Here is a 144179-nt window from a genome sequence, read left to right as displayed (position 1 = left end):
GTTTCATTGCTGAAACCACTCATATGTAACAGATTTTCCTCCACAATAGCCCCTCCTCGCCCCGTTCAGGTGGAGGGTCAGGAGGAGTATGAGGTTAACTCTATTATTGATTCTCGAATCTCCCGGGGGAGAGTACAATATCTGGTTGATTGGAAGGGATATGGTCCTGAGGAGAGGAGTTGGGTACCTCAGGAGGATGTTCATGCTCCCCGTCTCCGCAGGGCGTATCACTCTCGCTTCCCATCTCGTCCCGGTTCATTCCGCCCGGTGGGCGTATCTGAGAGGGGGGGTACTGTCAGGGTACCTGTGGTCTCTACCTCCGAAAGAGGTAGAGACTTAGCTGTTCCTCCATCCAGACGGTCTGATGGCTCCCTTCCCCGCGGTCTATCCGGTCATGCTAGGCCGGCCGCGAAGGAGTGACTGCCTTTTACAGCATCTAGGCAGGAAGTAGTCATCAGGACACTCCCCCGGAACAACCTGTCAGTCAATGGCTGCAGGACCAATCAGGACGCCTTGGAGGCGTGGTTACTGCTCTGAACAGGGTATTTAACAGAGCTTCTTTCATTAGCTCATTGCCCTGTCGTGGTTCTAGCTTGTTCTAGTCACTCAGTGCTTGTGTATTCTATTATCCCTTTTGGTTTTGACCTGGCTTGTTTACCTTACTCTGCTTATCTCTGTTACCCTTGATTTGGCTTGTCTCTCGCTTACCTGTCTTCTGTTACCCTCGACCTCGGCTTGTCTTTGACCATTCTATACTGTACTACTTACGTTAGTCCGGCCATTCTAAGGTCCGGTATACGTATCTGGCTACTGTTTGTACTCTGCGTGTTGGATCCCTGTCCCAATCCTGACAGCTGTTCCTCCATCCAGACGGTCTGATAGCTCCCTTCCCCGCGGTCTATCCGGTCATGCTAGGCCGGCCGCGAGGGAGTGACTGCCTTTTACAGCATCTAGGCAGGAAGTAGTCATCAGGACACTCCCCCGGAACGACCTGTCAGTCAAGTGCTGCAGGACCAATCAAGACGCCTCGGAGGCGTGGTTACTGCTCTGAACAGGGTATTTAACAGAGCTTCTTTCATTAGCTCATTGCCCTGTCGTGGTTCTAGCTTGTTCTAGTCACTCAGTGCTTGTGTATTCTATTATTCCTTTTGGTTTTGACCCGGCTTGTTTACCTTACTCTGCTTATCTCTGTTACCCTTGATTCGGCTTGTCTCTCGCTTACCTGTCTTCTGTTACCCTCGACCTCGGCTTGTCTTTGACCATTCTATACTGTGCTACTTACGTTAGTCCGGCCATTCTAAGGTCCGGTATACGTATCTGGCTACTGTTTGTACTCTGCGTGTTGGATCCCTGTCCCGATCCTGACATTACGACAGGGCCAATGGATCCTGCGAGTACAAACAGTCAGCTTGCCTCTCCTGATCCTAGGTTTGCAGCCATGGATCACAGAATGGATCAGATGGCGCTTGCGCTACAGGCTCTATTATCTCGTGCCAATAACCCACCAGAGGAGATACGTAATACCCCTGTTTCTCCTGCCGGTTCAGGTCTAGAGGTAGCCACAGTGGGTGCTTCTTCTCACATTACCCCCCCAGTACGCTATGGTGGGGCTCCTGAGAAGTGTCGTGGTTTCTTAAACCAAATTAGTATCCATTTTGAATTGCAGCCTCGCTCTTATCCTACGGATAGGGCAAAGGTAGGATTTATTATCACCCTACTTATTGAGAAAGCTCTGAGATGGGCCAACCCATTATGGGAGAACGATAACCCATTAGTTTATAACTATAACGCCTTTGTAACTGCTTTTAGAAGAACATTTGACCCTCCAGGTAGAAAGGTTAATGCAGCCAGACTACTGTTGCGTCTGAGACAGGAGAACCGAACACTGGTGGATTATGCACTAGAGTTCAGGTCTCTGGCGTCAGAGGTCAAGTGGAATGAGCAGGCGTATATGGATGTATTTTTGAATGGCTTATCTGAAGTAATCCTTGATGAGGTTGCTATCAGAGAACTCCCTGAGAATTTAGAGGATTTAATTTCGTTCATCTCTCGTATAGATGAACGTTTAAGAGAGAGACAGAACACTCGAGAGAAGAACCGGAGACCTTCTATTAGGTTAGCCCCCGCTTTTCCAAGTCCTGACTCCACGGTATCTTTGCTTCCTGAACCTATGCAGATAGGGTATACCCGCCTCTCTGAGGAGGAAAGACAGTACAGGAGAAGAGAGGGTTTGTGTATGTATTGTGGAGCTAAGGGTCATTTACTCTCAAACTGTTCTAACCGCCCGGGAAACGCTCGCACCTAAGTCTCTCTAGAGGACAGGCCTTGGGTGTTTCTATTTTGTCCTCTAATCCTAAGTATAAAGATCACAGGCTTCTGCTACCAGTTTCCTTAACTTGCGGGAGGGAAGTAGTAAGGGCTATGGCTTTGATAGATTCCGGTGCTGCTGAGAATTTTATTGACCAAGCCTTTGCCAGTAAAAACAATTTCCCATCCCAGCTAAGGGAGACACCCTTGGCCGTTGAGGCCATAGATGGTAGACCACTACTAGACCCTGTTATCTTTCGTGAAACCATACCCATTGAGTTAAATGTTGGCATCCTACACGTGGAGAATTTATCTCTTCTGCTCATTTCGTCTCCTTCCGTTCCCATAGTTCTGGGGTACCCATGGTTGAAGGAACATAACCCTATTATTGATTGGGAGTTAGGGGAGATACTCTCGTGGGGCCAGGGCTGCCAGGATCGGTGTTTGTGCAAGGTTTCTCCATTAGCTAATATTAACATACAGGAGAATCCTACTCAGTCCACAGAAAGACAAATACCAGACCTTTACCTAGACATAAGGGCAGTGTTTGACAAGAAGAATGCCGATTCTTTGCCGCCACACAGGTTATTTGACTGTAAAATTAAGCTTCTACCCGGGACTATGCCTCCGAGGGGCCATGTATATCCTTTGTCTGTTCAGGAGAACTCGGTTCTAGAGGAGTATATTCAGGAGAATTTAGAAAAGGGATTCATGAGGAGGTCTTCTTCTCCGGCTGGGGCGGGGTTCTTTTTCATTAAAAAGAAAGATGGCACGCTGAGACCTTGTATCGATTACCGAGGCTTAAATAAAATAACTGTCAGAAATGCCTATCCCATCCCACTGATTACCGAGTTATTTGATCGTCTTAAGGGCTCCAAAATCTTCACCAAGTTAGATCTCAGAGGGGCTTACAATTTGGTGAGAATCCAGCAAGGTCACGAGTGGATGACGGCATTCAATACCCGGTATGGCCATTACGAGTACACTGTTATGCCATTTGGACTATGAAATGCTCCTGCAGTATTTCAAGAGTTGATTAATGAGGTACTTAGGGAGTTTCAGCATGATTGTGTTATTGTTTACCTGGACGACATACTAATACACTCTAAGGAGATTGAGACTCACCATAGACAGGTCAGAAAGGTGTTACTCAAACTTCTGCAACATGGTCTATACTGCAAATTGGAGAAGTGCAGTTTTGATCAGTCTCAGGTAGACTTTCTTGGGTACGTGATTTCTGGGGAAGGTTTTAAAATGGATCCTGGTAAACTCCAATCTATTTTAGACTGGCCTTTGCCCAAAGGACTCAAGGCTATCCAAAGGTTTATTGGTTTCTCCAACTACTATAGGCGCTTCATTAAGGGTTACTCCTCTATCATTGCGCCTATTACCAATATGACGAAACAAGGGGCTGATACTAAGTTCTGGTCTGAGGAAGCTCTTGGTGCTTTTAAGACTCTCAAGGAACTTTTTGCCTGAGCTCCCATTCTAGTTCATCCTGATACGACTCTGCCTTTCCTGCTCGAGGTCGATGCTTCTGAGACAGGAGTTGGGGCTGTTCTGTCTCAAAGGTTAGGGGTGGATAAACCGTTACACCCTTGTGGTTTCTTCTCTAAAAAATTTTCTGGGCCTGAGAGCAGATATGACATCGGGGAGAGGGAACTGTTAGCGGTCATTAAGGCTTTAAAGGAGTGGAGACATTTACTGGAAGGGACACTACACCCTGTTACTATCCTAACGGATCATAAGAACTTGTCTTATATTGGGGAGGCTAAGCGCTTGTCCGCCAGGCAGGCTCGCTGGGCTTTGTTCCTCACTCACTTTAATTATGTACTTACGTATAGACCTGGTTCTAAGAACTCTAAAGCCGATGCTTTGTCTCGTCAATATGAACCATCCACTATAACTGAACCACTTCTGTCATCCATAGTTCCTAAGGGGAATATCATCGCGAACACGAATCTCAGGATTCACTCTCCATTGCTTTCTGAGATCATGAAGTTTCAGCATTTGGCACCCAAACAGACTCCTGGGGATCGACACTTCGTTCCTGCCGCTCTCCAACTGGAGGTGCTATGCTGTCTCCATAACAGCAAGGTGGCTGGGCATCCTGGTATCCGCAAGACTTATGCGCTGGTCTCTAAAGATTTTTGGTGGCCTGACTTACGCAAGGATATTAAAGAATTCATCGGGGCATGTGAAGTTTGTACCAAGACCAAGCTACCTCATTCGCTTCCATGCGGATTTCTGCACCCTTTAGAGGTTCCTGAAAAGCCTTGGTCCTGTCTGGCAATGGACTTCATTGTTGATTTGCCTATCTCTAAAAAGCAGACTGTCATCCTCACTGTGGTAGACAGATTTACTAAAATGGCTCACTTTATTCCCTTACCTAAACTCCCATCTTCGCCCGAATTAGCGGAGATATTCGCCAGGGAGATTTTCCGGTTGCATGGGATACCTTCCCAAATTGTCTCTGACAGAGGCTCCCAATTTGTTTCCCGTTTTTGGAGATCATTCTGCTCCCAACTAGGCATCAAATTGAATTTCTCCTCTGCCTATCATCCTCAGTCCAATGGAGCTGCTGAACGCACTAACCAAAAAGTTGAACAATATCTACGTTGTTTCGTTTCAGAACACCAGGACGATTGGGTCGGTTTGATTCCTTGGGCGGAGTTTGCACACAACAATCTCGTTTGCGATTCTACTCATTCAAGCCCCTTCTTCATGAATTATGGTTTTCATCCGTCTATTCTTCCTTCGGATTCTCCTTCCCAGGGGGTGCCGTCGGTTGATGTTCATGTTGCCAATTTGAGGAAGTTGTGGGATCAAACTCGACAAATCCTTGTGCACAACTCTATGTTGGTTAAGAAACACGCTGATAAACGTAGAAGGGCGGCTCCGGTCTTTGTTCCAGGTGATAGGGTATGGCTGAGCACGAGGAACATCCGTTTAAAAGTGCCATCCATGAAGTTCGCTCCTCGTTATATTGGACCCTACAGGGTGCTGACCCGTATCAATCCAGTTGCGTATCGTTTAGCTCTTCCTAATACCTTACGCATTCCGAACTCGTTTCACGTTTCATTGCTGAAACCACTCATATGTAACAGATTTTCCTCCACAATAGCCCCTCCTCGCTCCGTTCAGGTGGAGGGTCAGGAGGAGTATGAGGTTAACTCTATTATTGATTCTCAAATCTCCCGGGGGAGAGTACAATATCTGGTTGATTGGAAGGGATATGGTCCTGAGGAGAGGAGTTGGGTACCTCAGGAGGATGTTCATGCTCCCCGTCTCCGCAGGGCGTATCACTCTCGCTTCCCATCTTGTCCCGGTTCATTCCACCCGGTGGGCGTATCTGAGAGGGGGGGTACTGTCAGGGTACCTGTGGTCTCTACCTCCGAAAGAGGTAGAGACTTAGCTGTTCCTCCATCCAGACGGTCTGATGGCTCCCTTCCCCGCAGTCTATCCGGTCATGCTAGGCCGGTCGCGAGGGAGTGACTGCCTTTTACAGCATCTAGGCAGGAAGTAGTCATCAGGACACTCCCCCGGAACGACCTGTCAGTCAAGTGCTGCAGGACCAATCAAGACGCCTCAGAGGCGTGGTTACTGCTCTGAACAGGGTATTTAACAGAGCTTCTTTCATTAGCTCATTGCCCTGTCGTGGTTCTAGCTTGTTCTAGTCACTCAGTGCTTGTGTATTCTATTATTCCTTTTGGTTTTGACCCGGCTTGTTTACCTTACTCTGCTTATCTCTGTTACCCTTGATTCGGCTTGTCTCTCGCTTACCTGTCTTCTGTTACCCTCGACCTCGGCTTGTCTTTGACCATTCTATACTGTGCTACTTACGTTAGTCCGGCCATTCTAAGGTCCGGTATACGTATCTGGCTACTGTTTGTACTCTGCGTGTTGGATCCCTGTCCCGATCCTGACACAGAGTGGAATACCGACCAGCAGCCCCTCCGATTCCAACAGCATACCAACCCCCAGTGCATCGCACCCCAGCAGTACCACCGACCAATAATTATGTGCAGCCATCCAAGTTTAATGTCATCAAACCCTCTGACAGCCCTTGGGCTTCGCCTGTAGTCCTAGTACCTAAGAAAGATGGGACCACCCGGTTCTGTGTGGACTACAGGCGACTAAACGAGCGGACCACCACTGACGCCTACCCGATGCCCCGGGTAGACGAATTACTAGATCGTATTGCCAGGGGACGTTATCTGACCACCATAGACCTATGTAAGGGCTACTGGCAGATTCCCCTGGCCGAGGATGCTATCCCCAAGTCGGCATTCGTCACCCCATTTGGCCTGTACCAATTTAAGGTCATGCCTTTTGGGATGAAGAATGCCCCGGCTACCTTCCAACGGATGGTGGATAGACTCCTGGATGGCTTCCAAGAATTTGCCTGTGCATACTTGGACGACATAGCGATCTACAGTGGGTCCTGGGAGGAACACCTGGTACACATAGGGGTGGTACTGGATAAGATTCGGGCCGCCGGCCTGACATTGAAGCCAGAAAAGTGACATGTAGGTATGGCAGAAGTACAGTACCTGGGTCACCGAGTGGGATGTGGGAACCAGAGACCAGAGCCCGCCAAAGTGGAAGCGGTGGCTAACTGGCCCACACCCACTACTAAGACCCAGGTATTGGCCTTCTTGGGGACAGCAGGGAACTACCGACGTTTCGTTCCTGACTACAGATCTATTGCTAAGCCCCTGACAGACCTGCCGAAAAATAATTTGCCTAAGCAGGTCCTGTGGTCCCCGGCTTGTGAAGCTGCGTTCCAGGCACTGAAACAAGCTCTCGTGAATGCCCCTATCTTGGCTGCCCCAGTCCCTAACAAACGCTTTCTCGTTCACACAGATGCTTCCATGTATGGACTGGGGGCTGTGTTAAGCCAAGTTGGGGAAGATGGAGGAGAGCATCCTGTCGCATACCTCAGCCGAAAATTACTACCCAGAGAAGTGAGTTATGCGGCAGTTGAGAAAGAATGTTTAGCCCTAGTCTGGGCATTGAAAAAGTTAAGTCCCTACTTGTATGGGCAAGAGTTTTCCCTTGTAACGGATCATAACCCCCTCGTTTGGCTTAACCGGGTCTCAGGCGACAATGGGAGACTGCTAAGATGGAGCTTGGCATTGCAACCTTACAACTTTACTATTAGCTACAGACCCGGTAAGCTGAACGGAAATGCGGATGGCTTATCCCGGCAAACAGACATATCCACCACCTCTTAGTCCGGGCATCCCCAAGTTGACCCGCCACAGGGTCAAGCCGGGTCTGCCGGAGTGTTCCACAAGGGGGGAGCCGTGTGACAGAACCATCCGTCTGTCTATTTCTTTGGTGGATTCGGCTATTTTGTGCCATCCGTCTAAATGACTGATTTGATATATTATGAAGCATGTTTTACCGTTCCAGCCTGTTTCCAGCCGTTCGCATCATTTCGCACGAACTCCATGTATAACATATAGGTGGCCGCCATTTCGGGACTTTTGCACGTGTTCGCGGCCATCTTGCGTGCGAACAGCGGTGTTTGCCTGTGAACGCATGGAACTAAAAACGGATACACAAACAGGCGAACACCGCTGAGACCTCCATGCGCCCAGAAATTCGTGCTGGAACTACCGAACGACGGGCCATTCGGTAGTTACACGTAATCAGCTATGGGGAATCCAGCGAACTCAGAGATAGTTGTGGATGAGGAGAATTTCGTATAGTTTTAACAGGCGAACGGAGACCGACTGCAGGGCCAAAACTTGTGGAACTCTTTTCGGCTACAAAATCCGTGCAGTCGGTCAAAACTTCAAACATCCATAACTCCCGAACCCCACAACCGAATGGGCTGAAATTTGGACAGAGTGTTCCCCTAACCAAGACCTTTCAAGCGGTGCTGGACTTAAAGGTGTACCCCCTGTTTTCGGGGTACATCCAGAACTGGGGTAAAATATTGTACGTTATAATTGTGTTATGTGTTTATCTGAGGGGAGGAGACGTGGGGGTGTTACCCTGTGTATAATTGGTTGTTTTCATCCTCCCCCTGGGAGTGTCCTGTGTGTGCCTTTTACTAATAAAAAGCAGGCTGGGTGTTCCAGTCCTCAGATCTTGTTTGACCCTCAACACGGAGCTTCAGTCTCGTTATTGGGGGGATTCTTATTCACGCTTAAGGACTATTTATGGGAAACTTATGCCGCTTGGTGGATATCGTTATTCGGTTGTTAGCGGCAGTTCGTGGAATTCGGTTCGGGAACCTGAGTGTATTCACGGATCCCGTTCGGGAGATTACCGCTTCCCCTGGTTATGGTCCGTGGATTATACATTATACGAACAAAGACTTGATACGGTGAGAGGGTAAGGTGGACTAAACGGCGATTTACTTATTAAGACAAAAGGTGTCTTAACAACATCCGTACATACTATTAGAATGGCGGCGGCCATCTTTGGTGATGGTTGTGAGTGTGGGGCATTATGGGCAATGTAGTTGCTTGGCCAGCGTGGCCGGCCTTATAGAGAATAGAGGCCACGCTTCGGAAACATACAAGCTGTTATTGGGATGGCTAAGGTACGGCTATGGGGACCAGGTTTGCCCAAAGCTATGCAAACCTTTTCATGGCTGAATTGGAGACGGAAGCCATCTTGGGTGACCATGTCTGGCGGGCAAATCTGGTTACCTATTTCTGCTATATAGACGACCTTTTCTTTATATGGAAATGCTCAGAAGATTCCCTAAAATCATTTTTAAACCATCTTAGCACAAACAACAAAAGTATCATTTTAACCTTAGAATCCAGTAGCAGTCATATTAATTTTTTACATTTTTAGATTTTTATTCGAAACGGTACAGTCAACACTAAAACATTTATTTTTTAAAGTCTGTGCATATACTATTATTAATCAATCCAGCTGTCACCAGAGACCTTGGTTAGTTGGTATACCAAAAAGTCAATTCTTACTTCTTCGTAGAAACTTCTCTTGTTATATACCAAAAAGTCAATTCTTACGTCTTCGTAGAAAGTGCTCTTGTGATATAGATTTTAATGACCAAGTCCATACTCTTAAAGGACCACTCTAGGCACGAAGACCACTTCAGCTTAATGAAGTGGTCTGGGTGCCAGGTCCCTCTAGGATTAACCCTTTTTTTTATAAACATAGCAGTTTCAGGGAAACTGCTATGTTTATAATAGGGTTAATCCAGCCTCTAAATCCTCTAGTGGCAGTCTCACTGAGAGCCGCTAGAGGCGCTTGCGTGATTCTCACTGTGAAAATCACAGTGAGAGCACGCAAGCGTCCATAGGAAAGTACTGTAAATCCAGTTTGTTGCCAAGTCCTGTAGGTTCGAACTCAAAAACATAGCCCGCATCCGCCCCTTTCTTACGCAAGATGCTACCAAGGAGCTTGTCCATGCTCTAGTAATTTCCCGCATGGATTACTGTAACCCTCTCCTGATTGGCCTCCCCAAAAGCCGTATTGCCCCGCTACAGTCTGTAATGAATGCTGCAGCTAGACTGATTTTCCTCTCCAGTCGGTCCTCTCACACTTCACCCCTCTGCCAGTCCTTACATTGGCTCCCTGTATCCTATAGGAGTCAATTCAAAGTGCTAACCCATACATTCAAAGCACTGAACAATTCCAGCCCCTCTTATATCTCTTCACTGATCCAGAAGTATGCCCCTCCTCGTACCCTCCGCTCTGCCCGCGACCACCTCCTGACCGCTGCTCGCACCCGTACGGCCAACTTGCGCTTGCAGGACTTCTCACGGGCGGCTCCTCTCCTATGGAATAACTTGCCTACTGCCATCAGACTCTCCCCTAGTCTTCAATCATTTAAGAAGGGCCTTAAAACCCATCTCTTCAGGAGAGCATATGGCCTCCCAGAGTAATCTCTCCCTTACATACTTGTCTCTTGCTCTCTCCTATGGGACAGTGCTTTGCTCTCTCCTCCAGCTCTGCTTCACTCCTACTTGATATTTCCTATCATAATGTTTCTAATACCCCACCTCCTATAGACTGTAAGCTCATTTGAGCAGGGTCCTCTTCAGCCTATTGTTCTTGTAAGTTTTCTTGTAATTGTCCTATTTATTGTTACATTCCCCCTCTCAAAATATTGTAAAGCGCTACGGAATCTGCTGGCGCTATATAAATGGCAATAATAATAATAATAATAATAATAAATACTTTCCTATGAGACCGGCTGAATGTGCGCGCAGCTCTTGCCTCGCATGCGCATTCAGCCGAAAGGGAGGATCGGAGGCGGAGAAGAGGAGGAGAGCTCCCCGCCCGGCGCTGGAATAAAGGTAAGTTTTAACCCTTTACTCTCCCCAGAGCCCGGCGGGAGGGGGTCCCTGAGGGTGCAGGCACCCTCAGGGCACTATAGTGCCAGGAAAACGAGTATGTTTTCCTGGCTCTATAGTGGTCCTTTAAAGAAAAATGTATAGACACAAATTATTCCCCAGTCAATCTTGACAGATCTCTTACAGCAGTCAAACAAAGAAATAGATCAGATATCTTAGAATATAAAACAAAGAAAAAGACTTCCCTTTATGCCAGTTATTTTTCATTTTAACAATAATAGTCACAATATAAAAAAAAAATATTAACAATCATTGGCACATTTTAAAACAAGATGACACTCTAAAAGAATTTATCCCAGAAAAACCCAACTTGGTTTTTAGAGGTGTACCTAGTTTTAAATCAATTTTAACCAAAGATTACATCAAAGCTAACACTAACCCAACCTTATCCTTTTTATCCCAATCTAAAGTTTTTTTTTAAATGTAGTAGATGTATAGTTTGCACAACTACAGACCAAAATATTAAGTCTAAAACTACACATTTTACATCTAATATCACTAAAAATATATATCCTATTAAAGACCTCATTAGCTGTAACACGAAGAATGTAATATACCTACTGGAGTGCCCGTGTGGCCTTCAGTATGTTGGGATGACCACTGTTTAACCCCTTAAGGACCGAACAGTTTTGGCCATGTTGTACGTTAAGGACCAGGGCTGTTTTAACACTTTTGTGGTGTTTGTGTTTAGCTGTAATTTTACTCTCAATCATTTACTGTTCCCATGCAAGTTATATATTGTGTTTTCCATGACAAGAAGGGATTTCTTTACATACCATTATTTCTATCATGTCATAATTTAATTAAAAATAATAATAAAGTATGGTGAAAAATTGAAAAAAAAAAAACATGTTTTTTGACTTTTACTTGAAAAATCTTTTACTCATCTACAAAACATAATAAAAAAAATTGCTAAATAGATTCAAACTTTTGTCCTGAGTTTAAAAACGCCCAGTGTTTACATGCTTTTTTGCAAGTTATAGGGCTAAAAGTACAAGTAGGACATTGCTGTTTCAAAATATACATTTTTAAAATGTATCAATAGTGACACTGTTATCTGTCATAAATCTGTGAAAAAACAACCCACATGTACATATTGTTTTAAAGTATACAACTCAGAGTATTCCTCTAAGGATATGTTGACCCTTTTTATGCAGCCATTTTACCACCAATCTTTGCCAAACTTTACACGGGTAATTCATTTTTTTCACATACATTGCAATACAGGTATACATTCACAGATCCTGTTATGTGTTGCTGCCAAAATAAAACACACTAATATGTGTTCAGCAACATCTTTTGAGTACAGTGATACCACCCATGCATAGACTTGTCAGGTTGTTAGGGGGCTAAAAGGCAACATTTGGCAGGTGTGCATATCCGTTTTCCAACTCGGAATTTTGACATGTAGTCAACCTGCACCCAATTCCCACCTATCCATCAAAACAATTTCAAATGGCACACTGACCACAGTCCACTCTTTCAAATACTTGGGTATGATGTTAGACCCCAATCTATCTTTTGGCCTGCACATAGAAAAGCTTGCATCTAAACTTTATCCAAAACTAGGTGCCCTGTACAGAAACATATACTGCCTAAGCCCTTAAGGAAAAGATTGTACAGCAAATGCTGATGCCAATCATTGATTATGGGGATGTAGTATATGCATCTGCATCGCAATCCCACATTAATAAACTCAACACATTGTATAACTCGTTCTGCCGATTTGTGCTACAATGTAATTACAGGACCCACCATTGTGACATGCTAAAATAACTAAACTGGCTGTCGCTGGAATCCAGACGCACCCTTCATCTTTCCAGCTTTTCTGGGAAATTCCCACCCTACCTGAACGCAATGCTTTCCCCGGCTGTTCCCACTTCCTATAACCTCCGATCCAGTACCAACACTTTACTTAGTCTACCTCAATACAAAAAGAAAGCAGCCCGATCCTCCTTCTCCTACAGAGCACCACATTTGTGGAACGACCTCCCACACAAATTAAAATCTTCCCTAAGCTTAAAGTCCTTTAAGAGATCCCTCTCTACATACCTCAAAACAGAATGCACCTGTCATGGTTGATTATATATTTCCTACCTGTTCTTTGTTAAATTTTGTATATATTGTATATTAATATTGTTTTTGTATTTTATTGTACACTAACTGTAACAATGCAATGATTTGTGGACCCAGGACATACTTGAAATCGAGAGAAATCTCAATGTATCTTTCCTGGTAAAATATTTTATAAATAAATAATAAATAATGTCCTATTTGGGCCAATGTATACCCCCATCAAACCATATGTTTTTGAAAAGTAGACATTAGTATTTTAAATGGTGGTATTTTAACACTTTCCATGCACTGAATTCTACCACCAGCCTTTGTGAAAAAAACACAAAAAAATAACTACCCAAAAGTTTTACACACATTGTACTTTAGGCATGAATTAACAGATCTTTGAACACATGAAAACTTCAATAAAAACTGAAACATTAAAAACAAAAAGGCCCCTGCTCCCCATTATTCATAATACAAGATAGCAAAAGAGAAAATAATTCAATCAGTCTTTATATAAGTAAGTTCTCTCACATCTGGCAACTAGAATTGGAAATTTAAAAATGTTTGATATTGCATTACCATTATGAAAGGCAATATTGCAGTCAGTTTTGCATGTCAATGCAGTCACACGCAGCACTTTTCTTGATGTTCTGTTTGTCTGAATGGCTTTTCTCAAATTGCAGCATGCAGCTGGATACACACATGCAATTACTGTTTACTGAATAAACCAGTTGTAACTATTTCTACATAGTGATGTACCGGACGGTTCGCCGGCGAATAGTTCCCGGCGAACATAGCGTGTTCGCGTTCGCGGCGGAGGACGGACATATGCAATGTTCGGTCCGCCCCCTATTCGTCATCATTGAGTAAACTTTGACCCTGTACCTCACATTCAGCAGACACATTCCAGCCAATCAGCAGCAGACCCTCCCTTCCAGACCCTCCCACCTCCTGTACAGAATCCATTTTAGATTCATTCTGAAGCTGCATTCATTTTTATTTTTTATTTTTTTTAGTGCATATAAATGTTACAAGCAGATACTCCCCCCAGACACTCTGTGTTACTGCAGATACTCCCTCCAGACACTCTGTGTTACTGCAGATACTCCCTCCAGACAGAGGCGTAGCGTGGAGGGTGCAGGGGGGGCCGGCCTCACCGGGCGCAACATCTGGGGGGGCGCCAGGGGCGTATTAGCCGCAAGGCAAACAAGGCATTTGCCTTGGGCGGCATTTTCCAGGGGGCGGCAAAAAAAGCCACCCCCAAATGCCCAAGGCAAATGTCTTGTTAGCCTTGCGGCTAACATACATGCCGGCGGGCTGCTAGGCTGGGCGGGCGGCATTGGTGGGCGGCCGGCGAGGGAGCACTTCCTCTGAGCTGTCTGCTCAGCTCCCTCGCGCGCCACAGAGTGAGGCTGGGAGCCGGAATATGACGTCATATTCCGGCTCCCAGCCTCACTCTGCGACGCTCGAAGGAGCTGAGCAGACAGCTCAGGGGAAGTGCTCCCTCGCCAGCCTGCCGCCAGCCAATGCCGCCCGCCCAGCAGCCACTGGACCACCATGGAGGAAGAGAACCCCCTCCCCCCCCAGCATTTCCAAAGGTAAGGATGCTGGGGGGGGTTACATTTAAAAAAAAAATATGTGTTAAAAATGTGAGTGTGTGTGTATGTCTGTTAGTGTGTGTGTGTGTCTGTTAGTGTGTGTGTGTCTGTTAGTGTGTGTATATATGTCTGTTAGTGTGTGTGTATCTGTTAGTGTGTGTATGTGTCTGTTAGTGTGTGTGTGTGTCTGCTAGTGTGTATGTATGTCTGTTAGTGTGTGTATGTGTATGTATGTCTGTTAGTGTGTGTGTGTGTGTGTGTCTGCTAGTGTGTATGTATGTCTGTTAGTGTGTGTGTATCTGTCAGTGTGTGTGTGTGTCTGTTAGTGTGCGTGTCTGTTAATGTGTGTATGTATGTCTGTTAGTGTGTGTGTGTCTGTTAGTGTGTGTATGTATCTGTTAGCGTGTGTGTGTGTATGTATGTGTGTGTGTGTCTGTTAGTGTGTGTGTGTCTGTTAGTCTGTGTGTGTCTGTTAGTGTGTGTATGTATGTATGTTAGTGTGTGTGTATCTGTTAGTGTGTGTGTGTGTGTGTCTGTTAGTGTGTGTATGTATGTCTGTTAGTGTGCGTGTATCTGTTAGTGTGTGTATGTGTCTGTTAGTGTGTGTGTGTGTCTGCTAGTGTGTATGTATGTCTGTTAGTGTGTGTGTGTGTGTGTGTATGTATGTCTGTTAGTGTGTGTGTGTGTCTGCTAGTGTGTATGTATGTCTGTTAGTGTGTGTGTATCTGTTAGTGTGTGTGTGTGTGTCTGTTAGTGTGTGTGTGTGTGTGTCTGTTAGTGTGCGTGTCTGTTAGTGTGTGTATGTATGTCTGTTAGTGTGTGTGTCTGTTAGTGTGTGTATGTGTCTGTTAGTGTGTGTGTGTGTTAGTGTGTGTGTGTGTGTCTGTTAGTGTGTGTGTGTGTGTGTGTCTGTTAGTGTGTGTGTGTGTGTGTTAGTGTGTGTGTGAGTGTGTGTGTCTGTTAGTGTGTGTGTGCGTCTGTTAGTGTATGTGTGTGTTTGTGTGTGTGTGTGTCTGTTAGTGTGTGTGTGTGTCTGTTAGTGTGTGTGTGTGTGTGTGTGTATGTTAGTGTGTGTGTGTCTGTTAGTGTGTGGGTCTGTTAGTGTGTGTGTGTCTGTTAGTGTGTGTTTCTGTTAGCTAGTGTATGCGTATCTGTCAGCGAATGTGTGTGTGTATTTAGAAGGCGGGGGAAGGGTTGGGTGGGGGTGGCGGGGGAAGGATTGGGTGGGGGTGGCACGGGCGGAAGGGGGCGCCTGAGTTTTGTCCTGCCTAGGGCAGCACAAAACCAGGATACACCACTGGGGGGTGCGCTTGCACTCGCAGCTCTCTGCACCCTGCCTGGCTCACTCACTCTCACTGCAGTGCTGGCTGTGCGAATCCGATCTGAGCCGCTGGGTCGCCGCCCACTATGGAGGGGGGGGGGTGCCAGGCGTGTGGTGGGGTGGGTGCGAAGAGAGAGCGAGGGACTAACTGGGGGAGGTACAGTGCAGCGGCCGCCCAGCGCAGCGCTGAGCGCGGGAGAGAACCACACCAGACCAGCCCAGGCAGCAGCAAGAAGAAGCTGGCAGCGGCTGCAGGTGACACAGGCCAGAGAGGAGAGAGGGAGCCAGTGGTGACAGACGCTGCAGGAGGAAAACCTAGGAGGACCTGGAGGAGAAAACCTAGCCTGCTGACTGCTGTGATCGGGTCCGGGACAGCCGGTGAAAAAAAGGTAGGAGTCAGGACTGACTGGAGTAGTACTGGGCTCAGTGGGCTGGCTGTGTAGTGCTAGCAGAGCATCTCCCAAACTGAAGTTTCTTTGGGATGTTCCCGGTCTTCAGGTCAAGACTGGCATGTTGAGCTGACCAGATGGATTGAAGTTTGGTTGGTTCAACAGTGACGAGACAGATTTCGATCCATATGTAGCTGCTCCAGCTCAACATAAGTTGATGTAAGCCAGTGGGTCTAGGCCTAGCAACCTTTAATTTTTTTTTTTTTTTTGCTGAAAGAGTAAGGCAATAGGCATGAAGGTGAATAAACATTATGTTAAATGGTTATACAATGAAGGGGTGCTAAAAGTGCAGCAAGGCAAAAAAGTGATTTTCTTTTTTTAGAATTTTAGCAGAATACTACACCATATTATATATGTATTAAGACCTTTTGGCCTGTAATTGTGGGAGGGGCGTATGACACACCTCTTCCCTACTTAAGGGACACCCCTTACCTGGCTCCATATAGTTCGAGGTCAGCGCTGCATCATTTCCACTTCCGGGTCATCCAGACGCCATTTTACCTGATTACTCCATGAGGTTTTTTAAGCAGAGCTGTGTCAGGAATCCAGCCACAGGCTTTTCCGGCCTACCACCTTCTTTCTTCAATCCATCGCCGTGGATGGTGTCCAAGTGACTCACAAACTGTAAGTCAACCTACCCGTTATGCCAGGCATCAGTCCCACGGCACCATGCACGGGTCAGGTCCTCACTTTACGGCTGCATTTTGTCTGTTCTAAAACCATTGCATGTTCATGCATATCATTCGTTTAAACCCCCTACCGGTCTTTGGGTGTACTACAGGCTTCTTAGACATTATCGCATTTCATGTACAAACCAACGAACTACTGCATTTTCGCCTACAAACTGACCCCTACCGGCCATTCGGTGTACTACAGGCTGCTCAGACATTATTGCATTTCATGTACAAACCATCGAACCACTGCATTTTCGCCTACATACTGACCCCTACCGGTCATTCAGTGTACTACAGGCTTCTCAGACATTATTGCATTTCATGTAAAAACCAACCTTGCTTCATTTAAATGATTGTCATTTCGGTTTGTGTTTTCTGGTCGGCACTTATTCATAGTATATTCTATGCACGATTGCTGTTCGCATTAAAATGCATACGGTTAAGCTATTCATGCTAACTTCTGTTTCCCTTCATACTAAGATTCGGTTATTCTGCTATGTATTCACATAGATCTTTTTCGTGAGTTACATTTCATCATTTCATGTATTTACATTTGGTTAAAAAGTTGCTTGGTTAAATAGACAGACCATTTTCATGCTATTTTTAAGGTATCACTTATTACATCAAGGGTATGAAACCAGCTAACATTTCTGTATAGACATTGGACTCCCACGCTTACTGGAGTTTTTTTTATAATTATCCATTTCATTACAATTAAATCAGCCTACGTTACAGGCCTCATTTCTTTGTTGTTAACCATGACACAAGGATTTCATTCCTTTTCATGCATACTCGGGTTGAATCACACGTACTGATCCAACCAATCATACGTTTCCTGCACAGTAATCGGTTAAACTTTCAAATACTTATTTTACACGATCTTAGGATGTCTATTTTGTTTCAGTTTGCTTATTATATATATATATGGTTTTAATAATAATAGTTATTTTATTTTACAATGCAGATATTACATGTATATTACTGTTATGGTTAGCCTACATTACGGCTCCTTTTCCTGTCATGCTCGTACGACATACCACGAGTTCAAGGACACGGTCCTATTTTCAAAGAGTATAATGGAGATATGATGTTATTACAACCATGTACATTACGATTACATGGCACTAACTATTCAGGCCATTTCTTATCATACTCATACGATATACCACGAGTATATAAGAACCAGGGCCGGACTGGCCCACCTTTCCCGGTGGGCCGCGGCACCTGGGGGGCTGGAGAGTGAGCCCTGCTGTCTAATAAAATCGCGGCCGCCGGCCGCATGTCAGTGCCGCCGGGTGGCCGGTCCGGCGGCACACTCTGAGGTGATTACTCACCTTGCGGCCGGCAGCCCCATCTCCTGTGCTGACAGCTATGCTGCTGTCAGTATCAGTGAGTGTGCCGGGCGGCCGCCTAAGCGATGCAGCAGCACACTCACTGATACTGACAGCAGCATAGCTGTCAGCACAGGAGGACTGAGGGAGGGGGCGGAGCTAACTACCAAGCTCCATCGCGGTTCCCATAATTCCCAGCATCTACACATCATAGAGTAGGGATTACTCTATGATGTGTAGATGCTGGGAATTATGGGAACCGGGAGGGAGCATGGTAGTTAGCTCCGCCCCCTCCCTCAGTCCTCCTGTAGCAGCAGCAGGTACAGAGAAAAATAGGGGACAAATAGAGGGGAAGGGGGGACAAATAGAGGGGAAGTGGAGGACAAAAAGAGGGGAAGGGGGACAAATAGAGGGGTAATAGAAACACTGGGGAAGGGGGGACACAGAGACTGAGGGGTAATAGAGAGACAGGGGATGGGGGGGACAAAGATAGGGGTAATAGAGAAACACCAGGGAAGGGGGGGCAAAGAGACAGAAGGGTAATAGAGAGACAGGGGATGGGGGGACAAAGAGAGGGGTAATAGAGAGACACCAGGGAAGGGGGGGGACAAAGAGACAGAGGGGTAATAGAGAGACAGGGGATGGGGGGGGGCAAAGAGATGGGGTAATAGAGAGACACCAGGGAAGGGGGGGGGCAAAGAGACAGAAGGGTAATAGAGAGACACGGGATGGGGGGGCAAAGAGATGGGGTAATAGAGAGACACCAGGGAAGGGGGGGCAAAGAGACAGAAGGGTAATAGAGAGACAGGGGATGGGGGGACAAAGAGAGGGGTAATAGAGAGACACCAGGGAAGGGGGGGGACAAAGAGACAGAGGGGTAATAGAGAGACAGGGGATGGGGGGGCAAAGAGATGGGGTAATAAAGAGACACCAGGGAAGGGGGGGCAAAGAGACAGAGGGGTAATAGAGAGACAGGGGATGGGGGGGACAAAGAGAGGGGTAATAGAGAGACACCAGGGAAGGGGGGGGGGGGCAAAGGGACAGAGGGGTAATAGAGAGACAGGGGATGGGGGGACAAAGAGAGGGGTAATAGAGAGACACCAGGGAAGGGGGGGGCAAAGAGACAGAGGGGTAATAGAGAGACAGGGGATGGGGAAATAAAGAGAGGGGTAATAGAGAGACACCAGGGAAGGGGGGGACAAAGAGACAGAGGGGTAATAGAGAGACATAGGGGTTGGGGGGACAAAGAGATGGGTAATAGAGAGACACAGGAGAAGGGGGGGGGCACAGAGACAGGTGGGGTAATAGAGAGACAGCAGGGAAGGGGGACAAAGAGACAGAGGGGTAATAGAGAGACACAGGGGATGGGGGTACAAAGAGACAGAGGGGTAAGAGAGAGACACAGGGAGGAGATGGGGAAGAGAGACTCAGGTAGGAGATGGGGAAGAGAGACTCAGGGAGGAGATGGGGAAGAGAGACTCAGGGAGGAGATGGGGAAGAGAGACTCAGGGAGGAGATGGGGAAGAGAGACTCAGGGAGGAGATGGGGAAGAGAGACTCAGGGAGGAGATGGGGAAGAGAGACTCTCAGGGAGGAGATGGGGAAGAGAGACTCTCAGGGAGGAGATGGGGAAGAGAGACTCAGGGAGGAGATGGGGAAGAGAGACTCAGGGAGGAGATGGGGAAGAGAGACTCAGGGAGGAGATGGGGAAGAGAGACTCAGGGAGGAGATGGGGAAGAGAGACTCAGGGAGGAGATGGGGAAGAGAGACTCAGGGAGGAGATGGGGAAGAGAGACTCAGGGAGGAGATGGGGAAGAGAGACTCAGGGAGGAGATGGGGAAGAGAGACTCAGGGAGGAGAGGGGGAAGAGAGACAGAAGGTTTGTTGGCTGGGGCTAAGAACAACACAAAAGGGGCTAGGGAAAGAGAAATACAGAGGCTGGAGAAAGGTAAAAAGAAACACACAGGGACTGGGATGAAGTAAAAGATGCACAAGGGTCGCTGTAAGAGAAAAAAAGGAGACAATTGGAGACAAGATACACTAAACGAGGTAAAGGTAATAGACGTAAATTGATGTGATCCTGACAGTAATACACACACACACATATATATATATATATATATATATATATATATATATATATATATTGATGTGTGTATTAGTAACATATATTTATGCCTATAATATTTACACATATAGTAATATACATTTATATATGCATAATACACACATAAATGTCATTAATATATACATATATATAAATATATATATATATATATATATATAAATATATATATAAATATATATATATATATATATATATATATATATATATATATATATATATATATATATATATATATATATATATATATATATATGTAATGAGCACGTATTGGCCCAGTCTTGTTGCTAGTTGCATACTCATGCACCATAACATATTTAAAGTGAAGAGCGCACCCATAGAACTTCAAAATAAACAAGCTAACTTCATTTTTGTTTAGTTGTGCAATTGCAGACATTCAGCATTTCAGTATCATTACTAAAATGTCCTTAATAGGCCAAAGTAGTTGTACTGAAACATTGATTACATGCAAATGTACGTCTACTTAAAATAAAGGCGCTCTTTTGTTTATTTTGAAGCCCTATATGCGTTCTTTCGTTGGAGTAAGAGTTTTCAATTTCAAGTTATTTTTTCACCCTCTATATCAGCACACTATGCTGGCGCGACACATTATTGGGCTGGTATAGAATTTTTTTCCAGGGCTGCTTTTAGTTTCCAGTCCGGCCCTGATAAGAACACGGTCCTACCTTCCACAGAGGGTTTCGGGTTGAATCACACGCATTGGTTCAACCACTCATACGTCACGTTACAACATTTTCTGCATAGATTGTCATTTCACATAATTTCACATGGCATTTACAAACTCAGGCCTTTTCTTGACACACTCAGACGACGTAACACGAGTATTCAAGAACACGGCATATACGTCTCACAAGACTTTCGGTTTTTGAATCACACGTTCTGGTTCATACATTCATACGTCACTTTACAGCAACATTTATGATTCTGCATATTGTCACTTCACATTAAAAAGTCCCTTGCATTCCCAGATCAGTTTAGTGACATGCATATCATCTGATCACCTTCCATATATACACATTACACGGCCAATCCCCTGCTGCCAGGTATCGGACTCAGCGTAACGCTTGTCACCAAGCATGGGCAGTCATGTCACTATCATACTCATAGATTTTACACCTCCCACACATACTGCTAGAAGCCCTAATCCCAGCCTATACAGATTACACAGGTCTCACAGGATCCATTCTCACTCTATCCCTTTTTAGGTTTATCCAGGTTTTCATACCTGTCGAATCTCAAAACTTCATACATACTACCAGGTACGTAAGCCTGCTCACGTTGTAGTTCGCATACGTTTCATTCTTCTAGGCCATAGCGTACTGGCAAGTTAGGGGTATAGGCCCAAATAGGTACCTCCCTTCTTGGCATTTCTGCCTATCGTTTAGTGGTCCGCGAGGCCAACACCCCGCGTCAACGTTTCGGAGGCAAACACCATCGGGCCACACGTGAGTTAGCCGCCTCGCAATATTATAGAGAGGGCCTCCCTGTCACTCCCTCCCCCTGTTTTCTTTTACTATCACCGAGAGGCCTACGATTCCTGCCACTACGACGGGTGGCCTCAATAACCCCTCGCGCCAACTCATAGACAGAGCCTCTCATAGCCACTTGGCAACTAGCAGGGCCTCACCTGTCACAAAACAAGATTAATTTTTCGCCTTTCAGGCCTAGTTAGCCTGCCAGTATCACCCCTGGGGAATCGGTCACTACACCCCTTACCATGGCTGGGTCGGCCGCTGCGACCCCTCCAGCACTGGTTGAGTTGCAATCACTTTCTCCAGCCATCTGTTTCAGGGCACATGCTAAATCTGTGTCCAAATAAAATGTATCCCAAAACTATACTTAACATCAATAAACATTTCTGTACTTACGACATTACTGCCACATCATCCATCTAGACATTTGGTGGAATTCATTATCTCGGGTCTATCAGAAGGATTCACACAGGCCTCATACACATGCCTTCCGGAATCCTGGAATGTCCTAATTTACAATCCGCACAACAAACCCTACAGCGGTGGAGACACTCATAGCCAGGAAGTGGCAGAGGACTTCCTATGGGGGCCCTTACAGTCCCCTCCGTTCACCACATGGCGGACAAACCCCATCGGTATTGTCACGGGGAAATCTTCTCACAAACAGAGACTTATCATTGATCTATCAACACCTCACACCTCTGCCACTCCTAGTCTGAACTCCCTCATACCCTCTGAGGAATTTTCACTGCAATATTCCACCATAGATCACGCCATTACGGCTATCATGCAGGCAGGGGCCGGAGCATGGCTCAGTAAGACTGATATCACAATGCTTTCAAGTTACTATCCACCCTACACTGTGTCACCTGCATGGTAGCAGGGAACTACTATTTTGCTCACATTTAACATTTAGGTTCCAAAGTAGTCCGGCCATTTTCGACGTATTCGCTGAAACCCTATGCTGGTATTATTAAATATAGCCAGATGCCCTGCAGTTATACATTATCTGGATGATTTCTTACTGGTCGAGGAGAATATTTCCCCTCCCAGTAGCCTAAAAGAAACCATCAGTCTATTCGAACAGGTGGGTGTCCCAGTCTCCTCCACCAAGACTGAAGGACCAGATACCTTCATCACATTCCTGGGTATCATACTAGACTCAGCCACCATGCAAGCTAGCCTGCCACGCCCAAGGTAGAAAACATTCTGATCAACATAATCTCTACATACAACTCGGTACTTGCAACCGCAAGAATTACAGTCTCTGCTTGGGTCACTGAATTTTGCCATTCGCATCATACCTCAAGGCTGGGCTTTCATCTCACAACTCCTTTACATGTTTGCCACTTTTAGACATGATGGACACAGGTCACCCCTGGATACCCAAGCCACGGCAGGCGTAATTATGTGGAGAAAATTTTAACCACCTTGAATGGTAAAAGCATGTTCCATCCAAAATTGTCTGACTCCTCACCTACCATTTGGTCAGACGCGGCGTCTACCACAGGTTTTGCAGCAATTTTTCAGGAACGAATGGCTTTGGGGCAGCTGGCCTTCAGAAGTTCAGGACCTGGAGGGTTTTTCCACTACCTCAGCTCTGTTTGAGATATATCCCATCGTGACGGTTGCCGTGGCATGGGTGCATTTATGGTCAGGTTCGTCTGTACGTTGCTACTCAGACAACCAAGTAACTTGTCACATTATAAACAAGGCCGATCCAAATCACTGACTATTATGAGATTCTTGAGGAAACTCACTTGGCTGGCTGCATGTCATAATTTTCTCTTGTTTTGTATTCATGTTCCAGGTGTATGTAACACTGCTGCTGACAATTTGTCTCGCTTTAATTTCCAGGCTTTTCGTCAAATACTCCCGTCAGCCGCACTCACAGCCACGAACACCCCACTATTCCACCATCTAGTAATGGACTAGATGCTATTATGCAACATAGCAGAACATTGTCCCAATTAGCACTGTCTACTAATACCCGGGAAACTTACGATAGAGCTTTCATTTGATTTAAAGATTCCTTTCTGAACACAACATCTTACAACCTTTCATCGTGACATCCTGGTTGGGCTTTGCTTCTTTTTGCCACCTCAAACTCAAACTATCATACAACACAATCAAACCATATCTGACAGGCATCCAACATCACATGCTAACTTTACAACCAGACAAATCAAGTGTCCTCCTACCAATTAAGAACATCCTTAGGGTTATTCAGAGATCCGAACCCCCACGTACGGCCCAGAGGCTACCCATAGATTTCCATATTTTTAAAGACTTATACAATTCACTAGATTTAAACCCTTTGCCAACAACACAAACCTCGTCGTTAAAACCGCCATATACGTAGCCTTGTTTATGGTTTCTTGAGACCAAGAGAATTTACCGCCATCAGCACAACACAGTCCACTCACATCCTACTTCATTCACACTTAACAAAACACATGGACTATTATATCTTGACTCTGCCTCACTCCAAAACCAGTCAACATGCACTTTCAGTAGAGGTTAAGTACTATTCTACTCACAACAGGTGGAGCCCCGTCAAACTACTGGACTCATATACCCAGCATAACAACGAACCACCATCTCAACCACTTTCAGTCTACAAGGTTCGGTACTCACTACCACCACCTTTATGACACACGTCAGGTCTTTACTTACACAGCTGGGCCTCAAATCAGCTAACTATTCGGGCAGCTCCTTCTGCATAGGAGCGGCCTCCACAGCATCCAGTGCAAACATTCCAGCTCATGTTATCAAGTCACTAGGGCGCTGGAAATCATCGGCTTACTCTAGATACATACCTAACCCGGTACAAGAAGTAAGAAATGCCTTTCAAGACATGTCTGGTTAAAGTATGTATATTGCTGGTATGTAATACATTTGATTTTCTACTTTTGCCCTCTTTATTTACAGGCCTACCTCATCGTCGGTTCCGGCACACCACAACCGACTTGCTCTTTTAATACCATCCTACACTTATCAGTGTTTGTATCTTCTGTACTATCATGAGCCCTTAACACAAATATATATATATATATATATATATATATAATAGCATGGCCCATGCTAGGTTACTACATTTGTATATTTGTATTCATAGACCTGCTGAAAATGTGGAGAATGTGTAATGCATTGTGAGAATTGTGTTCGCACTCAATAAAGTGTTGGAAAATAAACTTGTATTTAGATGCATATTACTTTAATTACATAAGTATTTTCATAACAAACAATACATGTGCTTGGGGGGTAAGGGTTTCTTTAACTAATCTAGTGGAAGAGACTCGAGTGCTAAAATCCACGGGTTAGGGGGCGCAAATGACTTGCCTTGCCCCGGGTGCTGACAACCCACGCTACGCCACTGCCTCCAGATACTCTGTGTTACTGCAGATACTCCCCCCAGACACTCTGTGTTACTGCAGATACTCCCCCCAGACACTCTGTGTTACTGCAGATTCTCCCTCCAGAAACTCTGTGTTACTGCAGATACTCCCTCCAGACACTCTGTGTTACTGCAGATACTCCCCGCAGACACTCTGTGTTACTGCAAATACTCCCTCCAGACACCCTGTGTTACTGCAGATACTCCCTCCAGACACCCTGTGTTACTGCAGATACTCCCTCCAGACACTCTGTTATTACTGCAGATACTCCCCCCAGACACTGACACAGAGCAGAATAGGGACTGTTCCTCCTACATAGGGTCACTTGGCAGATATGGATTGACACCTATCCTAAGGATCCCTGATACACACTGACACAGAGCAGAATAGGGACTGTTCCCCCTACATAGGGTCACTTGGCAGATATGGATTGACACCTATCCTAAGGATTCCTGATACACACTGACACAGAGCAGAATAGGGACTGTTCCCCCTACATAGGGTCACTTGGCAGATATGGATTGACACCTATCCCAAGGATACCTGATACACACTGACACAGAGCAGAATAAGGACTGTTCCCCCTACATAGGGTCACTTGGCAGATATGGATTGACACCTATCCTAAGGATCCCTGATACACACTGACACAGAGCAGAATAGGGACTGTTCCCCCTACATAGGGTCACATGGCAGATATCGATTGACACCTATCCTAAGGATCCCTGATACACACTGACACAGAGCAGAATAGGGACTGTTCCCCCTACATAGGATCACTTGGCAGATATGGATTGACACCTGTCCTCAGGGACCCTGATAAACACTCGGGGGGGGGCTACTGTCCTCCCCCCCGCCCCCACCCCTGCGCGGTGGGTGGGGGCCATAACAATAATGAGGGGGAGACCTACTATCCTCCCCCCAGCCCCCACCCCTGCGCGGTGGGTGGGGGCCATAAATCACAATGTGGGGGACCTACTGTCCTCCCCCCGCACCCACCCCTGCGCGGTGGGTGGGGGCCATAAAAATAATGAGGGGGGCCTACTTTCTTCCTCCTCCGGCCCCCACCCCTGCGCGGTGGGTGGGGGTCATATAAATAATGAGGGGGGACCTACTGTCCTCCCCCGGCCCTCACCCCTGCGCGGTGGGTGGGGGCCATAAATCACAATGGGGGGGACCTACTGTCCTCCCCCCGCACCCACCCCTGCGCGGTGGGTGGGGGCCATAAAAATAATGAGGGGGACCTACTTTCTTCCCCCTCCGGCCCCCACCCCTGCGCGGTGGGTGGGGGCCATAAAAATAATGAGGGGGGGAACTACTGTCCTCCCCCCGGCCCCCACCCCTACGCGGTGGATGGGGGCCATAAATCACAATGGGGGGACCTTCTGTCCTCCCCCCACCCCCACCCCTGCGCGGTGGGTGGGGGCCATAAAAATAATGAGGGGGGGACCTACTGTCCTCCCCCCCTGGCCCCCACCCCTGCGCGGTGGGTGGGGGCCATGAAAATAATGAGGGGGGACCTACTGTCCTCCCCCGGCCCCCATCCCCGGGGGTGTTTGGTGGGGGCCATGAAAATTATGAGGGGGTGACCTACTGTCCTCCCCCTGGCCCCACCCCTGCGCGGTGGGTGGGGGCCATACAAATAATGAGGGGGGACCTACTGTCCTCCCCCCCGGCCCCCACCCCTGCACGGTGGGTGGGGGCCAGATAAATAGTGAGGGGGGGAGACATACTGTCCTCCCCACCCCGTCCCCCACCCCTGTGCGGTGGGTGGGGGCCATATAAATATTGAGGGGGAGACATACTGTCCTCGCCACCCCGGCCCCCACCCCTTCGCGGTGGGTGGGGGCCCTGAAAATAATGAGGGGGGACCTACTGTCCTCCCCCCGCCCCCATCCCCGGGGGTGTTGGGTGGGGGCCATGAAAATAATGAGGGGCGACCTACTGTCCTCCCCCTGCCCCCACCCCTGTGCGGTAAGTGGGGGCCATAAAATTAATGAGGGGGGACCTACTGTCCTCCCCCCCTGGCCTCCACCCCTGTGCGGTGGTTGGGTGCCATATAAATATTGAGGGGGGGAGACATACTGTCCTCCCCACCCCGGCCTCCACCCCTGCGCGGTAGGTGGGGGCCATATAAATATTGAGGGGGGAGACATACTGTCCTCCCCACCCCGGCCCCTACCCCTGTGCGGTGGGTGGGGGCCATATAAATATTGAGGGGGGGGAGACATACTGTCCTCCCCACCCCGGACTCCACCCCTGCGCGGTAGGTGGGGGCCATATAAATATTGAGGGGGGGACCTACTGTCCTCCCCCCCTGGCCTCCAGCCCTGCGCGGTGGTTGGGGGCCATATAAATATTGAGGGGGGGAGACATACTGTCCTCCCCACCCCGGCCTCCACCCCTGCGCGGTAGGTGGGGGCCATATAAATATTGAGGGGGGGAACCTACTGTCCTCCCCCCGGCCCCCACCCCTACGCAGTGGGTGGGGGCCATAAATCACAATCAGAGTGTTGTTAGCCTAATTGCAGGGCGTGGCAAGGCTTTATAAGCCTTCCCCCGCCCTGCAGAGCTCAGTCTGCGCGGAGCCCTCCATGGGTGAAGATGGATTATTGTTATTTGCGCTCGTTGTTTTTTTTTTTTTTTTTGTTTGTTTTTTAATGCGTCGATTCTTATGGCTTTTTATTTGGCTTTTTTTGGGGCTGAAAAAAGAAGATTTTAGAAAAAAGAAGACGTCAAATGGTAAGTTGAATTTTTCTTTACAGGTTAGTTATTTTATTCCCCACTCACTATTTTTTAGGGTGAGGGGGGTAGGTAGGTGGTAACTTCTTTTGGGGTGGGGGGGTGGGTGACTTGGGGCTTGGGGACCCCTAGTCACCTTTAATTGGGGGGGATTTTTATTTAGGGCCACCACCCAACACTCAGGGGTGGGGGTTGGGGGGAGACAGTAGGTCCCCCCTTATTGTTTTTTTTATGGCCCCCACCCACCGCTCAGGGGTGGGGGCCAGGGGGAGGACAGTAAGTCCCCCTCCTCATTATTTTTATGGCTCCCACCCACCGCGCAGGGGTGGGGCGGGGGGAGGACAGTAGGTCCCCCCATTGTTATTTATGGCCCCACACCCACCGCATAGGGGTGAGGGCCGGGGGGGATGACAGTAGGTCCCCCTCATTATTTTTATTGCCCCCACCGACTGTGCAGGGGTGGGGGCCGGGGGGAGGACAGTAGGTCCCCCCCTCATTATTTGTATGGCCCCCACCCACTGCGCAGGGGTGGGGGCGGGGGATGACAGTAGGTCCCCCCATTGTGATTTATGGCCCCCACCCACCACGCAGGGGTGGGGGCCGGGGGGGAGGACAGTAGGTCCCCCCCTCATTATTCTTATGGCCCCCACCCACCGCGCGGGGGAGGGGGCGGGGGGGGGGGGGAAGCAGTAGGTCCCCCCCAATGTGTATCAAGGTCTCTGAGGACAGGTGTCAATCCATATGTCAAGGTGTCAATATGTCAGGTGTCAATCCATATCCATTGTGATTTTGGAATGTTAGGTGATTTATGCCCTTTAAGGATTAAAACCAGACTCTGCATCAACTGTGTAATTTTCCATGGGAGTTTTGCCATGGATCCCCCTCCGGCATGCCACAGTCCAGGTGTTAGTCCCCTTGAAACAACTTTTCCATCACTATTGTGGCCAGAAAGAGTCCCTGTGGGTTTTAAAATTCACCTGCCATTGAACTATATTTCGGTTCGCCCGGTTCGCCGGTTCGTGAACGTTTGCGGAAGTTTGCGTTCGCCGTTCGCGAACCGAAAATTTTGTGTTCACGACATCACTAATTCTACATAGCACATTTAGAAATGTATCCATCACATATACTTTTCCTCTTCTTTTATGTGCTCATTTGCTATGAATGGAACAGATGTCTAATAAATTGTTGTAAATTAATAAAATAATTAAAAGAATACGATCAGTGTGAATGCCATGGGAGGGAAACAAATTGGCCTGTTTGTCTTACAATTGACACTTTGCCTAAAAAACAATACATGCTTAGTAGCTGAAGTGACATTGAATCAAAAACAAACTGACTGATGTGTCCAAGGTTACAGTTTGCTTAAAATATATAGCTTTATTTAAAATGAACCAGGGATTTATAATAGACAAACCAACCACAGGTTTGAAAGAATGCAGACAATGATACACATGAGGTTTAGACAAGAGTCCCAACAGTATCAAATAATATATATTTTTTTGTTTAAACGTCTAAGTGATGCTTTGTTGACTGTTGACAGAAAATAAAAAATAAAGAATAAAAGAGTGCAATACAATACAAATCATACAAAACTAACTTAAGAGAAAAATGTTTTTTATATTACCTATTATATGAGAGTAGAACAAAATTGCAATGGGTAATTGGAACTGAACATTGTTTTACAAATCACTGCAGTTCTGAGTCACCCTCAGAGCTGAGAATCAATACTGGGTTCCATTTGCATCCTATAAGGTGCAAGAATTGAAGAAACATGTTTTCTTTTTTTATTAATAATTGTAAGACAAACACGATAAACAATTAATGCAGTAAGCATTGTTAAGAATTAACAGTCAACAAAGTGGCCATACATTGTATGAGGAGCAAATTAGATAGACAACTTTTAAGATACAAACCTACACATATATACATGTACAACGTTCCTATATTATTATATTACACAATATTATGACTGATATGTCCAGTTGATAATTACGCAAAACTCACTTTATCTGTTTTATTGTAGGGATACAGAAGGAACTAAGAATTATCTTCTTACACATACCTTAAATCTGGCCATGATTGGGCCCTTTGTTTAAGAAAATCAACAAACTCCTGAAGATATGATATTGGTATATGTCCCTTTATTAGAAGCTGTCCTATAAACATGTTATTGCACTAATTCTACTTTGCATAGACTGTATTATCATTGATGTAAAGTCTGTTAAGTTAATACTAATCTCTTCAACAATGGAAATTATTTTTTTAAGTTCTTGGAATTACGTGTATTGGCCTTAATACTTGTTTGCACTTAAAACATGAACAAGCCTGCAACCAAGAGACTTCACCTGTCAGGTTTAACTCTTTATGAAGGTTCTTTTGGTTTGGAACCGCCTGGTTCCACTAATGAGATGACAACTCCTTAAACTTGTCTTTTGTTTTTTTACCTTCAATAGCCTACATTTACTTTAGATTTAGCTACAGATTCACAGTGACCTGTTTATGTGTGGCACATTCTATGATGTCTAGAGTTAACATAGTTCAATCACTGTCTTGTCTTTCGGTGCAATGGAGAGAGCAACTGTTTGGTATGGTTAGTAACTCTACAACCTTTGAGATTCAAACGTGGCTGCAAGTAGTTGACTGTATCTGCCAAAGTCAATTTTTTTTATTCATAATTTTCCCAAATTAGTCTTCTTGTCCTGTTTATCGGATGCACATGAGCCATGACATATCCGTAACCTGCATATTGTATTCTATTAATAAGAATGAATCCATGTTTACTAATGATTGGGACCTTCTTTTGTTACATCATGCAGAAAGAGTTTTCTATGAATTTTGTATCTTTATATTAGGATACAACCTAGATTCTCTTCTTTCAGTATTCCAGATAAAGGGTAATTAATCTAGGATATTAACATATACCCATGGGAAAAACATGCAAGTTGCTTTTTATAGCTCATAGTGTGGGCTGCATTACGCACAGTATAGAATATTTCATTGGCATGGTTACTTAGTAAAGTGAGAATTCTTATTGAATTTGACGGAAATTTCAAATTTAAGAAAGAGCAGCCACATTAAAAGCATAGCTGATTTAGAGAGTTTTTCCAACTCAGCTATTTTGTTCCTAAATGTGAAATTTACTTTCAATTCCTATTTAATTCTAACTTTAGTAAATAATGTCATGTTTCATCTTGCTTGCTCCATAATTATATTGTATCAGTGCACAAGGGTAAACCATCATCCAAAAATATTTCTATGGATCCAGGGCCGGCCTTAGGGTGGTGTGAGCTGTGCAGCCTCACAGGGCGCCATGGAGGCTGAGATCGCTCACACAAGCAGAGGCAGAGTTTGAAAAGTCCACCGCAAGTAAAGGAGATGGGGTCAGGGGTAAATGGGCAGAGTAGGCAGAGCTAAATGCAGTCAGAATCCACTGCCTGGTTACTGCTGCACAACAACTAGACACCAGGGATTGCAGTGCATTCTACCCCAGTGTCCAATAATGGAAAGTAACTGTCTGTAAAACCTCTGTGTACCGTTAACCATGCGTGACTGTTTGTCTTTAACTGTGTGTGTGACTATCTGTAACTATGTGTGTGTGACTGTCTTCCTATAACTGTGTGTGTGACTGTCTGTCTTTGACTGTATGTGTGCCTTTCTGCTGTTGACTGTGTGTGACTGTCTGCATGTGGCTGTGTGTGTGTGTGTGTCTGTGTGTGTTTGTGCCTGTGACTTTGTGTGTGACTGTCTGCTTGTAATTATCTATGTAACTGTCTGCATGTAACTGTGTGACTTTCTGACTGTAACTGTATGTTACTGTGTGTGTGTGTGTGTGTGTGTGACTGTCTGCCTGTAACTGTATATGTAACTTTCTCCCTGTAACAGTGTGTGACTGTCACTCGCCCATAACAAATATCACACACAGAGTTGAAGGCGTATACCAGATTCCCAGCACACTGGACTACCAGAGAGCAGCATGCCCCTCCCACCCGGCAAGGTAAAAGGGAAGAAAATATTAATGTTTTCAATAATTATAAATTTCAATGTACCCCTATACACACACTACAAAGATGAGCAAGTCTAACCATGGAGAGGCACTGTGAAGATGTTTTTGCACAGAATGCCTAAAGGCCTAAGGTGGCCCTGTGTGAATGTATAGGTCAGTGCAATCACCTCTACACACAATGTTCTTAATCATTGTGGATTATATTTGTGTAACAGTGATACTTAACAACATTCCAGAAATAGAGCGTTAAAAAGTCCAGGATAAAAATAAAATATTTACCCGTACCTCCTTTAAGTCTGGATTTAATATCTTGGATTGGTTGTTGGAGCTCCTATTTAAATATGCTTCTAACTTCCCTTTTTTGAAGATTTTTTTTTTTTTTTGGTGTCTCTGCTAGCTGGAATCTGTACTTTTAGCCATTTTATAGGAAAGAATAGATTAAAAGAGAGCAGCACATGCCATAGACAGAAAAGTAAAAGTAAAACATTTTTGAGATATGTACTCATATCACCTTATGAGCACTTCTTCACTAGTATTGTAAGGCCATTTATTTTTGGATTGTAGCTTTAAAGAGCAACAATATTTTACACTTGTGATATTTTAGTGTGCTGCTGCTAATATATTCAAAGTCAGAGTTTTATTTTATTTCAGAATGGATTTCTTTTGATCTAAAAATTGGCAAACAAAAAAAGCATAGTTTGAAGTTTGCTAATTCAAAACAGCTTTATAAAACATGCTCCTTTCACAATATTTAATAGCTGAGAGGTTTAAAAATTAAACTCTTTATTTCTGCAAATCTAAGGGAAATGCTTGGGACTCTTTGTATACTGGCTTCCAAGCAAGCTACTCACAGTTCCCTTCACTCAACATTTAATGTGGGGGATGTTTTTGATGAAGGCTTTCCCTGCCTTGAAAACTCAGTATGTTTTTTTGTGTTTATTAGTAGAGACAAATTGTAATGGATTTTTATTTCCCCATTTCTGGGTCAAAGAAAGATAGAATTTAAAAAAAAAAAAAAATTTGGTACTTTTTATTTTTAGATTATTTGGGCTCTCCTCACAATTTTTGGTTTGCAGGGTAGGGAAGGGACACATGCTGGAGGGTGGCTAGTGACTTGGGCACCACAGCCATTCAAGAGTCTGTTTATGGGCACGTGAAACTGGGCATCATTCAGGGCTCTTATAAATATAAGGATCATTTTAGGGTTTAACCCCTTGTGGAAATGCTAAATGGTCCAAGGAGATCATAACTAGCATGTACTTTGTCCTTTGTCATTATAGGGGTTAACCTGTATAGGTAAATATCTTATTGGGCATGAAAGTCTAAGGAGTCTTGATATTTAAATGGATGAGGTAGTATCCCCTATATCACCATATCCCCTGTATCACCATATCTCCTATATTACCTTCATGGTTTGAACTTATGGGGCAAAGTAATAGGGCACAGGAGACTGTAAATATTATAGGGCTTCTTTTAATTACTTTTCAAACTGCAGTCCATAGAGTGAATCCTATTGTCATGTTCCTACCTAGCAATTTTAGATTCAAGGGTTTCTCATATTTTTTTTATAAATTAACTCAATTTATTTTAATATGTTTAATATATTTATTGACCTGTGTGCAGACAGTAAAGGCAAGTATGAGCCTTGGATACATATCGGTGTTTTAGAGCTGCACATATCTAGCAACTGTAGACATTTAAAGAAGGTGTGAACTTTGGAAAGTTGCCTGCCAACTTTTAACAAAAACAGCTTACAGTAGATGTTTACCAAAAACACTGTAAGTGAGCCCCATATTGGAAAACCGCAACATTTGTCACACGCTGAGACTCACATACAGGGCTAGCGGGATACAACAAGATAATCACTAAAGGGCATAGCAATCCAATCTCTAAAACTAGCAAAGAATTGAATTAGATCTCCTGTGATGTAGTCTCAAAACTATAATGCTTTAATTTATGGCGAGAATATATTTTGCAAACCAACCATACATATAAGTAATACAAACTTTTGGCTAACAATGGAAAAGAGAAAATGCACAATGCATCCCTTACACACACACACACACACACACACACACACACACAAACACACCACATCTCTTACACACACTCAATGCACCCCTTACAGACACACACACAGCATCCTTTTATATAACTACTTAAGCACACCTTGCATCCCTTACACACAAACACACACTGCTCTCTATCCTTTACACAAAAACACACTGCATCCACTACACACACACACTGCATCGTCTACGCAAACTGGTATCCCTGTACTGTACATTCCATAAGCACACACATTAGATCCTCTATGGGTGGGACTTATGGGCATACTCACCGTCAGGCCATGAGGGGCGCAGACCTTAAGCTGTGTAAGGGGCCCCCCAAAAAAGAACTGCTTCTCGTTCCCCCAGAACATTGATTTTTGTGACCACAGTTACAATCAGCCTCCAGAGTGCCTGTTCTACAACAGACCAGTGGAGCCAGACTGCAGCCAGATCCCATCATTATTATTATTATTATTATTATTATTATGATATTTATAGAGCGCCGTCAAATTCCGCAGCGCTTTACAATGGGTGGACGAACAGACATGTAGTTGTAACCAGACAAGTTGGACACACAGGAACAGAGGGGTTGAGGGCCCTGTTAAATGAGCTTACATGCTAGAGGGAGTGAGGTAAAATGACACAAAAAGGTAAGGATAGTATGACTAGTGACAGTTGCAGAAGAGGAATCAGCTGGGAGCTATTAACAGTTTAATTGATACGCTTTTATGAAGAAGTGTGTTTTTAACGATTTTTTGAAGGAGTGGAGACTGGGTGAGCATCTAACGGAGGAGGGAAGTGAGTTCCACAGGAACGGTGCAGCCCTCGAGAAATCTTGAAGGCGAGCATCAGAGGTGGGAGTGCGGACAGAAGATAGACGTAAGTCTTCAGCCGATCGTAAGGGCCTAGACAGGACATACTTGTGGATAAGGGAGGATAGATAGATGGGAGCAGCATTATGTAGAGATTTGAAAGCAAGAACCAGAATTTTAAATTGAGCTCTATATTTTATAGGAAGCCAATATAGGGACTGACAGAAGGGTGAGGCATGGGAGGTGCGGGCGGACAGGAAGATGAGCCTCGCCGCCGCATTCATTATGGACTGTAACGGTGCAAGTTGGGAGCACGTAAGACCACTGAGAAGCGGATTACAGTAGTCAAGGCGAGAAAGGACAGTGGAATAGACCAACACCTTAGTCGCATCTGGCGTTAAGTAGGGGCGGATGCTCGCAATGTTTTTGAGATGGAAATGACAGGATTTGGCGATAGATTGAACATGAGGCTTGAAAGAGAGGTCGGAGTCAAAGAGAACACCTAGGCAGCGAGCCTGCGTGGTGGAGCTGATGGTAGCACCATTGACTTGGAGGGAGACAGACACAGGAGTAACAACACTTGAGAGAGGAAAGACCAGAATTTCAGTTTTGGTCAAATTTAGTTTAAGGAAGTGGGCAGCCATCCAATTAGAAACAGCAGAGAGGCAGTCAGAGACACTAGTCAAGAAGGACGGGGAGAGATCAGGAGAGGGCAGGTAGATTTGCATGTCATCTGCATAGAAATGATATTGGAAGCCAAAGGAGCTAATGAGTTTACCAAGGAAGGCAGTATAGATGGAGAGCAGTAGGGGACCAAGGACTGAACCTTGGGGGACACATCTGGTTGTAAGTAGGCAATCTAGTATATTATTAGTGACACTAATTTCTAATTTACCTCACATTAAACGGACACTATAGTCCCCAGAACCCCTGCAGCTTAATGTAGTGGTTCTAGTGTCTATAGCTTTTCCCTGCAGGCCTTTTAATGTAAACACAAACTGTGTGCAGCACTGGCATTGGTTCATATGACAGATCATATGGGTGGGGTATTGTGATGTCACATAGTGGGCAGCGCATATGGGGGGGCTGCAAATTTTTATTTTGCCTAGGGCGGCACACAGCCCTGCTTCCCTAACACCCCCACTTGCTCTTACATATGCTATTCACCATAATATATTATTTTATAGATTTTAAAGATGTACATTCAAAACAAATAACTCAATAACGTTTCTAATTTGAACTTTGTTGCTGACTTAGTGGTGATATCTGCTATTATCCTGTCGTGTCGGTTGGGCAGTAACAAGGACCATGACACCCTAATTGATCACTGATCAGATGAAATGGTATTGACATAAAAATGTTTGTATCTTTGACAACAAACTGGATTAACTAAAAGAGCTTTGCCCCCATGATTGTACACAAAGACTTGAACTAGTTCATTACAATTGATTGTCCATTTCTCTGAGTAACTTCACAGCTAAAGTAATGTATTCAGCTTCACATGAGAACAAAGCTTTTGTAGATTGCTACATATAGACTTCCTTGCAATCAGTGGACCCTTTTCTGTAAGACTAAAGCAATATTTGGTTATGCTTCCTATCATTCACATCAAACGCCCCATCGGCATCAATATATGCTTCAAGTCTTGAATACACTTAACTCAGGCAAACCGTAGTGTGTATAGTCTGTCCATGCAGGCTTTTTAACACCTCTAGTGGCAGTGAACACTTTTAGTGACAGTCACACAGACTGCCACTAGAGGTGTTTCCTGTGTCAGTGATGCACAATGTGCTCTGTGTGGAGGAGCTAAGCATTCAATGCATCTCTATGAGGAGATGATGATTGTCATAGCAAGAAGTTTTGCTATGCATATGCAATAGCCTCCCCATGCATTCCTATGGGATGATCTCAGCCATGGAAGCAGAGTGGGGGCAGAGCCAGTGCCAGCAGACCCACACGACACTGGTATAAAGTTATGTTTAAAGCCTTTATAAGAGGAGCTGGCCACCTCACGTCTTTTAACCACTGTAGGGTCAAGGATACACATTTTGAACTGCAACATTTTGACACACAAAGGACCACAGACAGACAAAGGAACATGTTGAGGGCACCATTTTTGTTTTAACTTGATTTTAAGCATATTTGTTTCTTCATTTTTTTGTATTGGAATCAGCTTAGTAAATTTCAATGATTTGTATTTTTTAAAGGACAGATTTTTTGAAGCGCCTATTAGGGATGTGCATGGGGAAAATAGTCAGTTTGGTCCGGCATTCCGAAATTCAGGACTTCGGCAATTCGGAGCTTCGGGACTTCGGCACTTCAGTTCGGTTCGGCACTTCGGAACTTCAGCACTTCGGAACTTCAGCACTTCAACACTTCAACACTTTAACACTTTAACACTTTGGAACTTCGGAACTTCGGCACTTTGACACTTCGGAATTTTGGAATTTCGGCATTTTGGCATTTCAGAATTTTGGCATTTCGGAATTTCGGGACTTCGGGACTTCTCTTGCAGCCGCTTAGTAGATAACGGTATTAGGGAGCTATCTACCAAAAGGCTGAAATACCTAATTTGGTCTTTCAGCCTTTCAGCTAAATTACTATGTAAAAATGATTTAGTATTAGTCAATTCTACCACTACTTGCTATACCGCGAGTAGGGGCATGTCTATTAAACAGTGTTAAAAAACAAAAAACAAAAGCAAACTGTGTCCCCCCTCCCGAGCCCCCACCCATGCCATGCAAGTGTGGGCTTTAAAACTGAAGTGGGGACCTATTGCCCCCCTGCCCCCAGCCCTGAGCAGCAGGTGGGGACCCTAAATTAGAATAAGGGGGGAACTATTGTCCTCCCCCCGGCCCCCACCTCTGAGCAGTGGTGGGGGCCCTAAATTAGAATATGGGTGGGAACTATTGCCCCCCCCGGACCCCACCCCTGAGCAGTGGATGAGGACCCTAAATACCAATAAGGGGGGACCTATTGTCCTCCTCTCAGGGGTGAGGGCCAGGGGGAAGGACAATAGGTCCCCCCCTTACTGGTATTTAGGGCCCCCACCCACCGCTCAGGGGTGGGGGCCACGGGGAGGACAATAGGTCCCCCCTTATTCTAAATGAGGGCCCCCAACCACTGCTCAGGGGTGGGGGCCAGGGGGAGGACAATAGGTCCCCTATTCTAATTTAGGGCCCCAACCCACCGCTCAAGGGTGTGGGCCAGGGGGGAGAACAATATGTCCAACCTTTATTGGTATTTAGGGCCCCCACCCACCTCTCAGAGGTGGGGGCCAGGCAGGGAAGACAATAGGTTCCCCCACCTTATTTTACTTTAGGGCCCCCACCCACCGCTCAGGGGTGGGGGCCGGGGGGGAGGGCAATAGGTCCCCCCCCTTTTCTAATTTAGGGCTCCCACCCGCCACTCAGGGGTGGGTGCCGGGGGGAGGACAATAGGTCTCCCCTTTATTTTACTTTAGGGCCCCACCCACCGTTCAGGCCACAGGCTGCTCACTGTTTACTAGACATGCCCCTACTCGTGGTATACTGAGTAGGGGCATAATTTACCAATACTAAGAAATCTTTACTTAGTATTAGTAAATTTGTCTGAAAGACCAATTTAGGTTTTTCAGCCTTTTGGTAGATAGCTCCCTAATACCGTGGGAATTAGGGAGTTATCTACTTATTCATTCCTGTCATTCCATTGAGTGGCTAAGTAACTTACATTTTATATGAATGCGTGTTACTTGATTGTTGTAAGTGTTGCAAATGCTTACAGCTGAATCCTGGCTATGTTTGTATACTTTTTATTTAAACTTGTATATAGTGTAACATTCTTCATTCTTCCACTGGGTAGGTATATTAGTACTTCGGCAATACTGTGCTTCGGAACTTCGGCACTTCGGATATTCTGCAATTTCGGAACTTCAGCAATTCGGATCTTCGGCAATTCAGCTATTCGGACATTCGGAAGTATCCAAATGTCCGAATAGCCTGAAATTCGTCTGAATTGACATTCGGAACGAAACGAATTGCACATGTCTAACGCCTATACACAAATTAAATTTTACCTATTATTCATCTATCTATTATATATTTTTCATATTGTAAAATTATTATTTAGAGGGAATCTCCAGCTACCATAACTATCTATTCTATCCTTGTCTCTTTGCATTCAGCCATTCATTAAAGCCATTTTAAAATATTGCTGCAGTTACTTTTAATGATTCAAAGACATTTGTAGATGATCATTCAACCGTAATCCAACTTGAATATAAATGAATGGCCTCATCTGTGGTAATTGCTGTAATAGTCATATTGAACATTTTGTTTTATTTTTATTTTTTGAGAGTTTGTCTAGTTCTTGGTAAACTTTCCACGCTATAGTTATTATATTTTAAAAATGCAGTAATGTGATAGATACATTTAGATTACTCTGGTTTTTAAATAGATACTGGGGATGTTATTTTTTCCCCAACATCCAGGTGATGTTACTGATACCGGAGAAACTGACGGAAGCCAAGCACAGAGAGATGGACACAGGTTTCTTCAGGAAGGAAGAGATTCTTTATTGGATCACCGATCGGGACTCAGAGGGACTAGCATCACCAAAATACAGCAAAGTCTGAGTACTGAATACATAGAGTACATTCCTTATATAGCACTGTAGCTCCTCCCACAATTAACTACACCCACACATACCCTTAACCTATTTAATAAATAGAGTCTAAACTCATCCATCCGGTCTAACCACGTGGCTCATCTGATACAAAGGAGAGGGACGCGTAATTCCAGTTCTTACATTCCTGCACCTGGTCAGTACAGTGATAACAGTATCTTAGCTACGTGTAATTAACTAACTGATACTACAAACACATATACATACATATGCCTTGTGGCAATCTTAGCCTGCTAAACTTGTATTTTACTGGAATTACATCACATTCCCCCCTTTGATGCCTCTGATATTTCACAATTACTTGAGGCATCACTTAACCTTGGTTTGCATATACCTCAGGTTACCATGAACCAGACCAGACTTATCTTATGATGTGAATCTTTTAACACTCATCTTCCTGCATTGGTTCTCCTTGATCTAGAGCCTTATACTTATATATCGCCATTATCTGTGCAGCAGCCTTCCTCTCTGCTATACTTCCTATCAGGCTTTGCACAGACCTAACTACTAAGGGTATAAGACACGGTAGGAGTAGACACAACAGTAAAATCAGTAGGACTCCACCTACCACTGCCTTAAGCCCTCCAAACCACTCATACCAGCTACCAAACCAACTACTTGGATTGTACCCTTTCCATACCTGAGTAGGCACATGCACTAGTTTAACCATATGGCTAGTAAGCTCAGCTATTGCTTGCCCTTCGTCATCTATTTGAAGACAGCAATTGCTCAGGTTAAACTTCCCACATACACCTCCCTCTACTGCCAAAAGGTAATCCAAGGCTAATCTATTTTGGTACACTGCTGTCCTCATCCTGGTATTATGCTTCGCTAGAAGATTGAGTGCTTGTGAGGTCTCATTAGTAATAATCTCAACCACCGCCTGTAATCTTATAATACGGTTGAGCATATAAATAGGGGTTCTATAACCAAAGGTACCATCTTCTGCCCACGTGGCTGGCCCATAATAATCTATGATACGCTGGGGAGGCCATTCATTATCTTCCCAGGTGCCTATCTCTAAGGGTCCCCTTTTCTTCCTATGATTCACATCATACACTTTAACACCTAAAGTCTCACCTGTTTCAATCGGTAACAAGAAGAAGGATGGTTTGAGCATACCCAACACACATGCCCCTTCCCAGTCCTGTGGCAACTCCGAATAGGCTTTCTTACCACAGATCCAGTACAAATTTGCTGGGGCTCTCCAGGTAGATGTGATGGATAAATCAAACCACACATCCTTTAAACTGGCATATCTAGCAAACGGGTTAGATGGTTCTGAGACATTTGAAGCCGACCACCAAGTTGTATTTTTAGTATCATCATCATAAGCTTTTTGCCCTAGACAAGTTAATTCTCCTACAGAAGTATTATACATTATTCCTTTCCTTGCTATGCAAACATAACCTATGATGGAGGTCTTTAATCTCCACTCAGATTTACCTCTAACACTCAAATGATAATCGGCTTGTGTAGATATTAGTTGGTCAACTGCCTCAGAACCGGACATTACCTCCTTTGCTTCCCAAGGCCATTGGTCTCCCATGTTAGTACCTCCACACACATAGCAGTTGGTAACATTAAGACTACCGGCAATACTTTCAGCTAGGTCAATGAACAGGTTTTTAGCGTTATGGGGGATCTTATTATCTATACTCATCTCTTCATAAAAGGAATGGTATACTTGATGAGTCTGGGAGGATACCGTATCAGTCTCTATTCCTATAAACAATAATGTCCCAGGATCTAAACCCGTCCCGTATATCTGAAACCCAAATAAATTTCCATACTTATCTAGGAACTTGTCGGGGTTATTAATAAGTATATGGACTGGGTTGCATTCCATAGACTTACAATAAGGGCTAGTCGGCAACTTAGTCACTATCATGTCTTTATCTACTGTCTGTCCCCAAGTCGCCCACCCCACACAAGACCAATATGGACAAAAGTTATAGTCTTTATTTGGGCATCTAGGACTCACATATTTATTTTTACTACTGGGACAAATATATTTATCATTAGACCCATACGTCCTCTCCCATCTAAGATCCCCACATACATTCCACGGTTTTCTACCACTTGATATCGCCTTACATGCATCAAATAGCAGAACACCCGAAGAATGTACGGATTCTAACACCGTCTTATTAATTAGGGTCCCCTGAGGATCTCCATTCCTGAGAGTCAACCAAATTGTACGAGGTTGATACTCTGGACTGAAGCACTTAGGTTCTCCTACTCCTAAATGGCACACACTATAGTCTATATTTAGGTATCTACATCTTGATACCTCTCCTTTACATTCGTATTGTGAATGCCAAATTAGGGTTTGGGAAATATGGTTACCTGTTCTCGTAGTCTTAATGCATACCTCACAGCTAGGAGTGTCGGTACCTCTACCTTCCTGAATATAAAAACACATATAAATAAACACAATCAAAAGCACATCTTTCGCCGTCATCCTCAGTCTTCGTCCGTGCGATGGAACCTCAGCTTCCAGGATGTGAGGGCTGCAGGGAATGGAGTTCTGCTCGTCTTCACAGGTGTCCCTTCGAGACTTTCCTGGCTTATACACTATGTGTTGGTAAGCGGACAGGCTTTATTATGGCCTTCTCACTCACACCTGTAACAATAAAATTTGTAATCCACAATAATTCCTCGTTACTCCGACTGAGTAGTGCGTTTCAACCGGATCTTGCAGGGATTCTCTGGATCTGCTGTAATTTGCCAAGAATCGACTGCTGCTGGTTTAACCCTGGAGTGATGTATCCACGGAGTTACTTCGGCTACTTTTATCGCTGTAGGGGTAGACAAAAGAACAACATAAGGACCTCTCCACTTGGGCCCTAACGGTACATTATTCCACTCTTTAATCCACACTTGGTCTCCTGGATGATAACTATGAACAGGGGGATAAATATTCACAGGTAATCTATCTTGTACCCATTTCTGTACCTCCTCCATAGTCTTACCCAACTCTACAACCTGCTGCCGGGTAATTCCTTCTCCCAACTGACTCAAGTCCCCCCTTAAGTTACCAAGTACGGGAGGTGGTCGCCCATACATGATTTCAAAAGGAGAGAGGCCCATCCTTCTGGTAGGGGTACTGCGGATTCGCAATAAAGCTATGGGTAAGAGAACGTTCCACTTAAGTTGGGTTTCCTGACACATTTTAGCCAACTGGTTCTTTATAGTTCTATTCATTCTCTCTACCTTACCAGAACTCTGGGGTCTATATGCAGTATGAAGCCTCCACTTTATACCAAGCATATGAGTCAGTTGTTGTAGGCACTGATGAACAAAAGCTGGACCATTGTCCGATCCTATAGAACAGGGTAGTCCATATCGGGGTATTATTTCTCGTAGCAGGAATCTCACAACTTCTCCTGCTTTCTCTGTACGAGTAGGACATGCTTCTACCCAACCTGAATAGGTGCACACAATTACCAACAGGTAACGATGTCCACCCGATTTAGGCATTACTGTAAAGTCTATTTGTAGATCGGACATGGGGAGTCCCCCCATAAACTGGACTCCTGGTGGCTTTACTGGTCCTTGTCTTGCATTATTCTTAGCACACGTTACACATCTGCGTACAATGGCCTGAGTCAAGTTGGACAATCTTGGTATGTAGAAATGTTTCCTGAGAGATTCTTCAGTACTGTCTCTCCCAGAATGTGTCCCGTTGTGATAATTTTGGACAATTTCTACCGCTAGTGATGCTGGTATGACTATTCTTCCATCTTCTAGCTGATACCACTTGTTCTCCAAATACTTTCCCGGTTCAGTCTTTAACCACTCCTCTTCTTGAGCTGTATAAACTGGAGTCCATTGGGACAGTGGAGTTGGTATAAGAGCAGCTATATGCCCCACATACTCCTGTCTTCCTGATTCAGCAGCACGCTTAGCTGCACTATCTGCCATCCGATTTCCCTTGGTTACATCACCATCTCCTCTCAGATGCGCTCGACAATGTATGATACCGACTTCTTTCGGCTCCCACACTGCTTCCAATAGTTGTAGGATTTCAGCTACGTACTTGATTTCTTTGCCTTCTGAATTCAGTAGTCCTCTTTCTTTATACAAAGCTCCGTGGGCATGAGTGGTTAAAAACGCATACTTAGAGTCCGTATAGATATTTACTCTTAAACCTTCAGCCAATTGTAACGCTCGTGTTAGTGCTATTAATTCTGCCTTTTGTGCTGATGTTCCTTTCGCCAGTGGCCGAGCTTCTATCACTTTGTCTATTGTTGTCACTGCATATCCTGCATAGCGGATCCCTTCTTTCACATAACTACTGCCGTCGGTGTAATATTGAACATCGGGGTTCTGGATGGGAAAATCACGAAGATCTGGTCTACTTGAAAATACTTCATCCATTACTTCCAAACAATCATGTTGACTTTCAGTAGGTTGCGGCAAAAGGGTAGCTGGATTTAAGGTGTTTACAGTCTCTAAATGCACTCTTGGGTTTTCACACAACATTGCTTGATACTTGGTCATACGGCTGTTACTAAACCAATGATTTCCTTTGTAATCCAACAACGTCTGTACTGCATGTGGGACTCGTACATAAAGTTCTTGACCCAGAGTGAGTTTATCGGCTTCAGCTACTAGCAGGGCGGCTGCAGCTACGGCTCTTAGACAAGGTGGAAGTCCGCTGGCCACTGCATCCAGTTGCTTAGACATGTAGGCAACAGGTCTTTGCCATGATCCCAAGTACTGTGTCAATACTCCCACAGCCATTCTTCTTTGCTCGTGTACATATAAGTAGAATGGTCGTGTGTGATCAGGTAGACCTAATGCTGGGGCACTCATCAAAGCCTTCTTCACATCTTCAAATGCCGTTTGCTGTTCTTGGGTCCATAAGAAGGGGTCGTGCTCTGTACCTTTGATGGCTGCGTACAGAGGTTTTGCCAGTATCGCATAGCTGGGAATCCATATCCTACAGAAGCCTGCTGCCCCCAAGAATTCTCGCACTTGTCTTCTATTCTTGGGTATTGGTATTTGGCAGACAGCTTCTTTTCTCTCTGGCCCCATAATCCTTTGACCTTCAGAGATATGGAATCCCAGATACTTGACAGTTGGCAAACACAACTGAGCCTTCTTCCTGGACACCTTGTATCCTGCCTTCCAGAGAATATGTAGTAGATCGTGCGTTGCTTGCTGACATTTTTCTTTTGTAACTGCTGCTATCAACAAGTCATCTACATATTGTAACAATACACATTCTCCTGGGATAGACTCGAAATCCAGTAGATCTTGACTTAGAGCTGAACCAAATAGGGTAGGTGAATTTTTAAACCCTTGGGGCAGTCTTGTCCAAGTCATTTGGCGTTTTGAGCCCGTTACAGCGTTCTCCCATTGGAAAGCGAAAATACATTGGCTTTCTGCGGCAATTCGGAGGCAAAAGAAGGCATCTTTGAGATCTAAGACTGTGAAGTAAGTAGCCCCGCCCGGAATTAAAGCAAGCAGGTTATATGGATTGGGTACAACTGGATGTATGCTAACAACCGCATCATTGACTGCTCTTAAGTCCTGTACAGGTCGATACTCATCTGTACCGGGCTTTTGAACAGGCAGCAATGGGGTGTTCCAGGGGGAAGTACAGAATTTTAGGATACCATACCGTATGAACTTATCCAGATAGGATTGGATGTTCTTCTTAGCCTTCTGCGGAATGTGATATTGTCTTAGGCTCACTGGATAAACCCCATGTTTCAGTTCAATTTTTATTGGTGGAATATTGCGGGCCAGTCCTGGTGGGTTGTTCTCTGCCCAAACTCCTGGTATGTTAAACAATGTCTCATCACTCCTAGGGTTTTGGCTAGTCAACACTGTATAAAGTCGCCACTCTTCTTCCTTTGGTACGGATAAAGTCATAATACCTGAAGGTCCATTAAACTTTAAGGATGTTGTTCCATTTGGTAGGAACGTAATCTGCGCTTGTAATTTTGATAGCATATCACGTCCCAGCAATTGGACTGGACATTCAGGCATATAAAGGAATTGGTGTTTTACTACGTGGCCTCCCAATGTACAGAGTCGACTTTTAAGAACCGGTTTTTCAGCACTTCTTCCAGTTGCTCCTATCACAGTAATAGTCCTTCCAGATGGAGGAGCAACTAGATTAGTCACCACTGAATGTTCAGCACCAGTGTCGATCATGAACGCACTCCTTTTCCCCCCTATTGATACATCGACCATAGGCTCCGCTCGACCAAGGGGGATGGAGCCCGGTCGGTATCAATAGTCCTCCATGACAGTGTCAGCCAATCCTACAAAGTCCCTACCTTCTCTATCGCGGGACCTTTGCGCTGCTGGAATATACCTGTCTTCCCTAACACTTCCTCTGTTCCCATTACTCCCTCTATAACCATTACTCCCTCCGGGGCCTCCTCTACCTCTCGCTCTACCTCTAAAGTTTCCGTAGCCTGCCCTGGGTTGGTCTCTCTCGTACTGCTCTCTTTGCGGACATTCGTTCCTCCAATGCCCTTCTTCCTTGCAATACGCGCATTGATCCCTACTCAAAGGCTCCCTACTCCATCTATTATTGCCTCTATCTGGGCCCCGTTTATCTACGCCTGCGATCGCTACCGCTAGCATATCAGCCTTTTTACGCATCTTGCGCTCCTCCTCTTTCTTGCTTTCTGTTTCCCTATTCATATACACCTTATTTGCTACCTCCATTAGTTGGGTGATTGACATACCTGCAAACCCTTCTAGCTTTTGTAGCTTGCGCTTAATATCTCCGTAAGCTTGGCTGACAAAGGCGGAGTTCACCATTCGGGAATTGTCTGCGTCTTCCGGATTAAAGGGGGTGTACAAGCGGTACGCCTCCAATAATCGGTCATAAAAGACACTGGGCGCTTCATCGCTTTTCTGGATCACCTCAACTGTCTTCGACATGTTAATGGCTTTCTTTCCTCCGGCTTTCATGCCAGCAATTATAGCGTCTCTATAGGCTCTGAGTTGAACCATATCAGCACCATTTACGTTCCAATCGGGATCGGTGTTGGGATAGTGTGTCGCGGCCCATGCTGCTGGATTAGCTTGGTTCAAAGCACGGGCTCTATCTTCTAATGCTTTAATGGCTGCTTGATTTATTCTTGTCCTTTCCTCATTGTTAAATAAAGTCATTAGTAACTGCTGGCAATCAGCCCATGTCGGATTATGCGTCTGTACTATTGAGGTGAACAGATCAGTCATGGCTTGTGGTTTCTCAGTATACGAGGAATTATGGGTCTTCCAGTTTAAAAGATCGGTTGTGGTAAATGGGACATATACGAAGACTGGGTCAGCGTGTGCCATTTGACCTGCGGCATCGATATAAGCTGACCCGGGATTCAGACGAAGAGGCATCTGATAGTGCTTTAATTGTTGGGCACCAGTCAACTGTCGGGTTTGGATGGGGCTACGTAGAGAGGCGTCAGTCATGGGTTCCGGTCGGGGAGAGATAGGGTATGGGGATGTGGGAGGTCGGTTTTGGGAAAAGGTCGTAAATAAAACACTTCGGGTCGAGCTAGATGAAGCTTGACCGGAAGTCTGAAGTGGCGCCAAATCAGGATATTCGTTTCTAATGGGGGTGGGTTCTGGTTCCGGAAGGGGAGATTTAGTACGAGGGGGGGTGGATCCTGTACTGGAGGAGGAAGCGGAAGTGGATGAGGGTAATGAGGGGAGGGGTGCAGGACTTCCTGCGTTTGCGTCACTTCTTCTTAACGGAAAGTAAGGGGGCGGCAAAGGGATCTCGGACTCAGGGGGCGTGTCCAAAATGGGCCTAACACCAGTCCTAGTGGACGAGCAAGTCCTAGCTACCATGAGGCGACACTGCTCCTCGTGGCATGTCTGGAGCCATTTTGGCGAGTCATTTACGGCCTGTCTCCAACAGTCAATATAAGGAAACTGGCCGTAAAGTTCAGGCCTACCCGATACAGCCACGTGTAAGCGCTGTACCAGAGTTGGATCCAAACTGCCACGTGGCGGCCATGCCGCAACCAAAGTAGGCCACTCCCTAGTACACAAAGTGACCAAACGTACAGGAGACATCTTTACCCCAAAATCACAAACTTTGAATCCCTTTTTAAAATTCTTAACCATACATCCTAAGGGATCCGGAATCGTTGACTGCGACGCACCCATACTTAACAATGGAACGTCGTCGACAACGAATACTATACACGCGTACTATTCAACAGTCACACCCGTTTCCTCTGGCAACAGCACCACGTGGTACGGTTACCAAGTGAAACGTACACAATAACAATAAACACTCAGGGAATTCCCGTACACACACAGCTGTTACACCAGTCACTATATAATCAATATTATGCCCTTTGGCGTAACTATACAGTCACCCACGCTATAATTCTCTATATACGAATTACCCGTCTATAACACACCCCAGTAACATCGTCTTTTACAAATAGCGGTTACAGTACGGTTAGCATAGGTCAAAGCACAAGTTAAGGTCACAATACAATTATTAGTGGTTATGGTGTTAAACATGCAATGGACGACAATGATTAGTACTTATTATATAATGTCAGTAAATATACAGGGTTATGGTACCGTGCACTATAATACAGCAACACACTATTAACACTCTCGCTAGACGGCTGAGCTCGCGCTATCTAACAAGATATACACTTTACTAAAACAATCGTTAACACATTTACAATTCCCAACTAAACTATTGGCCAGTACCTTGAATGGACTACCTAAAACTATATACACCCGTTTTGGTTAGCCACACTGCCCAATCACCACATATATAGCGAGCTAGAGAACCGAATTTACACAGGCGCCTCTTAGTCGCACTATCAAAAGTCTAGTGGGTTCCAAATTTACACGCCTTCCCACTTAGCCCAGATAGGATGAGAACTAGCGAACCGAATTTACACAGGCGCCGCTTAGTCTCCCGGTCCCTCCGACCTAGCGAACGTAATATACACCCTAGAACGCTAGTCTAGACAAGACACCGGTGTCCGGCTAGGGCTATTTACACCAGGACCCCGCCTGACTAACCAAATCAAACGGTCTGACTAAAGAGCGTTCGATCGAGCGGTGCGCCTTCGCTCCTTCCCTCCGACAGAGGGGGCAGATACAGATTCAAAACCCCTTTGGGCCTACCGCACAATCGGTATACCCCTAGTGGGTCCTGCCGTCTAAAACAGCAGTTGTCTTACCTCCTCGTTCCTGAACCTGAGTTCACACTCATCGACGGGGACACCCCAGCACTTCTCACGTAGAGGCCGATGATCTCCTGGACAACAGACCAGTGGCGCCGAGACGAAGGGAGGTCCACGCAGAAGTTCAGGGGTGCAGCCGTAGAGAACGTGGGCAAAGATAGACCGTCTCACGCCTCTGCCTCTCAGCTACCGTTGAACGATGAGCTTCCCGGCCAATGCACCAAATGATACCGGAGAAACTGACGGAAGCCAAGCACAGAGAGATGGACACAGGTTTCTTCAGGAAGGAAGAGATTCTTTATTGGATCACCGATCGGGACTCAGAGGGACTAGCATCACCAAAATACAGCAAAGTCTGAGTACTGAATACATAGAGTACATTCCTTATATAGCACTGTAGCTCCTCCCACAATTAACTACACCCACACATACCCTTAACCTATTTAATAAATAGAGTCTAAACTCATCCATCCGGTCTAACCACGTGGCTCATCTGATACAAAGGAGAGGGACGCGTAATTCCAGTTCTTACATTCCTGCACCTGGTCAGTACAGTGATAACAGTATCTTAGCTACGTGTAATTAACTAACTGATACTACAAACACATATACATACATATGCCTTGTGGCAATCTTAGCCTGCTAAACTTGTATTTTACTGGAATTACATCACATTACTATTACTCAATTTAATGGTACCCTTCTTCCACAGAAGGATAAGGGTTGAGTCAACCTTCCAAGGACTTGAAACTGCAACCCCCAAGGGTTGAACAGATTCTATTGATGATGTATTAGTGCACTGAACACTCACCAGCCTTTGAATTGACAAAAAAAATGCTAGTGACATTTTCTACTCAACTGGGTGTATTTAAACATATCGCTAATGGGTTTAACCCCTTAAGGACACATGACATGTGTGACATGTCATGATTCCATTTTATTTCAGAAGTTTGGTCCTTAAGGGGTTAATATGCCATATTCTGATTGCTTTACCAAGATATTGGAGCACTAATAAGAGAAATTATTACCATGGTATTAAAAAATAACAGATACAAATTGACCTTTAGGCAAACATCCTCTTTATATGCTAGTCTATACTTGGGACACATGGGGCAAAGGTATATAGGTATTTTTACAAATATCAAATGAAATAACATTTTAAACTGTTTTATTTTGCTCACTATTATAATTGATATAGAATCTTTTTAGGTCACTTTGTATGTATTCATGACTGTTGTATAACTGCTCTTCAACGTTAGATAATGTCATTGTTGTGCATAATCTGTACTTGTATAACTGTTCCTTAGTTTACTCCTCTCCCTTTCCCCTTACCTTTTTGTATTTCCTCTTTGTTGTATTTTGAACATGGTTTGAAATGCAGAGTATGTAATGTTTTCAAAATTAATTAAAAATGTAAAGAAATAATTAGAAAAAAAAGTTCATTATAAACAATATAATATAGGACCGATCTTTAAATGTTCGTACCCAGGCTTATTTCATCAGAATTCTGCTGTTAGCATTGCTTTCTAGTCTGACATTAAAGGGTAAATTAGCCACAATGAAATCTAGGCAATGTTACGGTAATATTGTAATTATGGACAACATAACCAGCACTGTACATTGCTGGGCCTTGTGGAAACCAGCGGATTTGATTCCCAGCAAATACACTTCCTTTTGCTTAATTATAGGTTGAATGAAGTTAAAACATAAATATTAGGGAGACAGAAAGTCGATGTGTCTGCACTAAATGGATTTTCATTCAGTTTCGCATCACCACCCACTGCCCAGCTTGGCACAATCGAACAAGTCAAGAATTACAAAGGATATTCTTGCAATTAAAACCTTAATATACTGCCAGCAAAAGAAAGACAAATAATAACATATATTGTTGGCAGCTAATCTACATTTAAACCTATCTAACAACGTGCTGTCCAATAAATGTTGCCAAGATGAGATTTAATGATACATAGTTGGTACTGTTAGAAAAGTGCACCAGATAACTTTACTCAAAAAATATATCACAATTTAATTTCAGACTTTCAAAGTTATTCACTGAAGTATGATTTGCTGGGAATTCAAAGTAAACTTAAAGTGAATTTAAGGCTGAAATTGCTAAAACTGAAACATTTTCCTAGTCAACTATTCTTCCAGTTTGGCTACCAGACAGCCACTAGAGGGACTTCTGCTATGCATGAAGATATCCAGCAACACCCAAAACCCTGTAGGAAAGCACTGTATAATGCTTTCCTTTGGGGCTGTTCTAATGCAATATTGGTGGGGGAGGAGCAAAGGCGGACCCTGAGTCAGCGCCGAGGGACTTCAGCGTTGCAAGAAGATAAATGACAGAAGGGGTTTTTAAATATATCAAGTGCACAATATTATTTAGATCAATAGGTAAAATATACATTTTTATTCAAGAAATAAATAAAATTATACTATAAACATTAAATATAATAAGGTAGAACAACACAAAAGTTAGAACACTCTTTTAAATATTTCAATTGTTTTAGTGGGATAAGGCAGTGGTAAACAGTGAGGTCAATGCATGGTTTAAGTCTTGTTATAGGAGTTTTAGAGAACTGGACCAATTTTGCACTTGGGAAAAATCTTTATAGCCATGCTGTATTGTACCTGAAAGGAGGAGACCCTTTTACTGGGGAATAGGATGGCTAGAAGGTTGGTGGATGTTTTAACCTCAGAATAGGTGGTAGGGTCAAATTAAGGTAAATGTGGTAGATAATATAGAAAATAGAGAAAATTCAGCTGAAGTCAAGGAGGGCGGAGAAGGGGGAGTTGTAAGATTAATAAACAGAACAAGAAGGTATTAATTACATGTTCAAATAAAGTTCAAGAAACAAATGGTAACTTTAAATGTCTGCTTGCTAAAGCAAGAAGCTTGTGTAGAAGAATGGGGAAGCTTAATATATTGGCATACAAGGAACAGTATGACATAATTGGGATTACTGAGACTTTGTTGGATAAAACACCTGATTAGGCTATTAATTTAAATTGATTTACATTATTTAGAAATTCCAAAATAAAATAGAAAATAAACAGAGGCGGCTCTCTAATTAGGCAGTTTAGGCGGCCGCCTAAGGCCTCGCGCTGGCTGGGGCCTCGCGGCCGCCTAAACCGCCTGCGGGCAGACTGTGTCAGGTCCTCGGGCAGTGACCGAGGACCTGACACCAGGAGGGGGCCCGGCGGCTTGCCCGGTATGCCGCCGGGTGCGAGGCCCCTCCTGGCTGCCCGGCCAGCCACCGCAGACACTGGTCTGCAGCTCCGCAGTGTGCAGAGCTGCAGACCATGTGACTCGCGAGAATTGGCCAATCAGAGCGTTGCCGCGGGTTACCACGGCAACGCTCTGAAATCTCGCGAGATTACACGGTCTGCAGCTCTGCGGAGCTGCAGACCGGAAGTAATGGCCACCGGACCACCAGGGAGCCCACTGGACCACCAGGGAAAGGTAGGCTCTCCCTCCCCATCACCCCCCACCACCATCACCACCACCCCCAGCCGTACCCCCCACATCACCAACCATCACCCTCAGCCTCACTCACCATCACCCCCCACCAGCCTCAGCCTCACCCCCCACCCTCACCATCACCCCCACCACCCTCAGCCTCACCCCCCCACCATCACCACCCTCAGCCTCACTCACCATCACCCCCACCACCTTCAGCCCCCCACCATCACCACCCTCAGCCTCACTCACATCACCCTCAGCCTCACCCCCCCACCCTCACCATCACCCCCACCACCCTCAGCCTCACCCCCTCACCATCACCACCCTCAGCCTCACTCACCATCACCCCCACCACCCTCACCATCACCCCCCACCACCCACAGCCTCACACCCCTCACCATCACCCCCCACCACCCTCAGCCTCACCCCACCTACCCTCACCATCACCCCCCACCACCCTCAGCCTCACCACCCCACCCCCCTCAGCCTCACTCACCATCACCCCCCACCACCCTCAGCCTTACCCCCCCACCCTCACCCTCACCCCCCCATCCTCACCCCCCACCACCCTCAGCCTCACCCCCCACCCTCAGCCTCACCCCCCACCACCCTCAGCATCACCCCCCACCACTCTCAGCCTCACACCCCACCACCCTCAGCCTCACACCCCACCACCCTCAGCCTCACACCCCACCACCCTCAGCCTCACCCCCCCACCCTCAGCCTCACACCCCACCACCCTCAGCCTCACACCCCACCACCCTCAGCCTCACACCCCACCACCCTCACCATCACCCCCCACCACCCTCAGACTCACCATCACCCCCCACCACCCTCAGCCTCACCCCCACCACCATCACCAGCCTCACCCTCACCCCCCACAGCCTCACCACCCCCCATCACCAACCATCACCCCTCACCACCCTCAGCATCACCACCCCCACCACCCTCACCATCACCCCCCACCACCCTCAGCCTCACCCCCCCACCCTCACCATTACCCCCCACCACCCTCAGCCTCACCCCCCCTACCCTCACCATCACCACCCTCACCCCCCCACCCTCATCCTCACCACCCCCACCACCCTCAGCATCACCACCACCCTCAGCATCACTCCCCCCACCCCCTCAGCATCACCCCCCTCAGCCTCACCACCCTCAGCCTCACCCCCCACCACCCTCAGCCTCACCACCCCCCACCACCCTCAGCATCACCCCCCGCCACCCTCAACATCACCCCCCCGCCACCCTCAGCATCACCCCCCCGCCACCCTCAGCATCACCCCCCCGCCACCCTCAGCATCACCCCCCCGCCACCCTCAGCATCACCCCACCACCACCCTCAGCATCACCCCCCCACCACCCTCAGCATCACCCCCCCACCACCCTCAGCATCACCCCCCCACCACCCTCAGCATCACCCTCCATCACCACCCTCAGCCTCACCCCCTCCTTCTCACATCACCCCCTCTCACATTACCCCCTCTCACTCTCACATTACCCCCTCTCACTCTCACATTACCCCCTCTCACTCTCACATTACCCCCTCTCACTCTCACATTACCCCCTCTCACTCTCACATTACCCCCTCTCACTCTCACATTACCCCCTCTCACTCTCACTTTACCCCCTCTCACTCTCACTTTACCCCCCTCACTCTCACTTTACCCCCGCTCCCTCTCACCATCGCACCCCCGCTCCCTCTCACCATCGCACCCCCGCTCCCTCTCACCCCCTCTCCCTCTCACCATCGCACCCCCTCTCCCTCTCACCATCGCACCCCCTCTCCCTCTCACCATCGCACCCCTTCTCCCTCTCACCATCACCCCCCTCTCACCATCACCCCCCCCCCATACACACACAACACACTTCAAGCAGCTACCCCATACACATAGGGTCTCAGACAAAAACGCAAACATGCTCACAGAGACATACATTCAGACACACAAGGATACTCTCTGTCAGACACACTCTCAGGCACATACACAGGTAGACAGCGCATCAATGTGTATATGTGACACTTTTTTGTTAGTGGGGCCTCATGTTTGCGTTTCGCCTAAGGCCTCATAAAGTCTAGAGCCGCCTCTGAAAATAAAACAGTGTATGTCTTTATATTAAATCTGATATGAAGCCAAGTGTTAAATAAATTGTATGTGATGATACAGATAGGATGTGGAAGCTTTATGGGTAGAAATATGCATTCGAGGAAGCAGGGGATATCCATTAATAGTTGGGATATGTTTTAATAGTGATAGGAAATAGCAAATGCTATCTCAAATTAATAAGCTGCGTAATTTGTTAATCATTGGGAGAAAAAATTATCCAGACACCGATTGAAAGAGATTGAACATTTTTAAAAAAAAAACACCTGTCCATGCCAAAAATTGTACCCGACCAATTAAGACTGATAAATCAGCCCATAACAGAACTAGAGGTTACTGAATTAATAGATAAACTTAAAATAAAAACTGCACCAGGCCCAGATGGGTTCACAAAATAATTCGATAAGATAATGAAAGATCAATTAAACCTTAATCTCAACAATGATCTAACTCCTCTGAACATTTTTATAGTGTGACTCTATAATTTTGTAGCCATGTCCCCATAATGGTCAAATTCTAAGGTTTTGGCGGTGGAGCTACAGTGGCTGGCATCAGAAACACTGAGATGAGAGGGAAGACCCTGCGGATGGCCCTACTCCACATGGATGAAGTTCCCAGGCTGTTTCCCAGCCTGGCAACACTTGACAGGAACCCTGACATGACCCTCTATTCAAGAACCTCACACTGGGTGGAAGAGACCAGGGCAAAAAGGAAAATTAGTATAAAACAAATTAAGAAGACAAGGAGCATAAAAATCAGAATGATCTACCCAAGATCTCTCCTCAGGACCATTGCCTTTCCAATCGACCAGTCATTACAGTTTTCAATGAGAAACGCGGGAATGAAGAATGGTCTGCACTTCTTATTCTTCCTGGCCCTCCACCTGAATAGTACACTAAATGACTAGTAAATCTATTACAAGTTAGAGGCTTCAATAAGGATCGTATTAGGTATACGCAATGAAGGAGGAAGAGAAAGTTGGTAAGCAGCTGGATTAACCATTTTCAAGACCCTGTAATTAACCATAAATCTAAGAGCAAACTTCATCGAAGGAACCTTTAATCTAATATGTTTGGTACTAAGCCATAACTAATCACCCGGTTGGTACACAGGAGCAGCACTTTTATGTCTTTCAGCATGTTATTTTTATAGACAGGATATATGTGTTAGGATGTCTTCAGCATGTTCCAATATAATTTTCATGTTATTAGTATGTTCATCAGCCGTTGGTATTCCCTGTGAAAGAAATGCAGAACGGAGAACATTAGGTTAAAAACCGTACTTTATATGCAAACTACATTGTTATTCTTAAACTCAGCCCAGCGAATAAAGCCAACCCAATTATCCAGATGCTTAGTAATGGAACATCTCAACTACTGTTCCACTTTCTGATTCGTATGTTATGCTGCTCCATTAGATTGAGGATGATAAGCTGACATGAAATATAGCTTAATTTCCACCTGAATATAAAAGGCCCTCCAGAATCAGGACACACATTCAAACCCCTGTCAGATATTATTTCCTTGGGAATACCATGTAAGTGAAAGACTTATTTAGCAAAGAGTTCAGCCAATTCTGGTGATGAGAGTAATTTAGGCAAAATAATGGGAGCTATTTTAGTGAATCTGTCTATAACAGTTAAGATTACAGTCTTCTTGTCTGACATAGGTAGGTCAACAATAAAGTCTATTACAATACTAACCCACAGTTTGTTTGGTATTTCTAATGGGATAAGCAGACCACATTGGAGCATATGAGGTAATTTGGTCTTAGCACAAGTTTCACAAGCAAGCTCTCGTATCTATACTTAATGTATTATGAATGCCAGGATGATCAGTGGCTTTACTGTCATGGAAACGGATAAGTATATCCATCTGGACAACATATCCCTTACAATTGCTATAACAGTTGCTAAATGTTACAATGGATTCATATGACTTATAAGGTCCCAGCCTTTTGGCTGGGGTTAAGTCAGAGCTGGTACTACATCTTAGGTTTAGTCAGGTAAGGCAAAGAGAGTGAATTCCTTTCTACATCTGGATTTTTATTCAGTGTATTCCTAAGTAGGCTGGCCTGTGATGTCACTGCCAGAAGCACATGGTTTAAGGATTCCTACACTATGCCCCTACTGGTGCCTCTAAAGCATTAACATCATTATGCTTTATTGTATTACATAAATCATAATAATACCATTACACCCTTCCAATAGGTTTTGCCATTCTTTCAAAGCCAAAATAATCACCGGCATCTCCCTGTCTCCAATGTTGTATCTGTTTTCTGTGTCCGACATACAATACAATACAATCCACAAGTATGCAAAGGTTGATCTAGACTTTTTCTTTGAAACAGTATCTATCTCAGAGGCATCTACCTGTAGTAGTAAAGGTAAGTTAGTGTCAGGACAAACTGATATGGGAGCTGATGAATATAATTTCTTTATGGTTTCAAAAGCAGTTAAAGCACCAGATGTCCACTTTTTGGGACTAACTTCTTTTTTAGTCAGATTGGTTATAGGCGACTCTATAGACGAAAGTTCCCTTTATAAATTTTATATAATAGAAAAACCTATAAATCTTTATATCGCCTTAAGTCCATTGGGTAGTGATCATTTGAGTATGGATTCTAGTTTAATAGGATTCATAACAAAACCATTTCCCCATATAATATATTCAATAAAACTGATTTGCGATTGATCAAAAAGATATTTTTAAGCCGTTTTGTAAAAGTCTGTTCAGAACCTTTTTCACATGTTTATGATGTATCTCTCTATCCTTGGAATAAATCAAGATATCATCAAGATATACAATAACACACTCATGTTGAAAGTCCCTTAACACATAATTTATCAGGTCTTGGAAGACAGCCGGAGCATTACATAACCCGAAAGGCATTACAGTGTACTCATAGTGTCCATATAGGCTGTCTTCCATAGTGTCCATAAAAGGCTGTCTTCCATTCGTCTCCTTTGCATATACAAATCATATTGTATGCCCGTCTCAGATCTAATTTAGTGAAAACTTTGGAACCCTTTAGTCGGACAACTTATCAAGTTGATAGGATAAGGGTTCCTAACAATAATCTTATTTAAAGGAAAACTATAGTGCCATTAAAACAAACTCATTTTCCTGACACTATAGCTCTTCCTATGTGAAGGCTCACTCCAGTGGAGCAGAAGAATAACCCCTTCTGTCACTAACCTGGGTCCAGCGCAGATGTCCCTCGGCACTGGCTCGGCTCTGCCCACGCCCCTCTCTGCCGTAGACCGTCACTAGAGGAATTAACCCTAGCAGGTAATTATTGCAGTTTGGGTTAAGGGTGATGGGAGTTTGCACCAGACCACTTCCATAAGCTGAAGTGGTCTGGGTGCCTACAGTGTCCCTTAAATCCTTAAAAATCTATGCAAAGTTTGAGACTACTTCTTTTTTTGGACAGAAAAATAAGCATGGGCTGTAGTTCAAAATTAATACTGATCTGGTTTAAAAAAAAACACAACAAGCATCTGGTGCTCCAGCATAATGCAACTGTGATGTGACATGTGCAGAAGTACAAGCGGAAGCCACTTTTAACACTGCCGATATAGGGGCAGCAGAAAGAGTTTGTCCCTAATTTTGCAGAGAGACATAACGTGTCATCAATGTCTGCAAAGGGAAGATCATGTGGGCCATGTGATGGTCCATCTCCTCAAATCTAGTATCATATGAAACCCCCTTGGGGTTTTAAACCAGCAGGGTCCATAAAGGCCCTGTTGTAATGTCAGGAATACAATAAGGCCCAAAACACAGAGTTCAAAGAAATAGAATAACTAACATATTTTGGACCTTAGAGTTGCTGGGCTAACATATCAAGGACAGAAAATAGTCAGGGACAAGCCGAGGCAAGGAAGCCAGAAATTAGATATTGTGAATATACAAAAAATCAAGTTGTTGACAAATGCAGCCAAATGACAACAACTTGAACCTCAACATTGTGGCTCTTATTTTTGTAGCCATGCTCCCATAATTTTTAAATTGAAACCTTTTGCCGGGCAGTGATGTCATCAATGTCATGATGTAGGCACGCACACACTGCATCATAAAAAGGGTGGAGCTACAGCAGCCAGCATTGGAACCGCTGAGAAGAGAGGGAGGTCCCTGGGGACGGTCACCATCCACATAGATGAAGTCCCCAGTCTATGTCCCAGCCTGGCAACACTTGGCAGGTAAAAAATGGGAATTGAGGGGAACACCCAGAACATGCATTTCCAAGCAGGGAATGTACTCTGACAATTAGTTAAGGTCTACTCACTGTAAAATACACTACACTGTTGAAAACACTTTTTATGGATATGTGTATGTGACAGTGTGAGTGACTGTGTGTGTGTTGTGATTGGGAGGGTAATTGAAACAGGACGATTGGGGCGGCGGGGGTAATGATTTGTGGCACAAGGGTACGTTGGAAGGCATATTGTATTTCTCTGTCCAGCTTCATCTACACGGTGCTGTTCATATTTTTTAAATTAGCTGCGCTCCCCTCCTTCTTACCTTTTCACAGTAAGTGGGGCATTTGGTTCAGCAGTTTCTCAGGTGGTCTGATAGTTAGATCTGTACCTCCAGCTCAGTGCAGATCCCTCTGAAAGCCAACTTCCAGGCTCTTCTCTTAGCCAAAAGTTCAGCCTGAGCAGGGTGAGCAGCTTGGGCCATGCAGAGAAATCTGTAGATCTCCTCACATGCCTGTGCAGCCAGAATGGTAGCGCTGGCTCTGCTGCCTGGAATTTTATTGCACATACAATTCATTTACTATAAAATTTTTTAATTTGCAACAGTTAAAATTGTGTAAACACAATTGTGCGGTATGGCTGCATACTGTGGCAACTGTCTATACACAAGTGGCGGTGTGCTGTGGTTAAGGATCATATAGTAAGTCAGGACTTACTGTTAGACTCTATTAAATTAATGGACTGCAAGAGAAATATACTTTTTTTTTTGGTCATTAATAGACTTAGTGAAAAATACAGTCAATCTGGGCAAAATAAAGGGCCTAACCCTATTCAAAAATGTATTAAAGTAAAGCACCAAAAGGGATTAGATTAATCATAAAACAACAATACGGAAATCATTAAAGGACCACTATAGGCACCCAGACCACTTCAGCTTAATGAAGTGGTCTGGGTGCCAGGTCCAGCTAGGTTTAACCCTTTTTGCTGTAAACATAGCAGTTTCAGAGACAGCCACTAGAGGTGCTTCCGCGCTTCTCACTGTGATTTTCACAGTGAGAAGATGCCAGTGCCCATAGGAAAGCATTGCCGCGCATGCGCATTCAGCCAGGGACGTCAGAAGAGGCACTGGAAAAAAGGTAAGGGATTAACCCCTTCCTCCCCCTTCAGCGCCACAGGAGTTGGACCCTAAGGGTGGGGGCACCCTCAGAGCACTATAGTGCCAGGAAAACGAGTATATTTTCCTGGCACTATAGTGGTCCTTTAATTAAGATTAAAAACGATAGGAAACCATAAATAACTAAACAAAGACACAAAAAGTGAAATTATATGTGACACACAAAATTAAAAGAATGGAAATGTAAGTCTCTTTTATCTGAGAGAGCTGGTTAGTAGTTATGAATGCAGCAGCCTGCAAGGTCAGAACAGACTGCTGTGTAGAGCAGCATTTCCCAACAAAATTGGGGTTCCACAGTGTTTTGCCTGTCGGGAGGCAGCATTCAGGGCCACCCAATGGGTATTGCTAAACAGGAGTTCAGTCAGGTGCATGTCTGGAAACACAGCACTTCCTCCCAGAGAGAGCTCACCGGCTGGAGGGTGAGAGGGAGTAGCGGCGACTGAGCAGCACACCAGGCTCAGCTAGCAGCACCAAAGACCGTCCTACTGAAAAAAGGTAAGTTAACAGCAAATCAAGGTGTGTCTATATTTGTGTATCAAAGATTGTGTCAGTGTGTGGATCTGTGGCTCTCAATGTGTGTTTGTATGTGTAAGTGTATTTGTCAGTGTGTGTGTGTAGGTGCCAATGTGTGTATCATTTTGCCAGTGTGTGTATCTGTCATTATGTGTATTTGTGTGTCAGTGTTTCTGTCAGTGAGTGCATGTGTGCCACTGTGTGCCAGTGTTTGTATCTATGTGTCAGATGCATACACACTGACACACAGATACACACTGACATACAGATACAAACACTAGCACATACAAACACACATACACACATATACACACACTGACAAGCAGATACATACACAAACACACAGATACACACTGCGTGTCAAGGTGTGTGTATCTGTGTCAGTGTGTATCTGTGTGTCAGTTTTTATGTTTATACCAGTGTGTGTATCTGTGTGCCTGTGTGTGTATGTGTCAATGTGTATCTATTAGTGTGTGTATATGTGTGCTAGTGTGTATCATTGTGTCAAGTTGTTTATGTACGGTGTGTATTTGTGTTTGTATGTGCCGGTTTGTGTCTATGTGTCAAGGTATGTGTATCTGTTTGTATGTGCCAATGTGTGTATCTGTGTCAGTGTGTGTGTCAGTGTCTGTGTGTATATGACTGTGTATGTGTCAGTGTGTTTCTGTTTGTTAATGTTTAAGTATGTATGTGGCAGTACATGTTCAGACATCCCAGCAATCAAACACCAACACAACACACACTCCTGCAAACACAAACATGACATAGAAAAACGCCACTGAACTCTAACTTCAAATTGATATACAAACAGTCAAACACCAATACTACACACAAATGTACATCCACATTTAAAAACCAACACTACATCCAAATACACCTCTGCACGCAAATGCTAACATTCCATACAAACACGTCCCTGTATTAAAACAATAAAATTACATACAAACACCAACTCTACACACAAAAACACACCTGCTCCCAAGTACTGCAATCTGTTTACTATCTATAGAAATTAGTGTGTACATATAGTAAAGAAAATTAAATTAGCAAAAAAAAAAAAATTATGCTCTGCTAGATGAAAAATGTACGCAATGGCGCAAAATAGTTGTTTTTATTTGGGGGGGATTCTAACGATGTTGATACACTATGTCAAAGGGTTCCATGTAGAGTAGCTACCAAGGTATGTATTGGACTCAGAATGCTAGCTAGGTTATTGCATCTAATACTGCTCTTAAAACTACTGGAAAAAGTACTACATTAGCCAGGTGGAATGAAGAACCAGGACAGAGGTTAAGGAGTATATTAGAAATAAATCTTAAAATTCGATTCAATTATAAACCTACACCCTAGTCCAATCTGTGGTACAAATACAGCTAAAGCTATATTAGAAACATAGAAACATAGAATGTGACGGCAGATAAGAACCATTCGGCCCATCTAGTCTGCCCAATTGTCTAAATACGTGCCTTATGTCTATCCCACGCATGCTTAAACTCCTTTACTGTGTTAACCTCTACCACTTCAGCTGGGAGGCTATTCCATGCAACCACTACCCTCTCAGTAAAGTAATACTTCCTGATATTATTATTAACATGGTTTGCATTACATTCCCCACTACTGAAGTAAGGCTTACTGGCCTATAGTTGCCTGACTCCTCCCTACTACCTTTCTTGTGAATGCGCACAACATTAGCTAACTTCCAATCTTCTGGCACTACCCCTGTTAGCATTGATTGGTTAAATAAATCTGTTAATGGTTTTGCTAGTACACCACTAAGTTCTTTTAATAACTTTGGGTGTGTTCCATCAGGTCCCATTGACTTATTTGTCTTTAATTTTGACAGTTGAAATAGAACCTCTTCCTCTGTAAACTCGCATGTAATAAATTACTCATTTGTCCTTTTTCCTAACTGAGGCCCTTTTCCTTCATTTTCCTCTGTAAATACTGAACAAAAATATTCATTGGGACAGTCAGTTAGACCTTTATACTCTTCTACATACCTTCCTTCTTTTGTTTTTAATCTAACTGATGCTTGTTTTACTTTCCTTTTCTCATTTATGTATCTAAAAAAATGTTTTGTCCCTTTTTTTACTGACTGTGCAATTTTCTTTTCTGTGTGTGATTTGGAAGCTTTTATAACTTGCTTAGCCTCTTTCTGCCTAATCTTAGAGATTATTCTGTCTTCCTCACTTTTTTTTTTTATATAATTACTAAATGCTAACTTTTAGTTTTTTACTATTTTGGCCACATCTGAGGAGTACCACAGCGGTTTCTTGTTTTTTTTTTTGCTTTTACTGACAAGCCTAATGCAATTTTCTGTTGCCTTCAGCAGTGCAACTTTAAAATAATCACATTTCTCTTGGACTCCATTTAAATTTCTCCAGTCTGATAATGACTCCCTTATCATCCACCCTCGCTATTGAACCCCCTAAAAAGAAATAACCCTCACATCCACCCCACATTAGTGCGAGTGTGGATAAAAGTCTAAAGTTTGACTCCCATTTTGGTGCTCACAGGAACCTTCACCAGGAACAAAGTATAGTGTCAGCCGCACCTCACTGACCAATTGGAGCATCGTATTCTATAGTGTGATCGATCATGGTAGTCTAAACAGCTCCCTCTAGCTACAGCATAATTCAGATAGTGTATATCTCAACCATGTTGGTGAATAATGCATATTTAATGCAAACAGTTTAAAATGTAATTAAGATAATATAATATAGAAGTATAAAGTGAATTAACTAGACATTTTGTTGAAATAATAGTACTCATATATATTGATTGATAGCCTGAAACAAAGGCATTTTTGTTCATATCCACATACCCCCCAAAACTAGTGTACATTTGTACAGTAGTCCTGTGGAGTGTACAAAAGACATAATAAGCTTATGAAAACTGTTTTCGTACCCTTACACTTTCTAGTTTAGGGAACAAACATCATTGTGAGCACAGACACAGTGACAGGAAACCTCATTGCACCATAACATATGCTAGGATAATAGGTTGTATGGTGCTTAGTTTGTGCCATAATCGTTTTCATTATTTATGAAATATGTTTTCTGGTCTCAAAGATAATTTAAGACAATACGGGGTATGTTAACTATGATGGGAAATGTTTTCAGGATAGCATGCTTCAACAGGGTAATTGTGAATATTGTGGAACATAGCCAGCTCATGCGTGTTAGAAGCATGACAAGTCTTCAATTCCCAAGATATCCATTATATATAATTTAGTTATCTTCCATGACAATATTTTTCGAGATAATATTTCTTCCACAGACATTGCATATCCTGTTGTGAGAAATTAAATCACAGCAGCAATGCAAATATTGTTTGCTCAAAGATTAATTTGCTAGTGGAAAGGATCACATTTGTTTTCATGACCGGTGTATAGTCGCCATATGGGCTGGCGGAACCTTGGACAAAAAACCCCCCACATACCTAACCCAATAACACACTGACACCTGGTATATGGGAAAATTTGTCCACAGCTTTATTAAATAATTTAAATAATATATAACGATAATATTGCTTTAAATAAATTAACATATAAACATGGGTCATTGCCCCCACCTTCCGCCCCTCTCATCCGTATCCTTCTTTTTAATAGAGGGCAATGACCCCCAACATAACAAATACAAATATGTAACGATATTTTCCAACCTCGCCAACTTGAACCGAACAAGTGCCAACCATAAGTAACCATGGCAGGGGTATACCCGGATACCCCTGCCCCACCAGGTTCTGAGCCACCTCCAGGACTCGAAACCACCATTGACCATAATTCCACTTTTTTCCATGTTCCTCACGTTCCTCATAGGGAGCCTATGTCCTCTCTCTCAGCTCCCTATCCCGCCGCTGTGAAAAAACGGGAAACCCCTATCTAAACATAAAATATAGGGAGGGTGGGCGGGACAAACTGAACCGGGTAGGAAATTAGAAGTGAACCTTACAAAATGGCTCCTCCCTTAAATAGCCAAACCCACATATCCCATAACCCACCTGTCCTGTCTGTTCCTCCTGGGCCCGCCTCCTAACCCCTGTCAAGGCCCTGTTCCGCTTAAGCTGCGCTTTGGCTACATGGGGCTACATGACCGGTGTATAGTCGCCATATGGGCTGGCGGAACCTTGGACAAAAAACCCCCCACATACCTAACCCAATAACACACTGACACCTGGTATATGGGAAAATTTGTCCACAGCTTTATTAAATAATTTAAATAATATATAACGATAATATTGCTTTAAATAAATTAACATATAAACATGGGTCATTGCCCCCACCTTCCGCCCCTCTCATCCGTATCCTTCTTTTTAATAGAGGGCAATGACCCCCAACATAACAAATACAAATATGTAACGATATTTTCCAACCTCGCCAACTTGAACCGAACAAGTGCCAACCATAAGTAACCATGGCAGGGGTATACCCGGATACCCCTGCCCCACCAGGTTCTGAGCCACCTCCAGGACTCGAAACCACCATTGACCATAATTCCACTTTTTTCCATGTTCCTCACGTTCCTCATAGGGAGCCTATGTCCTCTCTCTCAGCTCCCTATCCCGCCACAAGCTCAGACCTTGACCCCTTAAGCTGTCTGAGCTCCGCCACCCCGAAGAAGGAACGCCCTCTGCATCCCTTCCTGCAGACCCAAGTTCAGCAGGTCGTAACCCACTGCCGAAAGGTGTACACCGTCCGAGCGGTAATACCCATCCAACCCCTCCTCCAGTTCCTGGTGCCTTACCACCACTCCCCCCAGTTTCCTGACAAAACTTGCCATCAGGCTGTTCACCTTACCCCTGCATCTATCAATGGCTACCGGGTCCCGGGCGTAACGCCACCGCTGCCTCGGAACAATCTCCGACCATACCAGCATCACCCCGGGAAGCAGATCAACCAACCGGTTAAGATCCTGCTTCATCCATTTTACCAGCCTCCGCTGCGGGGTGAGGCCCAGGTCATTACCGCCTGCATGTAAAACTAGCATATCTGGCCGCGCCCCGCCTGCGACCATACCAAATATTGCCCTGCAGACGTCCCCCCAGCAGAAGCCCCGATACCCCCACCAGCGCACTACGAGCTGGTCCTCCGGAAAGCCCAGCTGCTGGCCTTGAGCTCGAGCTGCAGCCCTCCGTCCGGCCCAGAAAATGAAGGAATGACCCACGATCCAAGCGACCCGGCCTGGGGAAGAAAGAAAAAACACAGGATAAAACCACCCGTACCCCCCAGGCCGCCCCAATGTCCCTTAGTGTTCCAACATACCCAAGCGTACATATGAGCGGAACCTAACAGATTCCCATCTCCCAATCCGCTTGACTACCTCATCCCCCAAACCTAGACGTGTGGCCTCCGTGGCCGCCCCAATACGAAAGGAGTGGGTGCCGTATGTGCCGGCATCCAGTCCCATCCGACCCAGACTCAGACTGAAAACTTTCTGAAATTGGAAGCGAGAGAGCGACGAGCCATCCGCATGGACCAACAGGGACCCGCCAACCGCGGGCCTCTGACCCAAATACTCCGACACCGCAGCTACTGGGCACAATGCCGAGCCCGGCAGGGCCCCCAGCGTAACGTCCCGGCCCTTACCTTCCACATCCGTCTTGGACCTAGCCAAGTGTACCACCAGCTTCCCATCCAGTATACGTACCCCAGACACCTGTAAGCCCCCCGTGGCCGCCCGGGTGTTGCTCACCAACTCCCCGACGCGGAACGCCCCAAAGAAAGCCAAAAGAAATGCCACACGGAATAGCGACACCTCAAATGCATTGAAACAAATGGAGGGCAGCGCCTGAACAAGCCCTTCCAGTACATGCACCGACACCGGGCGCCTAGCGTCGGGGGCCCTCCGAGCCCTCCGATACCCTTTGAGTGCTTGCCGGACAATAAACGCCTTGGTAAGATCCGCTCCACCATGGAGTTTGAACCAGAACGCCATTGCAGCCATGTTCCGGTCAATCACCGCCGGGGAGGCGCCCCCCGCCAGTAATTGAAAGGTAAACCACAAGAAGGCATCCAGAGGCGGCTCCCCTCGTACCCCTCGGCCCAGCCCGCCCCAGGAACGTTCCCATGAACTCCAGACCTTACTGTATGCGGCCCATGTGGCCGGTGCCAGCGAAGCCTTCACGAGTCCGCCAAGCAGGACGCTCCTAGCTGCCACATCTCGATCGGGCACGGCTGACCCCTGTCCTGGGCCTCCGGGGCCATCGTTCGAAACCGGGACCACTGAAAACGAGACAGAGCGTCAGCCACCTCGTTCAAGTACCCAGGCACATGGCGCGCGCGAAAAACCACATTCAGGGACATGCACAACAAAACAAAGCGCCGCAGCAGAGTTACCACCGGCCTCGATGCTGCAGACTGATTATTAACCGCGTGCACCACGGACATGTTGTCCGAGAAGAAAACCACTTTCCTGTCCCTCAACCGGTCCCCCCACAGCGCCAGCGCCACCACCAGTGGGAACAGCTCCAGAAACGCCAGGTTACGCATGAGGGGGCTCTGCCCCCATGCCTCCGGCCATTTTTCTGCACACCAGCTCCCACCGAAGTAGGCCCCAAAACCCACGCTACCCGACGCGTCGGTGTACAGCTCCAGCTCAGCTGTCGACACGCCCCCTTGCCGAAAGAACACCGTCCCGTTAAAGTCCCTGAGGAAGGTATCCCACACCCCCAAGTCCGCCCGCATGGACGAAGATACCCGGATGAAATGGTGAGGGGACCCAATCCCCGCGGTAGCCGCCGATAAGCTGCGGCTAAACACCCTACCCATGGGTATCACCCTACAGGCGAAATTGAGCATTCCGACCAATGACTGCAGTCGGCGCAGGGTCACTTTCCGTGCCCGACGCACCTCTGCCACCACGCCGCGCAAACCTTCCAGCTTTGCCAGCGGCAGCCGACATTCCCCCCGCACTGAATCTATCTCCAGACCCAGGAAACTAAGGCACTCAGTCGGGCCCTCAGTTTTATCTGCCGCCAGCGGCACCCCAAAGCAGCCCGCCACCCATTGAATGGTACCTAACAAGTGCTGGCACGCGGGAGATCCGGCCGGCCCCACACACAGGAAATCATCCAGATAGTGCACCACCGCTTTATCTCCCGCTTCCGTCCGCACCACCCACTCGAGAAATGAACTAAACTTCTCAAAGTAAGAGCACGAAATGGAGCACCCCATGGGAAGGCACAAATCCACAAAGTAGCCCCCTTCAAAGAAGCACCCTAACAGGTGGTGACACGCCGGGTGCACCGGAAGCAACCTAAAAGCAGCCTCGATGTCCACCTTGGCCATCAACGCACCACGCCCGGCTCTCTTCACCAGCTCGACCGCCTGGTCAAATGATGCGTAAGAGACCGAGCATAGGTCCCTGTCAATGTCGTCGTTCACCGACTCCCCTTTAGGATAGGAAAGATGGTGAATGAGCCGAAACGTCCCTGTTTCTTTCTTGGGGACCACCCCGAGGGGAGAGACCCGAAGGCCCGCCAGTGGCGGGGCCACAAAAGGCCCCGCCATCCTACCCAACCGCACTTCCTTGTCCAACTTCTCCCGAACCACCTCTGGGAACTCCACCACGGACTTGAGATTATGAGGGCAAGCAGTGCCACCCCTCTCCCGAAACGGAATGACAAACCCTTGCCCAAACCCCGCTTTAAGCAGCTCCGCGTCTGCCCTGTTACCGTAGCGGTTTAGCCAGCGCTCCATCGCGTCTAATTTCACTGGGGTTAGCCCCCGAGGTAGTGGGAGACCCTCCGCCGCCAACCGCGGCAGAGGCTCCTGTCCCCCCGGACTTCCCTTTCTTGAAACAACGTTGGAGCCCATGAGCCCCACCGCAGCCCGAGCACTCGTGCTTGAAGCGGCAGGCTGCGCCCCACTTGCACTGGCCCTCATTAAAGAGCCAGCATAAGCCCTTCTGCGAGGCGGCCGACGAGGAGGACTGACCCTTAGCGCCAGCCGCGTGCTGAAAGGGCTGTGCCTTCTGTGCCATCATGAGCTTCATCCAGAGAGGCAGGTCCATCTGGTCCCACCGCATGCCCGGATTCGCCGCCAGCCGCTGCCGGAACTGCTCATCATACCGCCACCATGCCAATCCGCCATAGGTGCGGTATGCCTCCCATATGCCGTCCAAGTAGCAAAACAGGGACGAGCAGGAGCCCGGAGATTTTTCCCCGATCACGCTGGCTAGGATACAGAATGCCCTTAGCCAGTTACCAAAAGACTTCGGTATCTTGCGATACCTCCGCCGTTTCTCCTCCTCCTCTTTCTTTTCGTCCTTTTTGTCCTCCTCCTTGAGGTCAAGAAAGTCCTCCAAGGGAAGAAGCGAGAAAATCTCGCAAAATTCCCCCTTCCAGATTTTATCTTTCACCTCCTGCTTGAGGTGCACCCCCAGCGGGCCCGCGAAGGACACATACGCATGTTGCCTCGCTGCTTCCGTCACCCCCCCCGTCAACTCCGCCCGTTCGCTTCCCGCCTCACCCACGCTGGAAGCCGACACAGCTTCCCCGCCCGCAACTACCGCCGGGGTCCCTAGACCGGGCCCCACCTCCCCTCCCCCTTGCGTCCACACCTGCCCTACGCTACCTTGTGTGCCACCCCCCGCCCCCAGTGAGTGGAGTAGTGACTGCAGTGTTTGTACTAGTGCACTGGACTGTAGCGATTCAATAGACTCACCGGCCAAGCCCCTGGGGCCGATGACACCCGGGGCTGCGCAGTCCGTCACTGCTCGTCCAGGATGAACGCCATCCGCCGATGTCCCGCCAACCAGGGATCCCACCCGGTGCCTGGAAAAATCAGATGAGGAGCGACTCCGGGACCTGGAAAGAGGAGAAGAAGTCCTGGGCAAGGCGTACTGTTCCCCCACCACCTTCCCGTCCCGAACCGGGGAGCGCCTGCTAACCGCCAAAGCCTCCCGCCGGGTATCCTCCCGCCGTCGCGCCCCAAAGGCCCTGAGAGCCCTGCCACGTGGACTACGACTCCTAACATCGCCTTTGGATGCCAACCCCCGTTGAGACAACCTGGGGGACCCGGACCCTGCCGAACTCCCTGACATTGCGCGCCTGCGCCGGGGCCTCCGTCTGCGTGTCCTGGGGGCCCTCACCGGCGAGGGGCTAGCACTACCCGACTCCGAACTAGGCCCACCCTCCCCGCTTCCCGCCCCGCGCCCCAACCCCGCCGCAGCCCGACCTACCACTACACCTACGGAACCCGGACCAGGGGCACCTCCCCCGGGGCCCTCAACGGACGCGGATGGTGACACCCCGCTCCCCGAGACAGTTAACCCCGACCGACCGGACCTCGGGGCCCTACCTTTCCCCTTACCCTCTACCACCCTCCTAACATCCATCGAACCCGCAGGCAATACCTTCCGCCCCGCAAGAGAACTACCGAGGGACCCCCCATCCCCTCCCACGGAAGCCCGCCCAGTCTGCACTCCGCGGGACCCCTTCGCAGCATCCCGCACCCCCCCCAGGGGCCTTCCGCCCGACCCTTGCTCCCCTTGGGCCGCTCGCCTACCCGCCTCCCCGTCCGCCCGCTCCCTGGAATCGGGCCTCACTCCCCGCCTGCCCACCACGCCAAGGGGACCCCCGGAAGGAGCCCCTGCACTTGCCTGCTGTACGTTGGGCCCGTCGTGGACCGTCCCAGTCCGCGTGCTGCAGTCCACCGCCAAGACCGATGGGGGTGCCCTCCTGGGCCGAGACCCCGCCCCGCCAGGCCCCGCACTAGGCCGTCCGGCCGCCATCTTGGATCCTGCTCCGCGCACGGCCCCCTCCGTGTTAGGGGTTGGTGCATCGATGTCCAGGGCAGCCGCCCGTCTCGACTCACCACGCCGAAGCCCCGGCCGCACACTGGGAGGCAGAGCCTCAACCAGGCAGCTCCTGGGCCTGCTACGACTTCCACTGGCTGTCTCCTGCACTCCCGTGCCACCGACCTCCGGTTCTCCTCCCGGGCTCAAACGCCTCGGGGGCCTCCTGGCCCTCGCCGGGCGTGAGTCTCCGGCCTCCTGTCCTGCTGCCGCAGCAAGGACCGGGCCCAGCTGGGCCTGCACCCAATCCGCTCCTTGTTGCCGCGCCGCTGTCCTGATTCCCTCCAAAAGCTTCTCCACGATATCCATGGCCCTGCAGAGGAGACAAAAGAGAAACCCTACCCAGAAAGTCTAGAGAGCACCGGGATGCACACAAACTGAACCGGGTAGGAAATTAGAAGTGAACCTTACAAAATGGCTCCTCCCTTAAATAGCCAAACCCACATATCCCATAACCCACCTGTCCTGTCTGTTCCTCCTGGGCCCGCCTCCTAACCCCTGTCAAGGCCCTGTTCCGCTTAAGCTGCGCTTTGGCTACATGGGGCTACAGTATTTGTTTTGTTTTATTAAATTAATCAAACATCATTCATTATCTCAAAGCTTGGTTTTTAGTAACCAAACAGGCTTTGCTATTGTAAAATAATCTAGACAATTTATTTAATTTAAAAAAAATGTTGGCTATTTGTCCCCCATGCCTGTTATTTCATGAAAAAAAAGTGTATCTCTGTCCCATTTTCTTTATGCTCTACAGGATATCCCAGAATCTTTCACTCCTAAACAAATATCCAAATACACCGTAAATTCTTTGGCATAAATTTGCAATTCCCTTTGATTTTAATTATTTTTTTTTTTTTTGTAAATCTGTTTATTGAGAGATTCATGAATGCATCAAAATCAAGCGGTTAGGACTCGCAGGTCCAGCATTGCTGATCAAACAACATATGTAAACGGTTAAACATTATTAATGGGTGGTTAACAGAGGATCAGCGGCGATCAATGCAGTGTTATACATACAGTGACAAGGAGAGGAAAAGAAAAAACAAACGTGGGTAACCCCGCGTAATAAACTCTTTATACACTGAATCCCGGGGCGTTATGCAGTATTCAGGAATGGGCGGTGTCCGGGAGGACCTGCCCTTGTGTGCAATACTCAGTGTAGGAATCTACCTTACAGTGCGCTCGACTTTATTATCTATTTGGAGAGTAAGGTATCCGAAAATTAGCGAGCTAGCAGTGTCAATGCCAGAACAAAACCCTGGATATAATAAGGATAGCTGCAGGTACTGAGGTGAAAACCCCAGATCTTGAGTTAACCTGGGAGTCGGGTCCTATGACTAACAGTAGCTTCGTATTTGACACATCGACAAGCCCCATCATCCCAGCATTGGGTTAGGCCTATAGGTCATCACGTATCGTTGCATCTGAGATATGGGGGGGGGAAGCGTAAGGGATTTCACTCTCTCGAGCATCATCAGAGGTGTGCATTGTGGTGTGTGTTGTGGGTGCTATTGTTATATGAGGAGAGATTGTATCGTGAGTGCGTCACATCTGGGACCTACGTCTCGGTGGGTGTTGTCTCGCCATATGGCAGTTGACTACCACATCTAATAGCCAGATGTTTCAGAGCCCCCCATGGGTGTTCGCTAACTTCTGGTAATTTCGTGTGTATGTCTCAAGTCACCTCTTCGTGTTTAAGGAATTAAGTGTGTAGTCGTTATCTCACAGTAGGTGTCTAGGAGACTCCTCCGGACCGATTCCGGAACCCCGGTCACCGACAAGAGGGGTAGAGGAGGGGGGTGAAAGAGGATAGGATGGATGGGATAGTCAGGGTGTTGTCTCTTCTGCCTAGCTCGGGACGACGCGTGCCCCCGTCGGGCCCCCCGATATGCCCCCAGTACCACGGCATCGTGAGATATACATAAACCACGGCGACCAACCCTCCGTATGTTTTGTTTCCCTGCCAGTTAGGGCCGAGTAGGCTGCTTCGGCACCCTGTATCTCCTCTACTCTGCGAATCCATTCGGATTTGGAAGGTACATCAGATGTTTTCCAATGGGCTGGAATGTTGGCTTTGGCGGCGTTGAGCAGGTGCCGCAATATCGACTTCTTGTACGAGGAGACTGAGGACGTTGTGATGTGTAGTAAAGCGAATTCTGCAGTCCAGTCTGGGATATCCCCCAGGATCAGTATGATTGTTTCCCTGATCATCTCCCAGTATGGGGTTATAGCCTTGCAGTCCCACCATATGTGCAGAACTGTTCCACGCGTCTCTTGACACCTCCAGCATACAGAGGGTATGGAGGGGAATATGCGGTGCAATAAAGCCGGCGTCCTATACCAATGGGAAATGAGTTTATAATTCACCTCTTGGTAATAAGAACTCATGGAGCTCTTATGTTGCCATAATAATGCTGTATCCCACTGTTGTACCGTGAGAGATTTTCCAAGTTGTTCCTCCCATTGTCTTTTGAATGTCTGTGGTGCTTCTGCATGATTGGTCAGGAGGTGCTGATATAAGACGGAGATGGCGTGTTCCACCACAGTACCCCGGTCGCAGAGGCGCTCAAACCATGTGAGGGTTCTATGTAGTTTTTCTTTATGTGGTAATGTTTCATAAAAGTGCTGTAGTTGGAAGTAACGGAAGCAGATGAGAGGCGTTCGTGATCTGTCGCCCAACAGCGAGGGCAAAGTCCTCAGCCCCCCACCCTCCAGAACTCTATGTATCGGTATGTATGTCCCTATGTCCTGTAAGGGCCAGGCTATGGGGGGAAGTCCCCCACCTATGGCCTCATTATACGTGAGCGGGAGCATCGGGCTAGGGGATGGGGATATGTGGTCCAGCTGTCTCACAAATCTCCATCCCACCAGGGTTTGGAAGACCAGTCCCTCCACTGGGAGGTGGACCAGTGATCGTCCCGAGGTGCCCCATATTCGTTCTTCCAGTGTCGGACCAATAAGACCTCTATCCAGTACCACCCAATGCTTGGCGGAGGACGTTACATGCCAGTCTAGGATGCGTTGCATGATCGTGGCCTGATAGTACTTTCTAAAGTTGGGCAATGCCAGGCCACCCTGGATTCTAGGTCGGCAGATGATTTCGTGTCGGATCCGAGATCGACCGCCTCTCCAGACGAACTTGAGCACCGCCGTCTTCAGGGTAGAGAAGAAGACCGGCGGTATAGCAAGAGGTATGGTCTGCATAAGGTACAGAACCCGCGGAAGAATGTTCATCTTGATTACCGCGACTCTGCCGTGCCATGTGATGTGCGGGTGCGCCCACCTGGTGAGGTCCGAGAGTACGGTCTTCAATAAGGGTGCGAAGTTGTGTTGATAAATGCTATCCGGGTTCCCAGACACCCAAACCCCCAGGTACTTCATCTTGTCACGACACCAGTGAAATGCGAACTCTGTCTCCAAGGAACGGAATTCCTCTGCGGGGAGCGTGATGTTCAAGACCTCGCACTTCGAGACATTGAGCTTAAATCCGGATATCTGCCCGTATCTATTGAGTTCCTGGAGGAGGCACGGCAACGTGATCCTGGGATTGCGGACAAAGAAGAGGAGATCATCCGCGTATGCTGCCACTTTGTGTTGTACCCCCTTCCAGTCATACCCCTGAATGTCTGGGTTACTACGAATCGCTTGTAATAGAGGTTCCAGGGAGAGAGCGAACAGTAAGGGCGAAAGCGGGCATCCCTGTCGGGTTCCGTTGTTGATCGCGAAGTCCCCAGTCGTGGCCCCATTAACCCGCACAGATGCTCGTGGCCTGCTGTATATCGCGGATATCCAAGCAAGGAGTCTCTGCCCGCAGCCTTGTAATCGGAGGGTCTCCAGCATATATGCCCAGTTGACTCGGTCGAATGCCTTTTCGGCATCGGTCGATAACAAGAGCAACTGTGTCCCCAACCTCCTCGCGTGGTGCTGAATGGAGAAAAGTCTCAATGTGCTATCTCGGGCCTCCCTACCCGGAATGAAGCCCGTCTGGTCAGGGTGTATAAGGTCCGGAAGTAAATGTTTAAGACGGGTGGCTATAACCTTCGTGAACAGCTTGGCATCTACGTTTAATAAGGAGATCGGCCTATAGCTACCACAGTGTAAGGGGTCTTTCCCCGGTTTCAGTAAGACCGTGATGGTGGCAGCCAAGGATTCCGTCCCCAGGATTCCTCCCTCTCCAACTGCGTTGACCGCCTTAGAAAGCCAGGGCAACAGTATATCCGTAAAACACTTGTAGTAACCCGTGGGGAAACCGTCTGGTCCAGGGGCCTTGCCCGTTTTGGAAGCCTTAAGGGCCGCAGCTAGTTCTTCCATGGATATCGGGGCATCCAAAAGTGTAGCTGATTCCGGGTCGATCACCTTGGTGATCGTTCCGGACAGATATTCTCGTGTCGCGTTGCGTACCCTCGAGTCTGTAGAGGCTCCAGTAGGACCATAGAGGTTATACAATCGTTCGTAATATAGTCGAAACTCTTCCGCAATTCTCTGCGGGAATGGGGAAACTTCTCCGGAGGTCAGCTGGATCTTATGAATTTGTCGTTGGGGCTGGGGGCCCTTTAGCAGTCTCGCCAGATATTTGCCCCCCTTATTGGCGTGCGTGTAGTAGAAGCCCTTTGTGCGTTGGACCGAGCTAAGATGCCTTTTAAGGATAAGGTCCTTCAGTTTCCTCCTTTACTCCATTAGTTCGCCATATGTGGCGTTAAGTTGGGAGCGTTTATGTTGGCTTTCTAGAGTAGAGATAGCAGCATAGACTTCAACCATGTCCTGCATATGGGCCTTACGCTTCTGGGACGCAATGCGTATGAGTGTGCCCCGGATTACACTCTTGTGAGCCTCCCAGATGGTGATCGGGGAAGACTCCGGGGTGTCGTTTTCTCGGAAGTATTGGTCCAGTTCCTGTTGGATTTGCATTTTAACGCCCGGATCCATTAATAAAGACGGATTGAGCCTCCAGGTCCAGGTCTTCGGTCTGTAGAGGGGTGAGTTCAGCTCTATCCCGACTGAACCATGGTCTGACCAGGTGGTTGTTCCTATGTCGGCCCCGCGGAGATGGGAGAGTCCTTCCCTCGTGATGAAGATATAATCTATACGTGAGTAACGATTATGGAGTGCGGAGTAATAGGTATAATCTTTTGTCGAGGGATGAAGGGCCCTCCAGCAATCTACTAGCCGAAGGGAATCGAGTGACTGCCGGATTGTCCTAATGTTGCGTTGTGGTATACAGCTATGACCCGTGGAGGAGTCCAGGGTCGGGTCTAGTGGGGCGTTGAAGTCCCCTCCCACCACCAATATCCCATCTGTGAAGTCCTCCAGTTGGAGTAAGACATTGCGAATGAATGCTGCTTGCCTTTTGTTGGGGACATATATAGTTGCTATAGTGTAAATCTTATCCGCTATGACGCCTTTGAGGAAGAGATACCTCCCCTGAGAATCCTGAACACGTTCCAGTTCTTTAAAATCCAGTTCCGTCGCAATTAATATAGCTACACCAGCTTTGTGAGCTGTAGGGTGGTTGCAGAAGTAGTTGACAGGATAGTGTCTACTCCGTAGTCCAGGTGCCGATCCCTCCTTGAAGTGCGTTTCCTGCAGCAGGGCGACTGAGATGTGATTCTTTCTCATTTCCCGCAGCAGGTGCGTGCGCCTTTCCGGGATGTTAAGTCCCCTGCAGTTCTGGGTGAGGAATCTCAGAGGTGCACTTTGAAATGCCATAATCACCTATACGTCCCGGCAGGGTTCCCAAATGAAGGAGGGCCGGGTAGTATCCCCAAGATGCAGAGGGCCAAGGGCAATCGCGCACCCGAGGTATGGGCCGGCCGGCGGGCGGCAAGAAAAGAGCAGGGGGTGAGAGGGGGGAGGACGTATGGAAGGGAGGGCAAGGGTGAGAAAGAGGGGGAAGAGTGGGAGATAGTAGAGGTTGGTAGCCGGTGAACCGAAGTCGGTACAGGGGGGTTAGGCTAGCAGTGTCTTGTGTATGTATAGGGAGTCGTGTAACTGTACGTAGGTCACTTCCCCGATCCCAGTGAGCTACCCGAGGTAGAATCCCTTCAACAGGGTGAGGGGGGAGACTCGCGCGGTAACCGGGTACGGCAGAGGGTATCTCCGGGACCAGCCCAGGAGTCCAAGTTCCTACCGTCCGGTCACCAATCAACTAGCACGAGTGTAAATTATAGAGAACGTGGGTCAAGCCCCAGCCAAGTGAGACGTCAGAGAGTCGATGGGTCAAGTACGAGGTCATCCGCTCCACCGAGCCCCCTAGTTAGAGCTCTAAATAAACAATATCAACATGTAAACAGTACTCGTCACAAATGGAGCGAGCAATTAATAACATCAAACATTATGGTCATATATACATTGCCCCCCAAGATAAAATATATGGAGCCCCTTGATGCCCACATATCCACCTCTAGCTTCCGGGAACCCTGTGCCCTATGTGTCCCCGGGTGACAGCAAGGTCAAGTGCGTCGCGGGGGGGGGAGGAATTTCTCGGGGTCACCATTACACTAAATGATTAGGGTTGAGTGTAAACGCTGCATGCGCTGTTATGAACCAGTAGGCCTACGATGTAGCGGTAAGCCATGCAGGCGTCCCACCAACCGGGGAGGAGGAGAGGGGGGGACCACATCAAAGGACCTTGGTTGAGTACAAGCGTTGTACGCGCTGTTACGCGCCAGTGGGCCCAGGGTGTAGCGGTGGGTCATGCAATCTTTCCAATAGCCGGGGAGGAGGGGGGGTGGGGGGGGGGGGGGCTGGGGATGTGGTGAGATGGGGCTACGGGCTTCTATAACATTCCGTTCTAACATAGTTGAAAATGTACATGGGTACGGACCTTAGGTGAGGTGCAGACACAAAATCAGCAAAACATTACATTGTATATTAAAGTTTGAAATGCAATTCCCGTTACCCCCCATCTCCCCCCCAAAGCGAACCAAGAAGGAACCAACAGTCCCCTTGTTGTCCCTGACAAGAAGGAGTCCCCCACAGCAGCTGAACATTCAACCCCAAGCAGTCTGCGCTTGGGTAAAACTCATGAGGGATGTCCTCCTCAAGACAATAGGTGCGGATACATTGCAATACCCCCCTTCTCCCCCCACCCCAAGGCAAGGTGAACCCGTTCTAGCTTGGAAAGAGTTGGCGGTTGGAGATAGACACAGGTCGGTGCCATAACCCCCATGGGACCCTCGCTTGTGTCAGAGATAGGAACAGTATCCCCACCCAAACTGTATGTCCCATTTCCCCCCCTCCCAAAGCCCATATCCCTTTGTTTAGTGCCCAAAGTACAGAGTACCTGAAACGGAGTGATAAATCAAACCTGCTTCTTGTAGACTCTGGGAGGCGAAGTCGGGTAATTGGCAGCAGCTTAAAGGATCACATCGTGGTCGGGCAGGAAGGGCATTTGAGATGTAGAGGGCGCAAACAAGGAAAGCCGTCTCGGGTCGGTACCAAGCGGTGCATGGGTCCTGGCTGGCCTCCGGTGTCACTCCTCCGGAGATAACGGATCTCCGCGGCTTCCCACATGTTGAACAGGGGGCATTCTCCCACCCCGATTTCTGGGTCCCCTTTGCGGTCTTGGCGGCGGGTTCAGTGGACCCAGGATCCAGTCAGAGACCGGCGGTGAAGGTAGGCCTAATTCTCCCATGAAGCGTGGTACCTCTTCTGGCCACCTCAGCGATATCCAACGGTTTTGATGTCGGACTTGCAGGGAGAAGGGGAATCCCCATTTATAAGGTATGTTGCGGTCTCTTAGTATTGTAGTGACCGGTCGTAAGGCCCTCCTGGCTTCAAGAGTCATCGGGGAAAAGTCATTATAGAGGGAAACCTGGGTCCCCCGGAAGGGCCAGGTCTGCCGTTCCCTGGCCTTCAGCATTATGGCGTTTTTCATTGGGAACGAGTGTAGGCAGCAAATAAGATCGCGCGGTCCCTCCTCGACCGAGCGGGGTCGCAGGGCTCTATGTGCCCTCTCAAACTCAATTTCTGCCGGGGGAGACGGTTGCAGGAGAGAGCTTAAGAGATCCGTGAGTGTGGCCACTGCATCTTCCGGTCCCTCAGCTTCTGGAACCCCACGGACCCGTATGTTGCACCTTCTCCCCCTATTGTCAACATCCTCCATCTGTCGGCGTAGGGAGAGCAACATCTCGCCCTGGCGCGCCACCGCGGTGTCAGTGGCCGTCACCCTGGTTGTAAGGGCCTCATTCGCTTCCTCCATTACAGTGATGCGGCCTGCCTGCGCGGTGAGGTCGTTGCGCATCTCCGCTATCTCGGATCGCAGGGTATCCTGGATTGCAGCAATAATGGTTTGGAGGTCAGCTTTGGTTACTGCAGAGTCTTTTAGGTCCCGCAGGGAAGCTTCAATGCGGCTCAGGGCTGGCACCTCCATGTCAGGAGCTGGTGTAGTAGGCGCCGCCATTTTGGGGCTAGGGGGGCCTCCGCTCGATCCCTGTTGTGGCTGTAAGAAGCCGTCCAGCGGTCCCTGTTGCGAGCTTTTAGGGGTCTGGGGATGTTCCGGGCGTTTTGTGCGCCCCATGAGGTCAGTTAATGTGCGCTTATTCGGCTATTCGGGGTCCGGTGGAGCGGAGCACTTTCCTCACGCGGCCATCTTGGTCAGAGACGGAACCACGCCCCTTGATTTTAATTATTGAGTACCAGATAACAACTTTATTGATTCCATCAGCAGAGTCCCATTACTCTGTAGTTGGGCTGACTCAGTCTGTGAATACTCTCTCCATCACGATTACTAGGCTTTTCTCATCTAGTTTCAAAATCTCCTTGGACATAACTTACAAGAATGTGATCATGGTCAAGATATCTCCTAAGGCAATTGTCTCAAATCAAGACCAGAAATGTAATTTTTAGGACTGCTGACTACCTCTAAAAGTCCAGGTTTCCAGTGTAGATGCTTGTTAGCCTACTGAAGAACAAATAAGCTCTCAATTTTACAAAACATTAGCAGTAGCTGAAACTATATACTAATATTGTGGTGCAGGGGAAAAGCACATTGCCAGAATCTTTTTTTTTTTTTTCACGTAAGCCTCCTGCTTTGCTAGGAGCAAAGCTATTTGCAGAAGCAGTTGATATGCAGGAGGTTAATTTACACACGTACGATCCATCTTTGTTTTCAATATTTTTCACATGTTACACAACACATTTATTTTTATTTTACACATGCTAAGTTAGTATAACATAATTTCATGTCTTTTAAACTCAACCTGTAAATATAATTTATTATAGATAATGACAGTAGTAGATAAAAATAATGACAACTTCAGGGCAAATAACATCTATTCTCAGGTAACCATACATTGTTTCCATACATTGTTTCCACAAGTCTAAATTAATCTTAGCCCTGGGATATAGAAGATATATTGTTCTTTTTATTGCTGTTGGGACATTCAAGGTCAAAGAAAACTATAAAAAGTTAAATTGCTAACCTGTAACATTAGTAAAAACAATATAAAATAGTTGCTTAATGATCAAATTGACATGACATACTCTAATCTAACTCACAAAGATGTAGGGGTTTTGATCAAAAATATTAGTGGCCAAAGACCAGTGCAAACATATGTACCCTGATAGTTCAAGCAACTCCAATGTTTAATGTGAGAAAGAAATATAGCAAAACAAACACTTATTTTACAACATGACAGGAGGCTTCATATTTTGCATTAACTTTCTTTACTAACTCAATAGCAGCAAAAAACAAACAAACCAAGAGGCATAAAGAACCAATCAGAAGCAGTCAGAGTGTATATAATGGAACACATATTCAAAGCACTTCCTTTTTCTTTGCTGCCCCATCACAAGTCAGGTCCTTGTACTTGTTCACTGTTTCGGTTGAAACTAAACCTATTGTAAGTGACTACTTTATTTCCTTTCCTGTGGGGGTGACGGGGCTGCGTCTTTACCTTCCCTGCTCTTGTGGGGCTGTATTTTTCTATTCTCTATTGTGATTCTGCTACCTCTTGTCACGGTTCTCGCCGCGACATCCAGACTGCAAGACGAGGTCGCCCCAGAAGTGCCCAACAAGGGATTTGAACCTGGGTACTTTGCAGTCCTGGGCCTGTTGTTTCTCCTCAGAGCCACCTTACAGTTCAAGTATTGCCCATACTCCGATCTTGCCTTGTATCCAGCACTGGGGGCTGGCCGTTATCTGTGGCTGGTCCAATATTCTCTGCACGCTGGACTCCCACCAAGGTAAGCCGTGACAGAATGAACTGACCATAATGGAGTCTGCAGAGATGTCTCAATTGCTTACCCAGCAAGTATCCAGCCTGGCCCAGACTGTCTTGGAGCTGCAGCGAGAAGTTCGTTTTCTTAAAGGCGCGGTACGCCCAGCCCTGGAACCTGGTTATCCTGAACCGTTTACAGTTATGCCGGAGAAATTTGATGGTAACCGTGCTTCCTTCCTATGCTTTAAAGTGGATTGTGAATTGGTGTTTTCCCTGAAGTCTCGGACTTATGCTAATGACTTCATAAAGGTCCGAGCAGCTATTAACCTGCTGTCTGGAAAAATTAAACAATGGGCACATGAAATGTTGCAGTCTCAGAGTCCTGTCCTTGCTGGATGGGATGCTTTCATGACTGCCATGGGAGCACAGTGCAAGACTCCTAGCAAGACCACTGTGCCTAAACCAGCACCACGTCCCAGAGGATCCCAGATTCCCAGAAACAAAGGGAACCTGTACCATTACCACAACCCCGTGCTGCCTCATTATGCTCCTGTTCCTAGGAAGGCCCCAGAGCAATCCTACCTTCCTCTTGACTCAGATGAACCTATGGAAATAGGATTGGCCCAGCTCAAGGTGACTAGTGAGGAAAGAGACCGGCGGAGAAATCATGGCCTTTGTTTTTACTGTGGTGAAAGAGGGCACTTTATCTCACTCTGCCCAATTCGCCCACATCGGCCAGAAACCGTTAAAGTTGGGGTTATGCATACCCATCCGGCCAAGTCTGCACCTCTGCCTGAGAAACGCCAAAGTCCCTGTCAGTCTGGTCCACGCTCCGTGACACATAAGTGTACTCAGACCACGGTAGTTTATACAACCTGTGTATCTCTAGAATCAGCTACCAGTACCCCTGAAGAATCTCTGCCTCCTGCTCCGGAAACATCTGTACCTCTTCTTGAGGAGACTGCTGTTCAAGCAAGCACCACTTCCTACCTGCTCAAAGGAGAATTACCTAGCAATGCTCCTAAGGAAAAAGGTACTGAGATACTGACTCCTGGGATCAAGGTACTTACAGCCTGCTCCAAGTCTGGTACCATAAAATCCCAGGATGTAAAAGGACTCTGCTCTGGATACCTGAATTATAAAGACTACCTGAGTGAGATTGAGACCGAAGATGAGGAGTACGATTTCCAAGCAGAGCCTGTTCACGCCCGGAGGGCGTTCTTGACGGGGGGGGTACTGTCACGGTTCTCGCCGCGACATCCAGACTGCAAGACGAGGTCGCCCCAGAAGTGCCCAACAAGGGATTTGAACCTGGGTACTTTGCAGTCCTGGGCCTGTTGTTTCTCCTCAGAGCCACCTTACAGTTCAAGTATTGCCCATACTCCGATCTTGCCTTGTATCCAGCACTGGGGGCTGGCCGTTATCTGTGGCTGGTCCAATATTCTCTGCACGCTGGACTCCCACCAAGGTAAGCCGTGACACCTCTCTTCCCAGATGCCCTCTGCTCTAAAGGTGGCCTATTCCCCGCCCACCCCTCCTCCCGCTGTGGTTACATTTGCCACTTTCCCCTGCATTCCCGCACCGTTCACATTGATTTCAGTGTGTTTGGACAGGGGATACTGGTTCTTTGTGCATATAGGAACAAACTCTAGTTTTCAAACGAACAAGCCGTTTGTGGCTTTTCGTTCGCATACAGTCAGCATTCATCATTCGGTAGTTTCATGCGAACAGACTGTTCACAGATTTTTCTGTTTGCATCAAACTGCATTTCAACTTAAAATTTTTACGTTTGCCTGCGAACGCATTTAGTGGGCTTTCAGGCACCATTTTAGCCCTGGTTCTCGCGAGACAGAGCGCGGTCATCTTGGTGGTGCCATCGGTAATGGATTTTACTCCCATCATGAAGAGGCTCTCTGTGGTTTTGGTTTTGCTGCCCAGCTGTTCAAGCTTTCAGGAACCTGGTCAGTTTGGCGATATACCCCTGGGGAGTGGGACTGCCAGTCAGGTATTATCCATTACTCTGGCACGGGGTGAGCCCCCATTTGGGTACGACCCAGAGTGCTGCTGAGCGGAATCTGTCATTGCAATTCTGGTTTCCTAGGTGAGTGGCTCAGTCTTCTTTATCAGCACAGACTTTCAATCACTGCCAGGGAATTCACCAATCAGAAGCTTCTCATTGCACATGTGCATGCGATCATTGCTTTTCTATGTTTTCTAATGAATAGTACAGCTACAGGCACACTAACACTAGCCCAGTGATCCTGCCACTTCCATTAGCCATGTGGATCTTACAGAAGTGTAAGAAAGTTCCCCAACAATCAATATGTGGCATTTTTAAACTTTTTAACATTTAACATTTCAGCAAACTTTTATAAGTGCTGATTTCTAAACTGTCACCACTGCTTGCAAGTTGAAATGCTTTTTGTGTCTGGAGAAACAGATTTAAAGGGACACTATAGTCACCTGGATAACTTTAGCTTAATGAAGCAGTTTTGGTGTATAGAACATGCCCCTGCAGCCTCACTGCTCAATCCTCTGCCATTTAGGAGTTGAATCCCTTTGTTTATAAACCCTAGTCACACCTCCCTGCATGTGACTTGCACAGCCTTCCATAAACACTTCCTGTAAAGAGAGCCCTATTTAGGCTTTCTTTATTGCAAGTTCTGTTTAATTAAGATTTTCTTATCCTCTGCTATGTTGATAGCTTACTAGACCCTGCAAGAGCCTCCTGTATGTGATTAAAGTTCAATTTAGAGATTAAGATACAATTATTTAAGGTAAATTACATCTGTTTGAAAGTGAAACCAGTTTTTTTTTTCATGCAGGCTCTGTCAATCATAGCCAGGGGAGGTGTGGCTAGGGCTGCATAAACAGAAACAAAGTGATTTAACTCCTAAATGACAGTGAATTGAGCAGTGAAATAGCAGGGGAATGATCTATACACTAAAACTGCTTTATTTAGCTGAAGTAATTTAGGTGACTATAGTGTTCCTTTAAAGGTATACTATAGTGCCAGGAAAACAAACGTGTTTACCTGGCACTATAGCTCAACCCCTTCAGTCACTTGCCTGGGTACGTGGCTCTGCTCCTCCCATTCTCCTCCCCCGCCGTCATCCACCAGCGGGGGAGATCTAATGAGCAATGGCTGCGCGCACATTAGGATCTCCCCATAGTAAAGCATTATTTAATACTTTCTTATGGCGAAAATCTGATGCTGGAGGTCCTCATGAAGAGCGTGATGACGTCCAGCATCAGATAACAGACCAAAAGTCTGTTTCAGTTCCGGAAGTCCTTCTAGTGGCTTTCTGGTAGACAGCCACTAGAGGAGGAGTTAAAAGTAATTATTGCATTTTATAAAATCTACAATAATTTCCACTGCAGGGTTAAGGGTGATGGGAGTTTGCACCTTGTTTACTTCAATGAGCTGAAGTGGTCTGGGTGCCTACAGTGTCCCTTTAATGCTGGAGTCTATAGGGTTGTAATGAAGTCTGGTGGATAATCCCTTCCTTTCCCATTGAATAATGGGCTGGCACAATTTAAAGAGTTTCCATGAATGTTGTTTGCATCATATTCGTGAAGATTGAACCCTGAAACACATTCAAGGTTATTCACTAAATTGAAAATACAAGGTGAATTTTCACTTTAAATTCTCACTTTAGTGAATAATCCTAAATGATCTGTTAACATATCTGTAGTAGATCACAATGATGGGCTACGTAGAGACCTATATTTTTCCTAAATTGTTACTCGAAACTATTTTTGATTGTAGTAACCTTTGCTGGTATGGATCCCCCCTGTCAAATAATATATACGCAAGGAAATAAAAGTTATTTTTGCAGCTAAATCCAACTTTGGTGATTTTACTCTCCCTTATTGGAGGTGAAGGTATGTCTTCAAGTATGGGTTGAGTCGCATACTTGGGCAACATGGGGGAGGGGATACAGACTTAAAGAGCCATGACCACTTCAAATCACTAAAGTGGTACTAATGCTTGGTGTAACCCTGTAACCAAATTGCTTTACTGCTTTTTATGTGTTTAGGTCCCCCTCATGCTTCTCAAAACAGCTCTGATTCATTGAGGCATGGTCTCCACAAGACCTTTGAATGTGCACTGTGATATATGGCTGTTTGTCATTTCCGCAAACCATTCATGAACAATGTTTGCAGTCCATTGTTCTGCTGAAAGAGGTCACTGCCATCAGGGAACACCACCAAAGAGGATACGTGGTCTACAACAATCTTTAGGTAGTTGGTACATGTTACAGTAACATCCACATAAATGCCAGGACCCAACAGTTTCCAACAGATCATTGCCCGCAGCATTACACTGCCTCTGCCAGCTTCACTTCTTTCCATATGTCAGTGGCATAGATAGAGTTACACTGCACCATTGTTGCAGCAATGGGAGATAGGGAAGGGGCACATAGCACAGCCTGCTGATATCCTTATGTGTGTGCCAGGAACAGGGTTACTGGGATCTGGGTAGTGAAATTGTCTGATACAAACCGGGAATTGTGGCTTTTGACAAGAACAAGGCAGAATCTCTGTTGCATGTCTCATGCCAAGGGTGCATAATTCATTGTTGTACAATAGAATATTGCCATTTAATGTAATTTGTGTAGTGTATATATGAATTGGCCACTTGGTTGCAAGGTCACATGACAGAAGGGGTAATGCAATGGTATAGGAGTATGAAATGGGACAGATGGTTTTTAACATGGACTGATCCTTTGATTAATCAAAGGATCTGCAGGGTGTGAGATTCTACACGTGAGATGCCTGTATGGCCTGTATCTCTTAATTGATGAGTTGATTTCTTTGATATGTTAATGACCATTTGCTATAAAAAAAATTAAAAAGTAAAACAAGCCTTGTGTTCCAGTATCATATCCAAAAGAAACATTAATACTTACCCACAGAATAATAATTGAACCTAATTTTTTTATCATATTTGGAATAGGACAGGCACAGTCTTCTAATCAAGCCTAAACATGATTTGTGTACCTTACCCATATAGGAAGGGATTGTGATGTCCGCTATGTTGGGTCACAAGTTAGGAGTGTGATGTATCCATAGAATGGAAAAAATGCAACAAATTCATAGATGTAATTACTATTTATGTGGCAAGTACATTAGAGGACATAGAACCAATTGTTTCCAATTGGATTGATGTTGGTCTGGAACACAAGGGGGTGGTCACTTATTGTTTCTATAGGTATGCCTTAACTCCACCCCTGGGCAAGACTTGGTTATCCACAGGGTATGTATCTAATGATTCTGAACGGTGTTAGTACTTGCTTGGGGGCCAGAATCTACTTATGAGTGAATCACCATCTCCCTTACCAGGGACCCCTTGAGCAGAAGTTTTACTTTGAAAACATGAACAAGTGATTAGGACTTCTGTTATTTTATCACTTTTGTTTTTTTATCTGTTACTGGTGTAACTACCTTGATTCTCATCTATATTTTTGTATGCACTGTGACTATTTTTTGCTTATAATAAATATTCCTTTATTAGGTTCTGCCTTTGTCTGGTAAAGAATCACGTAACCTGAAGAGACTAATTAATGAGTGTTTTGCTATTGCATAGGTATTGTGCTAAGTTGTATTTGGTGGGTTTTTATTATTAAGTTACCTGTGGGACCAAGTCACCCCATTTCTAAATTGTCTTGGTGGTGGCAGCATTAAAATAGCAATATCTATATTATTATTATTATGCTTAAGAGTGGGTGTTAAGTGTGATTTTATCATTATTTCTGGTCTAGTGCAGACATATGGTGAACTTTAACCCTTTCACCACCACAACTAAGTCATGCACACTCTTGAAGTGGGGTGTGTTCATGACAGCCTGTGTGCCAGTGTTTGTGTGTGTCAATGTATGAATCTGCATGTGTACCAGTGTGCGTCCATGTATATATCTGCATGTATGTCACTGTGTGTCAATGTATGTATCTGTGCATGTGCGTCAGTGTTTGTGTGTGTCAGTGTATGTATCTGCATGTGGGTCGCTGTTTGTGTGTATCAGTGTATGTTTTGGTACGTGTGAATCTGTGTGTTCAAATCTTTGCATGTATGTTAGTATGTGTCAGTGTTACTGTGGATGTATGTCAATCTGTGTGTGTATATCTTTCATAGTATATCAGTGTTTATATGTCTATGTGCATCTGTGTGGCAGCATATCTGTGTTTCTGTGCACGGTAATGGCCCCCTGTATGTGTGTGGCAATGCATATGTATTTGTGAATACAAATTTGCATGCTATCACCAATATTACACACAAACACACCCCTGCATTCAAAAACACCAGCTCTGTACACAAACATACCACTCCATTCACATGACAACATTGCAAACACACCACAGTATTCATACACTAACACTACATACAAAATGTTACACTCAAACACCAAAACTACACACACCACTGATTGAAATGTCAGCACTACACACAAACAGAGCTCCTACATTCAAACATCAGCATTCTATACAAATATGCAAACATTTACATATATATACTCCATACAAAAAATTCCTACATTCACAGATACTGCATACAGACAGAACCCTGCAGGGAAGGGTAAATAGTAGATTCACAGTTGTCAAAGCATCATGGGATTTGTACGGCAGCTGAGGATCTACCTATTGTCTACGGCATAAATTATCAATAAAGTTGTTTGAGTTCCAGGCTGGATTTGCACGCATGCGTGGTAAAGTTTTACCGTAATGCGCATGCGCACAATAATGAAAGCCGCGCGAATTCAACAGTTTAAAAAGCCGGAAGAAGAACAGACACACAGCTCCTGAGAAAGTCTATAGGACAAAACGCGTAGAGCGATCAGAAAGCCTGCCAGCATCCCTACAGTCTTTGGATCATATCCAGCCTTAAAGTCCAGCTGACAAAAGACCAACCACCTCTTGCAGTCTTTGGAACTGGGATACTTCTGCAAAAGGGATTTTAGCCCAGGAAGGGGCTGACAAGCTTTTTTAGCACAATTGAGACATATGTCCTTTTTGTGCAACTACATTTGTGAGTGTATTTGTTTTTTATTATTCTGTTTAATGTGTTATTAAATACGTCACCATATATTTTATTGTTTTTATCTCTTTACATGAATACTCATGTCTACAATATGGTAAATATATTCACATGCTTGTGATTGTGGCGCCCCCGGTGGTATATGTTGTCTAACTATACTAAATATCTGTTTGCATTGTAACTGGGATTGGGAGTGATCCCTATTTTGGGGTGATTAGCCTGCACTATACTTTGCACTTTTATTCCCACTTACTGCCCTTTCTCTAGATCTACCTATTGTCTACCTCTGCTCAATAGCGGTGGGGATGCCTTAGCAGATGCTTGCACTGGGGCCCCAAGGTTTATATTTATGTATATTTAGGCATATACAGAATATATGATTTGCATTTATTACTTGTGGAATGTTATAATTTTTTTTAATACATTTCAGAATGTGAGGTCTGAGCAAATTGCTCAAAGACCCATTATCTTCAAGATCGATAGTAAATATGATCAGGTTAATACCTGAGTGTAACTGCTTTACTGGAAAACTAACTAAAACTAACAACTGCACACAAGCAATGGTTTGCTAGTGTGACTGCTAGTTTGTACTCTTTTAAAATAAGGAATTACAAAAATGAATTAAAACCATTCATTAACATTGTTATTGTTGCTACAGTAATTACTTGTTGATAGGAGTGTTGTTTCTTAAAGGGACACTCCAGGCACCCAGACTACTTCTGCCCATTGGAGTGGTCTGGGTGCAAACTCCCACTACTCTTAACCCTGCAAGTGTAATTATTGCAGTTTCTTATAAACTGCAATAATTACCTTGCAGGGTTAACTCCACCTCTAGTGGCTGTCTGCTAGACAGCCACTAGAGGGAACTTCCTGATTTATAGCAAAGATTTCCTTTGCTAGAGCGTCGCTGGACGTCCTCCCGCTGTGTGAGGACCTCCAGCGTCGCTCATTTCCCCATAGGAAAGCATTGCCGCGCATGCGCATTAAGTCTCCCCGGTCGGTGGGCGGGATCAGTCTTGCCCACGGGTCGACGGAGTCAGTAGGAGGAACGGCGCGGAGGAGGAGACAGCGACAAGGGACATCGTCGCTGCCTCAGGTAAGTGACTGAAGGGGTTTTCACCCCTTCAGCAACTGGGATTGGGGGTTGGGAGGGAGAGGGAACCTGCAGGGCCAGGAAAACGGATTATTTTCCTGGCATTGGAGTTTTCCTTTAAACTATTTACCATGCATTTTAGAAAATAATCTTCCTATTTAATGGTGTGTGATTTTATTTAAGTCTATTAATAGCTTCAGCAGTTTTATTGATCTATTCAGTCAGATACATTTATTTGGGAATCCAAGTTTATTATGTATTTTTCCTGCAATAATTTAGCTTGTTAAACATTCTATGTGTGCAGGCATGCTTTTAAAATATGCCCCATTAAGTTGCTGGCAGTTATATATTTACCGTTCCTATGTCTATGGAAGATAATATAGGAAAGCTAAGAAAAGCTCAAGTGTGCTAAATCCAAAATACTCTTTTTTTCAACTAACTTTGCTACTGTGATTTTTTTGCACAAAGGCATTGTCCTCTTATCACTTATGGAATGGTAACTAAGTATAAATTGCATAGGACACTGAAGATAAATGGAAACTATTTAAACAAATATTAGAAAGGTACATTTCTCAGTATGTACCATTGGATAATAAATATAAAAGAAACACATTGTGTAATTTAGTCGGGAAGTAAAACAAGAGATTAAAACTAATTATAGGACATTTAATGCATTTACATCGGACAAATCTGAGGCATCAAATATAAGATATAAGGAAGCAAATAATGCTTGCAAAAAGGCAATTAAAGTGGCTAAACTAGAAAATAAGACATTGATAGCCAAAGAATGCAAAACCAACCCCCAATTTATTTTCAAGTACATCAATTCTAAAAAAATTCAAAATGAAAGTGTAGGTACACTGGAAACAGAGATGGGTCTGTTAGTTAAGACCAAGAAAAGGCAGAAATTTTAAATAACTATTCTTCTTCAGCATATATTAATGAGGATCCTATGGCAAGAGATATGCAAATGATTGCTGCAAAAAACTTGCAGATAACTTGTGATTGGATGACTCGATACAAGGTGCTACAGCAGTTAAAGAAAATGAATGTAAATAAAACTCCGGGGCTTGACGGTATTCACCCACTAGTACTTAAGGAGCTAAGTTAGGAAATAAGTGAACATCTGTATTTAATCTTTCAAGATTCTTTTGTTTCAGGTATTGTACCGGAGGATTAGAGGAAGGTAGATGTCGTTCCTATATTTAAAAAGGGTTCAAAATCCTTGCTTGGAAATTATAGACTTAACTTCTATGACTGGGAAAATATTTGAAGGGCTATTAAGGGATAACATTCAGGAATTCATTGGGAAGAACTTTTTTATTAGCAATAATCAGCATGGTTTTATGAAACATAGGTCATGTCAGCCTAACCTAATTGCATTCTACGAAGAGGTAAGTAGAAGTATAGATCAGGGTGTTGCAGTGGATGTGATCTACTTGGATTTTGCCAAGGCATTTGATATGGTTCCTCACAATAGGTTAGTCTTTAAACTAAAAGAAATTGGTCTCAATTAATATTCTTGTTCTTGTACATTGGCTGAAGGATAGAGCACAACGAGTTGTCATTAATGGTAAATTTTGAGGCTGGGCAAAAGTGGTAAGTGGTGTCCCTCAGGGTTCTGTTTTGGGACCTTTTCTATTTAACATCTTTATAAACTATCTTGCAAAAGGCATTAAAAGCCATGTTTCAGTGTTTTTTCAGATGACACAAAACATTGTAAAGTAATAAAATGTAAGCAGGATATTGCTTTGATATTGATTTAGATAGATTGGGGGACTGAGCACTAAAATGGCAGATACAATTTAATGTAGAGAAATGCAAAGTTATTCACCTCGGGGTCAAGAATGCACAAGCAACGTACACCCTAAATGGTAGTGAATTAGGGATAACCACACACGAGAAGGATTTGGTAATTGTTATACACAACAAATTAGGCAGAAATATGCAATGTCAATATGTAGTTGCTAAGGCCAGTAAGCTTTTGTCATGTATAAATAGGGGCATAAATTCTTGGGATGAAAATACAATTTTGCCTCTTTATAAATCACTGGTAAGACCACACCTTGAATATGCTGTGCAATTTTGGGCACCTGTTCTAAAGAAGGATATTATGGCACTAGAAAAAGTGCAGAGATGAGCTACAAAACTGACAAAGGGAATGAAGCATTTTAGTTACGAAGAAAGGTTAAAACATTTAAATCGGGGGGCGTGTCTGGCTTCCGGTGCGATCAGTCGCATGAACTAAGAGCTCCGATATTTTATCGTCCTGATTAGCAACAAACAAGCCTCTACCAGCGGTAACTCACTTAACCTACCGACATTTTACTGGGAGACAAGCTAGCTGTACTAAGATGTCACCCTATAAACAGCCTAAGACCCAAGACTTAGCTAAATCGAACAAAAAAGACTGCCAAATGCCAATCCAAGATGGCGGCGAAGAGACAGGGGCCATGTCGGACAGCACTTCGGATCAAGACTCGACCTCCTCGAAGTACACTGACTCCCCGATCACGGAGAAGAGCCTCCACAAAATGCTCCAAGATTTAAGAGCGACGATCAAAGCGGACTTTCACCGCATAGACAGTGAACTGCGCAGAGAAATAGCGGCTCTGGGAGACCGGACGAGCCATCTTGAAAATAAAGCGGGCGACCTCTGCAACGCACACAACTAAGTCGTAGACAGACTCCAATCCCTTTCGGATGACAATGAGGCCCTAAAACTAAAACTGGCTGATTTGGAGGATAGAACAAGAAGACAGAACATCAGGTTTCGAGGGATTCCTGATGATAACTCACAGGATGCCCTCCCTTCAACTGTGCTCTCCATATGTAAGGCCCTAGTCCCTACTTTACCGGACTCAGCCTGGGCCTATGATCGCATGCACAGACTTCCGCGCCCATCCAGGCTTTCCTCAGAAGTACCTAGAGACGTAATAGTAAAATTCCACTATTATGCACATAAAGAGGCTTTGCTATCAGCAGCACGGAAATCGCCATCTCTTCCTGAGCCACACTCCAAGATTGCCCTATATGCAGACCTGTCAGCTGCCACGATGGCAAAACGCAGGGGATTTATTACTATCACCAAAACTTTGCGGAACAATAATGTGAATTATAAATGGGGATATCCAACGAAATTAATTGTATGGCGACAAGGCTCGACCCGGATCTTCACAGACCCGAAAGATGGTATGAAGGCCATCTCGGAATGGGGATTATGGCACAACGCAGGAGAAGGTCATAAAGAACCTGGAGCTGTCTCCCCGAGGAAAATTTCTGCGGACTGGAATATGGCAGGAGAGCACTCCACACAGCATTGAACATTGAACTGTTATTGCCCTCAATATCGTGAACTAATAGGCAGTATGGGTATCGTATGTTTTGCTTACCTGTACTGGGTAGCTGTTATTGCCCTCAATATCGTGAACTAATAGGCAGTATGGGTATCGTATGTTTTGTTTACCTGTAATGTGTAGCTGATACTCTAACCACTCGCAGGTCCTTTTGGGCCTTGACTCGCACACAGGGTCATTGGGTAATATGTCACCCTTAAATTGTCTGAAAGTACAAATGGGCTAACTAGTCCTCGAATTTAATTTATGGCAGACTTCAATTTCACTGTAGTCCCCTAAACTTTCTCCTGAGGTCTATAGATCACATCTAATTTACCTAACGACCATGACTTTATATAGTGTGATTACCTCTTCCAGCTCAACCGTATATCGGCGACCTTGTACTCGAGCTTAACACCTGTTAAATGCTGCCGTATTTGATTAGCTCATAAAGTAACGACTCATTACACGTACGAAGGTCGCTTACATTACTTTACTTTATTATCACTGTCACCATCACTATTACATTAACCGTTGCATTTACCGATTAATCCTCATTCATATTGTAAAAGGCTGTTAGAAGCTTACTCCCCGTTGCTTCTACTCGATACACTAAGAGCCAGCCCACGTATCGATACTTACCTCAGTTAGCAATCCCAGACGATCCTATCCTCTACCCCTTACCCCCCCCCCCTCTTTGGGGTGTGTAATGTTGTTATGGGATGGCTAACTTACATGTTTGACTATGTTGAAATGCCAAGAATGTTGCCCACAAGCGACAACATAGACCTCTAGCAATTGTAAACTAACTTATTACGGTATCAAAACGGTACACAAACTATTACTGCTAACCACGAATTGTATGTTGCTGTAAGGAATATATAGTTTGATCTTTCTATATAGGTGCCTACTACACCACTTAATGTTACTTGAGTTACGCCCTATCAGGATGATAGGAGTTCCACGTTTCCCCATAATTCAGGGCCACCTCTTGAGTTCGCCTCTGAGTGTTCTCTATATGGCCGTTTCTCATCTCCTTCTAAGTGGAGATTGCTGTAAATACTTTAGTTGGTTATTTCTCCCGAGTTTCCTTTCCCCCTCCCCATCCACTCATGTACTCTTCACCATCAGATCAGAGCTCCTAAGGCAGGTAATAGATATTATTAGAAAAGTGTTTTGGTTAGGTTTGCAGCCTACACACTCTATGGTAAAAAATTCCCCCTACGTTTGTGGCAGATATACTAATAAACTCACCCTTGTACCATCGCTATGACGCAAAATACTATGAAAATTCTGTCTATTAATGTCAAAGGCCTGAATAGTCCTAACAAAAGGCGTCAAGTATTGAAAGAAATGTATGCTTCAAAAGCAGCGATAGTGTGTTTACAAGAAACTCACTTGCAAAAAGCGAATTCTCCCAAACTTTACTCAAAACATTACCCTGTCGGTTACCATGCGCAGGCATCTAATAAATCTAAAGGAGTAGCTATACTTTTCCACTCAGACTGGGTTTTTACTCTTCACAAACAATATTCAGACCCAGCAGGCAGGTTGCTCATATTGGTAGGAGATTTGAACGGCATTCAATTAACACTAGCCTCCCTATACGCGCCAAACTCAAACCAATATTCGTTTATAAAGAAAGCCGTCAACAAAATATCTCGTCTCAAACAAGGCCATTTAATAATCTGTGGTGACTTTAATTGCACGTTGGACCCACAGATAGACACGCAACGCATTCAAAACAAATCGCCTAGCAAAGCATCTATACAGATGAGTACAATGTTTTCTCAACTACTTCACTCTGCTGACCTGTACGATTCCTGGAGGAACTTATATCCAGCAGCTAGAGATTATACTTATTTTTCACATGTACACACCACATATACACGCATAGACCTCTGCCTATTAGACAAATCCACATTACCACATTTAATAAGCCAAACGATAGGACAACGTACATGGTCTGACCATGCCCCAATAGAAACTGTTATTGGAGTCCCTTATCCCGCAAAAGGTCGGAGTAAATGGAGGCTAAATGAATCTATTTTAGACTGCCCAAATAACCGCAAGAATATTGCCACTGTATTAGAGAACTACTTTATAACCAACTCCACTGAAACAATATCTACAGAAACAGTATGGCTCGCCCATAAGGCGGTCATAAGAGGGGAATTCATTAAATTAGGATCTCAATATAAAAAACGCTTCCGAAATTCACTCGCTGAGCTAAATCAAACATTAGCAGCACTGGAACAATCCAACAAGTCCGCCCCATCTAAATCCCTATCTAGACAAATAGCCAACACTCAGGAATTGCTTCGCCAATTACATGCTCAACAATACAAAATTAATGCACGTAAATTGCAACAAAACTATTACCACATGGGAAACAAAGCAGGCAAATTACTAGCAAACAAATTGAAATCTAAATATCTTCAGACGAAAATTCCCTACATTATTTCTAAATCGAACTCAAAACTTTACAACCCCAATAAAATAGTGGACGAATTGTCCTACTACTACGAAGACTTGTATAATCTACAAACACACACAGATACCCACACGCCCAACACTGACGAAATCAACCACTATCTAGCACAGATAGATCTTCCACAAGTCACGCAACAACAAAATGATTTGCTATGCGCACCCTTCACAGAAGAAGAAGTAGCAGCAACCATTAGATCCCTCCCAAAACACAAAGCTCCAGGTCCGGATGGACTCTCTAACTACTATTACATTACTATGGCACAGCAGTTAATTCCCCACCTCACAAAAATTTTCAACAAAGTTCGAATTTCTGGATCATTTCCGAGAGAAATGCTAGAGGCGTTCATAATAACCCTGCCCAAACCAAACAAATCACCAACAATTTGCAGCAACCTACGTCCTATATCGCTCTTGAACGCAGATATTAAATTATATGCAAAACTAATTGCTAACAGATTGAAACCCCTGTTGCCCAACCTAGTCTCCATAGAACAAGCAGGCTTTGTCCCTGGTAAACAAGTGGGAGACAATACCAGATATTGTATGGATTTATTAGAATGGGCATTCAAAAATAAAAAGAAAGGTACTTTTATGGCTTTGGACGCTGAAAAGGCTTTTGACCGCCTGAATTGGTCATATATGGAACACACACTATCAGCGTTTCAATTCTCAAGCCATTTCATTAAGAGCATAAAGGCCCTTTACTCGTCACCTTCCGCTAGAGTCTTCAATACAGGATTTACCTCCCGTAGTTTTTCCATAAAAAATGGAACAAGACAGGGTTGCCCCCTATCACCCCACATTTTCATCCTATGTCTAGAACCCTTGGTTAGACTTATCAAACAGGACGCCTCAATTCCTGGCCTTCTTACACCAGCAGGGGGAAAAAAGTTAGCGCTTTTTGCGGATGATATCATGCTATTTCTCACTGATCCATCATGATCAATCCCCTACGTGGTAAATACCTTGAAGGCATACGGTAGAATATCGTATTATAAAAACAACATCACTAAAACACAAATACTCCCTTTCAATTTGGACTCTAATACGCTTGATGACCTTAAAGCCCTATATCCCTTTGAATGGCGAAAAACCTCGATCTCCTACTTGGGGGTCAAAATAGCTCATTCCCCGAAACAAATTATCACAGAAAACCACGTAGAGGCCTTAGTAAAACTTTCCAAACAAGTGGAAACATGGGACAAAGCCAACGTGTCTTGGCTAGGTAGAATTACTTCACTCAGAATGATGGTAATACCTGTCATACTATACCTGTTTAGGACGCTGCCCATCGCCCTTCCTAATGCACTCCTAAAACGTTTCCAGAAACTATTAAACGCTCATGTCTGGAAGAAAAAACCCTCGCGAATCTCCTTCAAGTCCCTATGGTACCCTATGGATAAAGGTGGCCTGAACATGCCTAATATTAGAAACTACTATATAGCAACGGTTCTGGCTCAGGGAATCGATATAATAACGTACAAATCCAGCCCAGTATGGCTACATCTCGAGGAAAGATGTGGCGATATATGGCGCATTTCGTATGCTCTGTGGTCCACCCAATTCCCTACGTCGCCAAACATGTTATCAGCTTCTAAATTTTTGTTAAAATCATGGAAATCTTGGAGCCCCCTGTTATGTCCAGGTACAGAACTGCTATTTTCAGCTCCGTTACAGGCACTCACGACTATATCCCCAGATTTGCCCATACAACAATGGGTTTCCAAAGGTATATCCCATATTCACCTATTATACTCAGTTAAGGGGTTACTTCCCTTTCCTACTTTACAAGCGAATTTTGACCTACCCTCGAGGGACCTTTTTGTATACTTAAGAATCAAAAACATCCTACAATCTAGATCTATAAAATACATCCACTCTCTAGCAATGAGTAAATTGGGGCATATATGCTTCACAGCTCATAAAAAAGCATTTGTTATAAAACCTCTTTCTTTTTGCTACTCGAACCTGTCGATGAACGAGGAAAATGTTAATGATAAGTTACCCTATATGCTTAGATGGGAAAAGGATCTAGACGAAACATTCCCTATGGCTAGTTGGATAATTGCTATAACTCATACTAAACAAGCATCTAAATGTGTTACTCACTGGGAAGCATTTTTCAAAATATTAATGAGGTGGTACATGACCCCGTCCAGGTTAGGCAAGATTTACCCAGGTTCGAAAATGGGTTGTTGGAGATGCGAAGACCCTCATGGGACATTGAAGCATCTATTCTGGGATTGCAAAGCCCTACACTCCTTTTGGTTAAAAGTTCAAAGATTAATCACCTCACTCAGTGGTCACATTCTCCCACTGTCACCCGCTTCCTACCTCCTCCATTTGACACCTGAAGTACATAATTTCTCCTCCAGGGCGGCGGTATTAAATATCCTCATAGCAGCCAAACTCAGTATTGCGGCCCACTGGAAAAGCAATATATGCCCTACTGTTCTCTGATCTCTCAGGCAGTCCCCCTAATGCCTGTAAAAAAGTTGACAAAGTTAATAAAAGTTAATAAAAAGTTTAATAAAGTAAATAAAAGTACTTGGATAATATATATATATATATATATATCCACATTAAAAATTTCCTTGCACTCACGCTTGTAGAATCCCTTACTGGTATCCAGTGGGTTAAATTGCCGGGTGCCCGTCCCTATAGGGATTAAGAGGTTGTATACATTAGTAGAGAAGTAGAGGCTGCACTCACGGTCTTTAGATTCAAAATTGAAAAATAGGTTTTATTCCATGTGTCACAATCAACGTTTCGGTACACACAGGGACCTTCCTCAGGATAGAGTGAATAAAAATTCAAGTGATAACAATTACTTATATATACCCATAATGATAAATAAGTTGTGACTTACCCAGGTGCAACTCATATCGCACGGCGTTCCAATACATTCACCACGCATGTGCAAGCCCTCAGTGAACTCGCGTTGACCCGCGGCTCCCGCGTGATGATGTCACCATGCGTCGTTGTCACGGCAACGCAACGCCATCACCATAGGAACCTTGATGTGTCAAAATAGCGCTATAATCCGGGACTGATCATGTTCAAAATAGTACACGATCAGTATAAGAAATGGAAGAAAAAAGTAGAACATGATTAATTAACTAAATAGAAAACAAAATATTAATAAATAATGTGCCTATATAGACTTCCCACCTAGTGTATATCTGTGACTTAGTAGTCAGACCACAGTCCATCAGGCTATCATAATGAAATCAGACTGATATAATTAACTCTATCTGTTTTATATATACTAAAAGATACTTAATGCTTAAATTAATACAAGGAAGAAACCTGTTTTGGGACCATTATTTCTAATGGACCAGTATCTTTGTACTTCATTTCATACTATAAAGTCAATCTATATAATAGATTCTAAAATCAATTTGTTCTATACCCTCCTTTAAGGGGTTAGTTTCAACAGAGAAAAACCTATTCTTCAGATATACTGTATATTATTTTTTCTAATGTCTTGGATTTATATGTGGTCTGTTTTACTACTCAAAAATATAGTAAATAATCAAAAAATCTAAATATCAAAATATCTAATAGATGGAACACACATCTCTATATAGGATCTGGAGGTTATTACTTTTATTTATTCAATTTAAACCTGAAATATATAGCTCTATAGACTATTTTATAATTTCAGTTATAATTATTATTTTAATTGTAAATGTCCCTTGAGTCTTAATATTTATAGACCGGGTATACCTCATAGGACCACAAAGAGATGTGGATACCATACAATAATAATTCCTAGTTGACTGCAAGGTAAGCAGACTGAAAGCATCCCTATTCAAAAAAGAAGAAATAAGAAACATATTAAATAAAAGAGTGATACGTTAGTATCTCATTAAGTCCTTTAGGTGAAACTGTATCCAGTTTGAATATCCCAAAAGTTTCCTTGTTTAGCAGCATCTTGCTTCTGTCTCCTCCTCTTCGTGGCTCGGGGATATGATCTATCGCCGTAAACTTGACAATGGGTGTTGTAGATCCATCTCTGTATGCTGTCCGTATGTTCGAGCGATGTCCTCGAATGCGCTCACATAAAGCAGTTGTAGTCTTGCCCACGTAGGACAAACCACATGGGCACGTTAATTTATAAAGAACGTACAGAGTTTTGCATGTAATGGTATCATTTATATTAAATTCCTCATTGGTATGTGGATGATGAAAAGTACATGAAGGGACCATGTGACTACAGGTCACGCAACCCAAACACCGAATGCTTCCTCGTTTTTGTGTTTTATTCGCTGATAAATAACATTGTTCTGGGTCTGTTTTGACAAGAATGTCACGAAAATTCCTATTTTGCTTGTAACATATGAGCGGTTTCTGTTTGAAAATCATTGGAAGAGAAGGATCCTGTTCCAATATATTCCAATTCCTTCTGCTGGTATTAGTTAACTTGGCTGCCTTTTCATTGTAAGTAATCGGGCAAATTAGTCGGTTCTCCATTTCCCTTGAGATTCTTGGTTGACCTGTTTTGGCTCGTTGTAAAGCATCTTCTAAATGTTTATTCCTATAACCTCGATTCAAAAATCTGTGTCAAAAATCTGTGTTTCATTAATTGTAGTTGTTGTTCTTTCTTTACTTCATTTGAATTATTCCGTATTCGTTCCGGATGTGCACTTTTGGCATGCAACAATGTGTTCCGATCTGTTGACTTTGTGTATAATGAGTATTGTATACTGTTATTCTCTACCCAAATTTGAAGATCCAGAAAATTAATTGTATCTGTACTTATTTCTGATGTAAATCTAACTGGGCTATCCAACTCATTAAGACTCTCAAACATTTGTTGCGCCTCTTGAACCGATCCAGTCCAAATAATAAACAAATCATCGATAAATCTATTATATTGCATGATTTTATCGCCATATGTTGGAAGTATATTGGTAATTTCGTATATGTACATGAACATATTAGCGTACATGGGGGCCATCGCTGCCCCCATCGAAGTTCCTGCTATCTGCAGATACCAATCTTCTTGAAAACGAAAATAATTGTTAGAAAGGGCCAAGTCAAGGAGCTGAAGTATAAATTCTATGGGTGGACCTCGATAGGACTTAGAATGAGATAAAACTTGCCTCATAGTTTCAATACCCAATGCGTGGGGGATGATTGTATAGAGGCTTTTAACGTCCATGGTCACTAACACAATAGGTTCTCCATTTATCTTAAGATTTGTTAATATCTTAATCAAAGATGGTGTATATTTTATGCAGGTGTCTGTTGGGGAAAATATTATATAATTATATATATATCTGTTTAATATGTGCTTGATTAAGTCTGTGTGTATGGGAGGTCAGGAATTATCTTCAAAGGGAGTTTCTGTTTAGATAGTTGGAAAGATACAGCACCTGAAAGGCACCGATCACATTTACATATCAACTAGTCTTCAAAGGAGTCTCTATCTAGGAAAACACACCTTAGGTTAGAGACAAAGGGATGGCTGGGAGAGTTAACACTTAAATAAAATAACAGGATAGATAACATTTTGGGCCTTGGGAAAGTAAATCACATTTACATATCAATTGAGCTGAGGAGTTTGCTATTTACAACATGGCAACCAATTCCTTTAAAAATAGAAGATACTGACATCACATTAGATTAGGTTTGGTAAGACACACATGCTGCTCATAACATCTCACAGCACATACACAATGTAGCCGATATTATTAGATAGATGGAATGTATGAGTGTTATGAATGTATTGTAACTCGGTAATACTATAACTCTGTACCATTCTTCTTCTGTAATATTTAACTGGGCAGATTCTAAGTAAAGATTTCTCTCTGGTAAGAACTATGGTGTTGGCTGTTTATTTGTAATATTGGGTAGAATACCTTAGTAGTGCTAGTCATATATTTATCTGGACAAGGGGATAAAGATATCTGTTAGTTCTTGGAAGAGGTGATACAGGTATATTACATTCACTATTAATACACAACGCAGAGTGGATTTCTCTCAAAAGGATACCAATTGGAAGTATTGGTGGTGAGAGAAGGATTATACAACAGTGTCAAGCTCCATAACTGTCCGTTTAAACAATATATCCAACCACTTAGCAATTGGTTCCAATACAACCCCACTGCTGAGATGATAGGTCGTCCAGGGGGATGTATTGGATCCTTATGCATTTTGGGAATGGTGTATATAACCGGAATTCTGGGACTTTTGTTGTACATAGACTCCGCGGTCTTTGGTTCAATATATCCTGAGAGGACTCCCAAATTGAGTACATCATCTATTTAACGTTGTATTTCTTTGGTTGGATCTTGGGTAAGTTGTCTGTACTTATTTTGGCACTGTAGTTGTTGTTTAAGTTCATGTGCATACTGCTTATATTGCATTAACACGATGCCCCCACCTTTGTCGGCGGGTCGTATGATGATATTAGGATCTTTAGCTAAATTTTGTAAAAGCTGTCTTTGTTTAAATGTCAAATTCTGCGGATATTTACGTTGTCTGGTGATCTGTTCTTTGGATTCATGCATGACCGTGGATAAGTATGTCTTCAGTGATGGGTTATTTGTAATAGGGTCAAACATAGACTGTGGTCTTTTAATATGGGGATATTGGGTGCTGGGCTGGTCTTTTTGAATTAACTGTTTTGCAAAGAACTCTTTTAAACGTAGATGCCTCCCAAATTTGAACATTTCAATATTCCACTTAAATAATTGTGGTTTTGTAGTAGGAACAAAGGAAAGTCCCCTACTCAGGATGTGTGTCTCTTCCTGTGTTAATGTTCTCTTGGAGAGGTTAAATATTGGAGCTACTTCTTGGTGGGTGGTTTTTTGCGCATGCTTATAGCCCTTGCCTCCCTGTCCTCTCCTGATGTTAACTCGTCGTTTTTTTTTGATCTGCTGCGTGTTGTAGTTGCTCCTCCCGCTCCTAAAAAAGCTTAAGATTGGCGAAAGGGTTCATTATCTGAAGCAGACTCTCCAGATGTAACATCTATTGTAGAGATCTTAGGGCGTTGTATCCTACGACGTGGACGTCTCTGTCTTTGTTGTGCCCCTGATAGCCACTTATAAACAGTATATTCCTTATAATCCTGTTTAACTCGCTCCTGTTTCTGCTTCTTGAATTTAATGAGCTCATTTTGGTATTTAGCCACCTCTTTCTTTAAATTCTGTAGTATTTTCATACCTTCAGCTGAATTCAAAAAAAGTGCATGTTGCATTTCCATGTCTGCTATTTTCTGGCGTATTTCTATTAAATCTGTTTTAACGTCCTTAATTATGATAAGCATTAGATCCAATGAAGCTCTATTTAGGACTTGAGTCCAATCTCTGCAGACTTATGGTTTTAGTCTACCAATAGTGGGTATGTTCATGATTCTAAATCCTCTAGGGATTTGTTTTGTTTTAAAATAATCCGATAGAAATACCCCATGAAGATCTAAATCTACTGCCTTTTTGTGCAGTTTCAGTAGCTGAAAATAGACATCTTTGCTGGTATATTGTGTTGTCAATTCTAAACTGGACTTGTCCCACAAAATAGCTTTAGTTTCTTCTGGTGTAAATTGTAGAGTTTCAGCGCTTTCAGTATATGCTCCTGCTTGCAACAAAAAATCTTCCATTATTAATCCTTGATAAATCTTCTCTTATATACAAATATACATATATATACAAATACAAATGCCAAAACTGGGCTTTATATTGTAAATACTAGTGCTGGTGCTAAGGTAGAGTAATCCCAATAAACTCAATAGATAAGTATCCACATTAAACAATTTCCTTGCACTCACGCTTGTAGAATCCCTTACTGGTATCCAGTGGGTTAAATTGCCGGGTGCCCGTCCCTATAGGGATTAAGAAGTTGTATACAGTAGTATATATATATGATCTAAGTACTTTTATATACACATACTTAAACCATTAATAAAAGTGTATTTTAATATTTATATATATAATAATATATATTAATATTAAAATACACAGACGTTAATTATATATATATATATATATATATATATATATATATAAAATATTCAATAAATAAATGAAAAAAAATAAATTAAAAAATTATAAAATAAATTTTAAAAAATGATATATCAGTTTTAATTTGTTCTAACTGTATTGTTATATTAATATACATAAATATTAAATTCAAAATATATTTAGAATTACATTATAAATACATATATGTATGTATATATCTATGTATCTCTCTCGCTATATATATATATATATATATATATATATATATATGTATATAGCGCTATATATAAAAATAAAAAATAACAAAAAATGTGCATATATATATTTAAATTCTACAAAAATATTTATATGATATTTTTACATAATCAAGTCATTTTATTAATTACAATTTGAGGGACCTGCCTGGCAGTCTAGGCTGAAAGTCCAGAGAATTTGGCTGGCAAGCCCTATATTTAACCCTGTAACTTTCTAGTACACCATAAAACCTGTACACTGGGGTACAGTTTTACTTGGGAGTCTTCACTGAACACAAATATTAGTGTTTAAAAACAGTAAAACATATCACAATGATGATATCATCAGTAAAAATGCATTTTTTTCTTTTTATCACACACAAGTGATACTTCCACTGATGATATAATTGTTGTGATACATTTTACTATTTTGAAACACTAATATTTGTATTTGGCAAAGTCTCCTGAGTATAACCCCCCATGTACAGGTTTTATGGTGTTTTCAAAAGTTACTGAGTCAAATATAAAGTTTGAGTTCCCTTTTTTTTTAATATAAATTCTTTATTTTTCTTGTGCATAGATTGACAACAAGCGTGTAGAGCCACGACAGCATCCACAGGCATTCCATAACATTTCACAGAGTGGCAGTTTAGACAGCACATTTTCATAATTTACGAAGATATCAAGCTCTTAAACATCATTTTTGTGGTATAACATGCTAAGCTAGACATGCATGAAACAATGCTATGTGCGCTTAAGATTATAGGTGTGTAGCTTGGTTGTAGTGTGACATATGGGCATTTAGGGTCCAACGATTAAATTAACTATATGTGAAGCTAGCAAAGGTTTCTGTATATCATATGAAGCAGGCTGATAGGTTAAAGATATGCCTTTGTAGCGCATTACAAATCATAGAAAATAAAAATAATAGTAAATGCTCATGGAATGACATAAGGTTAATACGAAAGCTTAAAACGTTGCTAATCTGGCTGACGGTGCTACTACAGCTCGGGTGAGCATTCATTTCAACGCAGTGTACCATTGGCTAGACTTTAAATGCTACTGTAAATCTTTATGCTTAATGTATACTTTTTACAGAGTTATCAACAGGTAGGGTTCCTTGTGGTTACATCTATCGATATATATCACTGAGTGCTAATGAAATAAACATAAGGTGAACAATAAAAAGGTGAACAATAAAAAAAAAAAAAAAAAAAAAAAAAAAAAATCATGAGGATGAATAATTTCGTATTGAGAAATCGGGTTACACATCCCAACAGTCATTGGGAGTAAAGCTGTCCGCGTGTGGTGTCCATCAGCCGATGCCCTGCAGGATCACGGAGTCTTCCTGGTTTGGCGGTCTGCGCCATGCTTTCAGCGGTCCAAGAGTGCAGGTGAGAATAGTCCCCATGTGAGAACTTGGCTGGCCCAGTGGGTAGTGGTTAGACCCGGTTGCGGACCTCCGTGCTTGGTGTGGTCGTGGGCTGCCGATGGTCCTGTGTGGCCGGTCTGCTATGTCCGCCATGTTGGGTCTAGTGCGTCGCCGGTTTCTCCGTCGGCCTCGAACGGCTGGGGCCTGTGCTGAGTTTTGGTAAGTAGGTAGGGCAGCTTTTGGTGTTTACGTGCTGGTTGTACCCTGATGGTCTTTTTCTGGCCTTGTCTGCTCTCTGTGGGGTTCCATGCTTTTGCCTTTAGAGCAGTCCGGTTTGGATGCCTGCTCGTCTTGGGAGTGGGGTCCGGGAGGATAAGTATGTCTGCCCTTCCGGCTGCCCCTTTTGAGCCCTGTGTTGTGCCGTCTGGTGGTGTTCCCGGTGCTGGAGGCCATAGGAGCGCCTCCAGCTGCTCCCAAAAAGCGCTGAATATGCCATTGAGACTCAGTTTCTTCTCTGGCACAGCACATGGCTGCGGTGTGTGGACCAGATGCCATTTTATCGGCCTCATTACTGTTTTCTTGCTTCAAGGATTGTGTCGCTTGGGTACCCTTTGTTAGGGAGTTTGTAAGAGGGCGGTCCGTGATAACCCCGGCCGGACTATAGGGGGGGGGACGAGGGCTCTGGGTCGAGGTTTGCACCGTTGTTGGCGGCGGGAGAGCGACCGTCTCTCTCGTACTTGCCATGCTGGTAGGCCTCGCTGGGGTGTCGGGTGCACACCGATGGAAACATCGCTTGATGGGTATCTACTTGTGCACCCCGTTGTCCCCTTGCGTTTGGTGGTCTTCGTGTAGCTTTGGGTCGCCTTTTTAGTAGTTTATTTTTGTTTCTTTTGATGTCTTAGACTGGAGCTGCCGAGGCAAACGTCTATCCAGCTCTGCGGTCAGGCCCCGCCCCCCTTGAGTTCCCTTTATTTCATCTTGCTTTTGAGACCGTATGGTAGCCCAGGAATGAGAATTACCCCCATGATGGCATACCATTTGCAAAAGTAGACAACTCAAGGTATTGCAAATGGGGTATGTCAAGTCTTTTTTAGTAGCCACTTAGTTACAAACACTGGCCAAAATTAGTGTTCGATTTAGTTTTTTGCATTTTTCACACACAAACAAATATGAACGGTAAATTTAGCCAGTGTTTGTAACTAAGTGGCTACTTTCTCCCATTTTTTTACATTTTATTCATATTAAATTATGTTTCATAGCTAAATATTTGATGTTAAATGAAAGCCCTGATTCTCTTGAATATAATTATATATCATAAGTGTGGGTGCACTTACTATAAAAGAGGTGAATTTCGGTTGAACAGAGATAAAGTCAAATTCCAGGTTTTGTTTACGTTTTGTTTTCATCACAACGTGTACATTTGGCTCAGCCTTAAGGGGTTAAACAGCAATTGGATAAATACTTGCAAAAACATAACATAGAGGGATATAATGTCTAATTAGTGGGTAATAGCTGCTTGATCCAAGGAGATATCTGACTATACTATACTATTTTGGGGTTAAGAATAATTTTTCCTAGTTTGTTGCAAAATACGAAGCGTTTTATGCCTTCTTTTGGGTCAACAGCAAAAACATATGTGAGGAAGGCTGAACTTGATGGATGCAAGTCTCTTTTCAGCTATGTAACTATGTATAACTATGTAACTATTTCAACTTTGAAAACAATTTTATTGTCTTGGGTATTATATTTAGTTGTAAAGCATGTAAAAGTTAGCATTGTGGGATTCATACAAATAATAATAGGAACGTTTTTAACCAGCAAAGGTACATTCAGTCATAATCTGGTTTCCAAGTATGTCCTGGGGATGTCACTTTTGCCCAGCATCCAGGGGATGTTACCCAGTTTAATGGTACTCATCAGTTTTATTTAACTATTGAGTCAACTAAATTCATTTGGGATCGCTGAGTTTATTTCGACTTTTATTGCAGTGATTTGCTTGTTAAGCATTCAATGTGTGCAGGCATGCTTTAATATATGCCTCATTAAGTTAAACTGCTGTGTAGCGTTTTATTTTATTTCATCAGAAGAAAATCTTAAAATAAAAACATGAAAAAAAACATTATCCAAGCTGATCATCTAAATTTATATTTAGAAAATGTATCACTTTAGTAAATAAGTGTTTGGAGTATTAGTGTCACTAAAGTTTAACCCCTTAAGGACCAAACTTCTGGAATAAAAGGTAATCATGACATGTCACACATGTCATGTGTCCTTAAAGGAACACTATAGTCACCTAAATTACTTTAGCTAAATAAAGCAGTTTTAGTGTATAGATCATTCCCCTGCAATTTCAATGCTCAATTCACTGTCATTTAGGAGTTAAATCACTTTGTTTCTGTTTATGCAGCCCTAGCCACACCTCCCCTGGCTATGATTGACAGAGCCTGCATAAAAAACAGATGAAATCTACCTTAAATAATTGTATTTCAATCTCTAAATTGAACTTTAATCACATACACTAGGCTCTTGCATGGTCTAACAAGCTATTGACATAGCAGGGGCTAAGAAAATCTTAATTTAACAGAACTTGCAATAAAGAAAGCCTAAATAGGGCTCTCTTTACAGGAAGTGTTTATGGAAGGCTGTGCAAGTCACATGCATGGAGGTGTGACTAGGGTTCAAAAACAAAGATATTTAACTCCTAAATGGCATAGGATTGAGCAGTGAGGCTGCAGGGGCATGTTATATACACCAAAACTGCTTCATTAAGCTAATGTTGTTCAGGTGACTATAGTGTCCCTTTAAGGGGTTGAAGCAGATCTGTCACTTTTGTCCGCCTTTGCATATTTTGCAAAGACCATCGAAGGTGACATCTAATGTTAACGTCCGGTGGCTGGGGTTTTTCTTAAGCAAAGGAGTAAATAAATTTTTTATGTCATATGATAACATTGATATGTATATGAAGCGTTTTATGTATAGAATCCACCTATCCATAGATGACAGATCTGTATTGCAACCACAATATATTTTATATATATATATATATATATATATATATATATATATATTTCCTTTTTTTAAAATGAGATAATTGAAAAAAAATATTGTGAGTTATGTCATTTATTTTTTGCACACTGTACATTTTTTAACCACTGTACAGTATTTAGTGGCCAGTAATCATGTTTTTTTTTTATTTCTTCTATTTGTATAATTCTTTATTTCTGGACATTTTTAGATACAATAGTGAGTTTACAAAACATTTGAATAAAACATTGCTCAATAACAGAATGATAACAAACAAACTAGATAATTAGTGATCAGTGATTACAGCACCAGTGTTCATATTTCACAAATAATTGGGTGGTTACATTCATCATAATACAACAATCTTTGTATTTGTGTTATTCATCATAACGTTGCTACTGTGATTGTTTGCACAAAATAATTGTCCTCTCCCATCACTTATGGAATGGTAAGTATAAATTGCATAGAACACAATTTGCATTTTTGATTTTTTCTTTATTGTCTTGAGTATTATATTCAGTATTATATTCAGTTATAAAGCATAAAAAAGTTAGCTTTGTGTGGTTCACACAAATGCTGTGTAGCTATTTAATTTATTTACTCACTTAGCACTTATTTGGCACTATGTATCACCAAAGGTGACATCTATGCTTATGGTCCGGTGGTTGGGATTTTTTTTCAACTTAAGATGTAACAGCCACCCCGCTCGTGGAAGGGTTTCCGCCACCAGAGATGTCCTTCCCCTCTAGATTAGAAAGCGCTGAAGTATTCCCAACCATCAATCCAAGCAGTGAAGAGTAGGCATAGCTGTGAAGCTCTTATAAGAGCTAGTGATAAAGCTTGTAAAGCAGGTCCCTACAAACATGAGGCAAGACTCTATGTTGAGGGTCCCCCAGAGGAAGGCTTCACAGCCGAAACGTTGGGGTTTTATTTCTCCTGCTCTTGGTCAGTATAGTATTAGTATTTGCATTTAGCACTTTACTTACATTGTGGTTTTGGTACTATATACTAGTTTAGCACTATACTATGCACTTTCTCTCTGCTATAATGATATCTTGTTGTGTTTTCAATGCATGGATAAACACTCTTTTTATGTGCTAACTGTGGTGTGCCTTGGGATCATTTCTTCTTTATTCTATGTTGAGGGTAAAGCAGGATGGTTTAATGGGTGCCACACTGGCCTTTTATGCAAGTTCCCAAGCAAGTTATGCAAGCCCACATGGACCTTGTTGGGGACAAAATTACACACCAATGGTAACACGTTTACATTGCAAGGCAGTCCCACACATGGCATACAATCCCTCCCCTCTGCCTAGGAGATAATTGAGTCAGATACTGTATTAACCCAATTATCTCCAGGCAGAAAAAAAATTACATATTTTGCAAAACCCCAAAAGTACCCCAAAAACACACAAAATCCCCAGAAGAGTTACACCCCCTGATAGCCCTGATCTGGGTGACCAACATATCCAGAAATCACCCAGATCAGTTCAGGGGTTCAGAAATTCTATCGAGGTCCTATTTTGACCAACCTCACGCATGGTTTCCTGCCCAAAACAGTTCCAGAGAATCAAGCTGTGCGGACGGTCTACTTAGAGGTTTCAAAATAACGTTTGAAATACCGAACGTTGGCGTTCGTGAATATAATCAGTGTATGTCTCTTGGTCTGGAGTTTCTTTTCACTGAACGCCGCTCGACTCCCATTCGAATAGTCGAACATCCATGAAAGGTGAAACTTTAGCGGCGTTCGTGCCGACGCATGTCCGATTTGAGTTTTATAAATTTGACGACCAAACACTGCTCATAGTACTTGCGGCTTAAGATGGCCACTGCCACGTTTTCGAATGTCGACCACTTTTACTCTCTGTAACGGACCGTTTCGCTCACAAGGGGATAAAAACCGTTTAGGCGATAATCCCCTTTCCCACAGACCAGCAGCTACTGCAAGCACCCATCTCACAAACTGCAAACTGTACAAATCTTCCAACTCCCGAACTGGAAACACACGAACCCTGGAATCAGCCGAACAGGAAAAGCATACAATCCGCTTACACTCCTGGCAGTCAGCATACAATCCAATTCCCCCAAAAACGAGACGACACATCGGTTTGAGGGTCAAGCAGAATCTGAGGTGCTGGCACACCCAGCCTGGTTTTTATTGCAGTTGTTACAAATACAGGTCCGCCCACAGGGAGGTATAAAACAACCACTCACACATCAATTACATCCCACATATTCCCTCCCCTTACCCTGAGAGGAAACTCAATTATACATACAGTTAAAACATACTTTCTACCCAACTTTCATAACTCTAAAACCATACATCACATTCACATAAAAATACATATCCACAATCAATCCATTCAGGGGAACAACATATTTAAAAAATGTCATGAATCAGACCAGGGGTTCAAAAGTTAGTAAAGTATCTTTTAAAACCCCTGCCAGGATGACTTTCCGGCTCAGACCAGTTTTACAGAGCCCTCTCTCCTGGAGACAATGGAGAAGTAATCCAATTACCTCCCAGGACAGAGACAGACTCCATTGAGCACATGGGGACACAAAGACAGCAAACACTTTAAAATACATAAAGTCACCTTTTACACATAACACACAGACATTTCACATATCCCCAGATAGCTGGGATCTGAGCGCACAAAGCTACAGAATAGCGCGCAGATCCTATTCACACAGTTCACTTGCCATGGAGCCGAAGTCTTTAACTACACGAATGGGCTCCATGGTATAGCTATGTGGGTTAACACATTCATAAAAAGTCGGGTCCATAGTTCAAAGGCAAGAGGCGGGCAAGCAGCCCCCTCCAAGGACACGTGGCGAGGTCGGTTTCGCCACACTCTCTTCGACCTCTTTCGACTTTCGGGAGTTCGAAGTGTATTTAGTACATAATGGTAATAGATGGCACACTTCTTGTTCGGTAAGGGGATGACAGGAAAAAAAATGGGAATGCAATGCTCTGAGCATATAGTTGAATGCATAATAAAAGGGGAATGGTAATCCATGGTTATAGTGATCCGTCACTAAAGGAATAAATACATTTTTACGTCATATGATAACATTGATATCCTCTATATGAAGGATTTTATGTACAAAATCCAACTGTCCCCCTCTGCATAGATGATTTATCTGTAATGCAACTACAATATATATTATATTTTCTTTTGAATAAAATTAAAATATTAAAATAAAAAACAACACATTTTTTGTTATATCCTTTACTTTTTCCACACTGTACATTTGTTAATTATCACTATATAGTATTTAGGGGGAAGTAATCATGTTTTTTTTAATTAGTTTATTTTTTTATTTGTATAATTCCAAATAAAACAATGGGTTTACAAAACATTTGGATGAAACATTGCTCAGTAACAGAATAATAACAAAACATAAACTAGATAATAAGTGATTACAGCACCAATGTTCATATTTCACAAGTAATTGGACGGTTGAAAAAACTAAAAATTGAAACCATGTAGGCAGTATACAAATGCATATATTTATATATTCAAGTTGCTTCCCCTTAAAAACATCCAACATCGGGGGGATTCCCCCTCCTCTCGGCTCATCTCTCAGCCCAAAGCAATGGCTGTTATGTTCCTTATTGAGGAACAGAATCAAACTATACTTAACAGGGTAAAAAAGTAAAAAAAAATAGAGGGGAAAGAGGAAGTCCATCCCCCCCAGTTTTTCCTCCTATAGATATTCTGGATATAGAGAGCTGAGCATCCAAGAACACCCATGTTATAGGAGACGCAGGGTGGGGAGGGAAGGTAGGGGTTAAGCATAGGCACAGGTGGAGGCCAGGAAAAAGATAAGTTTAGAGCAGAGCTTTCCAAACTGTGTGTTTGCGACACAGTGTGTCGGCTGTAGTGTGTAGGTGTGTTGAACGAGTGCAAACGTAACAAGGATTTTTATGTAGCAAAGGTGCTGATTAGTATTTGGTATATTCCCCTTCCGTCGTATGCATGTATGCACCCCTCACTTCAGGGATCATACAGGTACTGCGCATCAGACAGCGGAAGTGGGGCATCATGCACGCGTTTCATGCTCTGAGCGGGGTATAATTGAGAGAAGCTAAGAAAGCTTGTTGCTTTCTGAACAGCCTTATGGAAATTCGATTGATGCCTTTTTTCCTGCTGCTCGAGAAGAGTGATTCACCAAAATAACACTGACCGTGATCAGTGAGCAGTTGCAGAGTACCTGTTGTATAAATCAGCAGGCAGAAAAACAGCCTCTGGTTCAATGGAAATATTGTAACATATGAATCTACCTGTTTGTTTTTGGCCAGAACCATGAGTAGCTCAATGCGAGCATAATGATGTGATTACGAAACAACTGCATAAATAAAATGTATTTGCTGATGAAATAATAGCTGTCCAAGGGAAAACTATAAATAGTTAAATAGCTTTTGAACAAAACTTATTAAAAGCTCAATTTACCCTAGAAGAAGTTTCTGCAGTAATTAAAACTATGCCAATTAGTGAAAGCCCAGGCCCAGATGATCTAACTGCATGTTAATATTAACAATCAACAATTTCAGACTATCCTTGGACCACATCTTCTTAGGAGACTGAACAGATTAACACCAGATACCTTTCTCCCACCCCAGATGCTGAGAGCAGTGATCACAGTTATATATAAAACAGGAAAAGACCCGGAGCTTTGTAGCAGCTATAGACCAATCTCACTCATCAATCTTGATTTAAAAATATTTTCCAAACTAATAGCAAATAGGCTCACACCCCTTATGTCTGGACTGATTCACTATGATCAAGCAGCATTTGTTCCTGGCCGTGAGGCCAGAGACAATACCACTAAGATCCTTAATTTTATACATGGAGCAACAATAAGTAAAATTCCCACTGTCTTATTGGCGATTGATGCCAAAAAAACTTTTGACAGAGTTGACCAGTCCTATCTATTTTCTACATTGGAGGCTTGGGGGTTTGGGACTAGATTATGCAACTGGATACAAACATTATATAGAGGCCACACAGCTAATATTCGAGTTAAGGGCAAACTATCAACTCCTTTTAACATTGGTAATGGCACTCGCCAGGGGTACCCGCTATCCCCTGTTCTTTTTGTCCTTGCATTTGAACTATTTCTTCGGGCCATTCGGAAGAATACACATATCAAGGGATATAGGTATACCGTAGGAGAGATGAAGATAGCTGCCTTCACAGATAAAGACTCTACTTATGATTACAGATCCACTATACACGCTACCTTTTGTTCAGATGGAATTGGAGAAATTCGGAGCATTCTCAAATTTTAAAGCGAATATAGATAAGTGCGAAATACTGGGGGTCAGGATAAATACAAGATTAAAAGAGCAGATACAGAGGAAGCATAATTATAAGTGGACAGATACAGGCCTAACATATTTAGGGATACAGATGACAGTACAAGACAAATAACTATTTAAACTAAATTATGGAATGCTAATAGAAAATATAGGTAAAGATCTTAAAAAATGGGACTTGCCTTTTTTTTCTTTGATTGGTAAGTAGACCAGGTAAATAGAAAGGACGACGGGGACGTCCTTAAGGGGTTAACATTGCTTGGAGAGAAAGTTCACAATTACTTCCCAAATATTAAAATCCAAGACTGTGCTTGGATCAGAAATCCATTCTTTCAACTCCAATGGGGAACTTTTCACTTATTGAGAAGAATTAGATGAAATACAAAATAATCGAAGTCTGTTAATGATGCATGAAGAAGGTGATTAAGACATATTTTGGATTTGCATTCTCAAAATGAACCAAAATATAGGTACAAAAGTGTTAAAATTCTTCTGCAGTTTTCTACTACATGTATTTCTGAAGCATCATTTTCAATGATGATAAAGTTAAAGAAACTGAAACGTTTAAGTTTAAAAATGCTTGATGACAAAATGTGAGTGTCTTTATCTAATATTTGACCAAATATTAAAAAGCTGTGTTCATCCTATCGACCACAACTATCTCATTAAAATAGTAAGTAGTTACTGGTTTTATTCAATTTGTTTTAATTCTTGCACAGATTTACATATTGTTACTTATAAATGATACAGTCTTGGAAAAGTATGTTATCATCTATATTTTTAAAAATATACATAAAATGTTTTGGTGAGATATGTTGTGTACATTTCCTTATTATAGTTTATTTCATTTACCCTATGAAATGCACTGGGCAGAAATGTGAGCATTACTATTATTATTATTATTTACATTATTAACTAATGTTATGAACGATACAATTGAAAGAGCCCAACTTTGTGAGGTGGCAAATGGAGCTCATTTAAAAGATGTAACTCCTCCATACCTTGTCAAACAAATCTCAATATGTTAAGCATTCATTATATGTAATTTCATTGAAATTGGTTAATTAATAAAAAGTTATTAACTATTCAAACCCTAATCTGAGTTTTGGCCCACCCTGTATATGTATATGTATGCTTTAGTTGTATATAGGTCTTCATGCATATTCTGGATTTATGCATGTGAATTCATACATTTTAATGTGTCATTAATTTTTAACTCCCCTGGTACCATTTCCTGCATTGTTTTCTTTTTTCTTTGTCTTTCCCCTCCCCCGCACTCTGTGATTCTTACACAAGATATTTATGACCCTCTGAGAGAATGCTGTATATTTTCTTTCAGACCTCTTTCTTATATGCACTCTAACCCCTGTATCACATCTCAACTTTGAATTCTATGTGTTGTTGTAATTTAGACTTAAGAAAGGAAGTTTCTCCCAAAAGCTAGTCATTCCAAAATTCTGTTCGTCCAATAAAATAGGTATCACATGCTACTAATTTTATCTGTTAATATAAAACATTGTTAAACACAGATAGATCTGCTTATTTCCCACAGAACTCTCTGTCACGTCCTGTTCCTGCTGCGGATCATTTCTGGCTATGGCTTCTGGTATCCAGTACTCTTTTTACAATTCTTGTTTAGTTTCCTTGGTTTTTCTGGTGTTCTATTCCATGTCTGGTTTTCTTTTTGCTTGGTTTTCTGGGTTCATTCCTGTATTCTGTTCCTGGAATTTCCAGTCTCTTGGATTCCTTTAAATGTTTGTTTTATGTTGCCACACCTGTTCCTTTTGTTTCAGTTGGTTCCTGAAGGCAGTTGCTCAAGTTCTCTGCCTTTTCTTGCAGGTAAGTGCTGTATGTGCTTTATTATCGTTTATTTAGCAGACATTAGGCAGAGTAGGACCTGCCAAATATGGGGTACATTGGCGTTGTGGCAGGCTTATGCAATGTATGATCATATAATGTAACTAAATCCCCATAGTTTTCACATATAGTACTTAGTTATGTCTCCTCTTGTTTTGCCTATTATATCTTGTCTTGTTTTATTTTGTATTCCTAGTCTATGTACAGTCCTGTCTTGTCCTGCCCATGTTATGTTAATGCTTCCCTTATGTATTGTGTACATGTTCTGGGTTTAGCTTCCTATTAGAGATGTCGCGAACATAACATTTTCCATTCGCGAAAGGCGAACGCGAATTTCCGCAAATGTTTGCGAACGGGCGAACCGGGCGAACCGCCATAGACTTCAATAGGCAGGCAAATTTTAAAACCCACAGGGACTCTTTCTGGCCACAATAGTGATGGAAAAGTTGTTTCAAGGGGACTGTTCCATGCCTGGACTGTGGCATGCCTGGACTGTGGCATGCCGGAGGGGGATCCATGGCAAATCTCCCATGGAAAATTACATAGTTGATGCAGAGTCTGGTTTTAATCCATAAAGGGCATAAATCACCTAACATTCCTAAATTGTTTGGAATAACGTGCTTTAAAACATCAGGTATGATGTTGTATCGATCAGGTAGTGTAAGGGTTACGCCCGCTTCACAGTGACAGACGAAACTCCCCGCTTAATGCACCGTAAACAACCGCAAACAGTCCATTTGCACAACCGCAAACTTCCCATTTGCACAAGGTTGGATACCAAGCTAGCCATGTTCCTTGTCCTCACTGATGTCATTGAAGGTCTCTTCCTCCACCCAGCCACGTACAACACCAAGGGTCCCCGAAAGGTGACAACAAGCCCCCTGGGACGCCTGCTGTGTTTGGTCTTCCACCTCCTGAAAGCCAACTTCCTCTTCTGACTCCTCTTCTTCAGACTCCTCTCTCTCCATTGCCTCTCTCTGCGTTATTATAAGGTGTGTTAAGTAGTACTATTCCTATCAGTTTAATCCCTGTTACGCCCCCTATCAGGGGACGTGTATATGGCATCGATTTTAGGAACCGGGAGATGGAAAAAGATGCTTGGTTGGTCCTCCTACTTCAAATTTCCACCAGATAGGAGTGGTGTGTTAAGAAGTACTATTCTTATCAGTTTAATCCCTGTTACGTCCCCCTCATCAGGCCTTTTTTAGTCGAATGTATCGCCCACTGTCAGTCCCTTCGGGATACATCCCTCATTCATCTTAATAAAGGTGAGGTAATCTAGACTTTTTTGACCTAGGCGACTACTCTTCTCAGTGACAATACCTCCTGCTGCACTGAAGGTCCTTTCTGACAGGACACTTGAAGCGGGGCAGGCCAGAAGTTCTATCGCAAATTGGGATAGCTGAGGCCACAGGTCAAGCCTGCACACCCAGTAGTCAAGGAGTTCATCGCTCCTCAGAGTGTCGATATCTGCAGTTAAGGTGAGGTAGTCTGCTACCTGTCGGTCGAGTCGTTCTCTGAGGGTGGACCCCGAAGGGCTGTGGCGATGCGTAGGACTTAAAAAGCTCAGCATGTCCTCCATCAACAACACGTCTGAAAAGCGTCCTGTCCTTGCCGTCGTGGTCGTGGGAGGAGGAGGATTACTTTCACCTCTTCCCCTGTTAGATTCCCATTGTGCTGTGACATCACCCTTATACGTAAAGCATACTTTTTAATTTATTTTGGAACTGCTGCATCCTTTGAGACTTGCGGTAATTCGGTAACATTTCAGGCACTTTCTGCTTATACCGGGGGTCTACCGTGGACACCCAGTACAGATCGTTCTCCTTCAGCCTTTTTATACGAGGGTCCCTCAACAGGCACGACAGCATGAAAGACTCCATTTGCACATGGTTGGATGCCAAGCTACTCTTGTCCCGTTCCTCATCCTCAGTGATCTCACTGAAGGTATGTTCTTCCCCCCAGCCACGTACAACACCACGGGTACCAGATAGGTGACAACGAGCACCCTGGGATGCCTGTTGTGGTTGGTCTTCCTCCTCCTCCTCAAAGCCACATTCCTCCTATGACTCATCTTCCTCACAATCCTCTACCAGCATTGCCGCAGGTCCAGCAAGCGATGCTGTTAAGGCTGTTTCTGGTGGTGATCGTGACCACAACTCTTCCTCTTCACGCTCATCTATGGCCTGATCCAGCACTCTTCGCAGGGCACACTCCAGGAAGAAAACAAATGGTATGATGTCGCTGATGGTGCCTTCGGTGCAACTGACTAGGTTTGTCACCTCCTCAAAAGGACGCATGAGCCTACAGGCATTGCGCATGAGCGTCCAGTAACGTGGCAAAAACATTCCCAGCTCCGCAGAGGCTGTCCTAGCACCCCGGTCATACAAATAGTCGTTAATGGCTTTTTCTTGTTAGAGCAGGCGGTCGAACATTAGGAGTGTTGAATTCCAACATGTCGGGCTGTCGCAAATCAAGCGCCTCACTGGCATGTTGTTTCGCCGCTGGATATCTGAAAAGTGCGCCATGGCCGTGTAGGAATGCCTAAAATGGCCACACACCTTCCTGGCCTGCTTCAGGACCTCCTGTAAGCCTGGGTACTTATGCACAAAGCGTTGTACGATCAGATTACACACATGTGCCATGCACGGCACATGTGTCAACTTGCCCAACTTCAATGCCGCCAACAAATTTGTTCCGTTGTCACAAACCACTTTGCCGATATCCAGTTGCTGCGGAGTCAGCCACTTTTCCACCTGTGTGTTCAGGGCGGACTCCTGTGCTTGTCCGGTGTGACTCTCTTGCTTTCAAGCAAGTCAAACCCAAGACGGCGTGACACTGCCGTATCCGGGATGTAGAATAGTACCTGGGGAGCTGGGGGGGTGCCGATGATGTGGAGCAAGACGCAGCAGCAGAAGAGGACTCAGCCGAGGAGGTTATGGAAGAGGATGGAGTATGAGGAGTAGACGAGGTGGCAGCAGGCCTGCCTGCAAGTCGTGGCGGTGTCACCAACTCCTCTGCAGAGCCACGCATTCCATGCTTGGCAGCCATCAGCAGGTTTACCCAATGCGCAGTGTAGGTGATATACTTGCCCTGACCATGCTTTGCAGACCAGGTATCAGTCATCAGATGGACCCTTGCCCCAACACTGTGTGCCAGACATGCCATTACTTCCTTTTGCACAATCGAGTACAGGTTGGGTTTGCCTTTTGTGCAAAGAAATTTCGTCCGGGTACCTTCCACTGAGGTGTCCCAATAGCTACAAATTTTTGGAACGCCTCAGACTCCACCAGCTTGTATGGTAAAAGCTGGCGGACTAAGAGTTCAGACAAGTCAGCTGTCAGATGCCGGGCAAGGGGGTGACTTTGTGACATTGGCTTCTTACGCTCAAACATGTCCTTGACAGACACCTGACTGTGGGCAGATGAGCAGGAACTGCTCAAGGTGAGAGACGGAGTGGCGGATGGTTGAGAGGGGGCAAGGAGGACAGCAGTGGTTGACGTGGCTGAAGATGCTGGACCAGGAGGAGGATGGCGTGTGGCAAACCTAGCCACTTCAGACTATAGAACTGTGTCTTTAAAGGTTGTCCTAAGCACTACTGCCATATTGTGTTTAAATGTAATTTTCTTTATGTATTGAACTGTATGATTGCCTGTATCCTATAGTATTCATATGCTAGCAGCCGAAAGCCGCTAGCATTTACATGGTTGTTACACGAACAGCAACTACCGGCTGTTCGTGAAACTAAATAAGTACCGAACCCAAGCCCACACACTGAGGGTCGTGTGGCACCAAGTAACAGATTGCAACATTGTTGCAATCGGTAGTTAAGTGCTTTCCTGGGTGGCCGTCGTTCGACTACCGACCACGCGGCGGTCGGCCATCTTGGATCCTTTGTCTCCCCAGCGGTGTTTTGTCGCCGAGTGCCTGGAACTGAAAACGGCTACTCGACGGCACGAACACCGCTGTACTTCCAGGCCATTCGGGAGCTCCGGTCTTCCCCTAGTGTGGTTCCCCATCGGTGTTCGGTACTTTCAGATGATTTTAGTAATAAAGTGTATTTTGTGCGGCGTTCGGTTGTTTTAGCTGGGATCTGAGCGATACTCTTACGAAATGTGTACTCAGACCCCAGCTATCTACCGAACGTCCGTTCGTGCAAATAAAGTCAATATTATTGAAGTTATAGATTTTTATGTGAATTGCCGGTTCTGCTGCATGGAGGGATAATCCACTTAACGGTGTATTTCAGTGGGAGTGTCCCTCTCGTGCAGCAGTGCCTGATGGGAGAAATGCTCCAAATGTTAAGTCCCCCATGTAGTCCCCTACTGTATTACCCCTGCTATGTCAGTAAGGAAACCCCTTGCATGGGGACTTGCATAAATACTGGAAGCTGTGAATAAAGACCTCAGTTGACTCCCAGAACTGTGTTTCATCCAGTTACTGGGGGATTTGGGATATTGCGTTACTTTTCAGCGCTGACTGTGGATTTACCCTTAATACCAGCGGAGATCGTGGGATTTAAGATTGCCGCTCCGCTACATGGCGGCTTTGAGTTTGTGTGTTGCTTGTACTCATGTGTTGATCCCATAGGCGTTTGTGATGTGCGATCATGTGCCTTCGCAAAGCAGTTGTACCTAGGTGGGTGTTGGACTTCCCACGACTCAGTTTCTTTTGGCACAGGTTGCAAATGGCATCGTTGTTGTCAGAGGCAGACACACAAAAAATGCCACACTGCTGAGCTCTGCAATGACGGCATTCTGGTGGTGGCAACAGCATGCGTTGATTGGCGTGCTGTCTGGCTGACCCCGGGTGCCGATGCATGCTGTCTGACTGTGCCACTAGCTCCTTGCGACGACCTCCCCCTGCTTCCAACTCGTCTCCTCCTCCTCTCTGTCTCCCCATCTGAACTTTCCCCCTGTTCTTCTTCTCTTCTAGCGGGCACCCTCGTGACATCCATGGACGCATCGTCATCATCAACCACTTCACTTGTATCTGACAAATCAGCAAAGGAAGCAGCAGCGGGTACAACATCATCATCATCACACCGTACGTCCATGTGTGTAATGCTGCCTGACTGAGACAGTTATCTACATCCTCTGGCAATAATGGTTGTGCATCACTCATTTCTTCCAAATGGTGTGTAAATAACTCCTCCGACAGATCAAGTGAAGCGGCTGTGGTGCTAGTGTTGGTGGTGGCGGGAGGCGGACGAGTGGTAAATTGGTGCCCCTAAGCTAAGCTGGAGGAGGATGGTGCGTCAAGGTTCCGAGCGGAAGCTGTAGAAGATTGGGTGTCCTTTGTTAGCCAGTCAACTATGTCCTCAGAACATTTCGAGTTCAGGGTACGTGGCCTCTGAACACTGGGCATTATTCTAGGGCCAAAGGGAATCACAGCACCACGACCACGAAGGCCCCTGCAGGGTGGCCTGCCTCTGCCTGTCATTTTCTTTTCGATTAGTGGTACTATGCGTGCAAGCTACTGTGACAACAGATATGAGTAGCACTGTGCACTGGCAGAAGTTGGCAGAGTAGACGCTGTAGGCCTGACACACACGCTTGCAGACAACTAACTGCTATTCAATCTATTACAGTCAAAAAATTTTTTTTGGGTGTAACTACTGTTACACCAGATATGAGTTGCACTGGTGTAACACTGTGCCCTGGCAGGCCCTGAAACACACACGTGTGAAGGAAACTGACTGCTATTATTTCACAGTCAAAAAAGTGTTGCTGTTTTTTAAATGTACACTACTGTTACACCAGATATGAGTTGCAGTGGTGTGACACTGTGCCCTGGCAGGCCCTGAAACGCACACGTGTGAAGGAAACTGACTGCTATTATTTCACAGTCAAATTTCTATTTTTTTTTTTATGTAAACTACTGTTACACCAGATATGACTTGCACTGGTGTGACACTGTGCCCTGGCAGGCCCTGAAACGCACACGCGTGAAGGAAACTGAATGCTATTATTTCACAGTCAAAAAGTGTTGCTGTTTTTTTAAATGTACACTACTGTTACAGCAGATATGAGTCGCAGTGGTGTGACACTGTGCCCTGGCAGGCCCTGAAACGCACACGCGTGAAGGAAACTGAATGCTATTATTTCACAGTCAAAAAGTGTTGCTGTTTTTTAAATGTACACTACTGTTACACCAGATATGAGTTGCACTGTTGTGACACTGTGCCCTGGCAGGCCCTAAAACGCACACGTGTGAAGGAAACTGACTGCTATTATTTCACAGTCAAATTTCTATTTTTTTTTTTTTAATGTTTACTACTGTTACACCAGATATGAGTTGCACTGGTGTGACACTGTGCCCTGGCAGGCCCTGAAACGCACACGCGTGAAGGAAACTGACTGCTATTATTGCACAGTCAAAAAAGTGTTTTTTTTTAAATGTACACTACTGTTACACCAGATATGAGTTGCACTGGTGTGACACTGTGCCCTGGCAGGCCCTGAAAGGCACATGTGTGAAGGAAACTGTCTGCTATTATTTCACAGTCAAATTTCTAGGTTTTTTTTTAATGTACACTACTGTTACACCAGATATAAGTTGCACTGGTGGGACACTGTGCCCTGGCAGGCCCTGAAACACGCACGTGTGAAGGAAACTGACTGCTATTATTTCACAGTCAAATTTCTAGTTTTTTTTTTTAATGTACACTACTGTTACACCAGATATGAGTTGCACTGGTGTTACACTGTGCCCTGGAAGGCCCTGAAACGCACACGTGTGAAGGAAACTGACTGCTATTATTTCACAGTCAAATTTCTCGTTTTTTTTTTAATGTACACTACTGTTACACCAGATATGAGTTGCACTGGTGTGACACTGTGCCCTGGCAGGCCCTGAAACGCACACGTGTGAAGGAAACTGACTGCTATTATTTCACAGTCAAATTTCTATTTTTTTATTTTTTTTTAAATTTTTTAGTCGTGCATGGTATAACATCATCACTTGCGCTGCCCGACAGCAGATGCAAGCACATATAGTTCAATATAACTCAAACAACAGCATGGCAGTAAAATCACAGAACATTTTTTATAGTGTAAAATGGTGCATGAGCTACAGGCTACTATGTTTGAGTATCTACGATAAAAAAAGAAGGGTGTAGTATAGCCTGTTGTGTTGCCTTCTTGGCCCATTGCCTCCGATGAGAAAGTGAGTTGGCTTAGGTTTTGTAGTGCATAGGCAGTGTGGGCCGTATGCCTCTTGGCCTGGTATATGAATGCCTACGCGCTTAAGAGGCTAGCACCCATAAGGTGACACGTTGGTACTGATGTGAGGTCATAGGGTGGGGGGGGGTGTTAAGAGGTGTTACCCTCGAGCCAGTGGATGGGGGGAAATTATGTCAGCCGACATTGTATCTAATGCGAGGGTTCAAACAAAGAGGTTGTAAAAACAATATTATAACTGTGGAACATATAACTAAACATATAACTATTGTCAGCCTATCAAAGTTAGAACGATAGCAGACTGGTGAAGTACTGAGCTTAACTTAGTTCATCAGGGGATGGCTGCTGAGGCAGGGTTGCCCCGCTTAACTGCTGGCACAAACGGGAGAGTCTTAGCCGGGTTCCAGGTGTGTGGTTGCGGCTTGGTCGTTGGCAGTGCACCTTCTGGTGTCACGGTCAGTCCCAGCTGTTGTAGTGCATCCTTGATTTCCGAGGGCTCCTGGACCTTGAGTTTGCCAGATTCCTGGGGGATCAACAGGCATTTTGGGGTGCCCCATTTATAGGGTATGTGGTGTCGGATCAGTTCCGTCGTCAGCGGTTTTAGGGATCTTCGCCAGTCCAGCGTTGCTCTGGACAGGTCTGGGTAGAACAGTAACGTGTGCCCTTCGAATTCGTATGGTGATTTATTCCGCAGTGCTGTTAGAAATGCTTGCCTATCCGGCCCATTCTGAAATCGTATGATGGCATCCCTGTTCACCTCAGTGGAACGTGATGAAGGCGCTGGGAGTCTGAAGCAACCCTCCAGGGCCATCATTTTGGCCTGCTTGGCAGAAAAGAGGTGTGTGAGTAGTCTTCTGACTACGTGGGGAATCTCGGCCGTGTCGATTTGCTCTGGGATGCCCCGTATTTTAAAATTTTTCCACCTCCGACGGTCTTCCATCGCCGCCAAGCGGCTCTGTGTCTGGGCCTGTTCACGACGTATCTCGTTCAGCTCAAGCTTCATATTATTGAGGCGGACCTCGTGGGTGGCCGTGGTTGTCTTCGCGTTGTGGAGGCGTCTCGACACTCCGCTAATCTCCTCTTTGAAGGAGTTAATATCGGTAGCTATATTACGGCGAAGGTCGTCCAACAGGGCCTTCAAGGTTCCCTCTGTCACCGGTGAACCTTCTGACCGTTTTGCAGGTAAGACAGCGCTTGGTCTGCTAGCTGTAGTGGCCAATTCATCTAGATCTGGGAGGAAAGTTTCACTCAAGGAGTAGGACAAACCGTCGGAGAGAGGCGCCATGACAGGCTTCACCGCGCCTTGCGGCCTTCTCAGGAGTTCCCCGATGTCTGCGGAAATTGGAAGTTTATCCGCTTTGTATTTTTTGGATTTTTGTCCCATCGTTATTGGAGACCGGTCCTCTCGCTAGGCAGTCAGGTGCCGTGCTGGAAAGGTAGTTATACAGGCTGTATTGTTAGAAATGGCCCGGAGCTCTTTCGTTATGCGTCTGGACGGTATGGCGGCTGGCTCCGCCCCTCTAGTTTTTTTTAATGTACACTATTGTTACACCAGATATGAGTTGCACTGGTTTGACACTTTGCCCTGGCAGGCCCTGAAACGCACACGTGTGGTGTGAAGGAAACTGACTTCTGTAATATTACAGTCAAAAAAGTTTTTTCTTTTTTTAAATGCAAGCTATTGTGACACCAGATATGAGTGGTGGCACTGGGCAAGTGGGCACAGTATACGCTGTGAGCCTGACACACACACTGGCAGGCTGGCAACTGCAATTAGATTACACAGGAAAACAAAAAGCAGTCTGATGTTCTAGCCCTAAAAAGGGCTTTTTGGGGTGCTGCCCTTACAGCAGAGATCAGATGAGTCCTTCAGGACTGTAGTGGACACTGAATACACTAGCCTAGCTATCTATTTCCCTATTAAATCAGCAGCAGCTACACTGTCCCTCCTCTCACTAAGCAGCTTCCGAATGAATCTAAAATGGATGCTGTCCAGAAGGTGGGAGGGTCTGGAAGGGAGGGTCTGCTGCTGATTGGCTGGAATGTGTCTGCTGACTGTGAGGTACAGGGTCAAAGTTTACTCAATGATGATGAATAGGGGCGGACATCGCATATGTTCGCCTGCCGTGGCGACCGCGAACAAGTTATGTTCACCAGGAACTATTCGCCAGCGAACTATTCGGGACATCTCTACTTCCTATCCTTCTCTGGTTCTGGTATCTACTAGTTCTGTCTTGTTTTCATGTTTGGTGTCTATTCTAGCCTTGCTTTGTTTCTAGTACTGACTACATTCCTGCTGCAGAGCCTCCCCATTCTTCTCCTGGGAGGTCTGCTTATTTCCATGCTCCTAGTTCCTGGGATCCGCAGAAGCTGCATTAGGGCCCTGGTATGTGGCCGCACAAACGCTCAACACCAGGGGGCGTGTGGTTACACTGCACCAGGCCCTGATTGTTCATTTCCAGAAGGCTTACTCCGATAATCACCAGGCACACAGTGGTCGCGGTTTCCGTACCACCACCCGTGACTCTCTCATATTTGCAGTGCTGTTTCTACTACAAGGAATTCCGGATGGGCAAACGGAACCACCTTTTTGGCCTCATAAATTCCACTTTATACATGGATTACTTGGAGTATATGTCTGCTGTATATACAGCTTTTAAAAACAACTCAGGGAGAGGTGCAAATCCAGATAACCACTAATGGACAACTGTTTCATTGTTAATTCAACTCATCACCATGAGATTAGTTACTGGCTTGCTATTGAGGCTTGGTGTTTTTTGCGGAATACAAACCAATAGAGTTGGCACTTTATAAATGCCTGTAATAATAATAATAATAATAATAATAATAATAAAAATAATAGAATTAATGTAGGGTAAAAGGTGTTTATTGTTTTACTGCTCTTACTTTTTATTCTCATTTAACCCCAAACATTCATTGGCTATCCCATGACCATAATTCATACTTTTTTCAAAATAATTTTTATGATTTTTATGATCATGGTCATCCTTTTTGCAAATCATTTGTTTTGTTATATCTCCATATGGAGCTGCGGAGTTGCGGAACTCAGACAACCTGACAATCTAATTAATTTGGGTGAATTGCAATTCATGCAAAAACAAATGCTCAAATTTAATTTTAAGTAAATTAATTTCTGGTCCTCTTGGTCAATGTAGCGGAGCTCAAATACCTATCATGGGTATCTCCGCTATTCCTTCCTCGAAGCTTAAAGAAAGACTGTAGTAATTTAAGACCCTTTTCGCCCAGCAACTAGACAACACAGTTCTGGTTGTTAACTGATTTTATTTTGGCCACACACGGTTTTTATGCACTGGCACCTAGCATGGGGTCTCCATATCAAAAATACCAGGGATTTCCTCCCAGGATTCTCTTTTTCTGAGAGATAATTGCGTGAGAAAACTATAATGTAATTATCTCTCAGATACAGGAAAACAAACAATATTTCTAAAACACCCTAAAATACACTTTAATAACATAGGAACCCCACAAAAGTCACATCACCCGATAGCTTGGATATGAGCACCCAAAATGTTAAAATATCGCTCAGATCCCATTGGCTGTTTGGGGACATCATTCAAATGAAGTTTTGACAGGTCGGCCACGAGGCAATGCCCCAAATCTTTCGGGTGTTCTCACACGAACACCAACAAATGCATGCCCTGGCTATTAGGGAGTGAATGACTCCCGAACGCTGTTCTCATAACTGTTCGGGAAGTTGGATGGGCAACAATACTAATTCCTGTGTGTTCACGGGTCGCGCATTCGAAAATAGTTCCATGCTGTCGACGACCATGTACCACTGCACGTGTTTGGGGAGACAAAATGGCCACCAATTATTGGAACACGTGTTTTCGGTTATACGAACGGCGGCCACACAGGGAAAACACTTGCGCTAAAGACCAATGTGTGGTTAACAGCCAGGGGTGGTCGGTGGTTAGAAGGTGCGAACAAGTGGACCACACAGAGTTGGTTCTGTAAATGAGATCCTCTATTCTGCTGCAATGTGCATAATATTATTTTTTTTGTTTGTTTTTTTCGTGTATTTCATTTTTTATTGAGGAAGACATTGGGTGGGAAAAAAGCTCTGGAACGAATATCTACAGATAAGGTACCATATAGAACAATTTACAGTTCTTTCAGCTGCTATTAAGTCTGACACATAAGAAAAATCTATGTATAGTTTCTGTTTGGTGGTGAAGATACCAAAACATTACTCAGTTAGCAAAAATGCTAATCATGTATGCACATATATGAATGCATGCATATCAAAAATAAATGATGATCCTACTGAGACTTAAGTTTAATACACATGTATTTTAACTGTAAATTGAAAAAATACTGTACTTTTGGCAGAACCATTTTGTGATATTATTTCAATATACATTGTATCATAGCTGCTATTTCTATATTTTTTACATGTATTATCTATTTTCATAATAGCTTATTGATGTCATAACCCTAAACTTTTATGTTTTATACATATATGATCTGACTCATATAACTAAGAATCTATATTATTTATTAGTTGACTACTTTTAAAACACGACTTGTTTTTAATTAATTCCCAGCTGGCTTAAAAATTAGTTGAGACAAATTCTTATTAAATAATTTATTATTTGTTTAAAAAATGTTTTTTTGAACTTTACAGTGCAAATGCAGCTAATACATTTGTAATGCTATTCAATGTACTAAATACGTTATATGCTTTTCATTTATAAAACAAAAATACATCTTCTACACAGCACCCGAAGATATGATCTTTAAATAGGCACTCCAATATAAGGGTACCAAATAGGGGAGCTATCTAATAAAAAGCAACCTAAGTATGACAATATCACATAAGGGCAACGATCTAGGGGAACTATCAACTAAACAATGCCTTAATTTGGTACCCTATGTAGGGAAATTCCACATAAGGGTACCAGATTAGGGGATATATCTACTAAGCAGCACATGATATGCTTATATAGGCAAACCAACATAAGGGTATCAAACTAGGGGAGCTATCAAACAAACAGAAGCCTAATTTTGTATCTTAAGTATAGCAATCCCACATAAGGGTACTAAATTAGGGGGACTATCTACTAAACTGCAACCTAATTAGGTATCCTAAATAGGGCAATATCACATAAGCGTATCACATTAGGAAATATGTATACTAAATAGCACTCCAGTTTGGTATCCTTAAGTAGGCAATCCCTAATAAAGGTACCAAATTAGGGAAGCTATCTACTAAACAGCAACCTAAATAGGTAATCCTAAATAGGGCAATATTACATAAGGGTACAACACTAGGAGAACTATCAACTAAACAGAATCCTTATTTGATATAGGGCAATACTATAAAGGTACCGAATTAGAATAGATTTCTACAAAACAGCACCTAATTTGGTATCCTAAGTAGTGAAATCCAACAAAGGGTTCTAAATTAGGCGAGATATCTACTAAACAGCACCCAACAATGGGATCATTAATTAGGCACTACAACATAAGTGTACCAAATTAACCAAGCTATCTACTAACCAGCAACCTAATGTGGTATCCTTAGTAATGCAGGCCCACATAGGGGTACCAAATTAGGGGAGTTATCTAAAGATTTTGACAATAAATAATGGCCTGTTAGTAAAAACGTGCAAGGCAAAATGTATCTCCTTGCTAAAAGAAAACATAAAGCAATTAAAAAAGGAAGGCACATGACCTGGATTTTTATTAATGAAGTGTAAATGAATAATATGATTAGACTTTTTTTTATAAATGATCTTTTATACTCTTCAGGGTTAATTCACAAATCAGTAAACTGTTTGAAATTCACAGTGGATTTCAAAATGTAGTCCAACACATCAACGTGAAAACATTGATTATGTTTCCATTTTCATTATTTTGGTCTATTATTTACCATTCACTCTTAATTCACTCTGCATTTCTGTAAATCAATGTTTTATTTTTTTTACTTCAGTATCCCTTGGCAGCCTATTTGCATAAATTGTACACCTCATGTTAGTGAAATGTTTGTAATTATTATAGTTGCTGTTATTTTAAATTTGGACATTTCTGTCTGCCCCATCTCCCCTTTTGCTCTGCCCCAGGCTCCTACTTCTCTAAAGAACAAAAATGCACTCTCTCTCAAAACTAGAGGGGGTGCCGCTTGGTAATCCTATAGGATTATCAAAAGGAGTTGATAAATCCAACACCCTCCTAACTATATAACGGCACAATCAATCATCATTTGTCACTTTTATTTTCTATCCCCTGCTTCTCTTCTGCCCCAAGTTAGTATATGTATTTGTGTACATACATATATATGTGTGTGTATAAATATATATGTGGGTCTATATAGACCCACATATATATTTATACACACACATATATATGTATGTACACAAATACGTATACTATATATAGACTTTATCAGAATTAAGACTTTTTATTACTTACATGTAAAAAATAAAAAAAATCTACATTTCAGTTTTATCTAACACACTTTCATCAGGTTCAGCATACAAAAAGATAATCCATCATTAAATACCATATACCTGGATTACATTAACTCACCCCACCAATGTGCATGTTGCTCCGAGGATGCCCAGGCCTGAATTCTCGCGAGATGCGACCACAACGTGCCAACCTCACAACCTGTGAGTTGGTGCCGTGTCGTGCCGTGCCGTCACTTGGGAACAAAATCTAAAAAGTAAATACAATCATAAACAAAGTGCAATAACTCTTGTAAAAAATAAAACATCTTAAAAGTAGGCAGATCTACTATCTGTGATGTACTCAATCGGTATTACAAGAATCATTCCCATACTATAGATTGCCGATTTAACAGAGCAAGTATTACTATAGTATCGATCACTTTGATTTGTATGAAATTCACTGTTTAGTGAAGGTTCTTAAATAGTGATGTACTGAACTGTCCGCCGGCGAACAGTTCCCGGCGAACTTAGCGTGTTCGCGTTCGCCGCGGCAAGCGGACACATGCGCAGTTCGATCCGCCCCCTATTCGTCATCATTAGGCAAACTTTGACCCTGTGCCTCTCGGTCAGCAGACACATTCCAGCCAATCAGCAGCACTCCCTCCCTTCCACACCCTCCAACCTTCCTCCCAGCATCCATTTTCGATTCATTCTGAAGCTGCATGCTTAGTGAGAGGAGGGAAAGTTTAGCTGCTGCAGATTAGATAGGGAAATTGATAGATAGGCTAGGGTATTCAGTGTCCACTACAATCCTGAAGGACTCATCTGATCTCTGCTGTAAGGACAGCACCCCAAAAAGCCCTTTTTAGGGCTAGAACATCAGGCTGCTTTTTTTTTTTTTTTTCTGTGTAATGTAACTGCAGGTGCCTGCCTGCCAGCTTCTGTGTGAGGTTCACATTGGATACTGTGCCCACTTGCCCAGTGTCACCACTCATATCTGTTTTTACAATAGCTTAAGCTTTAGATTTAACAAAAATATTTTTTTCCACTGTAATAGAAGAGCAGTTGCCTGCCTGCCAGCTTCTGTGTCAGGCTGGATGCCTTGCCCATTTGCACAGTCAGTGCCACCACTCAAATCTGTTTTTACAATAGCTTAAGCTTTAGATTTAAAAAATAATAATATTTTTTTTCACTGTAATAGAAGAGCAGTTGCCTGCCTGCCAGCTTCTGTGTGAGGTTCACAGTGGATACTGTGCCCTCTTGCCCAGTGCCATCACTCATATCTGTTTTTACAATAGCTTAAGCTTTAGATAAAAAAAAAAAAATTCACTGTAATAGAAGAGCAGTTAGTTGTCTGCAAGCGTCTGGGTGTCAGGCCTCCTTCAGCGTGTGCTCTGCAGACTTGTGCCAGCGTACTTTGACAGTTGCCACTCATATCTGGTGTCTCTGTAGCGTGCTTTTACAAAGAAAAAAGGTTTCCAGTGTAAGCAAATAGCAGCCAGTCAGTGTCCTTCAAGCGGCTCTGTCAGGCCTACAGTGTGTGCTCTCCAGAACTGTTCCAGTGCACATTGCCAATCATATCTGGTGTCTCTATAGCGTGATTTTAAAACCAAAATGTTTTTTCCACTGTAATAGAAGAGCAGTTGCCTGCCTGTCAGCTTCTGTGTGAGGTTCACAGTGGATACTGTGCCCTCTTGCTTAGTGCCACCACTCATATCTGTTTTTACAATAGCTTAAGCTTTAGATTTAAAAAAAAAAAAATATTTTTTTTCACTGTAATAGAAGAGCAGTTAGTTGTCTGCAAGCGTCTGGGTGTCAGGCCTCCTTCAGCGTGTGCTCTGCAGACCTGTGCCAGCGTACTTTGACAGTTGACACTCATATCTGGTGTCTCTGTAGCGTGCTTTTACAAAGAAAAAAGGTTTCCAGTGTAAGCTAATAGCAGCCAGTCAGTGTCCTTCAAGCGGCTCTGTCAGTCCTTCCTTCAGCGTGTGCTCTCCAGAACTGTTCCAGTGCACATTGCCAATCATATCTGGTGTCTCTATAGCGTGCTTTTAAAACCAAAATTTGTTTTTTACTGTTATAGATTGAATAGCACTTACTTGTCTTCAAGCGGGTGTGTCAGGCCTACAGTGTGTGCTCTCCAGAACTGTTCCAGTGCACATTGCCAATCATATTTGGTGTCTCTATAGCGTGCTTTTAAAACCAAAATTTGTTTTTCACTGTTATAGATTGAATAGCAGTTACTTGTCTTCAAGCGGGTGTGTCAGGCCTACAGTGTGTGCTCTCCAGAACTGTTCCAGTGCACATTGCCAATCATATCTGGTGTCTCTATAGCGTGCTTTTAAAACCAAAATTAGTTTTTCACTGTTATAGATTGAATAGCAGTTACTTGTCTTCAAGCGGTTGTGTCAGGCCTACAGTGTGTGCTCTGCAGAACTGTTACAGTTCACATTGCCAATCATATCTGGTCTCACAGTAGCTTTCACGCATAGTACCACTAATCCCCCAAAAAATGACAGGCAGAGGCAGGCCACCCCGCAGGGGCCGTCGTGGTCGTGGTGCTGTGATTCCCTTTTGCCCTAGAATAATGCCCAGTTTTCAGAAGCCACGTACCCTGAACTTGAAAAGTTCTGAGGACATAGTTGACTGGCTAACACAGGACACCCAATCTTCTACAGCCTCCGCTCGGAACCTTGACGCACCATCCTCCTCCAGCTTAGCTTCAGGCACCTCTCAAGATACCACTCACCCGCCTGCCGCCACCACCAAAACTAGCACCACAGCCGCTTTACTTGGTATGTCAGAGGAGTTATTCACACACCTGTTTGAAGAAAATAGTGATGCGCAACCATTATTGCTAGAGGATGTAGATAACAGGGATATGTCTCAGGCAGGCAGCATTAAACACATGGAGGTATGGTGTGATGATGATGATGTTGTACCCGCTGCTGCTTCCTTTTCTGAGTTGTCAGATACAAGCGAAGCGGTTGATGATGACGATGCGTCCATGGATGTCACGTGGGTGCCCGCACGGCAAGAAGAAGAACAGGGCGAAAGTTCAGATGGGGAGACAGAGAGGAGGAGGAGACGAGTTGGAAGCAGGGGGGGTTGTCGGAAGGAGCTAGTGGCACAGTCAGACAGCATGCATCGGCAGCCGGGGTCAGCCCGACAGCACGCCAATCAACGCATGCTGTGTCCACCACCAGAATGCCGTCATTGCAGAGCTCAGCAGTGTGGAATTTTTTTTGTGTGTCTGCCTCTGACAACAGCGATGCCATTTGCAACCTGTGCCAAAGGAAACTGAGTCGTGGGAGGTCCAACACCCACCTAGGTACAACTGCTTTGCGTAGGCACATGATCTCACATCACAAACGCCTATGGGATCAACACATGAGTACAAGCAGCACGCCTACTCTAAGCCGCCATCCTCCTCCTGGTCCAGCATCTTCAGCCACGTCAACCACTGCTGTCCTCCTTGCCCCCTCTCAACCATCCGCCACTCCGTCTCCCGCCTTGAGAAGTTCCCGCTCATCTGCCCACAGTCATGTGTCTGTCAAGGTCATGTTTGAGCGTAAGAAGCCAATGTCACCAAGTCACCCCCTTGCCCAGCGTCTGACAGCTGGCTTGTCTGAACTATTAGCCCGCCAACTTTTACCATACAATCTGGTTGAGTCTGAGGCGTTCAAAAAATTTGTAGCTATTGGGACACCGCAGTGGAAGGTACCCGGCCGGAATTTCTTTTCACAAAAGGCAATCCCCAACCTGTACTCGATTGTGCAAAAGGAAGTCATGGCATGTCTGGCACACAGTGTTGGGGCAAGGGTCCATCTGACCACTGATACCTGGTCTGCAAAGCCATGCATGGCACATGTGTGTAATCTGACCGTACAACGCTTTGTGCATAAGTACACAGGCTTACAGGATGTCCTGAAGCAGGCCAGGAAGGTGTGTGGCCATTTCAGGCGTTCCTACACGGCCATGGCTCACTTTGCCGATATCCAGCTGCGAAACAACATGCCAGTGAGGCGCTTGATGTGCGACAGCCCTACACGTTGGAATTCAACACTCCTAATGTTCGACCGCCTGCTCCAACAAGAAAAAGCTGTTAATGAATATTTGTATGACCGGGGTACTAGGACAGCCTCTGGGGAGCTGGGAATTTTTTTGCCACGTTACTGGACGCTCAGCGCAATGCCTGTAGGCTCATGCGTCCTTTTGAGGAGGTGACAAACTTAGTCAGTCGCACCATCAGCGACATCATACCATTTGTTTTCTTCCTGGAGCGTGCCCTGCGAAGAGTGTTGGATCAGGCCGTAGATGAGCGTGAAGAGGAAGAGGAAGAGTTGTGGTCACCGTCACCACCAGAAACAGCCTTATCAGCATCGCTTGCTGGACCTGCGGCAACGCTGGAAGAGGATTGTGAGGAAGAGGAGTCAGAGGAGGAATGTGGCTTTGAGGAGGAGGAGGAGCAAGACCAAACACAACAGGCATCCCAGGGTGCTCGTTGTCACCTATCTGGTACCCGTGGTGTTGTACGTGGCTGGCGGGAAGAACATACCTTCAATGACATCAGTGAGGAGGAGGAACGGGAAATGAGTAGCTCGGCATCCAACCTTGTGCAAATGGGGTCTTTCATGCTGTCCTGCCTGTTGAGGGACCCTCGTATAAAAAGGCTGAAGGAGAACGACCTGTTCTGGGTGTCCACACTACTAGATACCCGGTATAAGCAGAAAGTGGCGGAAATGTTACCGAATTACAACAAGTCGGAAAGGATGCAGCATTTGCAAAATAAATTTAAAAGTATGCTTTACACAGCGTATAAGGGTGATGTCACAGCACAACGGGAATCTAACAGGGGGAGAGGTGGAAGTCATCCTCCTCCTCCCACGACCACGCCGGCAAGGACAGGACGCTTTAAAGACGTGTTGTTGATGGAGGACATGCGGACCTTTTTAAGTCCTACGCATCGCCACAGCCCTTCGGGATCCACCCTCAGAGAGCGACTCGACCGACAGGTAGCAGACTACCTCGCCTTAACTGCAGATATCGACACTCTGAGGAGCGATGAACCCCTTGACTACTGGGTGTGCAGGCTTGACCTGTGGCCTGAGCTATCCCAATTTGCGATAGAACCTCTGGCCTGCCCCGCTTCAAGTGTCCTGTCAGAAAGGACCTTCAGTGCAGCAGGAGGTATTGTCACTGAGAAGAGAAGTCGCCTAGGTCAAAAAAGTCTAGATTACCTCACCTTTATTAAGATGAATGAGGGATGGATCCCGAAGGGACTGACACTGGGCGATACATTCGATTAAAAATGGCCTGATGAGATGTGCTGCCTTGGGCAAAAAATGGTCCACACGCTGCTGTATTTTAGCTCTGAATGACGTTTGACTTGCGTGACTTATCCGCCACCAACTAGGGTTCAAGCCGCCATGTTTTAGGGCAGTTTCTGCCTGTGAAACAAACATCAATTTTTCAATACCAAATTTTTCAGGCATGTGTACATGCCTAATTTTTAGGCTCACTGGTGCAGCACTGTGGCTTCAAAAACCAAACCAAAAAAAAATCCTCCAAGATGGCACCAATATACCAGTGGTCTAAGCATCTTCCAACCTTGGCCTAAAAAGGGGAGGTGATTCCACAATTAAAAATCGCTGCCATATACACGTCCACTGATAGGAGACGCGGAAGGTATTAAACTTATCAGAACAATACTAAACTCACCACTCCTATCTGGTGGCACATTAGCTTGCCCGCGCAGTGCCCCAAATTTCAAGTAAGAGGACCGACCAAGCATCTTCTTCCATCTCCCTGTTACATAAATCACTGCCATATCCATAGAAATTGTACATAATATCCAGGAGAGCTTTACAGGGCCAAATCTTGTCGCCTGTTGAAAGAGGTGACCTTGCTCGGGTCCCAGGTGTGCGGTTCCTAAAATGGCTGCCATATACAAGTCCACTGATAGGAGACGCGGAAGGTATTAAACTGATATGAACATTTACTAAACTCACCACTCCGAGTGCTGTTATTTATTAAAAAAATTTGTGGTGAGGCTTTACAGGACAGAGTGCTTCTCCACGGGACATCTTAACTCGCGGGCAGCTGGCTCATCAAGGAACCAGAGCAGCTTTAACGAGCAGCTTGAACGGTGTCCCAATAGCTTGCATTTAAAAACCTGTTAAATGTTATAATAACGTCAGATTGCTTTGCAGCAGGATATCCTTTCAGAAGAGATGTATTTGACAAAATGTTGTAATACCTTTATTAAAAATTGGTAAAAAAATAAATCACAAGCAGGGTACAAATGGCGAATTAAAGCTAAGGATTTCAGGATTAACCATGTTTTAGAGAAGGAGATCCCACCAAAAAAAAAAAAAACACCATGTTCGATTCTAGAAACCTGGTGTGTATGGTAATCTGACCCAAGTCAATGAGGCAAAACTGCAGATGGAGGAAACATGCAAACTCACAGGTTACATTAGCACCACCACTCAAAAAACACTGAATAAACAGACGCAGAACTGTAGCCGTTTCTATATTTTAAAGTAAATTAAGTCATACAATTCACCACCCTCATTTTCTAAAAGGGGAAACATTACTATGGGTCACTTTACCACCAGTGAAGTTCAGCCCACCCCCGGCTCCAACCAAGTGACTGAAATCCTCCAAGATGGCACCAATATACCAGTGGTCTAAGCATCTTCCCACCTTGGCCTAAAAAGGGGGGGATGATTCCACAATAAAAAATCGCTTCCATATACACGTCCACTGATAGGAGACGCAGAAGGTATTAAACTGATATGAACAATACTCCACTCCTATCAGTAGGTCCCCCCCATTGTGATTTATGCCCCCCACCCACCGCGCAGGGGTGGGGGCCGGGGGGGAGGAAAGTAGGTCTCCCCTATTGTGATTTATGGCCCCTACCCACCGCGCAGGGGTGGGGGCCAGGGAGGGAGGACAGTAGGTCCCCCCCATTGTGATTTATGGCCCTCACCCACCGCGCAGGGGTGGGGGCCGAGGGGGGGAGGACAGTAGGTCCCCCATTGTGATTTATGGCCCCCACCCACCGCGCAGGGGTGGGGGAGGACAGTAGCTCCCCCCAGTGTGTATCAGGGTCCCTGAGGACAGGTGTTAATCCATACCTGCCAAGTGACCCTATGTAGGGGGAACAGTCTCTATTCTGCTCTGTGTCAGTGTGTATCATCTTCTCTGTGGACGGGGAAAAGTCTCTATTCTGCTCTGTGTCAGTGTGTATCAGGGGTTTTGAGGACAGGTGTCAATCCATATCTGCCAAGTGACCCTATGTAGGGGGAACAGTCTCTATTCTGCTCTGTGTCAGTGTGTATCATGGTCTCTGTGGACGGGGAACAGTCTTTATTCTGCTCTGTGTCAGTGTGTATCAGGGGTTTTGAGGACAGGTGTCAATTCATATCTGCCAAGTGACCCTATGTAGGGGGAACAGTCTCTATTCTGCTCTGTGTCAGTGTGTATCAGGGATCATTAGGATAGGTGTCAATCCATATCTGCCAAGTGACCCTATGTAAGGGGAACAGTCCCTATTCTGCTCTGTGTCAGTGAGTATCAGGGTCCCTGAGGACAGGTGTCAATCCATATCTGCCAAGTGACCCTATGTAGGGGGAACAGTCCCTATTCTGCTCTGTGTCCGTGTGCATCAGGGTCTCTGAGGACAGGTGTCAATCCATATGTCAAGGTGTCAATATGTCATATGTCAGGTGTCAATCCATATCCATTGTGATTTAGGAATGTTAGGTGATTTCTGCCCTTTATGGATTAAAAGCAGACTCTGCATCAACTGTGTAATTTTCCATGGGAGTTTTGCCATGGATCCCCCTCCGGCATGCCACAGTCCAGGTGTTAGTCCCCTTGAAACACCTTTCCATCACTTTTGTGGCCAGAAAGAGTCCCTGTTGGTTTTAAAATTCGCCTGCCCATTGAAGTCAATGGCGGTTCACGCGGTTCGCCGGTTCGCGAACATTTGAGGAAGTTCGCGTTCGCCATTCGCGAACCGAAAATTTCGGGTTCGCGACAACACTATTCTTAAATCACTTGATGTATTGGGCACCAACTTAGAATGCCATACTGTATATTATGCCTCTTAATCTCCACTAAACTTGCTCTTCATATGAACTCTATATACAGGGGGCATTAGTGTGTATTTACCCATACTTGTTGGTTCTAACTCAGAGAGAACATCTTACACGTTAAATACCATGGAGGACAAGACTTCTAAGTGCTCCTATCATATTCCTAAAACAAGCAATAATTGTTTTAATAAGCAAAACATTTATATATATATATATATATATATATATATATATATATATATATATACATATATATATATATATATATATATATATATATATTTTAAGGCAATTTGGCCAGTAATTGTGGGAGGTGCTTGTTATCCACTCCTTGCCTACTTAAGGCACACCCCTTACCTTGCTCCTTACCGTTCGAGGTCAGCGTTGAATGAGGATCCACTTCCGGGTTCTCTCAGACGCCATCTTGGTTTTTCACTGTCCAAGAGTTTTTCCGCGGCAAGCTGTGTCCAGGAATCTTGCTACAGGCCTTTCAGTCCGCCCAGCCTCTTCTGACCCCGGTCTTCGACATAGATCGCGTCCTAGGGACTCCTAAACCATAAGTTAGACCTACCTGTCACGCCAGGATCGGTTCCCACGGCATCCAGTACAGCACGGATCCTCGCTTTAAGTTTTTTTCCCTGTTATGTGGCAAGTGAACAAGCCGGTTTCATTTCGTGCTATATTCGGCTTATCTCAGTATGTTAGTTAAAGGTTGTCATTTTGCCTAAAGCTGTTCCGTGTTTCAGGGAAACAAGCTATCCTTTCGGTTGTTTCGCCATTCGGCACTTAAGCACGCTTGCCTGTTTGCATAAAATTTCATGCGCATAAACTGTTCGTTTCAGTTTCTGTTTTCCCTTGCCATAGGGTTTTCGGTTTTCTTGCTAAAATGTATTTCGCATAAATTCTTTCGTGGATTACATTCATCATTTCATGTAAATACCATTCGGTTAACGATTTGCTTTGCTTAAATAGATATAGATTAATTCTATTACTGTTTAAAGGTTTCAATATTGTATTGGTTTCCATAACAAACCAGCTCACATATCTGTATGGATCATTTGACTCCCACGCTTTCAGGGGTTTTCCATACATTTCAGTCACAGTTACAGGCCTCATTCCTGTGTTTTAAACTACAACACAACATATACATAAGGATACAGTTTCCTTTTCTAAGTAATGAATTCTTGGGTTGAATCCCACGTACTGATCCAACCAATCATACGTCTTTACAGTACAGTAATATTATATGCAACTTTACATCATCACTTTAGAAAATAGTTTTCATCCCTGCTCCTTTTGTTGTCAATTATATATCAGCATAGCGCATTTACATATAGGCCACGGCCTCTCCCACCCTCTCCCATTTTTTCACTTGACACCCATCATACATCCCCCCCTGGTTCTAGACAGATTTTGGGCATTAAACAACACTGCATCACTTGGCCTTTATAGCCCATTTATGTTGTCATGGTATTTACTACACTTCGTGCCATTTACCAATTAAAACTCCACAATCAAGCCCTTAAAGAAAACCGCTGGTACGGGCTACACAGTCTACACCATTCCCACACAGACCACACTCACTATATTACCCTTTTTACCTGTTTCAGGCTGTCCAGGTTTATATATTTCACCAAACAAATTCGCTGTGAGATATTTCATACTACCAGGCACGTACGCCTGCTCATATGGCATTCTGACATACATATAATTTCTCCCCCCTAGGTTAGAGTACTGGCAATAGGGTCACAAGCTCCCCAATAGGTATTTACCCCTTCTTGGCATTTGCCATCGGTTAGTGGTCCCGCGAGGACAACACCCCGCCTCAACGTTCGGAGGCAAACACCCATCGGGCCACACGTGAGCTAGTCTCCTCGCATGTCACATAGAGAGGGCCTCACCTGTCACTCCCTCTCCCTGTTTTCTGTGTTACAGTCACTGAGAGGCCTACAATCCTGCCACTACGACGGGTGGCCTCGAATCCCCTTGCGCCATCGCCTAGATAGAGCCTCTCAAGCCACTTGGCAACTAGTAGGGCCTCACCTGTCAGCAAACAAGTGTAATGTTTCGCCATCCGGCTTAGCTAGCCTGCCAGTATGATCTTGGTGGTTTTCATATACTAATTCATTGTTTTGTTTTTACTATGTCTCAGGAAGGGGTAGAGGATTTCTCCGTGCCTAGCACTCCGGCTAGAGCAATTACCCCTACACAAGGAGTAGAGGTAACTAGTCCAGCATCAATCAGATCCTGGACAATCCCTCGTATAACTACTGAATTAAGGAGACGGCAAATCCCCTACCCCGCTACAGCAAGGAAAGCAGAGCTTTTTGTAGCGGAGGGCAGTATTAGAGACCACGATCTCCGCTGGTTCCACAGGTAAATCCACAGTCAGCGCTGAAAAGTAAGGCAAGTCCCCAAATCCTCCCAATAACCGGACGAAACACAGTTTGGGAGTCAACTAACTCGCTTTATTCACAAGCTGGCATATTTAAGCAGTTCCCCATGCAAGGGGTTTCCATACAGATAATTCAGGCGATTTCTCCCAACATGCATTGTTCTTCTCCCAACAGGCATTGCTGCACGAGAGGGATACTCCCACTAAAATGGACGATTAAGTGGATTATCCCCTCGTGCAGCAGAACCGACAATTTACTTTAAAATATATATTTTACACAATATTCGGTACATTGAGATGACCGAACGTTCGGTAGATAGCTGGGGTCTGAGCGCACCTTTTGTGAGAATACCGCTCAGATCCCAGCTGAAATGACCGAACGCCGCACAAATACAGTTTTGCATAGAAGTTCCCCTCAATCTGTTGAATGTATTTAGGGGAACGATTCTACCGAAAACCGGGCTCCCGAATGGCCTGGAAGTGCAGCGGTGTTCGCATCATCGAGTAGCCGTTTTTAGTTCCAGGCACTCGACGACCAAACACCGCTGCGAAATAGACGAATCCAAGATGGCCGACCGCCGCATGGTCGGTAGTCGAACGACGGCCACCCAGGATAGTCTATAATTACCGATTGCAACATTGTTGCAATCGGTTAACAAGTGCCACACGACCCTAAATGTGTGATCTACCAGGGGGGCCCGTATTCGTTCGGCGAACGGCTTAGATCGCCGCTGTTCGCCGAACTAAGTACTTGTATGCTGGTAGCTTACGGCTGCCAGCATGCGAATCACTATAGCATAACATACACACAGCAAGTATACACGGCACACAGTACAGCCTACAGACAACCTTCCCATATTACAGTTCAGAAGTGGCTAGGTTTGCCACACTTTTCAAATTACTCCGTACTTCGACTAACAACATGGATGCCGGGGAAGGGCCCAGCCAATCCAACCCAGGAGACATACATTCCATGTTGTCATCACTCATGGCGTCCATGAGCAAGGTCAACTCCAGGCTGGAGAAACTTGAGTCGGTCACCACGGCCCTTACCCTAGCCGGGCCACCCGCTGCTGCTTCCCCAGCACCAGCTGACTTGCTATTAGTTGCTCCAGCCATCACCCAGGAGGGCCAGGAAGTTATCCCTGCTCATATGATCCCTGAGCACCTAAAAAGAGATATCCTGGAAGGGAAAGACGTCAACCTGGCTTCTCTGCTGATTGCCTCCCATGATATTGTGGAAAATAAGACTTATACTTATGATGATGTGTCTGTTGTGGTCAGATCTAGGGACGCCCGTCTAAACAGGAAACAGACTATTCCCGAGTTTGTACTGGCCTTTGGTATTTACTGGGATGTCATCTGTGCGGTCTATCTGTCAGGATCGGGACAGGGATCCAACACGCAGAATACAAACAGATAGAATGTACGTATACCGGACCTTAGAATGGCCGGACTAACGTAAGGAGTAAGCAAAGAATGGTCTAGAGACAAGCCGAGGTTTAGGGAACGAGAGAGCAGGTAAACGAGAGACAAGCCGGGTCAAAAGGGTAACAGAGGTAAGCAGAGTAGAATAAACAAGCCGGATCAGAACCAAGGAGTACAACAGAGGTAAGAGCGCTGAGTGACTAGACTAGCTAGAACCACGACAGGGCAATGAACCAATACACAAAGCCTCATTATATACCCTGATTCCAGATAGATGATCACGCCCCCGACGAGTCCTGATTCGAGCTCAGGACTGATTGACAGGTCGGAATGGCAAATCGTCATGACGTCGGCTACTAGAGCCGCGTCATAAAAGAAGGCGGATCAGAGGCGTCCGGCGTGTAAAACGGCCGAAATGACCGCCAGGAACGAGTGAGTCAGTTCCTCTGAGAGAACGGAATTCTCAGTATCTCACCTCCTCTGAGGTAGAGACAACAGGTACCCTGACAGTACCCCCCCTCTCAGAAACGCCCACCGGGCGGAAGGAACCAGGACGAGACGGAAACCGGGAATGAAAAGCCCTGCGGAGGCGAGGAGCATGCACCTCCTCCTGGACCACCCAGGACCTCTCTTCCGGACCATTTCCTTTCCAGTCCACAAGATATTGTAACCTCCCGAGAGAAATTCGAGAATCGAGGATGGAGTTGATCTCATACTCCTCCTGGCCCTCAACCTGAACAGAGCGAGGGGAGGGTACAGCGGAGGAAAACCTGTTACAAACTAGAGGCTTCAACAAGGAAACATGAAAGGAGTTGGGGATGCGCAAGCCAGGTGGAAGAGCAAGGTGATACGCAACGGGATTAATTTGAGTCAGAACCTTGTAAGGACCAATGAAACGAGGCGCAAATTTCATAGAAGGAACCTTCAAGCGAATATTTCTGGTACTCAACCACACCCTCTCCCCTGGAATAAAAACCGGAGCCGCCCTTCTACGCTTGTCTGCGTGTCGTTTGAACAACGTGGAATTATGAAGGAGAATTTGTTGAGTCTGATCCCACAACCTCTTCAAATTGGCAACATGGACATCAACCGACGGTACCCCTTGGGAAGAGGAAACCGAGGGAAGAATAGGAGGATGAAAGCCATAGTTCATGAAGAAGGGGCTAGAACGAGTAGAGTCACAAACGAGATTGTTGTGTGCAAACTCCGCCCAAGGAATCAGACCGACCCAATCATCCTGGTGTTCGGAAACAAAACAACGCAAATATTGCTCAATCTTTTGGTTGGTGCGTTCAGCAGCTCCGTTAGACTGGGGATGATATGCAGTAGAGAAATTCAGTTTGATACCCAATTGCGAACAAAAGGACTTCCAAAAACGGGAAACAAATTGGGAACCTCTATCAGAGACAATTTCGGAGGGTATACCATGTAAACGAAAAATCTCTTTTGCGAATATCTCAGCCAATTCGGGAGAAGACGGAAGTTTAGGTAATGGTACGAAATGAGCCATCTTAGTAAACCTGTCAACCACCGTGAGAATAACAGTCTGTTTTTTAGAAATAGGTAAATCGACAATGAAATCCATAGCCAGACAAGACCATGGTCTCTCGGGGATCTCCAAGGGGTGCAAGAGCCCACAAGGAAGCGTATGAGGTTGTTTAGTCTTCATACAGACCTCACATGCCCCGACGAAATCCTTAATATCCTTACGTAACGAAGGCCACCAGAAATCTTTAGAAATCAAGGAACACGTCTTGCGTGTGCCAGGATGCCCAGCCACTTTGCTGTTGTGAAAGCATTGCAACAGTTCCGGTTGAAGTTCAGGAGGAACGTAGTGCCTTGCCCCGGGAACCTGTCTGGGAGCCAGATGCTGCACTTTCATGATCTCGGCAAGCAACGGAGAGTGTATCCTGAGATTCGTGTTGGCGATAATATTGCACTTGGGAACTACAGATGACACAACCGCCTCAGATACAGTAGAAGGTTCATGCTGGCGAGACAAAGCATCGGCCTTAGAGTTCTTAGAACCAGGTCTATAGGTGAGCACATAATTGAAATGAGTGAGAAATAAGGACCAACGAGCTTGCCTGGCGGATAAGCGCTTGGCTTCCCCAATATAAGACAAGTTCTTGTGATCCGTTAGAATAGTAACAGGGTGCAAGGTCCCTTCCAAAAAATGTCTCCACTCCTTTAAGGCCATAATAACCGCTAATAGTTCCCTGTCACCAATGTCATATCTGCTTTCAGGCCCAGACAATTTTTGGGAAAAAAACCCACAAGGATGTAATGGTTTATCCACACCTAATCTTTGAGACAAGATAGCACCTATACCCGTCTCCGAGGCGTCTACCTCGAGTAGAAAAGGCAAAGACGTGTCAGGATGAACCAAAATTGGTGCTGAAGAGAAACGATCCTTGAGTGTCTTTAAAGCAACGAGAGCTTCAGTAGACCAAGTCTTAGTGTCAGCCCCTTGTCTAGTCATATTAGTAATAGGCGCAATAATAGACGAGTAACCTTTAATGAAGCGCCTATAAGAATTAGAAAATCCAATAAACCTCTGAATGGCCTTGAGTCCCCTGGGCAAAGGCCAATCCAAAATAGACTGGAGTTTAACCGGATCCATCTTAAACCCGTCCCCAGAAATAACGTACCGAAGGAAGTTTATCTGAGTCTGGTCAAAACTACACTTCTCCAATTTGCAGTATAATCCATGTTGTAGAAGTTTGTGCAATACCCTTCTGACTTGTCTGTGATGAGTCTCAATCTCACTAGAATGGATAAGTATATCATCTAGGTATACGATAACGCAATAATGTTGAAACTCCCTAAGAACCTCATTAATCAGATCCTGAAATACTGCTGGTGCATTACAGAGACCAAAAGGCATTACCGTGTACTCATAGTGCCCGTAACGGGTATTGAAAGCAGTTTTCCACTCGTCTCCTTGTTGGATTCTCACCAAGTTATACGCCCCTCTGAGATCTAACTTGGTGAAAATTTTGGAGCCCTTTAAACGATCAAAGAGCTCAGTAATCAAAGGGATCGGATATGCATTTCTAATAGTTATTTTATTCAATCCCCGATAATCAATACAAGGCCTTAATGTACCATCTTTCTTATTCACAAAAAAGAACCCGGCCCCGGCAGGGGAGGAGGATCTCCTAATGAATCCCTTGTCCAGGTTCTCACGAATATATTCCTCTAAGACTAGGTTCTCCTTAGTAGATAAAGGATATACCGTGCCCCTCGGAGGCATGGTACCGGGCAAGAGTCTGATCTTGCAGTCAAAGGACCTGTGTGGAGGTAGAGTGTCAGCATTCTTCTTGTCAAAGACTGCCCTTAAATCCAGGTATAAGGGTGGTATTTGTAAGTCAGAAGACTGGGTAGAATTAACCAGTGTGTCAGCTATGCAAACCGGTGAGACCTTCTGTAAGCACCTGTCTCGGCACCCCTGGCCCCAAGAGATTATTTCACCCAATTCCCAATCGATAATGGGGTTATGTTTTTTAAGCCATGGATACCCTAAGACTATGGGAACAGAAGGTCATGAAATGAGCATAAGAGATATACCCTCCTCGTGTAGGATACCAACAGTTAAGTTAAGAGGTAAGGTCTCATGAGAAATAACAGGTTCAGATAATGGTCTACCATCTATGGCCTCAACGGCCAAGGGTGTCTCCCTTAGCTGGGATGGGATAGAGTGTTTAGTGACGAAGGTTCGGTCAATGAAGCTTTCAGCAGCTCCGGAGTCTATCAACGCCATGGTATTAAGTACTCCCTTCTCCCAAACTAAAGAAACAGGTAGTAGAAGCCTATGATCTTTATAGTCATGTATAGAGGACAAGATAGAAACACCCAAGGCCTGTCCTCTGGAGGAACTTAGGTGCGAGCGTTTCCCGGGCGGTTAGGACAATTTAGGCGTAGGTGACCTCTTGCTCTACAATACATGCACAACCCCTCCCTTCTCCTGTACTGTCTCTCCTCTTCTGAGAGACGAGTATTGCCTATTTGCATAGGTTCTGGAAGCGCTAAAGTTGTAGATTCAGTATTTTGGAATGTGGGAGCTAGTCTAAAGGAAGGTCTACGGGTTCTAACTCGAGGCTGCTCCTTCCGCATAGGGGCAGCATCCACAGCCTCCAGTGTCAACATTCCAGTTCATGTTATAAAAACACTGGGGCACTGGAAATCATCCGCTTACTCACGGTACATACCGAACCCAATACAAGAATTAAGGGATGCTTTCAAAAACATGTCTGGTTGATATTTGTATCTATATTGGTTGTCTGTAATAAATTTGATTACTTAATTTTTGCCCTCTTCTTTCTCAGGCCTACCTCATCGTCGGTTATGGCACATCACAACCGACTTGCTCTTTTTACTATCCCACATTTCATTATGGTATTTTACTCTGTACTATCATGACCACCTAACACAAGTTTTAAGGCCTGTAATTGTGGGAGGTGCTTGTTATCCACTCCTTGCCTACTTAAGGCACACCCCTTACCTTGATCCTTACCGTTTGTGGTCATCGTTGAATGACTCTCCCACCACACCACATTATAACATTTCTTTTCCTTTCATTTATTTTCCTTGGTAAGCCCTCTTCTTTCTCAGGCCTACCTCATCGTCGGTTCCGGCACACCACAACCGACTTGCTCTTTTTACTATCCCACATTTCATTATGGTATTTTACTCTATACTATCATGAGCACCTAACACAAATATATATATCTATATATCTATATATATATATATATATATAGATATATATATATACACACACACACACACACACACAGGTTTTTCCTATTTTGATATAAAGGATATATCCAAAGTAAAACTATGAAATATTGATAATGCATACGGATTTCTACAGGGTGAAAATGAAACGTTCCACTTTCCTGAAGTATCAGTTACATCTAACTAATGCTAAAG

The sequence above is a fragment of the Pelobates fuscus genome, chromosome 8, assembly GCF_036172605.1.
Source record: "Pelobates fuscus isolate aPelFus1 chromosome 8, aPelFus1.pri, whole genome shotgun sequence".
Taxonomy (NCBI): Eukaryota; Metazoa; Chordata; class Amphibia; order Anura; family Pelobatidae; genus Pelobates; species Pelobates fuscus.
The sequence above is the reverse complement of the archived record's forward strand: the minus strand, read 5'-3'. Positions refer to the sequence as shown.